Source organism: Mauremys mutica, chromosome 4 (genome assembly GCF_020497125.1).
Source record: "Mauremys mutica isolate MM-2020 ecotype Southern chromosome 4, ASM2049712v1, whole genome shotgun sequence".
NCBI classification, from domain to species: Eukaryota; Metazoa; Chordata; order Testudines; family Geoemydidae; genus Mauremys; species Mauremys mutica.
Genome location: NC_059075.1, coordinates 149,165,518 through 149,298,333, shown reverse-complemented (window position 1 = coordinate 149,298,333; position 132,816 = coordinate 149,165,518). Strand labels below are relative to the sequence as shown.

Below are 132,816 nucleotides of genomic sequence, written 5' to 3'. Positions count from 1 at the left end.
GAAACTGAAGGGGGGTTGGGTCTGCAGGGTCATATATTGAGTGCCATGAGGATGCAACTCCAGGGGGCTCCACAGCCAACACAATGGGGGCTGCTGAGGGAAAAAGTTTCCAATGACCGTGCACATGGCTTGCTCACACCTGATTGGAACAGATGTGAACAACACATCTCGAAATAAAAACAGTTACAGGAAGGTGTATAACCATCTTTTCTCTGATAGTTTAATATCTTTGTTGAATTACAAGCCTAAACTTGTTGATGGCCAGTTTACATCCATTTGTTCTTGTTCCAACATTGGCTCTTAGCTTTAACTCCTTTCTCTTCCTGGTGCTTATCCTTCTGATGTATTTATAGAGAGCAATTATATCTCCTCTCAACCTTCATTTTGTTAGACTAAACAAGCCAAGCTCCTTAAGTCTCCTCTTGTAAAATAGGTTCCCCATTCCTCTGATCATCCTTATGACCCTTCTGTACACCCAGGGCTGGCTCTAGGATTTCTGCCGCCCCAGGCAGAAATGAAGAGCGCTGCCCGAGCCCTCGCCCCCCCCAGGGGCGCGGCGCGCGGCCCGAGCCCCCCCCCAGCGGCGCGGAGCGCTGCCCTAGCCCCCGCCCCCCTCCCGAGCGGCATGGCCCGAGCCCCCATCCCCCCGAGCGGCGCGGTGCACCGCCCTAGCCCCCGTCCCCCTCCCGAGCGGCCCGGCCCGGCCCGAGCCCCCGTCCCCCCCTGCCCGAGCGGCCCGAGCCCCCCTCCCCCCGAGCGGCGCGGAGCACCGCCCTAGCCGCCGCCCCCCTCCCGAGCGGCCCGGCCCGAGCCCCCCGCCCCGAGCGGCCCGAGCCCCCCTCCCCCCGAGCGGCGCAGCCCGCCGCCTTAGTCCCCCGTCCCCCATCCCGAGCGGCCCGGCGCGAGCCCCCGTCCCCCCCGCCCCAAGCGGCCCGAGCCCCCCTCCCCCCGAGCAGCGCAGCCCGCTGCCTTTATAGGCCTGCTGATTAGGGAAACCCCGCCCCTTAATCAAGGGTCAGCTGTGATCAGAGGCACTGCTTCTCTCACAGCACACTGGCCTCTACCAGACTTTGCAAACTGAAAACAAAACAGTGATTAGAGACACACACTCTCCAGAACTCACTCACTGCTCCTAAAGAACAGGGGCTTGCTTGTTTAAAGCAACTTTTGCTACCACCCGTTTCTGGATTTGCTCTGAACATGTCTCAGCCAGATCGGAGCATTAGACTCTCTGTCTCTGAGCTCACAATTCAGTTGCTGGAAGGCAAGAGGCATAACGCATTGCACATGCCCAGTCCTGGCACCCAACTTAACTGATCTGGCTCTGAAAAATATTTGGCTAGTTTGTCTTCAACATTGAATCCAGATCTGAAGAACTTTTTATTTCTTTATATTTAATTTTTAGACACAGGTCAAACTTGAGCAAAGCAGGCAGGGGACAGTGTTCTATCCCCAAGTTTCACCAATGAACTAAATTCCATTCATCCACTTGTGACTCCAAAATGAGGTGCAACTCACTAGGTAGTGGAGAGCTTCACAATGGGACCCTCTCTCTGATCTCTTGGATGTTTTGGTCCACAGTGAAATGGCTAACAATATGGACATTTCAATTACAATTAGGCTTCAGTGTTAATACTCCAGTGAGACATCAATTGAGACAGTCCTCAGAGACCTGCCTCTGAGAGTGGTTGTGTGATTGGGATGGCATGCTAAAGGTTCTGCGTGCTCTGATACCACAGTGAGGGGCATGACCTAAGCAATCTGAAGACTTGAGCAGACGTCACATCAATTTACCAAAATTTGTGGTGGATTCTCCCCGTCACTAGCAATTTTAAAATCAAGATTGGATTTTTTTTTAAATGATATACTGTAATTCAAACAGGAATTATTTTGGGTAAGTTCTCTGGCCTGTTTACAGGAGATCAGACCAGATGGTGACAATGGTCCTTTCTGACCTTTAAATCTATGAATCACACTTTGTTCACAATTCGGAGGTTTTGTTAGCACCCTGAAGGGCTTAGAATAATTACTTTATTTTGTAATGAATTTTAGATTCTAGAGCACAAGATGGCAACCCTACAAAATTGTTTACTCACTGAATCACTTCAATGTGGCCCAATTTGATTCCTGGTTTCAGTTATTTTTTCTTGTAGTTTCCAGAGCTACTTAAACCTGTTATTTCTCCAGCCATCTGATGATGAGTTCTGCACAACTGAATTTTCCAATTTTTTCATATTTAGGCTACTGAATAACAGCAAGTCTTGAAATACAGTCTTGAAATACAGTGTCTTTTGAAGTGTTTGATTTAATGTTTATAAAGGAGATGACAAGCTGGATTTGCTACTTCTGTAACTTACTTCTTTTTTTATCTTCAAGGAGTTTCAGGACCTTAGCCAGAGCAGTGGGCTTCAGGAATTTTTGGATATAGCAAAATCATGGATCAGGGAGTTATTGCCCAAACCACATGACCAGGAAAAAACCTTTTTTCATGACATTGATGTGAGTCCAGAAAACCAGTGAAGCTGATATTTGTATTCCTCTTAAAAAATAGTCAACTGATAGGTTTGTTCTGTTCCTAGAAATGGCAGAAGCTCGGTTCCACTGGGCTGTTTTGTGATGAGTGGACACGTGGCTGGCAAAAACTTATTAAATCTTTGTTTGCAGAGTGGATAAAAAAGGTGAGTTGACTAATTGCAATAAAGACTCTGGGCAAGCTCTTCTCCTCAGAAGGCCAGGGCCCCATTGTGTAGGGTGCTGCACAGACACAAAGCAGGATGATGGTCTCTGCTCCAGAGAACTTAAAATCTATATACGAGGCAAGAGAAAACAGGATGGAGACAGACAGAGATGGGGAAGCACAAGATAGCTGTTAGATGGTTATTATTGAAATAATAAACAACAGCCACAGGGCACCAGCTGCCTGTCCATGGGTTACCATCACAGCATCAGTTGTTTTTAAGGAGCAATTTAGAGGGAGGTGGAGTATGAGAGATGGAGGGAGAAGGTGGGGATTAGCTATGAAGGTCCCTGAAAGTAGAGTTGGGGAACATTTTTGGCGAAAACATTTTTTACTGAAAAAAGCAGATTCAGTGACACCAGAACAATGTTGCAGATTCGAGTTGATTTCACTACATTGTTTTGGTTAGTTGAAAACAAAAAATCTACCTCCCTCCCCAAAGAAACTCCCCAGAAAATATGAAACCATTTTGTTTTGACATTTGTCAACTGAAATGTTTCAAATTTTTTATTTGAAATGTGATTTTTCATTTAGAAATTTCCTTTTATTTTTATTTTTTAAACAGTTAAAATGCTTGAAACGAAAATGAAATGTTTGACTCAAAACAGATATTTTTCCTGATTTTTTTGGAATTGCCAGCAAACCAACAACCCTCAAACATCCATTGTTCACACAATTATAGATGTCACAGCATCAGTTGTGTTTTAAGGAAAGATTTAGAAGAAGAGAGGTGAAAGGCAGGGTGGGGACCAGCCATGCAGGTCCATGAAAGACAAATAGTGTGGACTTAATATGATGGAACAGAGAAAATGCCAAAATGTGGAGTGTGAGATGATCAAAGTGACAAGCCAGGACAATGATCTTTGCGGCAGGATTTTGAACAGATTCAATGGAGGGAGGGGGGAAGATAGGATTTGTCCAGGTCAGAGAAGAGGAGGTTACAGCTGTAGAGACAGGAGATGATGAGGGCCTAGATGAGAAGGTTAAGGGTGACTCATCACAGGGAACCAAATATACAATAATGGACTCTTCAGTCTAGTAGAGGAAGGTCTAACACGATCTAAGGGCTGGACGCTGAAGCTAGACAAATTCAGACTGGAAATAATGGGTAAATGTTTAACAGTGAGGGGAATTAACCATTGGGACAATTTACCAAGGGTTGTGATGGATTCTCCATCACTGGCAATTTTGTAATTGTTTGTATTTTTTTCTAAGAAATCTGTTCTAGTTCAAATAGGAATTGATTCAGGGACATTCTCTGGCCTGTGTTACACAGCAGGTTAGACTAGGTGATCACACTGATCCCTTCTGTCCTTAGAATCTATGACCCGATTCCCCATGGTGTCATCATTTACACCTGTGCAAAGGGAATGTAAATTGCTATCATCAGGGGGCATATTCAGGTGTCATTTCACCCCCCACTTGACACAGGAGCAAATGATGTCCTACAGCACCAGGCAGGAGAGAATCAACTCCATAATATTTAAGGGACTGATTCACTACCACATTACCCCTGTTTGACACACCAAAATAATGCTAGGCAGCTCCTCGGCTGGTATACGTTGGTGTGACTCCAATATGACCCCACTGATTGACACCAGCTGAGGATCTGACTCTGCATGTGCTTTAAAAAAGGTTTTTTCTGAAGATATAGGGGATGGTTGCATAACTAATGTTTCCTTGTTCTAGGTGAACCGTAAACACCTGTTTGATCACTACTTGACTTTTATTAGCAAGTACCAAGACACAGAACTGGAAAATGGCTTTTCGCAACACATCGTTCAGAGTATCCAACAACTGACAAAAAGCAAGGTATAGCAGAGTCTCTTTTTCCTCATGCGTAGGAGCTTCCTGACCTTCATTGAACAAAGGGTCCAGAAGCCAGGAAATTCTGAGCTCTGTTCCCCAGTCTGCCATGTTGGGTGGCTTCGTGCGTTCTTATTGTACTATTGCTCACACTTTAGGGGAATGCTTACAAATAGATTATAAAAGGTTACTAAATGATTAATAGATGTTATTAGTAGAACTGGGAAATTTTGGGGGAGGGGGATGAAGAGATTTTTCTGACCAAAATATACATTTTTTGGAACTCCAGAATTATTCACAAATTTGGGCTGAATTCAAGATTTTGACTTTTTTCAAAACATTTTTACTTTTTATTTTGAAATTTTCAGTTTCAAATTTTGCCAATTAAAAAAATATACACAAAAAAGGTGGAAGTCACCCCCAAAATAGCCAAATCAAAATGAAAACCTCAAAAACAGTGTCTGTGCAAGTTGACTAAAATGTTTCGGTTGACTTAAAACAAATCACGAACCTTAAAAATATTAATTTTTGAGCCAACCAGAAACATATTGATTCAAAATGTCATTTTTTGAGTTTTGAATTCAATGAGAAATTTAATTAATAAAAGGGTTTCAGTCCAAATTAAACTTAATTTTTAGTTTTTTCTTTTATTTTTAATTTTTAGGTCAGCCTTTAAACTGCAAAATCCATTATTCCCTCAACTCTAGTTATGACATAGTACATACATGAGTTGTAAGTTATACATAGACAGAAAAACATCAGCAGATGTGAGAGGTGGTTTTAGTGTGTGTGTGTAAAATATCTCTACCCATGTAGTAAGAAAATACTCTTTCTTACAGAAGTCAGAGTTCCAAGATATTCTTAACAAATTTTCAAAGACAAACAAGCCAATTCTTGGACAAATCCTATCTATTATCATTGAAAAGATGTGGACTGAAGAACTGAAGCAGATAGAGAATGCTAACCGGTTTGAAAGGAACACAGCCAGCGTTCTCATATGGCTGCTTGACTCCTCCATGGGCTGTGATATTGTCTCAGCTGTCCGTGAGTTTCTATATGGACATTTTGTTCTGATGACCTCAGAATGGGTTCAGCTTGTTGGGATCATAATTAGGTTAAAAGGAGTTGCCTGGGTGCCAAATCCCAGTAGTCATCTATCTCCAGCTGTAGGTGCCTTAAATGCCTTTGGAGATCTGGCCCTTAGAGACTTAAGACTAAAGCTGGGTGAAATGTTTCAGACACAACTTTCTTTCAGAGAAAAATACAGATTCAGCAACAACTAAACGTTTTGTGAATTTGTGTCAGTTTCACCAACTGTTTTGGTGGGGGAAAGAAAACAAGAAAAACCTGAAATGTTTCGTTTTGACATTTTTGAAAAAAAAGTTTCAATTTTCCAGTTTGAAACAACTGTTTATGTTGAAATTACCTTCAATCTTATGCAAATAAAATATAAAAGATCATTAAAATGCCCAAAATCAAAACAATTTTTTTCAACTTTCTGATTCACCAAAAGTTTCCAAAAAATTCAAGTTTGGATCTATTAAAAAAAATTTAGTATGCAAAGACTTATCTTAATGCAGATGAATTGTCCCAATGAAGTCAAGGAAGTGAGAAACAGTTAACATTTTCTTGGGTTTATTGTTAAAACAAAGAAGAAAACTCTAGTACGTGTTCTGAAATCATTCATAATATCTCACTATATTTTGTCCATTTTGCAGAAAAATCAAAGCAAAGGGGTCAAATTCAAATCAGCAGAGACACACAACTGCTGCTTTCAAAGGTGTCTGAGTTGTTCTCCTTTGTGGGTCACAGTGTATTTTCCGGAGACATCCCATTCAACATGCTATCCGACATTCTACAACACACAGAGGAGTTTGTCAAGTTGCTGTGCCTCATTGGTAAGTTTGCAGCTTCATACTTCTGACCCCAAGAGGCACCCAACATATTATTTTTTTATGTGACACAGTCAGAAAAGAAAAATGAATATAAAATGCAAAACAACATGTTGTTATAACTTCTGTGGAACATAAAACCAATTATTAATAGTAAATATAATATTCAAAGGCAGAGTTTTAAAATATGGTTTGTTTAATTGCAGTCAAATCTGTTAAATGTGATGGATTGAATTTTAATATTAAAACATCCTCTTCTTTATGTACATTTGGTAGCAGTTAACTATTTGAAGCACCTGTACCATTTATTTTAAAAATGACATTGAATTCTAAGCATTTGCAATATTCAGTTTTGGCTCTTTATGCTGGTTTCATCAGATTCATTGGGTTACCTAGGGAGGTGGTGGAATCTCCAACATTAAGAGGTTTTTAAGGTCCAGCTTGACAAAGCCCTGGCTGGTATGATTTAGATGGGATTGGTCCTGCTTTGAGCAGGGGATTGGACTAGATACCTCCTGAGGTCCCTTCCAATCCTAATATTCTATGATTCTATGATCAGGAGCTCCAATACCTCATGATGTTTGCAAAAATCTTTGTATGACTAATAAAAGGCTGAGGGACAAAAGTTCTCTTCCAACCTAGGCCCACAGCATAAGCTCCACCTACATCTCTCAGTGTTATTATTTGAGGTTCTCTGCAGACTCAGACAGATATTTGTTGCTGCATCACTTAAACTCAAGGCACCTTCCCCATATCACAGCAATTGTCTCTCAAAGTCTTGTGTATCTCTTTTTCAGAGCCACCGTTCTCTCAATATGTAATGGAAGTGCTGGATGTCAGGAGAAAGGAGTTAAAGCAACTGGAGAAACAGACAGAGCAAAGACGAGCATTTCTATGTCTGTGCAGCTGCATCGTGGACATCATAAAAGGTACCATCCTGTTCTGTTCTCCTACAGTACATAATAATGGAATTACTTACACACTTACTGGATGGGGAGTCTGCATCCTGGAAAGTAGTGACACTAGAAAAGGGTTGGCGGATTCTGATGGAAATTAACTGAACATGAGATCCTATTGTCATTCTGTGGCTAAGAGGGCAAATGCAGTCCTGGGTTGTATGAGAAGGGGAATATAGAGTAGGCTCAGGGAGATGACATTACCTCTGTATATAGCGCTGGTGAGGCCATTACTGGATATTCTGTGTCCAGTTCTGGTGTCACTACCTCCAAAAGGATGTTGTCAGGCTGAAAGGGTTCAGGAAAGAGCTACAAGAATGATTCAAGGTCTTGAAAACCTGCCTCCCAGTGAGAGAGTGAGGGAGCTCAACCTACTGGGCTTATCCAAAAAAGACTAAGAGGTGACATGATGCTGGTCTATAAGCACCAACACAAGGAAGGATTAGGTGGGAGCAGAGGGGTCTTTAACCTCCAGACTGCTGTGAGAAGTGTTGTCAGAGTGCTACCGGTTTGGTGGTCTGCTTTCTCCAATGTTGATATCACTCGGCTGCGTGCGTATGTTCCCTCTGTGTGCTGCCCCAGCTCTTCGAAGATAGCTGACCCAGCAGACCCGACGAGAACCCCCAATAACCACAGAGTCCAATAAGATGCAAAGTCACGTTGACTAGGTTTATTGCGACCTCGGACACAATGGCAGTTCCCTGTAGGTTTCTTAGCCTAACTAAGGGCATACCACGAGAGAGTGCCTCTTGGCAATGGACTCAGCTCAGTCAGTGGCGGGACTTTCCACTGCCCCCTCGGCTGGACAAAGGCACCTCCCCAGGAATGCATTCTTATACACAGGTACAAACAAGTTACACATCACACCTGACGTATTGAGGGGCCTCCCCTCTACGTAGCAAGTTACAACCTTTCTACGTATTAAGATACTGCCTTTTACCTTGTACATGTTGATTCAAACAAAACAACTCTATCCATCGTTTTACCCTTTTGCCCCTGTCATTGGGATGGGTCGGCCTATCCTTTTGTTATCTATGGAATGTTTCAATATAGTGTGTTCTAATACTGTGTTTATACTTCGGTATGCTAGGTGAATATGTTTATGTCAGCCTTTCTCCTGCCAGCTTCTGTGAACTGAGCCGGCCTTCAGCTCACACCCTTACTTTGCTTTTTAGCTAAGTCTTGTCCATTACTTTAGTTCAGGCCTCAGGCCTCATACTGGGCCTTTATCAGGGCCTGCACTTACTACACAGACAAAGGCAGAGCCAGACGGCTGGCTGGGAACTGAAGGAAGACAAATTCTGGCTGGGAATAAGGGGCCCATGTTTACCACAGCAGGGAATTCACCATTGGAAAAGCACTACTAAGGATGGGGTGGATTCTCGATCACTGATAGTCTGTCAGTGGAGATGGGGCATCTGTTTCTCAAAGCTCCACTCTAGCTCAGCCAGGAGTTATTGGGCTGGATGCAGGAATCACTTGGAAAGATTCTCTGGCCTGGGTTACATCAAAGGCTGGATTGGAAGGTCAGAATAATCCTTTCTGGCTTCTATGAATCTCTTTTGTGGCAAGACTGAGAATTTTCCTCTGTGGAAGGGTTACACTTGGGGCAGTTTCTCCTTTCAGAATGATTGCCACAGGCTCTCTGCAGACTCAGGCAAACGTCACTGCAGTGGTTACACACAGGTCACATTTAGAAGGTCTTTTTGCAACCCTGGGAATTTCCTAATATTTGAAGGCTTGACTTTGCAACTTTAACATTCTTTCAGTGTAGCTCTCTGTAGTTAATCATATTCTTAATATTTACTGTCCCATCCTCTATGACTCTGCTACACACACAGTTAGCTGCTATCCCAGATAACCATGTCATTATTTTATTGAAAGACAATGAGAATTATGAATGTTCATATAAAAATCTAGTTGTCATGGCCATTTAATAGGGAAACGTTTTTCTAAAAGATCTGCTCTAGTGGAAGTTCTATGGCCTGTGTTACACTGATGGTCAGACTAGACAATCATGGTTATCCCTGCTGGTCTTGAAATCTCTGAATTACATATTAATGAATCTATATCCCCACATTGTTTAGTTGATGTAGATACCATGGAGCGAAGTGTTGATGTTAAACAGAGCATTAAGGATCAGATGCTCGTGAAGAAATACTGCATAAGTGGAGAGGAGAAAAGTGAAGATCTGCAGTCACACCCGCTCGCTAAACATGATGACATGGTTAGAAAAGTTCATGCCCTACAGGAAAGCCAGTTCTTCCGGAAACTGTGGAAGCTGAAAGCAGAACTTGCCAAGAATGTTTTTCCAGACAAAGCCCTTCTTTCCCTGGATGAAGTGCAGGAAAACATTTACATGCCAGCCATGGTCGATTTTCGAGACACCTATCTGGCCCTTAAAGATTTTTCCATTAGCCACGGTAACATTGAGAGACAGTTTGGAAATCTGCTAACAGATGAAAAGGTGCTCAGAGAGGAATTTAAAATCATGGAGAAGAGCGAGGGAGGACCCAGCAGCCAGTCTGAGTGGGCTGAGGTCGCAATGGTGAAGATTAACAACTACTTGGAACTCTCCTCGGTGGTGAAGACAGCCAAAATGATAGATGAGCTACGAAGGATACTGGGACTCAATGGAGATTTCCAGATACTTGAGGACCTGACCAAATACGTATGTAGGACTCTCATAAATATCATTGGTAATTGGTTAGACAAATGCAGTCTCATTTTACACATCTATTCCTTCTAATCTCATTTACTCAGGGGAAAGCCTGGAGTGCCTCCATGGAAAATAGTGACATTCCAGTGAAGTAAAAATGGCACAGGAATTTTTTTTTAATTATTTTTTTATATTATGTTGCTACTAGAAGCCTTGTCAGGCCGGACACTACACAGATTCACAATGACAGAGATCAAGGCACCATTGTGTTAGGTGCTTCACAGACTCTCAGTCCTAGATTCACAAAGCTACTTAGCTTTTAGGTGCCTAGAACATCACAGGAACCACATCGCAATCCACATAGCCTGGGTTAGTTGCCCAAGCTCCTTATACAATGAGTGGAGAAAAATAGGGCCCTATGAATGTGATTCACAAAAGCCAGCACACAAGACTGGGAGCTACTTAAGCTAGCCAGTGGGAGATGCCTACAACAGGGGTATGGACTGGCTCTGCTCCTCTATCTGAAATAGGTGCCTAAATTGGGACTGCATAGAGGCACCTATCTCTATCAGGGATTCACAGCTGGGAACCCTCTTATGGGTTCGGTGCCTAAGGCATGTTTGCAATAATTTTGGTCACATTAATAACAAAGGGTGTAAGTTGGAACCGATTCAGTTAATTCAGTGGACAGTTCTTTTCTTGGATAAGAGGGGACCAAGTTGAAAGTGACTTTAGCTAACTCATTTTTTGCCACTTTTAATCCAAAAAAAGTGTGTCCACAAACAGGTTTCCATCAAAATAACCAAATCGGTTCTAAGACCCTGATGTAGTTAAACCAGTAAATGTTTGTGGGTAGATCAGTCCTTATTATCTCATAAAAATCCACAATAGTAAATCCAATTATGGCTGAGGAGACTTTTATAAACTACCAAGGATTATATTATTAACTGTGGCCAGCTTTAGGGAGCAGACAGGGGCGGCTCTAAGAATTTGGCCGTCCCAAGCAGGGCGGCATGCCGTAGGGGGCGCGCTGCCAGGCGCCGGTCCCGCGGCTCCGCGAGACCTCTTGCAGACATGCCTGCGGAGGGGCCGCTGGTCCCGCGGCTCCAGTGGAGCATCTGCAGGCATGCCTGCGGGAGGTCCACCCGAGCCGCGGGACCAACGGAGCCTCTGCAGGCATGACTGCGGAAGGTCTGCCGGAGCCGCCTGCTGCCCTGCTGGCAAAATGCCGCCCCACGCGCGCGCTTGGCGCGCTGGGGTCTAGAGCCGGCCCTGGGAGCAGAGCTAAGACTGTGTAGTGGGAGTGGTGTGTTCTTGCATTTGGTTTCAGAGGTTTGCGTTTCAGAAGTTTAAATTTGGCTACGGTCCACATTCTAAAAGGGTGCAAGGCAGCACTTAACTCTGAATTCACAAAGTTTTGGGGGCAAGGGCAGTTTTTTTCCTCTGTGTTTGTGCAGCTTCTAGTGCAACAAATAAATGCTTATCTCATTTCTTTGCTAAGAAACACAGTTCTTTATCCTCTATTTTAACAGGAAGACAAGGACTTCAAGGACAAGACTCTTGATTATATGACCGATGATATTGTAAAAGTTAAAGACACTCTGGCTAACATCCCTGAGGATGTGCTTGACTTCTTGAAGGAACTTCTTGAGTGTGCAAAGAAAGACTTTACCTCTTGGATCAAAACCATTATAAAAGGTGCACTTTATACCAATGTTTATAAGCTAAAAGAGAACTTAGGGCCAATTGTGTAGCCCTTAGTTACTAGAGTTTGTAAGTCATATTGTGGGTTGGAGATAACATTATTATTGTAATGTGTATGGTGAATTCATGTTTATGAATTGTAACAGTTATAAAATATTGATGAAAATGTCCCTAATTGGTCCTTCATGGTCTTTCTGAAGATCAGATTATCTTAAAGGTAGTTCTGTTTTCAGATAAGGGTTCTATTCAATGTTTCTGTGACTTTAACTAGAAAATAATCAAGATCTTTTTGCAGCAATTTCTTTCTTTATAGTAAGGAAACTAATAATGAGACTGTGGAACTCACTGCCACAGTGGTTGTTGCTGGACATTTATATGTGTAGTGAAGAACATTTGGACAGGCATTGGTTTGGGGTAGGGAATTATGAAATGAGCAAAATATTTTTCTACCACATATGTCATAAGGTAGCAGCGTGCTTTGTATGGTCAGTAGGAAAGACGTTACACGTTGCACTTGTTATGTTTCACTTTCTGAACATATTAAGAGGTGGGCTGCCAGAGAAGGTGCTTGTACTGTTGGTGGAAATGAATAGAAATGTTTGAAAAGTGTTAGATTTTCTCCTCCAGGGAAAATAAATATCAGCTTGAAAAACTGGGAAAAATCCTGACTTTTGGCAGCCAAAAACGTTTGGCTGAAAACTGCCAAAAATCTAAAAATATGAAGACAAAAATCATTTTCCCAAGTTTTGGTTTTCCAGTCAAAAATTAAAAAAAATTCAGGAAAGCAGACACTTTTCACAAACGTTTTTGTTTAGTCAAAAACACTTTTATTTCTAAAGAAAGTTTTGATGGAAAATTTCTGACCACTCTTAGATTTGACATTTTATTTATTTGATTTAATTGGCATCTCCAAATGGAGCATCATTTGGGATTTTTCAGCTTTGGAGGGCAAAGACATTGCAACTTTTAAGTAATACTCTTTGTGGACTCTTGAGATTGCTTGTTTCACACTCATTGGATTTTTCTTCTTGCAGAAAAAACAGAACTACCTACATTTGTGGAGCTGGCATCCATTTCTGCAGGAGAAAATGATATGGACATAGACAAAGTGAAGTTCTTCCGAGACGCTGTCTCTGCCTCTGTTCCCATCTTATTCGACTTGACTCCCGAATCAGGGTTTGAAGCTTTTTCCTCAGCTCTAAGTCCCATCAGAGACGCTGTAGAAAATGACAATAAACTTCTAAAGAAGCTAGTAAGTTTTGCTGTTTTGTACTCAAAATAAATATGTTAAAAACACATTGTGACTTGACATTTGATGGAATTTTAAAATGAGAAATTTTAGATGAAGTCTAGATGAAATTTCTACAGGGTGGGTGCACAATTGGTTGAAAGACCATACTCAAAAAGAAGTTATCAATGGTTCACTGTCACCCTGGGAGGATGTATCTAGTGGGGTTCTGCAGGTCCAGTGCTTCGATAATAGAGTGGAGAGTGTGTTTATAAAATTTACAGATGATACCAAGCTGGGAGGGGTTCCAAGCACTTTGGAGGACAAGATTAGAAACCAAAATAACCTTGACAAATTGGAGAATTGGTCTGAAATCAACAAGATGGATTTCAGTCAATGCAAGTGTAAAGTACAACACTTAGGAAGGAAAAATCAAATGTGCAACTACAAAATGGGGAATAATTAGCAACGTGGTAGTACTGCTGAAAAGGATGTGCGGGTTATAGTGAATCACACACTGAATGTGAGTCAACAATGTGATGCAGTTGCAAAAAAGGCTAATATCATTCTGGAGTGTTGTATGTAAGATATGGTGGGTAATTATTTGGTTCTACTTGGCTCTGGTGAGGCCTCAGCTGGAGTACTGTCTCCAGTTCTGGGCGCCACACTTTAGGAGAGATGTGGACAAATTGGAGAGAGTCCAGAGGACAGCAACAAAAATGACAAAAGCATTAGAAAACCTGACCTGTGAGGAAAGGTTTAAAAAAATGAGCATGTTTAGTCTTGAGAAAATAAGACTTGGGAGGGTGGGACACCAGATAAATCTTCAAATATGTTATAAAGAAGACTCTAATCAACTCTCCTCCGTGTCTGCTGGAGGTAGGAGAAGAAATAATGGGCTTAATCTGCAGCAAGGGAGATTTAAGTTAGACGTTAGGAAAAACTTTCTATTTATAAGGATATTTAAGCTCTGGAATAGCTTCCCCAAGAGCCCAATCTTGGAGGATGGAGCAGGTTGAGTAAACATTTCTCAGGGATGATCCTGACTCAGCACAGGAGGCTGGACATGATGAAACCTTGAGGTCCCTTCCAGCCCTACATTTCTCTGATTCTATTAAGTCCTGGGGTAAAATTTCCAGAAATGTCTAACAGACTTAGGAGCCTGTTACATTTTTAGAAGTGATTTAGGCACTTAGGAGCTTAATGCCTCATTGAAATTCATTGGGATGTAGGTTCCTAAATAGAGCATGGGAAAATATCGTGAATAGTAAAATGACTGAAAAATGCATTTTTGAGGGCACCAAAATGGTGAATTTAGCTGAATTTGGTGAATAGGTTTGGCCAAAAAAAAGGAAAAAATTTTTTTCAAATTGAACTGGTCTGAGAACATTTCTATGTTCTGTTTCAGCCATTCTGAAACATTTTGTTTTGACTTTTCATTTTGAAATGACATTTCATTTTAAAATATAGCTAATTTAAAAAACAAAAATGTAGAAAACACCCCAAAATAATCCTAAACTAAGCAAAATAAACACAATTTGTTTTAGATCAAGTGAAAAAATTTGTTCAATCCAAAACTTATTTATTTATTTTTTTAGTTTTTTTGTTTTGGTGACAGTGACGTACCTGGGTACAATCCAGACTAATGAGTAGCTGTGTCACCCCAGCCATCCAACCTGGGATGCCTTTTACAATGCTTTGCTGCTGTAGGTTTAATGTGGTGTGATCCTTTTTTAAAGTGATAAATGCTGAAGAGAGAGAACTCAGGCAAGAGTTAAGCTGAGGTGAAGGAAAAGAGGAGTGTAATAGTTATATATAATGTTACCTCAGTATTCCTCTAACCCCTTACCCCAAATGTGTGCCTGCCTATCATTTGTGCCCTTCAGACCCCCTGTGCGCCGCCTCCTCCTTTTCCAATTAAAATTATCCTAGTTTTTTCTCTCAGGGAGGTTCTGAGGGGAGCGAACACTACAGTCATTGGGTACTATAGGTATTTCCACAAGTGATGCTGTAGCGTTCTGGTGTGTAACTTTATTCCTAACATATTAATTTTTTTAATAGAAAGATTCCTGTCACAACAGAGAATGGCTGCAAATGATCCATGATTGTCATGGGTCTGTGGAGCGCTCCTCGATGTCTCAGGCCAGGGCCATTAATGGCAATGGGACTTTTATCATCTCCACACCTCAGAAATTCAAGGTAAAAGTTCAGCAGCATTTAATACAAGGGCCCACATTTTCAGAGTGATCCTGGCTGCCCAACTTGAGCTGCCTGAAAGAGGCCTAGTTTTCGAGGGTGGGGGCTGTGCTGTACTGAAAGCTCTGTTAAAATGGGAGGCTGTCACTTTAAATTTCAGAAGTTTTTCCTGATCCTGCTTGCAGGCTCTAGGTACTCATGTAATCAGAGTCTGTCTGGAAAGAGTCAGCCTGGAGCAAGGTGAAGTGAGTTGTGCCTCTTTGCCTTAGGGAGTAGCCTGTTCTCTCTCTCTCTCTCTCTCTCTCTCTCTCTCTGTTGGGATCCTTGCATGTTATTGTTATGAAGTATAAGAAATATAAGTAGTGTCATGATGCAAACTTCCAGCAAGAGTATTTTATATTTTTATTTAATTTCTCTGTGTGTGCCATGAACATAACAGGAGCTCGGCAATGTTTGAAGATCAGCCTCTTTTTAAAAAGGCCAGATTGAGCCCCCAAAATCACTAGTCACTGAATCTACAGATTTAGGATCATCCCTTTTCTCCATTTCGGCCTGAATTGGAATGTGGCCCTCATGTTCAGAAGTGACTAATGATGTTGAATATCCAGTTTGAAACAATCTTAGCTGTGGGTGCTCAGATGTGTCTGAAAATCAGGCTCCTTTAAGATTTTTCAGGTTGGTACCAAAAAAATCATAGCACCTCAAATAATCCATTTTTTCTGCATGTCTTTGGTCCGTGTTGTGTATTTGGTTGTCATGGTTTTTGTTGCTATGGCAACTGAGTTAGAGTATTATGGGATATAGCTTAACTTAGCTCTACCTGTCTGGTAAGCTCTCTGTCTATAAATAAAATGGTGGTTTTGTAGCTGTATGCTCTCTGGCCTCAAGTGATTATTTCCTAAACCGGCTGCCCCCAAGGATATAACAAGTGGCGACGATGGATGGGATTCTTTTGCTGCTCCAGTAACAGAAGGAAGAGAAGTCAAGGTAAAGAAAAACAAACAAAAAACCTGCTTCTTTGCACTGACTGTGAAAGTGAAACTAAAAATCATGGCTACTCTGACCAGACCACTGGAACCTTTTGATGAGAATATAGAGCAGTGGCATGTGTATACTGAGCGTTTTGAGCTTTTTGGTATTGCCAATGACATTACAGAAGCGAAGAAGGTGCCAATATTCTTAAGTGTTGTAGGGGCTAAAACCTACTCACTGCTACGCAGCTTACTACACCCTGTTAAGCCTGAGACTAAATCTTACAGTGACATTGTGGAAATCCTGGGGTCCCATTTCTCCCCAAAACCACTGGTAATTGCTGAAAGATATAGGTTCCACAAAAGAGACCAAAAGGAAGATGAAACAGTTGTACAATTTGTAGCCATTTTAAAAAAGCTAGCAGAAAACTGTGAATTTAAAGAGATGTTAAATGATGCCCTGCGTGACAGGTTAGTGTGTGGCCTCTACAGTGAAGCTATACAGAAGCGCCTACTGACAGAGGCTCAGCTTACATTACAGAAGGCTGTTGATATTGCTGTCTCCATGGAACTGGCTATAAGGGAGGCGCAATCCATTGGTGCATTCCCTAGGGTGCAAAAAGTGTCACAAGAACCGACCCACAAAACTGTGCAGAGTCAAGAATGTTACCGCTGTGGTAAGCCGGGTCACCAGGCATCAGAATGCTGGTGTAAGGACCTGGTGTGTCGACACTGTGGCAAAAAGGGACACATTGAGTGTGCTTGTAAACAAAAGAAAAAGAGGCCTGTGGTCTGGCCGACAAAAAGAGGAACCCTGCATACCCTAGAGCAGACCCAGGATGATCAAGGTGACACCTCATCGCAAGAGGAAGTGCCACTGCATGTTTTGTCTTTGGCAATGGGCTCACATGAATACTGGGTAACCCTGTTGTTGGATGGCAAACCTAGACGCATGGAACTGGACACCGGTGCAGCTGTCTCGCTGGTCTTTGAGACTATGTATAAAGAAAAGCTACAGCATCTTCCGCTTAAGGCAACAAAAACTGTTCTGAAGACGTATACGGGAGAAGCTGTGCCCATGTTGGGCACTATTGATGTTAAGGTGGAGCTCAATGGACAGGCTGCTAAATTGCCTCTGTTTGTGGTGAGAGGTAACTACCCAGCCTTAATGGGTAGGTCTTGGCTTGGGAAGATGCAACTGAACTGGGCAGAAGTGCACCGGATGACTAAAGAAGAAACCAGTCTAACCCCTATTCTAAGGAAACATGCTGCTGTTTTTGGAGATGATTTGGGAAGTATGAAGGGAATCACTGTGACATTGAACATTAAACCTGACAGTCCACCAAAATATCTGAAAGCCCGAATTGTGCCATATGCCATTAGGCCAAAAGTTGAAGCAGACCTGGAGCGCCTGGTCACCAATGGAGTCCTAATACCAGTTACCCATAGCTCATGGGCCACTCCTATTGTTCCAATAGTGAAGAAAGATGTCTCTCTCCGGATTTGCAGTGATTTTAAAGTCACTGTCAACCCAGTGTTGTGTGCAGAGCAATATCCGCTTCCCCGCATCGATGACCTCTTCGCAGGCCTGCCTGGGGGACAAAAATTCAGTAAGATTGATCTGAGTCAAGCATTTTTACAGATGCACATCGATGAAAAGTCCCAAGAGCTGTTGACTATTGTGACTCATAAGGGGCTTTATCGATACTGTCGCCTACCCTTCAGAATAACGTCTGCTCCTGCCCTGTTCCAGAGGGCTGTGGACCAGATCTTGTGTGGCTTGTCAGGAGTTCAGTGCTATCTGGATGATATCCTGGACACTGGAAGAAATGAAGAGGATCACTTAAAGAATTTAGAGGCTACCCTACAAAGACTGGAAGAGTATGGCCTACGAGTTCGCAAAGACAAGTGTGAATTCTTCAAGCCCTCTGTTGAATATTTGGGACACATCATTGATGCTGCAGGTCTTCATAAGGCCCCTGCAAAAGTTAAAGCTATTGTGGAGGCTGCCCCACCTCGAAATGTAAGCCAGCTGTGCTCGTTTCTAGGACTACTGAACTATTATAGAAAGTTCATCTCACAGTTAGCCACACTGCTAAAACCCCTTCATGAGCTCCTTGGGCAGAACAAGGCTTGGAAGTGGACTGAAGCCTGTGATGTTGCATTTAACAAAGCTAAGGATGCATTGCTAAACTCTGAAGTTCTAACGCACTTTGATCCATCTTTACCCCTACAGTTGGCCTGCGATGCCTCCCGTTATGGGGTGGGAGCAGTCGTGTCACATATTATGCCTTCAGGAGAAGAGAGACCTATTGCTTTTGCTTCACGCACTCTAAGCAAAGCAGAAACTAACTACGCCCAAATCGAACGTGAGGCATTAGGAATTGTTTTTGGAATTCGGAAGTTTCATCAGTACCTGTTTGGGCGAAAGTTTACTCTTCTCACAGACCATCGACCTCTGACGTCAATTTTTGGACCCTACACAGGCATTCCCCCATTAGCTGCTAGTCGTATGCAACGTTGGGCATTGTTACTTTCAGCACACACATATGAAATCAAATATCGGAAATCCACTCTGCACGGCAATGCAGATGGCCTCTCAAGGTTGCCCTTGCCAGTCAACCATCAAGATAGTGCCCAAAAGGAAATCTTTTACTTTGAACAGGTAGAGAATACACCCATCACTGCTACTCAGATAAAGAAGGCAACTCGAGTTGACCCAGTATTGTCCCAAGTTATGGACCTGGTGATGCATGGAAAATCTCGACAAACCTCTCCGGTCTCACCCGACCTTGTTCCCTACATGTCCAGGAGGACGGAGTTATCGGTCCAATCTGGTTGTTTGTTGTGGGGGAGACGTGTCATTATTCCACCACCATTGAGAGCACAGCTGTTAGAACAGTTACATTCTGGTCACTGTGGAATGGTGCGCATGAAGGAAATTGCACGAAGCTATTTTTGGTGGCCTGGATTGGACACTGCTATTGAAGAGAAGGCAAAAGCTTGTATGTCATGTCAGGGTGTGAGGAATGCACCCCAGTGGGCACCCCTACACCCATGGGACTGGCCTGAAAACCCGTGGCAACGTATTCACGTTGACTTCGCTGGACCCCTTGAAGGAAGCATGTTCTTGGTGGCAGTAGATGCCCATTCTAAATGGCCAGAAGTCTCTATAATGCAGTCCACTACTGCAGAGAGTACTATCCAAAAACTACAAGGACTCTTTAGTCGTTTTGGTCTGCCAGAACATCTTGTGAGCGACAACGGACCGCAGTTCGTCTCTCAGGAGTTTCAAAATTTTATGAAGGCAAACGGGATACACCACATCACGTCAGCACCATATCATCCATCCACCAACGGATTAGCTGAAAGATTTGTGCAGACAATGAAACACGCTTTGACATCAGCAAGGGGACAACACTCCATTCAAAAGTGTCTGGATACCTTCTTACTTTCCTACAGAAACACACCTCATGCTACGACCCAGGCATCCCCGGCCTTTGTAATGATGGGACGACAGCTGCGCACTTGTTTTGATCTGCTGAAAGCTTCTGAACCCCGACAAATTGTGCAACATCAGCAGCAACATCAAGTCATCAGACGGGCACCCAGAGCAAAAGACCGAACTTTTAGCCCGGGACAGCCAGTTATGGCTCGGAATTATACTTCCAGAGCTAAATGGGTCCCTGCCACAATCATCACTAAAACAGGACCTGTTTCCTACACAGTCTGGACTGCAGAGAATCTTACCTGGCGGCGACATGTAGATCAGCTGTTGCCAGGTCATGCCAGTCCTCAGGACACATCTGCAGTTGAGGGGTCTGACTTCACCTCTTCTGGTAAGACACCGAATCACGAATCACCTGTTCCTGACTGTTCTCCTCCATTACTGCCGGCGGCTGAGACACCCCTTTGCCCAGCACGAGCTGATACCACCTCCTCACCTGTTCGTGGTGTGGACCCTGAGCCCATGGTACTTTTGGGTGCAACAACACCAGAAGTTCGCCGTAATCCACCTAGAGACAGAAGGCCTCCTCATCGGCTGGATCTTTAGCTAGGGCGAACCCACAGTTATGGTTTTTGTTGTTATGGCAACTGAGTTAGAGTATTATGGGATATAGCTTAACCTAGCTCTACCTGTCTGGTAAGCTCTCTGTCTATAAATAAAATGGTGGTTTTGTAGCTGTATGCTCTCTGGCCTCAAGTCATTATTTCCTAAACCGGCTGCCCCCAAGGATATAACAGTCCGCTGTGCGTAATACCTTCAAAGATCTAGAATGAATCTTCCCCCTTTACTGTCTTGCACTGGTAAGATTAAATGAGTACATTTCTAAGTTTAAAACTCTTGCAGAATAACAGATAATGGAATGCTTTATATTGGCCTTGATGGGTGCACATGTTGGTTCCACAGAATAAAGACACAGCAGCATTTGTTTTTTTAAACTCTGTTTTCCCTCCAGCCTTCTCTCGATAACTGCATTTCACTGCAACTGCCAGGGGATGTCGCGGAAAAGGCTGCTCAAGGAGATCAGACAGACAAGATGGACTCTAGAGCGTACAGCCTGGCTCAGCTCACTGAGCTGCAGAACAAGCTCATGCTGATAGCCACAAAGGCTGAGCAGGGTAGAGAAGAGGTGAACAGATTCCTGGAGGTAAATTCCAATTGCTGCATTACCCAGGAAATGTGACTTATTATACTCCTTTATATTTGTGCTTCCCTGTGATGGGAAACTCCATTTCTACAGCAACATGCCTACCTGATGCAGAATTGTTTTGGAGGAGACTGTCTCATGCCTTTAGTTCGATGTTAGGAGGCCAAGGTAGGAACTAAAGCTGGTCAAAACTCTGAATTTCCATTCCATGGAAGATTCCAGATTTGACATTTGTTTTCATTCCAAATAGGAACAAAAACAACAACAAAAAAGGAAAGGTCAGATGAAATTAAATTTTTGAAACACAAACTCAAAGTAGCAATAGACTAGGTGCAGCTATGAGATTGGAAGCAGGAAGCTGGGGGAACTTGGGAGGAGGGCTGGGTGGGAAGTGATTTTCCCATCCTGTGAGAATTTATAACATTTTGAAAATTTTTCCCTACCGGAAAGTTCAGGCCAATTAAAATGTATTCTTGCAATAGTGTTGAAACAATTTGATCTTTTTTCATTATAATATTTTTAGTGTAAATTAAGTTACATTTCAAAACAAAAAGTCTTTAAAATAAAAACTTGTAACTTTTTGTTTCAAAAATATAAAAATAGGGTGTTTCTATAATTTTAATGTTTTTTATCTACTTTTTTTGAGTTGGGAAATTTGTCAAAACCGACTGTTTTGTGAACAGTTTCAATTTTGACAAATTGGCATTTTTTGGTGAAAAAGCATTCTTTCAAAAAAAAAAAATTTCTGACCCGCTGACTTGAGACGTCTCAGCACTTGTTTCCAGGTCCAGGGCAGCTGAATTGTGGAGCCCAACATCCCAAGGAAGGGCATCAGGCACAAGTCTGGCCCTAGAATTGAGGCTTAGACCATCAGAATTGGAGACAATGGCTAGGCTTGTCCCAGACCTATTTGGTTTGGAAACATGTGAGGCTCAGCATGTGGGTCCTTTCACAGTAGATTGGGGCCTGTCCAGTGGGGACTGGACCAGGTTGTAACATACTGATGACATATGGGGACACTCTGTATTTGTGTTTTACCTGCTTTGGGGCTGCATGGCAGGAAGGCAATGAACACAGGTATAGACGAAACCACATAATCAGCTAAACAATTGCAAACAAAGAGTAACTATTAATGGAATGATGTCAGATTGGAGCGAGGTCTCAAGTGGAGTTCCACTGAGATCTATTCTGGGTCTGGTGTTGCTTAACATTGTTATTAATGGTCTGGAAGTAGAACAGAGAGCATACTGATCAAATTTGCAGGTGCCACAAAGCTGAAGGGGTTGTCAACACTTTGAAGTATAGCGATTCAGACTGGGATCTTGATAATTTGGAGAACTGGGCTATAGACAACCAATGAAATTCAACAAAGACAAATGTAAAGTGCTACACTTAGGGAAGAAAAACCAAATGCACAAATACAAAATGAGGGAAAACTGGCATGGCAGCAGCACTGCTGAGAAGGTCTGGGAGTTGTGGTGGATCACAACCAAAACATGAGTCAGTAACATGATATTTTTGCAAAAAAAGCAAATGCAATTTTAAGTTGCATTAACAAAGGCGTAGTGTGCAAGTAGGCCTCAGCTGCAGTACTGTGTCCAATTTTGGTCACCAACATATAGAAAGGATGTAGAGAAACTGGAAAGGAACTGGAGGTGAGCAACAAAGATGATCAAAGGGATAGAATGTCAGCCATATGAGCAAAGGCTGAAGGAACTGGGTATGTTTAGAAAAGAGAAGATTAAGGGAGGTTATGATAGTGGTCTTCAAATACGTGAAAGATTGAAATAAAAAAATGGAGAAAAGTTTTTCTCTCTTAGCATAGAGGGCAGGACAAGAGGCAAAGGGTTCAAGCTACATCAGTGCAGATTTAGATTAAATATGAGGAAAAACTTCCCAATTGTAAGAACAGAAGAACAATGGAATAGACTGTTTAGGGAGGTCGTGGAAGTGTCTTTACTGGAGATTTTCAAAAGGAGGTGGGATAGCCATCTGTCTTGGGAGGTTTAGATACAACAAATCCTGCATCTTGACAAGGGATTAGGCTAGATGACCCCTGTGATCCCATCTAGCCCTATGGTTCTATGATTCTAGGCAAAGGAAATTCTTAACAACAGATCCTTTTGCTTTAAAGAGCAATGTGAAAATTACAGATCTGTGGAAACAACTAAAGTTTGGAAATGCCCCCACCATCTTGTAGTCTAATCTCACCCTTCCTGCGAGCCAGAGGCATGACAGACTAGCTGGTTCCCTTCTGTCTTCTCCCCTTTGCAGTTTATGCTGCTTACCCTTGGCGATGCTCAGCCTTTTGCCCAGAGAATCTCTGTTACTACTGCCTTGCTGTAAAGACCATGGAGGTCCATGGCTCCTCTCACAATTTGCCCCACCTATTTCTGTCAGGGGCATGTTTTTCCCATTCTCTTAATGGTGATTCTCATTAAGAGTTCTTAGGTCTAGTTCAGTATTATTCCTCCATTTTCTCCTTGGTCAGACACCATACAACGTCCTTCCAAGAGATATTTAGCCGGTCTGTTTCCTGTCATCCTAACTATGTGACTAGTCCGCTGATCTATTTCCCAGCCATCTGATTTCTTACAAGGCTGTCATGTGCATTTGCCATATTTTGGAGCGCTTCTGGCCTATATAAGCTCAAAACATTCCATGATCCTAGCATCCAATCCTCCTTCCATCACTGAGGCCATTTATCCATATCATCATCAGTTGTGTTTTTCCCAGATTTATTTGAGAAATCCTTAACAGATGTATTTTTTGTGGAATAAGGTTGTTAGCCTTATTCAAAAACCCCAAGCTGGAGAACCAATGGATTGCTCCTTGGTCTGGCACCTATCCTATCTGGCTTGGGAGACCCTGTTGGTAGCAAAGCTACCCCTGGCTTAGCTCTCAGAGTCATGAGCACGCAAGACCCTCCACCACATCAATCCATAGTAAAGGACAGAGAAGCCCCCTGTTTTTAAATACAGTCCCAGCCTGAGAAATTCTTCCCTCAGCCATATATTCATATTGCTAAGCTCCATCCTTCAGCCATGCAGGGCTCACCTGTTCACTGGAGGTGGGCCAAGATGGCACTCTCTTTGATAGTTCCTCAACACCCCCTGCTAGGCAAGGCATATTGCATATTGGCATTGCCCCATCTGCCAGTTATACATGTACAAGATTAAACTGATTTTCAACATAGGGCACAAAATGGCTTAGTTTGTTATAGGCAAGCAAAAGGCATGGCATAACTTGGTACGGGCCTGCCTCCTTCTGTCACACCAGCCATCCCAACTTTTCTTCTTTTAATCTTGTGCACTCTTGTTCTCAGTTATACATCATGGCAATGAATGAAAAATGGCAGCATTTAAGCACCTTAAGAAAGGGAGAAAAGTTCTGATTCAGTTCCATTGATGTCAATGGGAGATACGTTGGGTTTGATCAACAAAGCACTAAGGCTCTGCTTGTCAGAAGGGCTCACAAGAGCTATGTGAATGACTGATTTTGTTGTCCACTGGCTGTTCTGAAAAATAAAATTAAAAAGAAAACTCTTGCAAGTCAACCCAAAAATTTTTTTTTTAAAATTTACCCAACCAAAAAGTTGAAGAAAACGTCATTTTGAGTCAAACAAAACATTTTGATCAACCCAAAATAAAATATTTCATTTTATTTTTGAGTTTTAAAAATGTTTACTACGTTTTTAAAATAAAATTGAAGTAAATTTCAAAACAAAAAATTGTTTTGAATTGAAAAATAGAAAAGTTTCATTTAGAAAATATCTAAACAATATGTTGCAATTTTTTTCAGAATTTGGTTTTAGGGTGTGAGGTGGGTGGGATTGACAAAAACAGTGTGATGAATTAGACACAAATTCATGAAAGGTTTTAATTGACTCAAAACTTCTTTTTCTTGGTGAAAAAAATCTTCAATCAAAATTTTCCTTCTCCCAGCTCTAGTTGTCACTAACCCGGATGTGTAGTCCATTCTCAGCATCTACCAAAATTAGACCCTATAAGTTCAGTCTTCCATTTTGGCTATCTTAGAAGCATAGTAGTGTTGTGTTGAGATCAGCAGAGATTCTTGAGTGGAGCTGTTGGGAAAACAATTCCCCCCCCCCATGGGAAGTGTCAACAAAAATGGGAGGTGAAATTGTTTTCATTGACAATTTCCAAGGGAAAGTTTGACTTTTTGGTGAAAAATCAAAAAATGTCAATTGAAAACACAAATATTTTGATTCTGAAATAATAGATAGCACTTTTTATCTGTAGATCTTAAGAATTTACAGTCTTTAATGTATTTATCCTCACAACTCTCCTGTGAGGCAGTGCAGTTATCCCACTGAACAGAGGGAGAACTGAGAGGCTGAATGACTTGCCCAAGCTTGCACAGGAAGTCTGAGGTACACGACAGAATTGAACATGGGTTTTCTAAGTCCTAGACTAATATCAAAAACAATGAAACAATCCTCCCTCTCAAAATGCCACTGTACTGTCTCATGGGAGTTGTAGTTTGAGTACCTCATGTTCCCATTCTCCTCTATAGACTGGACTCCCTCATTGGACTATATCTCCCATGATGCACCTTAGCAAGGGGAAATGGTTGCATCCTGGAATGGAGACCCATTGAGGATCCCAAAGCCCATAAAGAATGGGGACATGAGACAACAACTGAACTACGACTCCCATGAGGCACTATAACAGGATATCCAAATAGAAATATTGTGATTTCCAGATGTTTATGTTTTTGTATGAAAAATCAAAATATTCCACAGAAAGTGGATCCTTTTCATATCAGAGTTCTGGTTACCTGATGTAAAAAGAGAGAGACTGGGTGTCCCAAGATGAATCCTCACTTAATCAAATTATTCAAATTGCGCAGGTTAAATAGTAAAGATCCTTAGAAGAAAGTATAACATTCATAGGTCTCTGATAATCTTGAAAACACGCTGTATTCTATAAATTCTACTTTCCCATTGTGTATATAACACATTACAGATCTTGGAAAAAATTGAAATGGTTGGGAAGCTCTACTTGCAACTTCTCAGCGTTGGCAACATACTTTTCATAGACTGGAAAGCTGAAGTTTTCTGCAATGCCGAACGCAAAGTAACAATTGAGGCAGAGTTTGGAATAGCCGGAATCCTTGTTCAGAGCAACAAACCCGTCCTGGAAGAATTAGACGGCATTTGCCAAGTCATGGAGCATTGTCTTGTAGAATGGAAGAAATATCTGGCAACTCAAAGGAACAATTATTGCCATCTAAACATTTTCACTGCACGCCAACTCTTCTACTTGTGTAGCAAGTTAGCCCAACTGCATGAAGGACAAACAGACCCACAGGTTCTCAATATGCTTTCTGTTTTCAAGCATGATGTTAAAGCAGCGGATATCAGAGAAGCGTTAAAGAGAGCACTTGAAACTCCCAAAGAATGTGTTGATATATCAGAGAAAGATGATCAGTCCGTGTCCTGGAGTGACTACATCGTTAAATTTCCTCAGCTCATCCAAGGTCTGGTTGAGTCTGGATATGAGGAATCAGTGGGTAAGGCAGCTCTGCAGAATTATCTGCCAAACTCAGCCATCACAGAGCAAATGCTCATGAAATTTGCCTTCGACTACGCTGATGATGAGGAAAAAATTGAAGAGCAGAGCAAATTATACGATGAGCAGAGGGAAGCCTTTCTGCAGAAGTCTATGAAGTTTAAAAACAAGATCAGAGATGTGGATTCATCCACCTTCCAAAGCCTTGCAAAAGATGAAGTGGCCACTTCCTTTGAGAGTTTGCCATCTATCCAAGACAAGGTGAATTTGCTCTGGAACGCTTACTGCAGCAAGCTCACTGGCCTGGTGTCAGACAAGTACATCAGCCTGGATGTTTTTGGTGAAATGCTGAAATACCTGACGTCTCCTGAAACCGCTGTCATTGAGAGGAATTTACCAGTGGGTTTGGAAGCAGGAAAGCCTTGCCTTGTCACATGTAAAGAAGAGCAGATGTTACCCTCCATGCTGTCAGTCTATACGCACTCCGAGGGGGCACCTCTTCCAACGTATGATGAGGTGTTGGTCTGTACCCCTGAGACAGAGGAAGAAGACATTGAGCTGATTGTGAGGAGAGCTCTTTCTCCAGACCCCAGACACAAAAAGATCTATTGCTTGCTTGGTGCAGAAAAATTAGTTTACAAAGTCTCCAAGAACCTGGAGTCCCTCTTCTTCCACTTCGCACAATCTTGCAGCAATGCCGATTACAGGTTTCTTATCTTTGGTGATGCCAAGGCTCACAACTCTTATGTTATGACAGCCTTCGACACATACAAAGTCTCCTTTTCCTGTGATATGGGAGTAGACATTCAGAAATACCTGAAGACACACCTGAGAGTGCCCAGTGGGGTGGCACCTGTTGCTCAAATCTTTGAAGAGCCCTTTCAACAGAACGTGAAGTTTGTATTTTCAGAGCGAGCTGGCATGGGTAGGTTTTAGTAGAGATTTAATCTGGATTAAACTTTTCCTGATGAGTATGAATTGAATACAAATTAAGGGCTAGGTTCTGCTTAGCCCTTATGCGCTGGGAGATGGAGCAGAATCAGTCTTCTCTGTCCCAGCTCCTCTGGCGGTGCCCCAGAGAACATAGGGAACAGGTAGACCCATGGCCTACACATAGGGGTCAAGGTCTAGCTAGATATGTAGCTGTGGGCACACTTTTCCTGTGAGGCTCCTGAGTATCTTCAGACACTGTTAATCAAATAGACTGTTGGTTCAGACTTGGCTCTGGGGCAGCAGGGGGTGGCATAGCAGCCGGCTGAAGAGAATCTACATCAGAATGGGGCAGAAAATCTAGTACTACTGTTACCACTGTAACTGGAACTTTACCATTAAGAAAGCTCATTTTACAGCAAGTAAAGGGTTCAAAAAAGGGTTCAAAAAAGAACTAGATAAATTCATGGAGGACAGGTCCATCAATGGCTATTAGTCAGGATCAGCAGGGATGGTGTCCCTAGTCTCTGTTTGCCAGAAGCTGGGAATGGGGGACAGGATGGATCACTTGATGATTGCCTGTTCTGTTCACTACCTCTGGGGCACCTGGCACTGGCCTCTGTCAGAAGACAGGATACTGGGCTAGATGGACTTTTGGTCTAACCCAGTATGACTGTTCTTATGGTCTAAGTTGTGCCATGCCTAACCTGTAGAGCGAAGGTGAGATTTCTCCAGTATAGAAACTTCTTTTAGCTCCCCAGAAGAAAAAGTATATAAAAAGGCCAGATCTTCAGCCTGTGTACATGAGCGTAGCGCCACTCACTCCAATGGCGCTACACTCATTCACACCAGCTGGGGGTCTAGTCCATTGACGCCAATGGAGCTATGGCTGATTTACACCAGCTGGGGATCTCGCCTCCTCTGCTTCAGGTGAAGCAATGGAAACATAAAGGCAGAATATGAGGAGGCAGAGCACTGTAGAAATTGAATCTCAACCTTCTCTCTCATTTTAGGGAAGTCTTTGTTTGTAGCAAATACCATCAGAAAAGCCAAAACCCAACCAGAGAATGCCGGGCTGAGCCACAAAACCATTAGGCTGATGGAGTCGGAAATAGATTTTGGATTTCTCCTGGAGGAGCTTCGCTCACTGGAACAGAAACCAACTGAGGCTGGGCCCCGGATCTTCCATATTGACATATCCCCTGTGGTAAGTGTCTTTTCCGAGCGCAGTCTCCATGCCCTGCTATACAGTGAAGATGGATTCTCCATAGTCTCATTCAAAATGTGATTGTGCCTTTCAGTGTTGGATAAATAAATTCCTTCGGCCTGTAGCTTTGCAATGCAGTTAATATTCTTCAGTTTCTGTAACAAAGGGTTAAACTGTGAACAATTGTCATACCCAAAATTTAGTTGTCCTACCTGAAGTTCCACCACAAACCAAACTCTACCCACCCACTTGTGATGCCAAAAGATGACGATGCTCACAGATTTTAACTCTGCATCACTGTGCAGTGTCCCAACACCTGATACTCTGTCACAATGCCAGCAAATCTCTTTGTATTTCCATTGTCTGTCACTGGCACAGTGACAGCCCAGCATTTACTCTCATGTCAGCAGGGAGACCACACAATCGGTCAGATCCTTGGCTGGTGTAAATCGGTCTAGCTTGCTTGAAGTCAGTGGATCTACGTCTGTTTTACACCAGCTGAGGTTCTGACCTGGGATGTACGTTCATGGAGCATCTCTTCTATCTTGCTGATTTATTGGGTCATCACTAATTCAGAAAGTTTAGTAACAATGGGAAGCAATGAATAGTTGACATTGTGATGAAGCAAAACTGACCAGCCCTGCATCTTTCTTGACAGGTCTCGAAGGGTCTTTACAAGTTACTGATTGAGCTGTGCATTCTAAGACACATCCAAAACCCGGATGGCATGGTCTGGAAGTGCAGAGAATCCCAACTTTATTTGATTGAATATCTGGTGAGAGGAAAAGGCATAAGCAGCACAAGAAAACAAGAGGTATTCTCCAAATGATATGCACAGTGAATAGCAGGTTTTCTCAGGAACCTAGCAGCATGTTAAAATTCAATGAAAGAAGACCTTGATGGAACTAGACATCTCTGGCCAGTATTATACTGTCCAAAATTAGAGAAAAATGAGTGAGCTGTGTAAAATCATTGTTGTTGGAGACACATATTGTCAGTACTAGAGCTGTTTGGAAAATCGAACTTCCATCCTGTGGGAAAATCTGCTATTTCAACTTTTCATCCTAACTTTGGAAAGTTCTGAAAAGTTTTGATTCAGAAATATCAGAATGAAAAATGGCAACATTTTTGGTTGAAAGAAAATGTTCAGACATTTTAACTTTACCAAATCAAAACAATTTTGACATGTGATTCAAAACAAAACTTTCTTGTTTTTTTTTAATTGAAAATTGAAAAAATGTAATCAAAATAGACCCTTTCCTACAGAAAATCTCAGTGAAACACATTTTCTGTCAGGAAATTTTTTCAGTTAAAATTTTTTGGCCAACACTAGTCAGTATCTCTAGGAGCATTAGTTTGGTCACATTGTATACATTAAAGTTAAGGAGCCTGCCTTGAATCTTGTGAAGCTATTTATACCTATATGATGCTATCATTCCGATCTGGTAATGTTATATAAATGACAGCACAAGGTGCCAAACGGTGGGAAATCAAGCCCCAAGGTTGGTGCTTCACTTGTTTAGATAATCAGTTATACACAGAAGTGTGCAAGAGGCAAGACCATTGGACTACATTAGAGTAAGTTTTTTTTTTCATAGCAGGGCTTATAATTTACGAAAAATTGGCTACTGCTCATCTTTAAGAGTTTTGTGAATTAAACACTATCATCTAGGAAGATGAGATGGTACCATATAAGGATTAGGTAAATTACTTCATAAATCTAAATTTGGCTGTATCAGTGAATGATTTGCACTGTGTAACATGGTGCTACCTTATCCAAATTCGGTGTGCTCTTCTCATTTAGCTGTGTCCTCATGAATAATATTAACGTCAATGTGTAGATGAAGTTTGTAACTTCAGTGTTTATAAACTTTAAAAAAACTCTGTGTCATTTGGCTTTTAGATGACCAGTGAAATGGAGCAAGCATTTCTAGATCTCCTTCCAGCTGTGAAATGCATGTCACCAACAGAAGTACTAGAGATGCTTAAAAATAACAGTTCTGGAGTTGCTGCTGAAGTGGAACAACAGCTACTGGACAGTGACACGTTCAGGGGTGATGCCTTCCAAAGGTCATACCAGTACATCAGCAGATACCAGCGAAAGGCCAATCTCGACAGCTTCTGTTTCACCCCTGGGGAGATTGAAGGGACCCAGGAAGAGTGTCTGAGTCTCTTGTTGGAGTCCTGCGGGAGAAAGAATCCTTCCTGGACTGAGCTCAGCAACTTCACACGCTTCCTAAACCTCCAGCTGAAGAAGTGTGAAAACTCAGTGTTCTGCAGCAGCAATTTAGTGGAAGAGGGATTTCAGGGGTTCAAGGCGTTTGTGATAAAATTTATGATCACCATGTCCAAGGACTTTGCTTTGCCATCCCTAGCCATGGCAGATGAAAGCTCACCCAGCGAAGAGGAGAAAATGGACGAGGATAGTGTATTGAGAGGGTACCAGTTAAGACGTAAGTGGGAGCAAGAGTCGCACCCCTACATAATTTTCCATGCTGACGACCACTCCATGGAGTTCTTGGGTTTCCATATCAATCGGAGTTTTGATGCTGTTGATGCACATTCACAGGCTGTTTTAGAGGAGAAGGTTATTGATCGACGTTTATATCGCACCCTTGAGGCTCAGAAAGTCCCTTTTAATAAAAAGTTTGAAGATCTGTCCAGGCAAGAACAGCTAGAAACTCTCTGTAGCGTATTCGGAGTGAGAAGCTCCCAAGACCCAGATGAATCCTACCAACTGACCCTGGACAATACCATGAAAATGCTGGCCATTCATCTGAGGTTCCAGTGTGGGATCCCCGTGATCGTCATGGGCGAAACAGGCTGTGGGAAGACCAAGTTGGTGCAGTTTATGTGCAGCTTGCAAAGAGCAGGAAGGGATGTTCAGAATATGATGCTGGTGCGTGTTCATGGAGGCACCAGCTCCAGAATCATCCACCAGAAAGTCAAGGAAGCCATCGAGCTGGCACGCGTCAATGAAAAGAGGCACAACATGGACACGGTGCTGTTCTTTGATGAAGCCAACACCACCGAAGCCGTGTTTGCAATTAAAGAGGTCCTGTGTGACCAGAGTGTGAATGGAGAGCCAATCTCCACCACGCGCTTAAAAGTGGTGGCTGCTTGCAACCCTTACAAAAGGCACACCAAGGAAACCATTGAGAAGCTAGAGAAAGCCGGCTTAGGGTACAGAGTTCGGAGTGAAGACACTCTAGAAAAGCTGGGCTTCATCCCTTTGAGGCAGCTGGTGTATCGGGTGCAGCCTCTTCCACCGAGCATGTTGCCTCTCGTCTGGGACTTTGGGGAACTAAATGAAAAGACTCAGAGTCTGTACATCAGACAAATTGTTAAATCCATCGTGGAAGACAAGCTTCCCAAAGAGAACATGGATGTTTTTACCTCTGTCATTTCCACCTCCCAGAAGTTTTTAAGAGAAAAGAAAGAGGAATGCAGAATCGCCAGTCTCCGGGACATAGAACGCTGCATGGGGGTGCTGCTGTGGTTTTATAACTTAGGAGACCTGCTTTTTCCTCTTATCGACGAAAAGAAGAGTGAGGTTCAACAGTCAAAGGACTATGACCCATCCATTCATGCCCTTGCAAAGGGGTGTGAGAAAGATCAGATATCTGCATTAAATGAAGCACAAAGATCTCTGCTTCTTGCAGTTGGAGTTTGCTATTATGTATCTCTCGAGAGTCGCCAAGATTATCTGAAAGAGATAGCGAAATGCTTCTTTGTGCCCGAATCCCTGCTTCAGCTAGAGATTGTACTTTGCCAAGAGGTGTTCCTGGATAACCTCTCTGTACCCAAGACAACAGCACGGAACGATGCCCTAAGGGAAAACATCTTCATGATGGTCATATGCATGGACCTGAGGGTGCCGCTGTTCCTTGTAGGGAAGCCAGGTAGCTCCAAATCCTTGTCTAAGACCATAGCTGCTGACGCAATGCAGGGCAGAATGTCTAAAACAAAATTGTTCAAACTGTGCAAGCAGATCCAGCTGGTGTCATTCCAGTGCAGCCCTCATTCCAAGCCTGAAGGAATCATTTCCACTTTCAAACAATGTGCACAGTTCCAAAGGGGCCAGAAACTGGAGGTGTTTGCCTCTGTGGTTATCCTGGATGAGATAGGCCTTGCAGAAGACTCACCTGAGATGCCCCTGAAGACACTGCACCCTCTTCTTGAAGATGGTTGCGTTGATGATGAAGTCCCAGAACCGTACAAAAAGGTTGGTTTTGTTGGCATTTCGAACTGGGCCCTGGACCCTGCTAAAATGAACCGGGGCCTCCTTGTGTTCCGGACCAACCTCAACAAAGATGAGCTGGTGAAGACGGCCAAGGGAATCTGTGCTGATGAGACACATGTTACCAAGATTGAGCATTTGTTCCCCTCCCTGGCTGACTTCTATTGTGAGGTGTTAAAGAAACAGCCCATGGAATTTTTTGGGCTCCGTGACTTCTACAGCCTCATCAAAATGATACTGTTCTATGCCAAGGACAGAAAAAGCATCTCTGAAGAAGAACAGCTTATTGCAAAAGCAATTCCGAGAAACTTTGGAGGTTTAAAGGATCTTGATCCTTTAGCTCTGTTCAGAAACTACTCACCCATTTCTCTGCCTTCCAAGTTAGAAACCAGCCATACAGTTCATTTGTTACAGGAAAATTTAGACAAGAAACAGACTGGGTTTGTATCTAGATACTTGTTGCTGTTAACAACAAACCACGCAGCTTTCCAGATCATACAAATGACCAAACTCTTGGACATAGAGAACTGTGATATTATATTTGGCTCGGGGTTCCCACGGGACCAAGAATATTCACAGGTGTGCCGGTCTGTTAACAGAGTGAAAATCTGCATGGAGACAGGCAGGCCCGTCATTCTCTTAAACATTCACAACCTGTACGAAAGCCTTTACGATGCGCTGAACCAGTGCTTCGTCAGGTTAGGAGGGAACTATTATGTCGACCTTGGCCTTGGCACTCACAGAGTTAAATGCCGCGTGAAGGAGGAGTTTAGGTTGATTGTGATTGAGGAGAAGAACGTGGTTTACACGCAGTTCCCCACCCCGCTGTTGAACAGGCTGGAGAAGCACTGCTTGGAGATGAACACCATTCTGCACTGGCAGCAGGAGAAGCTGATGAAACAGCTGAATGAATGGGCCAAGTCGTTCGTCACCATCCAGAACACAGACTTCTGCTGCACGAGGCCAGCAGACCTGGCTCCCCAGGAACGTGATGTTTTCATTGGTTTCAGTGATGACACTTCTGCCACTGTTGTTCTGCAGTGCTCTCCGAGTGGTTGTCAGGGGATCTGTCTGCCTGATGAAGAGGCAGTCCTCTCAGCTTCTAAAAGCAAACTCATCGAGTGTGCAACCCCTGATTCCATCCTGCGCCTCAAATATTCTCCGCTGGAGGATGTGGAGCAGATTCAGGACCTGTATTTTGGAAAGCAGAAGCACAATGGCCTGATTGACATTCTGTGGGGGGCAGTGAATCAAGAGTCAAATGCAGATGGCACCAATGGACTGTGCCTGGAGGTGAGATGTTTTATTTCAGTGTTGTTATAATGGGCCTGATTCTCAGAGGTGGGGGCAACCAGAACTTCAGTTGATTTCCATGATAGCTGCATCTTACCCGGCTATCCCAACCTGGCCTAAGATCCTCCCGCTTTTTTCACTGACCCAAAGCCCAGAAAGTCAATGAGAGTCATTATTATTGTGTCCATCGCAAGGAGACTCATATGATCCACTAATGTTTGGGATTGGTACGTCATGCCATTGTCTTGTCAAAACCCATACAGCATGTTTCTGGAGGGGACGTGTTTCAGAACAGGGCTCTCTCCCCTCTCAGTCAGTGCTGATCCCAATGCCCCAGTGCAGTGCTAGGGAGCGCTGTGCTGCAGGAAATGGGGTAGTTTGTGGCTCTGTTTTTTCAACAAAAAAAATCAATATTTTCTGTGAGAGGGGAAAAAAAGCATTTTCACATCAGTTCTGTTGGGCAGCTGTTCAAAAGTCCTGTAAGGAATTATTTTTATAATGTCTTTACAATAGCAAAATCAGGCACAAAAATCTTGCCTAAAATGACTTCTTTTTCATAGGTTTCTACACATGCAAGACTTCTAAACCAGAGAGATTTGGAAGTGGTAAGAAAGAGACTGAACCTCCAAAATAAAATCCGCTGTCTTTTTCTAAGTCAGTTTGATACAGAACATGCCTTCCGCCAGGAACTTAGGTAACGAGGTTTTTTTGGACCTACTTCTTTTCTTGTTGTTTAGTCTTGTATGTGATTTTTTTTTATGTCTTCAGTGTGATTTTTTTTTAAGTATCTAAAGAGACTTTTTCATCATGTGCAGTAAGTTCTTCAGAGAATCAACAGAAGAGAAACTGCTCTTTGTCCAGTTCAACTTTGACGAGCCGCAGAGTAGCAAAAGGCTTCTTGCCTGTGCAAAGTAAGCAGCTTTTCTTATCATTTTGGGCCCAGTACAGTGGAGGAGTTAAGCATGTGCTTCAGTGATTTGCTGAATCGGGGCCTTATAAAATGGTGGTTCTGTGCTAGTAGATCTTCCTGCCGATGGAATTTCCAGCCCTCCACTCCACTGCAGTGTCTGAGGGAGGCGAAATGGGAAAAATAAGGCTGTGAAAAGCATCTTGGAGGCCAGTTCGGCACCCAACCTTAAACAAAAGCAGGTTTTCCCATAATCCAGCCGTTTTGGGAGCTGGGGCATGGAGAAAAATCACCAGACTTGGCAACAGTCAGTACCCATTGCAAACAGTAGGGACGGCTGATTGTGCTGGTATCACCTCATATAATGGCGCAAAGTCAAAAGCAGACTCAACGCTGGTCTAAAACTTAGATCAACCTAACTACAACTCACTCCCCTAAGGGATGTAGTTAAGCCAACCTAAGTCCCAGTGTAGACAGTAGTAGGTTGATAGAAGAATGCTTCTGTCAAACTAGCTACCTCTCTTGGGGAGGTGGATTACCTATAGCGACTGGAGACCCCCTCCCATTGCTGCAGTGAGTGTCTACACTGGAGTGCTAGAGCGGTGCAGCTGCAGTAGCGGTTTAAGCGTAGACATAGCCTTTCTCTCAGATGTTACAGTGGAGAATGGTAACAGGGTGAAATTCTGGCTTCACTGAAGTCAATGGGAGCATTGCCATTGACTTCAGGATATCAGGATTTCACCCAAGGGGAAGAGACAGATGGAGAGACAAATAACACATCTTCTGTCTTGATCATGGCCTAAAGGACCTACATGGGGAGGAGATTTCTGAGGGCAAAAGAAGGCAGAACGAGAGCCAGTGGCTGTGAGCTTTGAAAGGAGACAAATTCAGACTAGAACTCATAAGGAGGGAAATTAGCCATTGGAACAGCTCACCTAGGATGGGGTGAATTTTCCATCACTGGGAGTCTGTAAATCATGGCCATGCGTCTCTTTGTAAAAACTCCACTCCAGCTCACACAGAAGTTATTGGGCTGGATGCAGGAATCACCAAGTGAGATATTTTCGCCTGTGCTATCATGCAGGAGGTCAGACTGGGTGGTCAGAAGGTCTCTTCTGACCTGAAGATCTATGAAGCTATGAATCTTACTTCTGTTGTGTTTTCAGGTACTGCATAGTGGATGAGAGAAGAAAGCCAGGAACAACCGGTCCATCACATGTCGTCATCATAACCAAAGTCCCAAGGATACTCGGGGGGTGCAGCTACCTGGCATTCAGTGCTGGTAAGACTGTGCCTTGATTTGGAAAGGCTTGAAAGACGAGGAAAGCAAGAGGGATCGTTAACATTACTGCAACATTTGAATCATTTTAACTGTCTTAATCACTGTTTTAGGGTGGAATTTTCAGTAGCACGTAAGGCCCCGATTTTTATTATTTAGGCATTGTTGTGTTCAGCATTGCACCATCTCAGTCCCATTTTGAAAAAGGGATTTAGGCACTTAGGAGCCAAAATCCCACTGACAGTCAATGAGATTTAGACCTTAGGTGCTTAAATCATGTTTGAAATTAAGACTTAGGCTCCCAAATCAGTTAGGTGTTGCAATGCTGAGCACAGCAACACCTAAATAACTTTAAAGATCTGGGCCTAAGTGACTTAGAAGTATAAGTCCTTCTTCCATGGAACTTGTGTTCTTAAGTCACATGAGGGAGAGCTATCAAAATTCAACCAAAAATTGGAATTTCAACAAAAACAATAATTTTTCCAAAGAAAGCTGGTTCTTTTTGTTGGGAATTCCCCACCCCCGTTTTTGAACAAAATTTGAAATTTTGATGAAAAATGTCACAGAAATGTCAAAAATAAAAAAAAAATTCTGTTAGTTCTAGTTGGGAACTCTTAGAGGAAAAGGCTTGTGGTGCTGGATGTTCAAGAAAGCGAGCTTCTCCCCCAAATGATAAAAATCACACACAGACAGAATGGCAGACTGTATATGAGAAAGCAGTGACTCTGCAAGGATCTAGGGGTCAGAGTGGACAAAGTAGCTCAACATGAGCTCCCAGTGCAATGCTGTGACAACACAATCCTTGGAGGTATAAACAGGAGGAGTGAGAAGCAGTAGGGAGATGATTTTACCCCTGTATACGGCATTGGTGAGGCAAACTCTAGAATACTGCATCCAGTTCTAATATTTAAGTTTTAAAAAGGATGCTAAAAATTGGAGAAGGTGCAGAGAATAGATACAAAAATGCTGTGAAGGCTGGAGAAAATACCTTATAGTGTGAAACTTAACCACTGGAACAAACTACCAAGGGAAGTGGTGGACTCTCCATTCGTTGATATCTTCAAATCCAGATTACATGCCTGGCTGGAAAGATATGCAAGTTATTGGGCTCAGTACGGGGTAACTTGGTGCAATGTAATGGCCTGTGTTATACAGGAGGTCAGACTGATGATCTAATGGTCTCTTCTGGCCTTAAACTCTGTGACTCAATGACGTTTTGTGGTCTGTTCTGTTCCTGCCTCTGCAGGTGAGTGGCGCGCTGTTCACTTGGATGACCTGCTGCCTCCCGAGACCTTTGCAGCCAATCTGGGACAACTCTCCAAAATGACAGTCGCTGAGATTTTCATGAACAGCACCGAGCAGGGAACCGACACAAGTAACCAACTTCTTGCTTTAAACCCATCTTTGATGTGTTGTTTTACCTTCTGCCATTTCCCTGCCCTATAAGAGGATGGTAACATCCGTGGATTGAAGTTTAATCAGATAAGGAGACGTCACTGTACGCTAAAAAGCGACTGCAAATGGAGCTGTGGTGTTCCATGCACTTTCCCTCTGAGGACTCAGTTTTGATGTAGGCTACACACCCACGCAGAGAAGTAAGATGGGGGTAGGGAATCCCGTAATGCTCCAGGTCCATGTGCACAGGAGTCAGAGGCAGTGCTGGGTTAACTATGGTGGCAATGATGCCATCGCACGGGGCCCACGCTTGGAAGGGGCTGTCACTGTGCCTCAGTGGGTCACAACTGAGAATACCAGACTGCTGAGAAATGGGGCAGACTCACCCCACACCGGTGGTTATTCTTCCATGAGAGACACCAAACCACTCACAAAAGTAACTTCAGTCTCACCACATGGGCTAACAAGATGTCAGAAATGCAGTCTCGTTAGGCACTCCAGCCCTTGTTGGATCACTAGAGCTAATGATAGTGGTTATTTAAAACCAGTTTAATCAAACAAAGGGTTCTTCTGATCCGAAGGACCAGCCACATACCCAGGTCAATGTATTACTCAGATTTTACCCAGTAATCACACTGTTGCCAATCCTTAAGTATCTAATAGCTGAAGGTTTTGATGCAACAGATAAGTAACGTACAATTGCTCACATTCGAGGTTGTCCAGAGGATTCCATTGCCCCTGAAGATGCTGAAAAAGCCAATGACGCCACAGAGGAAAATGTAAGTGTCTTATCTATCTTGCCTGCCGTAAGTGAGCACTATCAAATCCAATCTCAGCTTTTCAAATGTAACAGGTTCAAATTGGGGAGGTCCCTGCTTCTCCGGTTTCGCTGCCCAAGGGAGGAAAGGTGGCAGGACATCACGCCTGGCGCTTTAGAGGAGATCACCAGCCATTCTCCCTTGTTAAGCAGTGTGGGAAAGTTGGCCTTGTGGTAAGGCACTAAGGGCTGGTCTACAGTGGGGGGTGGGAATCGATCTAAGATACGCAACTTCAGCTACGAGAATAGCGTAGCTGAAGTCGAAGTATCTTAGATCGATTTACCTCAGGTCCTCATGGCGCGGGATCGACATCTCCAGCTCCCCCTGTCGACTCCGCTACCGCTGCTCGCTCCGGTAGAGTTCCGGAGTCGATGGGAGCACGTTCAGGGATCGATATATTGCATCCAGATGAGACGCGCTATATCGATCCCCAAAAAATTGACCGCTATCCGCCAGTACAGCGGGTAGTCTGGACGTACCCTAGGAGTAAGTTTCAGGACTTCTGGGTTCCATTTCTGGCTCTGTCACTGACTTCCTAGCTGACCTGGGGAAAGTCAGGGAATGTCTCTGGGCCTCAGCTCCCCCCTGTGGCTGAGAGGGGGAATAGCGCTGCCAACCTCATGAGGCTAAACTCATCGGTGTTCGTGAGGTGCTCAGATACTGCAGAGATAGGGCTATATGAGACAGATACAGGAACCGCAGACTTGAGATGCGGCATGTGCCTCCCGAAACTGCTACAGAGATTGCCAGGGAGCAGCGCAGGTGCTATTCTGCTGATGGCCGTGAAAATGAAGAGGAAGGATGGTCTATAGTAGTTTGGGCACTAGCTTGGGACTCAGAAGACCTGTGTTCCAATTCCTTGCTTTGCTGCTGACTTCCTGTGTAACCCTGAGTCAATCCCTTCGTCTCCATGTCTCAGTTCCCATCTGCCCAATGGGAACAATAGCATTGCCCTGCCAAATATTTTTCCAGTTGCAGCTGATCAACACTGAATTCATGATCAAACAAAGTGTCCAGAAAGCTGTGATACAGCTGGAGGATAAGAAAGACAACAGCCAGCGAGCTACGAAAAGGATACAGATTCTCTATGATGCACTTTTTCATTCTCAGAGCAAGAATAGACGTGAGTAGAAAGATAAGGCCTTATATCTGTGTGTGACTGGATATTACAAGATGTTCTAAGAACAAACTGGACGGATCAGTGGTACAATCACCTAGGATTCGTGGATAAAATAATCCCATTTAGACATCAAATGCAAATGAAAAATCAGTGTGGAGGTCTTTCGTGCAGTTGTGCTGTCAACGTTTGTTAAGTTCTATACAATTATTGGAGGCAACTGTGCAATCATCCTTAGTGATTAAATGGGATCCAACTTTAAGTAAATTAATGTGTAAATATTTCAAACTAAGTAAATTGAAGGTGCTTTTTTTATGGAGGGAAACTATAGTCTAATGGCATGTCTAATTTGATTTGTCTAATCTTCCTTGCCAAAACTAATGGAAGAAGCCACATAACTCATCAAAAATTTACTGTGAAAACTTTCAATGGAAAATTGTATTCTTAACAAAACAATTTTCCTGGAAAAGTGTCTGGGTTTTTTTTGGAAAATATTGACTTTTCATTTAAAAACTGAATAACAGCCAAACCCCAAACCTTTCAATTTGGAAATGCCACTAAAATGTCTCATGGGAGCTGTAGTTTGGTTACCTCATGTCCCCATTCTCTTCTGTGGGCTGGGCTCCAAGCTGGACTACATTTCCCATCATGCGCTGTGGCTGCAGTAGTCCCATGGAAGTGGGGACACCGTGGTGCATCATGAGATGTCATCTGGTCCATTGAGGAGAATGGAGCTATAGGGCATGTGTGATAGAATCATAGAATATCAGGGATGGACAAGACCTCAGAAGGTTACCTAGTCCAACCCCCTCCTCAAAGCAGGACCAATCCCCAACTAAATCATCCCAGCCAGGGCTTCGTCAAGCCTGACCTTAAAAACCTCTAAGGATGGAGATTCCACCACCTCCCTAGATACCCCTTTACAGTGCTTCACCACCCTCCTAGTGAAATAGTGTTTCCTAATATCCAACCTAGACCTCCCGCACTGCCACTTGAGACCATTACTCCTTGTTCTGTCATTTGCCACCACTGAGAACAGCTGAGCTCCATCCTCTTTGGAACCCGCTTCAGGTAGTTGAAGGCTGCTATCAAATCCCTCCTCACTCTTCTCTTCTGCAGACTAAATGAGAGTAGTTCCCTCAGATTCGCCTTATATGTCATGTGCCCCAGCCCCCTAATCATTCTCGTTGCCCTCAACTGGATTCTCAGTTTGTCTACATCTTTTCTGTAGTGGGGGGACTCCAAAACTGGTCGCAATACTGCTCATCTGTGAGGGGTGTGGATTTTTCACCTGCTTGAGAAACGAAGCTATGCCAATGTAAATCCCTAGTGTAGACCAGACCTGAGAGCCAAATGGAACCCTCAGGTCTTACATCTCACTTTTTTCCGTGAACTCTTTATCTAGAGTTTCTTGATTCCAGTTGCAAGGTCAGATTGCTTAGGCCAAAGGAACTGTTTCAAAGAAGACAACTAGGAAATGTTTTTAGATGCACTGCTTGGAAAATGTTTTTCTCCCCTCCCCCATGGAAATTTTCAATATTTTTTTCCCCCACAAACCAAATACCTGAAAATCCAAATTTTTTTGGCCCAAAACTGCTGAAATCCAGAATTTTTGGCTTTCAGTTGAAATTTTTCAGGTTTGGGATTCTATGACAAAAATTCAAAAATTTGAGGAAAGCAGAGACTTTCTACCCCACTTTTCATGTAGTAGAAAACAATTTTCCATTAAGAAAATGTTGACCAGCCCTATTGTGGGATAAAGTGATTTCTTTTTCTTTTATGGATAGTTGCCTGTCATCTTATGGAAGTATTGAAAAGGAGAATTTGTAACCTTTTACAAGAACGAGAGGAGATCAGTGATGAGCCTAGAGAGTGGATTTTCCGCAGAGCTCTGTCTAGCGAGTTCATACTTGAAGGCACTTCATTCAGGTAACATTGTATGTTCTTGTATAGTTGCATGATGTTGGCCATTTGAATTTCAAATCGCTTCAATTTTTGGAATACCAACAAGAAGCGATATGTTTGTATCACCTCACTTAAAACATCACTGGAAGGGGCTCGGGTACAACAGTGATGAGGGTGGTATAAGAACTTGTATAGAAGACTAGCATATGTTTTAAAAATCACATTCAGGGTATTGGCAACAAAATCTTAGGTCATTGGACAGTTAAAGGGTTTTATTTGTAACAAGAACAAAAGCAAAATTGATCGGCTGTATGAAATGTGCCAAACCTTACAGATAAATAACTTGAAAGTTTTGGAAATTCATATTTATGGTATTCAGCCACTGCAGACAGCTGACTCCCAACCTGCTTGAGAGACATCACCCAGCCAATGCTAAATTTGATCCCTCTTTGGTCCTGTGTGGATGACTGTGCTTTATTATGATTGTTGGATATTTACATAGTTGTATCTTAGGGCCCAGCCCTGCAAAGCAACCCTCATGTTATAGACACACAGAATGAGTTGATTGAGGGGGGGAGTTGAAAGAATTATTTTATAAGGCATGTTTTTCCTTTTTTTTTTAAGACATGTTGTCTGGATTCATTTTGAAGACATTCTGGCAAATATGTTTGCTCAAATTCTAGCAGTCATTGATGCAAACAACAACTTGGATCATATCTCTCAAGAAACTCCTATCTCTGACCTGTGGCTCCAGATGTTCAAAGATGAATCATTTTTGAAGATTAAGTATACCAGCAAGTAAGAAACCACTAGGAAAGCTCAGACTCTCAGGATTAGATCTGAGTGGGAAACATTTTTCCCATCCTGCAAGAGTTTTTGAGATTTCAACATTTTTTCCCATCCTGAATTAGAATGAAAAGTTGAAATCTTGGAAATGTTCCCAAACCGATAGTCTGAAAAAAATTCATCTCAACTTCATCAGAAAATTTTAATTTTAGATTTTGATGTTTTTAAAAAAGTTTTGTTTAGTATAAATTAACTAAAATGTCTACATGAAAAGTCATTCAAACTACATTATAAACCAAAACTTTTTTTCAAAAAATGTCAAAACAGGATGTTTCAATGGTTTTTAAACTTTTTTTAAATCAGGAGGCTTGTTAAAACTGACCCTTTTCCTGCAAACTGTTTTGCTTTCAGTGAATCAGCATTTTCTGATGAAAAACTGATTAATTAGAAAATTCCTGACCATCTCTACTCAGGATAGAGAAAAAACAACCTCTCTCCAGATCTGCAAATGTACAGTGCTAGAGCAGTGAGAGAGCCTGAGAGCATGGTGGAATGTGTGTTTATTAGATAAATACATGGACAAGGAAGTGGGAAGGCAACAAATGAATAGAATTAAGCCATGGAACTCACTGTATTGGAAGCCAGAAATTTAGTAGTTCTATTTAAACACAAGTAATCCCAGACAAATATGTGCACAGAATTACACTCAAAGTCATTTCTGCCAGCTTTTATATGCATCATTATTTATTATTGTTGAGTAGGAGTATTTATAGATTCATGGATTTAATAATCAGAAGGGAGTGTTCGAATAATAGAACCACAGGGTTAGAGGGGACCACAGTGGTCATCTAGTCCTAATCACTGATCTCTTTCAGGCCCTTCCCTCTGGGCATGGTTTATTAATTCACAAACTAACACAAAACAAAGTTATTCCCCTGCTGCAGGGGACCAGAGGCCTTTCACTCTGCATTTGTCTGCTGCAGAGTAAGTCACAGGAGCCAGCCTCTCCACTGACTGAGCACTCTCAGCCCTTTAGAGAGAACACTTGACCCCTTTCTAGCCAGATCAGATAGAAGAATAGGCTGGCTGGCCCCAGGCCTATTGCCCTTAAATGGCAGACCACTCTGTTACAAAGGGGACAGTCAATGAAATTGAAAGGCAGCAAATTCAAAACCAATCAAAGGAAAGATTTTTTCCCCTCACAACATGTAATTGTCCTCTGGAACTTACTGCCACAGGAAGTCATTGAGGCTAAGAACTTAACAAGATTCAAGAAGGGACTGGACATTTCTAAGGATCACAAGAATATTCAGAGTTAATATATTGAATGCTGACAAAACGTTTGGAAAGGATATTAAACCTTGTGTTTCAATGCTTAAACCAATTTCTAATTGTTAGACACCTAATGCGGGAGGCAGATAACCTCCCATCTACTCCTGTGGGTTTTGACACTTTCCTCTGCAGCATCTGGTGCTGTTGGAGAGAGGAGATCAGGTTAGATTGACCTTGGCTCTGATCCCATCTGGCAGTTTCTCTGTTTTTTATTGAATTCCTTTCTAGGCATGTTTATCTTTTAAATGAAGCACATGTCTAGAGATGACTGATGGGAGTAAGACACATCTCTAAACTGATTAACTCTCTGTAATATATAACATTATATATATATATACACATATATATATACACACATATATATATACATATAAAATATGTGTGGGTGTGTATATGTTTCTTTGTTTTTAAACACTCAAGGGCCCCTGATGCTAAGATTTCTGTGTTATCAATGAGCGAAGACCCCAGCATGTCCATGTTGTGCCACTTTCCATTCAGCTGGGTTCTGAAAGCTCGCCTGGACAAGATATGGGAGACAGTCCATCGGGTGAAAGGTAACTTCACACTTTCTGCGTCTATTAAAATTAACTGCAAAAGAAAATATGGGACCCAATTCGCCTCTCTCTTTTGCCAGGGCAAATCCAGAGAAGGTTTCTAGAAGAGCTACATGGGATGGAGATTTCTTATAATAGAGAGTTCTGTAATCTAGCAGAAAGAAGCAGAACAAGATCCACTGCATGGGATCTGAAGGGAAACAAATTCAAACAGAAAATTAGTACATTTTTAACAAGGAGGGAAATTAACCATTGGCTTAGCTCACCTAGGGATGGGGTGGAATCTCCATCACTTGGAGTCTTGGTTGTGCTTAAGTAAAGTGATTAAGTAAATTTTAATCAAAACAGTTTGCTGTCAGAAAATGTCATTTTGAGAACTGAAATTTTTTCATGGAATTGTGTTAATTTAGATGAAATGTTGTTAGAAAACAAACTGGGAAAAACTGTTTAGAAAATGTCAAAGCATCTTGTTTCAGCGTTTTCAGGATAAAAGTTTCAATAATTTTTTTGTTCTAAATGACATTGTTTTGAAGTTTTTGGTTTTTATACATAAAAAATAAATTAAAAATGGTCAAATCAAAATAAACCATTTCAAATTTATCAAAATTAATCATTTTGATTGTTCCAAACCAAAAAAAATCATAATTTAATTTTGACACAATTTTCAGAATTTGGCTTTGTTGTGATTTGTGACAAAAAATGCAAAATGTCAAAATTTTCCATGGGACAGAAATCAATTTTCCAATAAGCTCTAATTATAATGCAGCCAAATGCAAATATTAAAGAATATAGGTCACTGTTACCAGATGGTGGACTGTACTCTGGAAATCAGTGACTTGGGAAAGGAATCTGCAGATAGATCTGGGGATGTATGTACTCTCAGACATGCAAATCAGTAGGGTCTGTGCTTAAACTTCTGCTTCTTAAAGGAGTCTTGCTGGTGGGGGAAAGAGTTCCTCCTTGAAGATTGCCCTGTCAGACTATCCAAGCTTTCTTGTCTTTTGCAAACTCCAGTCCTTCATTGCTTGAAGGAGTCACAATTCCTCCACTCCCCACCCAGCTAGAATGACCTAGAGCCTCCCCACCCAACTAGAACAACCTAGAACATTGCATCATAATTCAAACAAGAAGCCATTTATAGAGAAATGGAGAAAATCAGGATTCCCATTGCCCTGCCATGCTTATACTCACTTCACTTGCATATTTATAATTACCAAACAATATTTATAGTGAGTTGCTATAATTGAATAAGTGCCTCTCCTTTGTTCATTCTGTGACATCCTAGGTTATCCAAAGGACCCCACTGTGGACTCTGCTGAGATGTTTCAAAGCTCTATCTTGAATATGCCAGTGCCAGATGGCAATAGTCCAGAAATGGTTCAGCGTTATGCCAGTGATTTTGTGAAGATGGCTTTTCCAGGGCAAGATGTTCAGGTTTATGAGGTAAATGGGTTTCTGCAGAAAAGCAATTTTAAACGTCACCAGGCTGAATGGCTGGGGTGGGATTACCAACGGTATAACAGGCAAATTAGACTTAATACAGAAAAAATAAAAAACTTAGGGCCAGATCCCCAGCTAGTGTAAATCAGCCCTCACTCCATTGGAGTCATTGGGGGCAGATCTCTAGCTGATGCAGAATTTTTTTGTAGATTTCTTTTTTTTAATTAAAAAGATCTTGCCTGAGTTTTTGGGAAAAGTTTTTGTTTTTTGGCTTTTTAACAGTCAACATTTTCTGCGAAAAATAAAACCACTTCCTGTCCAGTTTTTTGATAAATACACTTTACTGAAACACTGTATTTGCTCTTAAATTATTGCTAAATGCTCTCAAATTTAACTATATTTTTAACAATATTTTTGACTGGGATTAGAATTTCATACATCTTTCATTAAACATGGTAGTAACAGAGAACTTAATTCTATGGGTCAGTCGCTGTTCTTGTGGTTGACAATGAGTAGAAATAATACCTCTTATTTTATCACCAGATTTTGTCTAATGTCCTCATAACTGGTGCGAAGCAGCTCTGCGCCTCTTTGGCACATGATGACATGGGGTTTTCCCTGATTTGGCTGCACATTGAATATTTCTACCTACAAGAGAATTATCAGCTGTTTATCAATTTAGTAAAGAACGAGGAGACGCTAACCAGTGATCTGCTGAAAGTTTATGAAGAAGACACAACTAAAATGGTGAGCAAGGTTATCTGAATAGTTTTTCATTGTAGCTCTTTTCAACCTGTAATTGTAAATGGGAATTAATCATCAAGTGAATGTTTCTACTGGATCTGACAAAGACTGGTCCTTCACTGTACGCTATTCAACATTTTTATTGATTATCTGGAAGAAAACATAAAATCATCACTGATAAAATTTGCAGTTAACACAAAGATTGGGAGAGTGCTAAACAATATGCATTTTAATAGAGTTAAATGTATCTGTATAGGAAAAAAGAATGTTGGCTACACTTATGGGATGGGGGGCTCTATCCTGGGAATCAGTGACTCTGAAAAAGATTTGGGGGTCATGGTGATTAATAAGATGATCATGATTGTGATGCTGTTGCCAAAAGGTCTAATGCGATCCTGGGATGCATAAACAGGGGAATCTTGAGTAGGAGTGGGGAGGTTACATTACCTTTATATTTGGCACTGGTGTGACTGCTGCTGGAGTAGTGTCCGGTTCTGGTGTCCACAAGTGATAGAGTGACAGAATCAAGGAGCTCAATTAAGAGAAAGCTCAGGGTGAGTTGAGTACAGATTATAAGTACCAACATGGGGAACAAATATTTGACAATTGGATCTTTAGTCTAGAAAATAAAAAGTATAACAAGACCCAGTGGCTCAAAGTTGAAGCTAGACAAGTTCAGATTGGAAACAAGGTACAATTTTTTAATGGTGAGAGGAATTATCCCTTGGAACAATTTACTAAGTGTCATGGTGGACTCTCCATCACTGGCAATTTTTCAATCCAGATTGGATGTTTTTCTAAAAGATCTGCTCTAGTTGAAAGAGGAACTAATTCAGGGAGGTCCTATGGCCTATGTTAGGCAGGAAGTCAGACTAGGTGACCACAGTGGTAATCTCTGATTCTAGGAATCCTCCACGTATTTCTCCGCTTCCAATCATAGACACTGTAGAACCATAGGGTTGGAAGGGACCACAAGAGTCATCTAGTCTAACCCCCTGCCAAGATGCAGGATTTGTTGTGTCTAAAACAACCAAGGCAGATGGCTCTAGCCTCCTTTTGAAAACCTCCAGTGAAGGAGCTTGCATGACTTCTCTGGGCAGTTTGTTCCATTGTCCTACTGTTTTTACAGTTAGGAAGTTTTTCCTGAGATTTAATCTACATCTGCTATGCTGTAGTTTGAACCCACTGCCTCTTGTCCTGCCCTCTGTGGCAAGAGAGAACAACTTTTCTTCATCTTTTTTTATGGCAGACTGAAACTGTGCCTCTCTGGGTCACAACTGAGAATACCAAATTCAGGACAAACCCCTGAGAAATAGGGCAGATACCCTCCAAGACTGGTGGTTAATCTCCAATAGGGTATACCAAACCAGCAACAAAAGTAAATTTCTGTTTCAACACACTGGCTAACAAAAAGTCAGGAAAGCAGTTTTCTTAGGTATTCCAATCCTTGCATTATGACCAAAAACACTGAATTTAAAGATGAATGGTTCTTTAAAACCAGTCTCATCGAACAAAATGTTCTTCTGATCCCAAAGGACCAGCCACACACCCTGGTCTATATATAACTTAGATCTTACCCAAAAATCACACTGATGCCAATCCTTTAGTATCTAAAATCAAAAGGTTTTTTTTTATATAAAAAAGAAGAAAGGAGAGTAGCAAAATATGGACCCTGAACTTCGGAAAAGCAGACTTAGAATCCGTTAGGGAACTGATGGGCAGAATCCCTTGAGAGGCTAATGTGAAGGGGCAAGGCGAGTTGGTTGTATTTTAAAGAAGACTTATTGAGGGTGCAGGAACAAACCATCCTGATGTGCAGAAAGAATAGTAAATATGGCAGGTGACCAGCTTGGCTTAACAGTGAAATCTTCAGTGAGCTTAACCTCAGAAAGGAAGCTTATAAGAAGTGGAAACTTGGACAGATGACTAGGGAGGAGTATAAAAATATTGCTAGAGCATGCAGGGGTGTAATCAGGAAGGCCTAAGCGCAATTGGAGTTGCAGCTAGCAAGGGATGTGAAGGGTAACAAGAAGGGTTTCTACAGGTATCTTAGCAACAAGAAGAAGGTCAGGAAAAGTGTGGGCCCCTTACTGAATGGGGGAAGCAACCTAGTGACAGATTATGTGGAAAAAGCTGAAGTTCTCAATGCTTTTTTTTGCCTCGGTCTTCACAGACAAGGTCAGCTCCCAGACTGCTGCACTTGGCAACACAGTATGGGGAGGAGGTGAGCAGCCCTCAGCAGTGAGAGAACAGGTTAAGGACTATTTAGAAAAGCTGGACATGCACAAGTCCATGGGTCCGGATCTGTTTCATCCAAGGGTGCTGAGGGAGTTGGCTGATGTGATTGCAGAGCCATTGGTCATTATCTTAGAAAATTCGTGGCGATTGGGGGAGGTCCTGAATGATTGGAAAAAGGCAAATATAGTGCCCATATTTAAAAAGGGGAAGAAAGAGAACCTGGGGAACTACATACTGGTCAGTCTCACTTCAGTCCCCGGAAAAATCATGGAGTAGGTTCTCAAGGAAACCATTTTGAAGCACTTGGAGGAGAGGAAGGTGATCAGGAACAGTCAACATGGATTCACCAAGGGCAAGTCATGCCTGACCAACCTGATTGCCTACTATGATGAGATAACTGGCTCTGTGGATATGGGGAAAGAGGTGGATGTGATATATCTTGACTTTAGCAAAGCTTTTGATATGATCTCCCACAGTATTCTTGCCAGCAAGTTTAAAAAGTAGGGATTGGATGAATGGACTAAAAGGTGGATAGAAAGCTGGCTAAATTTTTGGGCTCAACGGGTAGTGCTCAATGGCTCGATGTCTAGTCGACAGCCTATATCAAGTGGAGTGCCCCAGGGGTCGGTCCTGGGGCTGGTTTTGTTCAACATCTTTATTAATGATCTGGATGATCGGATGAATTTCACCCTCAGGAAGTTCACATATGACACTAAGCTAGAGGGAGAGGTAGATACGCTGGAGAGAAGGGGTAGGGTCCAGAGTGACCTAGACAAATCAGAGGATTGGGACAAAAGAAATCTGATGAGGTTCAACAAGGACAAATGCAGAGTTCTGCACTTAGGATGGAAGAATCCCATTCACTGTTACAGGCTGGGGACTGACTGGTTAAGCAGCAGTTCTGCAGAAAAGGACCTGGGGATTACAGTGGATGAGAAGCTGGATATGAGTCAGCAGTGTGCCCTCATTGCCAAGAAGGCCAATGGCATGTTGGGCTGTATTAGTAGGAGCATTGCCAGCAGATTGACGGAAGTGGTTATTCCCCTCTATTTGGCACTGGTGAGGCCACACCTGGAGTACTGCATCCAGTTTTGGTCCCCCCACTACAAAAAGGATGTGGATAAATTGGAGAGAGTCTAGCGGAGGACAATGAAAATGATTAGGGGGCTGGAGCACATGACTTATGAGGAGAGGCTGAGGGAACTGGGTTATTTAGTCTCCAGAAGAGAAGAGTGAGGGGGATTTGATAGCTGCTTTCAACTACCTGAAGGGGGATTCCAAAGAGGATGGATCTAGACTGTTCTCAGTGGTAGCAGATAACAGAACAAGGAGCAATGGTCTCAATTTGCAGTGGGAGAGGTCTAGGTGGGATATCAGAAAACACTATTTCACTAGGAGGGTGGTAAAGCACTGGAATGGGTTACCTAGGGAGGTGGTGGAATCTCCTTCTGTCATAAACAGATAGTTAAGGGTTAAGGTTTCTTTTCTACCTGTAAAGGGTTAACAAGCAGTACCTGTGAACACCTGACCAGAGGACCAATCAGGGGGCAAGACAATTTCAAACCCCTGTGTTCTTTGTTTGTTTCTTTGTCTCTCTTTGGCACTAAGGGTCCAGTCACATTTCTCAAGTTTTCCAAAATTTACTGAAATAGTTCTTCTATTCAAGCTAGTGAGTATTAGAAAGGCAACTTGTATCCTCATATGGTTATTTCTGCATTTGCAATTCTGTGCTTTGCTATAGAATTTCTTTAATTCTGTACTGTTATTGCTTTTACTTAGAAAGAAAGAAGGAGGGGGGATTCTCTCTAGAGATTGATAAGTTCAGACCCTGTGTATGTCCCTCTTGGCATCACAGAGATAGTGTACTTCTTTTTATTCTTTAATAAATCTTTTTCTGTTAAAGACTTGGTTAAGTTCTTCTCTTGTGGATTCAGGGGAAGGAGGCAAAGTGAGTCTCTCTCTGTGTTAAGGCAAGGATTTGCCTTGGAGCCAGCTGGAGAGAGGGGAAGAAGGGGGGGGAAGGGTTTATTTCTCCTAGGTGTAAGAACTCCATGGATTTGGGGCTCGTGGAATCCTCAAGGATTTTGGGGAAGGACTGTGTCCCAATACACGTACATTATTGGGTGGTGGCAGCGAAGAAGATCTAAACTGGGATTTTAGTTTAGGGGAGTGCATGCAGGTCCCCAATTTGGAACCCACCAGCTCCAAGTGGGGATGAGACCTATGACATGGTGGCAGAGGTGGGATGTATTAAGACCCAGGAGCCATTGAGAGCTATCGCTTCTTCTAAGCAGGCTAGAAGGGAGTGATACCCCGAAGGCAAGCTTTTTCTAACGAGGTATTGTTAGCAGTTTTTCAGCTAGGCTACGCTGAAAAGGGTTATCCTGTTCTTCTCAAACAGGAAAGCAGCCTGAGAGAAGAAAGGGAGTCTGAAGCAGTTTTCAGGGTTAGAAGGAATTTTCAGCCAGGCTGGCTGGAGGAAATGAGGGTTTTCTGGCAAGGCTTTGTTAGAGCAGACCCCATACTGAGAGATACTTAGCAAGGGCGAGAGACACTGGTTAAACTAGTTTTTCTTGCTCCTGGGTGGAGGGGGAAAAAACAATTTTTTTTCTTTCTCAGTCAAAAAGTCAGTGGCTGTAAACAGTCACTCCCACGGAACACGATTTGCAAAACAAAAGATTTAATTTCTCTTTCTTTAGTCAGTGATAGAAAGTGTTAGGAACTGTAACCCAAAACATTAAAGCAAGCAACACAGAAACTTCACTGACTGCAGAGGGGTGTGGCCAGCACCAGAAAGCACAAAAACATAAGTACCAAGCAAACAGCTGACCACAAAAAAGAAATGAAAAAGCAACAAGCCAAAGCAAAGGCTGACCACAAGAGGGAGCTGGAAAAGCTAAAGGTCAAAATCACAATTTCTCCATTCATGTCAAAATCTGTAATCTTACCTACAGCTGAATTGCCTGTCCAGTACAAGGGCTGGTCAGGAAAGTGGACTTTTGCTGTCTATGATAATTATTCCATCCCCATGCTACTGGGGGAAGACTTGGTCAAGCAGGTAAAGCTGGCCAAGAGGGGGGGAGTGGTCACCCGCAGCCAGGCCAAACAAGCAGGCACTCCCATCCCTGTTCCTGAACCATCCACGACCTATGACACCTTCCTTAGAGGTTTTTAAGGTCAGGCTTGACAAAGCCCTGGCTGGGATGATTTAGTTGGTGTTGGTCCTGCTTTGAGCAGGGGGTTAGACTAGATGACCTCCTGTCCAACTCTAATCTTCTATGATTCTATGAAAGAAAGGTGAGAGTTAGAATTGGTTAAAGGAATCAAATACGTACAATAAATGCAAAGTTCTTGGTTCAAGATTGTAGCAGTGATGGAATAAACTGCTGGTTTAAGTCAAGTCTCTGGTTGCTTTGAAATCATCAGAAGGTCCTCAGTCCCTTGGTTTGAATGCTCCCATTAGTATAAGTCCATAGTCCACTGGCTGGAGCAGGAAAGAGGCAGAATGGAGGTGTTTCCAGGGCCTTTTATAACTTCTACCATGTGGAGGGAAACCCATTGTTTCAAACAAAGCCCTCAGCACAGCTAGTGGAAAATCAGAGGTGACAAGATAGTGTTTGAAGTCACATGGGCAAGTCACATGTCTATGCATGATTCTGCTTGGATGCAGTAGAAGCCATTATCTCAAACAGCACACTCACAGGAAAATCCATTCAAGGTAGATGGCATCTTCCATTGTGAGTTAAATGTTCTTTTGATGGGCCATTCAATTTGAATAGCCCTTCCAAGATGTGTAGGCAAATACCTTGTGGGCATTACCCCAGGAGCAAACATTTGAAATCCAATTCTAGAGCCAATACTCATAACTTCTCTACACCCTTTCTGTACATTGGTGACCAAAATTGGACACACTACTCCAGCTGAGGCCTAACTAGCATTGAGTAGAGTGGTACTGTTTCCTCCCATCACTTGCATGCTGTGCCTCTGTTACTGCAACCCCAAATTGCATTTGCTTTTTTTGCAGTAGTTTCATATTGCTGACTCATGTGGTGGTTGTGATCCACCACAAATCCCAGATCCTTCTCAGCAGTGCTGCTGCCAAGTCACATGTGTTTAGTATCATATAATGTTCATTGCATTGGGCGATGGTCACTACAATTTTAAGCTGGTTTTGTTTGATGCAAATGCTGTCTACACTAGACCAGGAGCTGTATTATCCAAACCAGTTTTAACCACTCTTTAAAAATGGCTTATACCTGCCATGGCCTTGGCCACAACAACAAGCCAAACCAGGTTAAATCCAAGGCAGCTTGAACCAATTTAATACCATGGTTAAGGGCTGGCTCCCACTCCCCTTGATGTCAGTGGGAAGGTGGATTGATTTCATGGGGAGTTAGATCAGGCTTCAAACTTGGTTAAGTAACAAGATCCTCAGCCCACGGCACTTAGGTCCTGAAGAGGAAGGAGAATGATATTCTGTGGCACTCCATGACAATCTGCACTACTTGTAAACAAGTGGGGGATTTTTCTCCCTCTGTTCCACTAAGGTAGTGCTTGTTTCTTTGCCTCAGCAGCTGAATGTGTAACACACTGGCGCAGCAGTTGTGATTGTATCTTGGTTGCTATTCCTGTCCTGCCATTAATGGGGTTATCCCTTTAGCTCAGATGGTAGAGGTCTTTGCCAATCCCTGCTGATGACCACGTCTTGCCTGTGTGTGCGCAGCAAAGGTGAAAGTAAGCCGGTCCAGTCCGGTACAGCGTACCAGCAAGAGCCACTACGCCGTACCGGACCGCACCGGCTTCTGCAGTGGGGATTTAAAGGGCTCTGGGCTCCCCACAGTGGTGGGCGCCCTGAGCCCTTTAAATCTTCCCCGCAGCTCCAGCAGCCAGGCTGGGGCCGGGATTTAAAGGGCCCAGAGCTCCACGGCAGCTGGAGCCCTGGGCCCTTTAATTTGCTCTGAGCCCTGGGGGCTCCCAGCCACCTCTGCAGCTGGGAGCCCCGGGTTGATTTAAAGGCCCTGGGACTCCCAGCCACAGCCGGTGCCCCAGGGCCTTTAAATCTTGAGAGGCCATGCCCCTTCCGGAAGAGGCCACACACCCCTCAGGACTCCGGCCCTACCGGTAAGTCCTGTTAGTTACTTTCACCCCTGTGTGTGCAGCCACTGGTCATTCCTTTGTAACCTACTCCAGTTCTGTTGCTTCAGTTCTTCAGCAAGCAATACACCTGCCTTGTCATTTTATCTGCTCTATGCCTCCCACCCTGAAACACAATGGCTAACTCTGAAACTCACAGGATTTGTTTTTAAATGTCATTTTAGTTTATAGCTCTTGATGCCGTGAGCATTGTCCTGAAGCAGCTGCAGCCCACAGAGAAGCAGCTTCTGCCATTCAGCGCCTGCCTCACCTGGCTGAAAAGGATCAAGTCCATTAAGCACACTGTGGAGCTGATCACATCGGACGACTACCAGATGAGACTGTATGATAACAAAGAGGAATTATTGAACAGTGTATTGTAAGTGTTACCCCTCCCCGCAAAAACTGTCGGTGTATTTTAAAGAATATAAACATTTTTAAAACATGTAATAGTCAAAAAAATGAAACCTTTTTTCCCCAAACAAAAAGATGGGTTTTCCATTAAACAATTTTTTTGCAAAAAGTGTCAGATTTTCTCCAAATATTCTGAATTTATAACAAAACACTTGAAAACTAAAAATTTTAAAAGTTTTGATTTTTTGCAATTTTATTTTTTTTACCAAAAACTTCAATTACTGAAAAATTTGGGCGGGTTGTTTTTTCAGTGAAAAGTCATAATTCAGTGAAAAGAACATAAAATCCTCCATGTTCCTATCAATCAGATGGTGGCTCGGTGTTTGTTGTAGCCTCACTAGTGGCTGGTCTACATAGCAGATAAAAGTCTGTTCCTTTGCCAGCTGTGTTACTCTATTAGTTCAAATGTAAACATCCTAGATTCTTTCACTAGTCCCTGATGTCCCCCTTCCTCGCCCTTTGTGATGCTGTTTACACCTGTGCAGACTGGATGTAAAAGTCTGCTACATCAGACTTCCCCCTCATACCAACGGGGATGTTTTACACATATGTAAATGATGAGGCAGGGCACCAGTGTATGGAGAATTAGAGCCATTAATGGAACAGGCCTATCTTGTGATTAAAGGTTCCATATTTTATGTCACCTGCACACAGCTGGCTACTTGTGTTGCTGCTGCAAATCCTGTCTTTGGAAATGTGCATTTTAATATTGTAGAACTGGCTTTGTGCACTGGAGAGTGGCTTCACCAGCTGGGACAAGAATCTGGAACAGGAACTGAGAAAGAGATGCTCAGGGGACTAGAGAACCTATCTGAGGACAGGAGACTAAGGGCTTGTCTTCACTACCATGCTAAATTGATTCCACTGCCATCAATGCAGCAGCATCGATTTAGTGGGTCTGGTGAAGACACACTAAGTTGATGGGAGAGCGCTCTTCCATCAACATCTGTAATCCACCTCAACGGGAGGCAGAAGCTGTGTCACTGGGAGAGCATCTCTCAGCAACATAGCATAGTGCGGACACCTCTGTAAGTCGACCTAAGGTAACTTAGATCAACTTCTTCTTCGAGTGATTGCTCCTATGCATTCCATTTAGGTGTGCGCGCCGCGCGTGCATGGCTTCTCCGGAACATTTTTACCCTAGCAACTCCGGCGGGCCGGCTGGGCGCCCCCTGGAGTGGCGCCGCTATGGCGCTGGATATATACCCCAGCCGGCCCGTCCGCTCCTCAGTTCCTTCTTACCGCCCGTGACGGCCAGTTGGAACAGTGGAGTGCTCCCTTACCTCCACAGCCCTAGCGTTCTCCATCTCTTCCTTTGTATATAATCATTAATTAGTTAGTATAGTTGTTTAGTTAGACAAGTTTAGTAGTTAATAGTGTAAGTAGGGAATTAGAGGGGTTAGCCCTCTTCTTCCGCCCCCGGTGCGGGCTTATGCCCGGGGCACCGGGATTCAAGCCCTGCGCGGCTTGCCAGCGGCACATGCCGGTGAGTGACCCACATGACTCCTGCCTCCGCTGCCTCGGGGAGTCACACAGGACTGACAAGTGCCCGATCTGCGTGGCCTTCAAACCCCGAACGAGGAAGGAGCGGGACTCCCGCCTCAAACAGCTGCTGATGGAGGCTTCGCTCCAGCCTCCGGCGCCAACTCCACCGGCGCCGAAGCCTTCCTCGGCGAGCAGCGCACCGGCAGCACCGAACCGCCCCGGTGCCGAGGCCCCTCAACACCCGGCACCGAAGAAGTCCCGGCACCGCTCTCTCTCCCCAGGAAGGAAGCATAAGGCGCCGAAGACGGCCTCTGCAAAGCATCCGCAGAGGCCGTTCACCCAGCCGCCTCCGACACAAACGGTTCAGGCTGAGGCAGTGCACAGCCAGTGCACCGTGCCGTCGAGTCCGGCGCCGCAAGGGCCGTCGAGTCCGGCACCGCCCAGCTCTCCGGTACCCACCGAGGAGGAGCTGCGGATCCCGTCCACGCCTGAGGCGTTTGCGACGGCGAGGGAGCTGATCGAGCTCGCGGAAGCTCCAAGCCTCCGGCCCCCGGCACCGCCGGTGCGGGCACTTAAGTCATTGGGGAAACCGCTGATAATGCGTCCTCCTTCCCCTGACGAGCGAGACGGTCGGCGCTCCAGGATTCAGTCTCGATCCCGGTCCCACTCTCGGAGACGGTCGCCGCCGCGCCGGTCCCGATCCGAAAGAAGGTCAACATCGCGACGCCGCTCCCCATCTCGGCACCGGTCGCAGTCCCGGCACCGCTCTCAATCGCGGTACCGGTCGCACTCCCGGCAACGGTCCCGGTCCCGGTCACCGAGCCACCGGCACCGCAGGAGGTCCGGTTCCAAAGACCGCTTTCGGCACCGAACATCCCGGAGCCACTCACGGCACCACCGCTCACGGTCGAGGTCGAGCTCCAGGCACCGTTGGTCGACCTCCCGGCGCTGTCGGTCAAGCTCCCGGTACCGCGCCACGCGCAGGTCCCGCTCCCCGATTAGGTCACGCGATGACCGACATCGACCTTCGCCACCGGCTAGGCACTTGACGCCGGCATCGGTCGCACGCTCAGGGATCGCCACAGCTCCTCCCTGGCCTTCTCGTGAGCCCTCCATTGCTTCCCCTGAGGGCAGTGCAGTGGACTTCAGGACAGAGTCTCATGGACGGGACCATGGACCCCAACAGTGGGGATTTTGGGTTCCCTGGGCCCAACACGAACAAGGGCCTCCCCTTCCGCCGAGGCAGGCGGGTTCGGAGCATTCGGTGCCGGAGGCCACAGTAAGCAGCCCCCCCCCCGTCTCCAACGGGGAAGACCAACTCGCCTCAAGGCCCGGCGTTGGGGCAGGAGGCAGTGGCGGCTGATCGCCCAAGGGCAGAGCAGACACCTGAAGAGGTGCTGCCAGGCCGCTCCTCGTCCTCCTCACCTGACGAGGCGGTGGCGGGGGCATCACCATCCGAACCCCCGCCTATTGACCTGAAAGCACACCAGGACCTTCTCCGCCGTGTAGCGAAGGCTATTAACCTGCCCATTGAGGAGGTCCAAGAGGTCGATGACCCAGTCACCGATGTCGTGGGAGCGGAGGCCCCCGTGAGAGTGGCGCTGCCATTTATCCGCACAATACAGCGGAATAATGCTACCATCTGGCAGTCGCCTTCCTCAGTTCCCCCCACGGCGCGAGGGGTGGAGAGGAAGTATTCCGTCCCGCCCCAGGGGTACAAGTATTTCTACGTGCACCCAACCCCGGACTCTCTGGTGGTCCAGTCGGTGAACGACCGCGAGAGGCACAGGCAACCGGCCGCTGCGCCAAAATCTAGGGAGTCGCGGCGCATGGACCTGTTGGGGCGCAAGATATATTCAGTGGGGGGCCTTCAGCTCCGCATAGCGAACCAAATAGCGCTCCTTTCCCGGTACACATTTAACATCTTGGGGTGCCTGGGTAAATTTTCGGAACTGACCCCACAGGACTCCCGCCGGGAATTCTCGGCGCTCCTGAACGAGGGCACGACGGCCTCCCGAACCTTGATTCGAGCAGCCTTGGACTCCGCTGACTCAGGAGCCAGAACTATGGCTTTCGGGATAACCATGCGGCGCATTGCGTGGCTGCAATCCTCCACCTTGCCGCCGGAGGTGCAATACACCCTCCAGGACCTCCCCTTCGATACACAGGGTCTCTTCTCAGAGAAGACGGACTCGAGAATTCAGACCCTGAAGGATGGGAGGATTGCTCTCCGGACTTTGGGCATGCACACGCCGGCCACCCACAGACGGCCGTTCCGGCAGCAGCCCTACCGGCCCTTCACCCAGGCCAGGCCTAGGCCATTTAACAATCGCCGGACGGCCCCCTACCGCCGCAGGCCGTCGAGGGGTAGGCGTAACCAGACCCAGGGCCCCTCCAAGGCCCCTCAAGGCCCAAAACCGGCCTTTTGATGGGACACCCAAGGGCGGCCCACCACTCTCCCCCCAGGATCCATCCCTATTATTTTCAAATCGCCTTTCCCGCTTCCTCCAGGCGTGGTGCTCCATAACATCGGACAGCTGGGTCCTCAACACCGTCCAGCACGGCTACCGCCTGCAGTTTGTTTCGCCCCCTCCCTCCCACCCACCTTCCCCGTCCCTCTTCAGGGACCCCTCTCACGAGCAAGTCCTCTTACAGGAGGTCGAGACTCTGTTGAGCGTGGGTGCTATAGAGGAGGTGCCTCACAGCAGGCAGGGCAGGGGATTCTATTCCAGATACTTTCTCATCCCCAAGGCGAAAGGAGGCCTTCGTCCCATCTTAGACCTCCGGGAGCTCAACAGACACCTGTGCAAGCTCAGGTTTCGTATGGTCACCTTGGGGACCATTATTCCTTCCTTGGATCCGGGAGACTGGTTTGCCGCCCTCGACATGAAGGATGCATACTTTCATGTGGCAATTTACCCCCCCCACAGACGCTACCTGCGCTTCGTGGTCAACGACGCTCACTACCAGTTTGCGGTACTACCCTTCGGCCTTTCCACCGCACCGAGAGTGTTCACCAAGTGTATGGCGGTCGTGGCCGCAGCCCTCCGCCGTCGTCAAATTCATGTGTACCCGTATCTCGATGACTGGCTGATTCGCGGTCGCCCCCAAGAGCTGGTAGCGGCTCAGGTGACCGAGATACTGTATCTCTTCCGTTCCCTAGGCCTGCTTGTCAATGCCGAGAAGTCCAGCTTAATTCCGGCACAAAGGGTGGAGTTCATAGGAGCAGTCCTCGACTCCAATTTAGCCAGAGCCTGCCTCCCTCGTCCTCGGCACGAGACGATGGTCTTGCTCATACGGACGCTGCAGGCCTTCCCTACAACAACAGTGCGATCCTGCCTGCGCCTACTGGGTCACATGGCAGCGTGAACGTTTGTGACCGCGCACGCAAGGCTGCGACTTCGCCCGTTCCAAATGTGGCTGGCATCGGTGTACCGCCCCCATTGCGACCCCATAGACATGGTGGTGACGGTTACAAAGCCCGCTCTCCAGACGCTCACCTGGTGGCTGGATCCGGGGGTTGTCTGCGCAGGGGTCCCGTTCCGCCATCCTCGCCCGTCTGTCACCCTGACCACAGACGCCTCGGCGCTTGGGTGGGGGGGCTCATATAGGAGACCTGCATACCCAGGGTCTCTGGTCAGCCCAGGAGCTCTCCCTCCACATCAACGTCCGGGAGCTAAGAGCGATCCGCTTGGCGTGTATCGCCTTTCGGGGCCACCTCCAGAACCGCTGTGTAGCGGTGTACACAGACAACACCACAGCAATGTTCTATGTGAACAAGCAGGGCGGAGCCCGATCCTCCCCGCTTTGCAAGGAAGCGTTGCTCCTATGGGATCTTTGCGTGACCCTCTCGATTCGCCTAGAAGCGTTTTTTCTGCCAGGGGTGCAGAACACGTTGGCCGACCATCTCAGCAGGTCCTTCGCCTCCCACGAGTGGTCCCTTCGCCCAGATGTGGCTTACACAATCTTCCAGAGGTGGGGGTTTCCCCAGATAGACCTGTTTGCCTCCAGGGCCAACAGGAAGTGCCACAGGTTCTGCTCGTACCAGGGTCAAGCTCCGGGCTCCCTCTCAGATGCGTTCCTCCTGGAGTGGACGGATCCCCTCCTCTACGCGTTTCCCCCATTTCCGCTCGTACACCGGGTGTTACTCAAGCTTCGGAGGGACAGGGCCCGCGTTATACTCGTCGCTCCGGCCTGGCCGAGACAGCACTGGTTCACCCTGCTGCTCGAGTTGTCAGTGCGGGATCCCATTCCCCTCCCGTTATGGCCGGACCTCATCACTCAGGACCTCGGCAGGCTTTGTCACCCGAACCTGCAGTCGCTGCATCTTACAGCTTGGTTCCTGAGTGGTTGACCAACGCCGAACGTGGTTGTTCGTTGGCGGTGCAACAAGTCCTGCTCGAAAGTAGAAAGCCTTCGACGCGCTCGACCTACCTCGCGAAGTGGAAGCGCTTCGCGATCTGATGCGACCAATGAGGTCTTAACCCATTCTTGGTCCCCATCCCGACCATCCTGGACTACCTCTGGTACCTGAAAGGTCAAGGTCTCGCGATCTCTTCCCTGAAGGTGCACCTGGCAGCTCTGGCGGCCTTTTGGCCCTCCACAGGAGGCCGGTCTGTCTTCTCTAACCCGATGGTTGCCCGCTTCCTTAAAGGTCTAGACCGTCTGTACCCGCCGGTATGTCATCCTACTCCACCTTGGGATTTAAACCTGGTTCTCGCTCAGGTGATGAGACCACCCTTCGAGCCCCTGGCCACGTGCTCTCTGCTTCATCTCACCTGGAAGACGGCCTTCCTCGTGGCAATCACATCCGCCAGACGAGTCTCGGAACTCCGCGCCCTGACGGCAGGTCCCCCGTATACCGTCTTCCATGGGGATAAGGTGCAGCTTCGACCGCACCCGGCCTTCCTCCCCAAGGTGGTGTCGGCCTTCCACCTCAACCAAGAAATCTTCCTTCCGGTCTTCTTCCCGAAGCCGCACGCCTCACCTCGTGAGCAGCAGCTCCACACCCTGGACGTCCGCAGGGCCCTCGCTTTTTACATCGACCGGACGAAGCCCTTCCGGCGTTCGACCCAGCTATTTGTGGCGATTGCCGATCGTATGAAAGGCGAGCCGGTCTCCTCGCAGCGGATTTCATCCTGGGTGACGTTGTGTATACGAACGTGCTACGAGCTTGCTCGCGTCCCCCCAGGCCGACTCACCGCACACTCGACGAGGGCGCACGCCTCGTCGGCCGCCTTCCTGGCCCATGTCCCCATCCAGGACATCTGTAGAGCGGCCACCTGGTCTTCGGTACACACCTTCGCTTCCCACTACGCATTGGTACAACAGTCTCGAGACGATGCAGCCTTCGGCTCTGCAGTCCTACACTCGGCCACGTCTCACTCCGACCCCAACGCCTAGGTAAGGCTTGGGAATCACCTAAATGGAATGCATAGGAGCAATCACTCGAAGAAGAAAAGACGGTTACTCACCGTAGTAACTGTTGTTCTTCGAGATGTGTTGCTCCTATCCATTCCAGACCCGCCCTCCTTCCCCACTGTCGGAGTAGCCGGCAAGAAGGAACTGAGGAGCGGACGGGCCGGCTGGGGTATAGATCCAGCGCCATAGCGGCGCCACTCCAGGGGGCGCCCAGCCGGCCCGCCGGAGTTGCTAGGGTAAAAATGTTCCGGAGAAGCCATGCACGCGCGGCGCGCACACCTAAATGGAATGGATAGGAGCAACACATCTCGAAGAACAACAGTTACTACGGTGAGTAACCGTCTTTTATAGCTTCAATGTAGACCAGGCCTAAAAGAGCTTGGCTTGTTGAGCCTAACAAAACGAAGGCTGTGAGGGGATTTGGATTGCTCACTATAGCTACACTGGGAGCGGTGGCTGTAAACACCAGGGAGGGAGAAGAGCTATTCAAGTTAAAGAACAGTGTTGGCACAAGAACAAATGGGACAAACTGGCCACAGCTGAATTTAGGCTGGAAATGAGAAGAAGGTTTCCAGTCATCAGAGAAAGAGAGGTTCTGAAAGAGCTCCCAATAGAGGCAATGGTGGGGGATGAACACCCTAACTGGTTTGAAGATGAAGCTTAATCAATTTATGAACAGAATTATCTGACAGGGTTGCCAGTGATAGCAAGGACTGGACTCCACAGCCCAAGTTGTCCCTTCCAGTCCTACATTCCCATTAAAACCCCAGCTATTACTCGTGTCATGGCCCTTTCTTCAGAGCAAGGAGATCGAGCAAATCCACTCAGAAACCCTGGGCCATAATCCCACCGAGGCTTTCCTAACTTTACACAAACAGTAAAGGAAAGAAAAAAGCTTTCCCCTGCTTTGATTCCCCATTGTATCAGCTTCTCCTTCATTTTGTAAGCTTCCCTGAACAGCTAGTAATAGTTGAATAGTCCCTGACTGCAAGCCATCACACCTAGCCTGAGGGGATTGTGAGTTGAAGGACCTGTTTACGTGTTCAGTTCCTATCTCCAGGTGGCTGGTTTTGTCCAAAGATGTGGGAAGAATTATTTTTCCCAGCAGACAAAGCTCAGCTACTCTCAGTGAGGCAGTTCTGTCTCTTTTTCAGACACCAATGGAATTGCACCAACATCGTCTACCTGCTCATCGATCACCTGCTACACGATGAAACCAACATGGACGAGAAGCTGCTAAAGCTCGTTGTGAAGCAGTTTGTCTTCCTCTGGAACGTAAGTGTATAAAATAGCGCCCCACTGCCCCTTTGAATCTTCATGGAATGAGATCCTACAGGCTATGACCCAGCTAAGATAGGGAGGAGGACAGCTAGAAGGAATTTTTCATCCAAAACTTTTTTTGGAGAAAAATGCAGATTTGGCGATACCAAAATGCTTTGTGTCAGCTTTTCCAAATTATTTCAGGGGGAAAAATCAAAACATTTCAATTTTTTGGTTTCCATTTCAAAATTTCTTTTAATTTTACTTTTTCATACAATTAAAATGGTTGAAATCAAAACAAAATATTTCAGCTTTCTCCAAAATGTTTTGTTCCTTACTAAACAAATTTGACACGAAGTTAATTTTCCCACCAATTTTTTCGGAATTGCCAGTGAACTGAAAAATCCATTTTTCACCTGGCTCTGAATAATCCATTATTCACCCATCAGTTTAGGATTCAACCAACCCTGTCCTTCAACCACATGGGATGTAGTGTCCCCACAAGGGATCAGAAGGTAGCTTGCAGGTGGACCAAGCTGCATGGACCCTGAACAGTTTCCCCCACTTACCATCCCCAGCTCCTGTGCAGTAACACTATACTCAGGCCATCTTCAGTCCTCACTCAGAATTAGAGCCTTGCACAGGACAGAAAGTCTGTTTGGCACAGCTTTGGAAATTTGGCTACATTCCAAATTGAAACAAAAGCTGAAAAATTCAAAATTTCCATGTTTTGATTACGATTTTCAATATTTTGGTATTAGATTACACAAAGTATCATATTGGTGTTACAGTGTAAAATATAATTTCCAGGTTTCAGGGTTTTGGTTTTCTGACAAAAAATAAGTTTTTTGCAGGAACACAGACAACATCCATTAAAGTTTTTGTTCAGTAAATAAGCCAATTTTCTATTGACAACATATTTTGACCAGCCATCCTCAGCTGGTGTGCCCAGTGATGGATGTGTGTGTGTAACATTGGGCACCAAAGTTTGCAAAGTTTGGCCCCAGATCTCTCTGAAAACCTTTGCAACCTTAATTCAGCCTCAATGCTTCTGCATTACGATCATTTGCTATGGGTTCTGTCAGACTCCTGCCTCATTCAGTGCACAGGATGAACAGTGAATGAGGGAGAGTATTTAAGGCTCTGGGTTGGGACTCAGGAGACCTGGGATCTAGTCTAGGCTCTGCCCCAGACTTCTTATCTGATGTTGTACAAGACTAAAGCGGTAGAGTTGAGGTTGAATGGGCAACCTTGATTCTGGCATATCCTAACTTTTGAGTGCTTGCTTTTGCTAATGTAACTTTTTAAATACGTCTTGTATCACTTAGAATGTAGTGACATTCATTATGCTTTATTTTCTGTAGTTACTGTACGATATTGAAGATCATAAACCAGCAAAGATTTTTGAAGATGTGACAAAAGTGCTGAAGAGGTGCAGCAACAATGCTGCTACCACCTACCTTGTGTAAGTCAAGCAAACAAGCAAAAAGAGCATTGTGTGTAAATTTTCAATAAGCGCATCTTTAGCAGGCAATATGTCTATTAATTACACTTGCAAGTTAACAAAAATAATGTAAGGGATTCTCAGCCTTTTTCTGTGCCACAACAACTGGTTTTCTGCATATAAAAGACAGGGCCGACATTAGGGGGTAGCAAGCAGGGCAGCTGCCTGGGGCTCCATACGAAGCCAAGTTTCTCAGGCTTTGGCTTCAGCCCTGGGTGGTAGGGTTAGGGCCCCAGACTTCAGCCCAATGAGGTGGGGCTTCGGCTTTGTGTCCTGAGCCCCAGCGAGTCTAACACTGGTCTTACTTGGAGAGGACCCCCTGAAACCTGCTTGCAGCCTCCCATGTACCATGGCATGCCTAACTCAGCATTCAGCACCCAAATATGCACAAAACATTTTGCATTATGTACCATGGTTGTAAATGGCTCCCTCTCCCCTCAGTGCTCCCTTGTGGCTGGGCACCTTAACACCCGGCTTATTTTCCCACTTCTCCTCTCAGGCCCCTTACAACTTCCGACAGGCTCTCTTGCCTCAAAAATACTCCTCCCTGTGGCCAATTTATTATAAAAGCCTAGTGCGAAGAATCCAGAACAAGAGTCCCACAGCACATATCACAAGACAGCAGTGCAGCACATACCATTCTCTGGTGTCTTCCACCATACTGGCCAGGGGCGGCTCTAGACATTTCACCGCCCCAAGCACGGCGTCATGCCGCAGGGGGCGCTCTGCCGGTCACCGGTCCCGCGGCTCCGGTGGACCTCCCGCAGGCGTGCCTGCAGAGGGTCTGCTGGTCCCGCGGCTTCGGTGGAACCGCGGGACCAGCGGACCCTCCGCAGGCATGCCGCCGAAGGCTGCCTGCCCGCCGCCCTCCCGGTGACCGGCAGAGCACCCCCCGCGGCTTGCCACCCCAAGCACGCGCTTGGCATGCTGGGGCCTGGAGCCGCCCCTGACACTGGGGCTCTTTGTTGGTCCTCTCCTGTCCTACCAGAAAAATCACCCAGTCCTTCCAGCTGGAGTGCAACTCTACTCTTTCCAGTGGCAATGCCCACCCCCACTCCCTCCCAGCCTCTCTGCTGAGAGATCATCCTCACCAGGGAGCATCCATCACTCCTGTTACACTAACTTTTTCCAGTTTTCCTAGGTGGTGATGTCAGCGGGTAAGCTTCTCCACTGCTCCCCTTGCTTTCAGCCCTCTCCAGCTCTGGCTCTTTGGCTTGGAGAGGTCAGCCAGCAAACCCTTCTGCTGCTTCCCTTCCTTTGGCCCCAGGAACCTCCTGCAGCCTCCTTCAGGGATGTCCTCCCTCTCCGATTCTCCCTGATCCTTTGTAGCCCCAGATACTGCTCTGCATTTTAATTGGCCAAACTGGAAGCACCTGTTCTGGCAGAGGGGGGCAGGACCTGCTTCATTTAAAGGAGCCAGCCACTCTGTGACAGTTAGACTTATGTACATTGCCATGGAGCTTGGGCCCAGCTATGCAAGGCTTTATTATTACTTATTTGTGGACTCTGTAAGGCACAAGGCAGCGGAGAATCAGACCTCGTGAATTGTATCTTGCTCTCATGGTATCTTTCAGGAAGGGTGTGAACAAATGCAAAAGCTGCCAGAACGAGATCACTGACCCGGCTGAGCTGCCCTGTGGTCACATTTTCTGCACTCAGTGCATCCGGGAGTGGAACATCAGGCAGTGCAAGATCTGCAAGGAGAGCGTCCCTGAGGATTACGTGCCCACTGCCACCCAGATCACCAGGTATTGCACAGTCGCCTGACTCTGTGATTTGGGACACTTGTTTAGCAACTTTTAATCTGAGTTATTGACAGTGTGCCCAGAATGATTGCTTTTGTTCAGCACCCCTCTGTGATGTTGCACTCCATATGCTTTATGAAAATATGTTGATTAATATAAATATGACATAACTGGAATATGCTTTATGCTACATATGCCATGTAACATATCGTTGCAAAGGTTATGATCTACTGAATATATTCACCCTATTTCTATGCGTGTAACATTTTTATATCTGAAGTTATGAGCGTTGGCTCTATGCTTGTATTTGAAGTGTTTGCTGTGGGAAACACATAAGGGAGGTTTGGCCAACCTATTGTGAAGGGACTATTCAAATAATTGGAAGTACTTGACTGACAATGGACCTTGGGAGACTACAATCCACATCTGAGGAGCCTTCCTGGGAATGCTCAAGGTAGCAGGTGAGCAATAGCTGCCAACTACAAACGGAGTCATGGACGGACATGTGACTTGCCCATGTGACTCCCAACTCCCTCTTGCTGCTGTGATTTTGCACAGAAGAACAAAGGGGTTTCCTCCCACAAGGCAGAGAATATAAAAGGCCCTGGAAGTCTCTCCATTTTGTCTTCATCTGTCTCAAGAGATGGCATCTCCACCCCAAATTGATACTTGAAATGAACTGGAACAAAGGACTGTAACTACAGGGCGGGGAGTGATTGCTGGACTCAGGCCATAAACTACAGCTTTGGCTGAAAAGGATTGTAGCTGAGATAACATCTAGGGTGAGAAGTTAGTAGCTGTAACTAGATCCTTAGTATATCAAATTAGCCTTGTGTATTCTGATTTATTTTACTTAGGGGTATGGCTACACTTGCGAGTTGCAGCGCTGGTGGAGGCTTTCCAGCGCTGCAATTAGTAAGTGGCCACACCTGCAGGGCACTTCCAGCGCTGCAACTCCCTGGCTGCAGCGCTGGCCGTACACCTCACTCAGCATGGGGAATAAGGATTCCAGCGCTGGTGCTGCAGCGCTGGTCATCAAGTGTGGCCACACACCAGCGCTGTGATTGGCCTCCAGGGTATAAGGGTGTATCCCAGAATGTTTTTAACTAAATTACTCCCTTTGTTTTGTTATGCAGCCTCTCTTTGTTTTGTTGTGAACCTCCGGAGCTCCGTTGCTACTCTACCGGAGCTGCTTATCAGCTCCTGTTTGCTGTGGTCAATCTGTGAACAATCAAATGAGATCCTCCTCCCTGCGTGATTCACAGGGGTTGAGTGTTTGCTTTGCTTGCGAGAAACGGGGGGAGGGGGCAGAGGGGGGAAAGAGAGTATGTTGGATTTAGGCTGTTTGCAGTTAACAGTAAGGGGGTGGGAAAATTTTCTGATTTTGCACAGTGTCAGTTCCAAAAATCCACTCTCTCTTCCCCCCCCCCCCCCGGTCCCTGTCACACTGCCCCACACCCCGCTCTTTTGAAAAGCACGTTGCTGCCACTTGAATGCTGGGATAGCTGCCCATAATTCATCACTCCCAACAGCGCTGCAAATGCTGCAAATGTGGCCACACTGCAGCGCTGGTAGCTGTGAGTGTGGCCACACACCAGCGCTGGCCCTGCACAGCTGGACGACCAGCGCTGCAACTACCAGCGCTGCAGATTTGTAAGTGTAGCCATACCCTTAGTAACTTACCTTGGTCTATGGGGTCTCAAACACGCAGGTCGCATGCAGCCCACAGGGCTATTTCCTGTGGCCCGCCAAGCAGCCCAAGCACTCCCCCAGCCTGCCTCCAGGCCAGGGTTGACCAAACTACACCCTGCGGGTCGCATCCGGCCTGCGGGATTGCCCCCCTTGAGCCCTGTGCCGCTCCCTGTTCGGCTGGCATCACGTCTCTGCGGCCGGGGTGTGGGGGAGGGAAGAGAGAAGAGGGCTCTGTATGTTGCCCTGGCTTCCCGGCACTGCCCCCCACAGCTCCCATTGGCCGGGAACGGAGAACCGCGGCCAATGGGAGCTTCGGGGAGGTACCTGGAGGAGTGGCAAGCAGCGCACAGAGCCCTCCCCCCCTCCAGGGGCTGCAGGGACATGGTTCCAGCTGCTTCCTGGAGCAGAGCGGTAAGCCGCTCCAGGCCAGAGCCCGAAGCCCTCTTGCACCCCACCCCCCAACTCCCTGCCCTGAGCCCCTGCCTGCTGCACCCCAACTCCCTGCCTGAACCCCAACCCTCTGCCACACCCTGCACTCCCTCCTGCACCCCACACTCCAAATTCCTGCCCTGAGTCCCCTGCTGCACCCTGCACCCCAACCCCCTGCCTCATCCCTCCTGCACCCCACACCCCAACTTCTTGCCCTGAGCCTTCTGCTGCACCCTGAACACCTCCTGCAGTCCCTGCCCTGAGCCCCCTGCCACACCCTGCACCTCAAGTCCCTGCCCTGAGCCCCCACCACACCCCTCCTGCCCCCTCTGGGGGCAGGGAGAGGGCAGAGTTGGGGTGGGGACTTTGGGGAAGGGGTTGGAATGGGGGCAGGGAAGGAGTGGGAAGAGGCGGGGCAGGGGCAAGGCCCCCATGGAAGGGGTGGAGTGGGGGCAGCAAGGTGGGGGGATCAGTGATGTGGCCCTCAGGCCAATGAACTAGTCCTCATGTGGCCCTCCTGGTCATTTGAGTTTGAGACCCCTGGTCTATCTGTTATTACTTGAAACCACTTAAATCCTACTTTTTATATATAATAAAATCACTTTTGTTTATTAATTAACCCAGAGTAAGTGATTAGTACCTGGGGGAGCAAACAGTTGTGCATATCTCTCTATCAGTGTTATAGAGGGCGGACAATTTATGAATTTACTCTGTATAAGATTTATACAGAGTAAAATGAATTTATTTAGGTTTAGAATCCCAGAAAGACTAAATACTGGATGCTGGGAAAGTCCCTGTTAACTGAGAAGCCCCTGGGCTGCGTAAATCTCTGTGTCTGTGAACTGCAGTGGGGGTTGGCCCAACCTCTTGGTCTGTGCTGGAGCCAACTGGTGTGTCTAGCTCAGCAAAACAGGAGTGAAGACAGAAGTTGGGGGGTGCCTGACAGGTAGGGGGGTTTGTTCTCAGTGGTATCCCTCTAGGGCACATCGAGTGACAGTCTTGAGGGACTTTCTGTGACCCAGCCCATCACAGTGGTGTAGTTGGCGGGATCTGTGCACAGCTGATTGCTTTGAGACACTACTAGTGATTTTAAGTGAGTTTTAAGTGTGCTGGATGGAGAACAAAGTGGTTCCTGGTTTGTGATTTTTGGGTAAGGGAAATAGAGGCGGAAAATTAGCAAAATGAGTGAAAATAGTGAGACCATCACCAAATTGGAATGATGCTGATTTCAAGCTGCTGAAAAGGAAAATGAGCATAAAAGGAGGATAGAATTAAGACAAATGGAGATTGATGCACAGGTGGCCCAGGAAAGAGCTGCGCACCAACAAGCCCTGGAACTCTGGCAGCTGGAGGCTGAGAAAGCGAGGGCTGCACACCAGCAAGCCCTGGAGTTAAAAGACAAAGAGCAAAAAGCCGCCCTGGAATTAAAAGACAAAGAAATACAGGCCTAAACTGAGACCCAGAAGCATGAACTGGCGTGGAACAGACAGAACCCTTCAGCAGCTGGCTCCACTTCCCCCAAAATCCATAAATGAGAGCGGTTATGTCCACCATACAATGAATCCAGTGATACTGCTGAGTATTTAATCACCTTTGAGAGACTGCACTCTCCATGCGATTCCTGAGGATCAAAAGATGACTACTTTGGTTGCAAAATTGACTGGGAGAGCTCTGGACCTATTCAATAAGATGCCTATTGTTGATGCTTCAAACTATGATAAATTTAAGGAATTAGTTTTGAAACAGTTTCAGATTATACCTGAAACCTACAGGATAAAATTCAGGAGCCTTAAGAGGGGAACTGGATTAAATACTGTGGTTTATGTGAATGAAATGAGGGATTTGCTAGACAAGTGGGTGAAGGGAAAAGTCATTACAGGCTTTGAAGAAATGTTTGATTTGGTTGTTCAGGATCAGTTCCTGAATATGTGCAGTGATAATGTAAAACAGTATTTGTGGGACACAAAGTTGATACGGTGGATGGGTTAGCTTGTATGGCAGACTCTTATGAACAATCACAAGCTGCAATCAAACATAAACCTGTGGCAGAGGAGTACAGGGTTGGTGGAAAGCAGAATCACCATTTTATACCTAAGAGAAAGGAGGCTGGGTGTTCACCTCCCCATTCCCCTGTTACTCGTCCCAAGTCCCCTGTACAACTAGGGGATCCCAGAAGGTGCTTTCACTGCAATTCCCCAAGGCACCTGAAAAGCAGCTGTCCCAAATTAAATGAGAGTAAACCTCCTTTACCCCATGTTAGCTCAGTTGCCGTCCACCCTGAGGCCCCAGAGGGCAATCCCACCTCTTATCACACCAGCATTGTGGACATGGGGCCTAGTGAAGCCGACAGGGAACATATCAAGGTTATCAAGATAGATGGCATGAAGTGTCTGGGGTGGAGGGATACAGTGGCTCAGTTCTCTATGGTTCGACCAAGTGTGGTTCCAGATGCTAGTGTTTTGATGCGGCAGATGACCCACATTAGGGGGGTGGGGCTGCAAAGTTTCCCTGTACCCCTGTTAGGGTGACCAGATGTCCCAATTTTATAGGGACAGTCCCGATTTTAGAGTCTTTTTCTTATATAGGCTCCTATTACCCCCCCCACCCCATCCTGATTTTTCACCCTTGCTATCTGGTCACCCTAACCCCTGTCAACGGTTCATGTGGAGTAGGAAGGTACGGACAGTGATTTACTGGTGGGGATTCTCGAGAACATCCCCGCGGACATGTTGCTGGGAAATGATTTTTTCAGCAAAGCTAAGACTGTTGATGTGGTAACTTGCAGCATGGAGAAAGGCTGTGAGGGACTCCCAGAATGGGAGGAGAGAGAACTGCCTGTCAGTAAGGAGGTTGTTCCAGCTGATGACTGTAGGTCTGATGCAGCTGAACAGCTAACACATCCTGCCCCAGAGAATACGGGGTGGGTGACTCGGAGGGAATCCCCAGAAACGGGGCCGGGACCTTGGAACTCAGAGAAGAGGTGGGGAAGGGAGGATCCCATTGACACGACAGTGCAGGAAGGTATGGGATGCAGAGCCGGGCCGGTTGAAGACGACAGGTTCCCAGTGCCCAGGGATGGGGACTCTATCTCAAGGGTTGTATGTTAGGAATTTGCAGCTAAACAAAAGGCTGACCCCTCCCTTGAGAGCATAAGAAAGTATGTCTTGGAGGGAACTTCAGGAAGAGAGGAGGGGGGAGAAGTTCATTGAAGAGGAGGGGAAACTGTATAGGGAGGCCCTGTAGGGAAGAACTGAGGTCTTGGTCAACCCTATAAGCAGTTGGTTGTGCCCAGGCAACACCAGGGGGAATTAGTGCTGGTAGCGCATGATAGTCCCTTTGCTGGACATTTGGGGGTATGGAGGACGTATGAGAGGCTGAGGAGGAATTTCTACTGGCCAGGGATACAGAATGATGTGAGGGATTATGGTAGGACTTGTGCAATGTGTCAGGAGAGGAAGAAACCGGGGGGACCCCAGAAGGCTCTGCTACGTCCCTTGCCTGTCATCCAAGAGGTGTTCCAAAGGGTGGCAATAGACATAGTGGGCCCTAGGCCGTGCCCCATTTGGAGGGGGAACAAGTATATCCTAATGGTGGCAGACTTTGCCACTCGGTATCCTGAGGCAATCACGCTGTCTAATATAGAAGCTGAGACAGTTGCAAGAGCCCTGCTCACCATATTAGGCAGAGTGGGCTTCCCCAAGGAGATTTTGTCTGATCGGGGGACAAATTTTATGTCACAGTTGTTCAATGAGCTATAGAAGGTGTGTGGAGTGAAACAGCTTAAGATGGCCTGCTACCACCCTCAGGCCAATGGGCTGGTGGAAAGGTTCAATGGGACCCTAAAATCCATGCTGGAGATGTATGCCAAGAAAAGGGGCCAAAGTTGGGACGAGTTATTGCCCTTCCTGCTGTATGGCTACAGGGAGGTGCCCCAAGTGTCCATGGGATTTTCTCTGTTTGACTTTCTGTATGGGGAAAGTGAGGGGACCCCTTGATCTTATTAGGGATACCTGGGAAGGATGCAACAAGGTAGGAGAAGAACCCATGACTCCGTATGTTCAGAGGTTCAGGAAGGAGTCGACAGACATAATGGAAGTTGTCCAAAACAACCTCCAGAGGAATCAGGCCAAGCAAAAGGCGCAGTATGACAAAAATACTAATGTAACCCTTCTGCCCCTGGGCTGGGTTCAGTATCCAGGGGTTCCGTTTCAATAGCGTAATGCAAAACCGGCTGGAGCCCCCACCCAGTGACCTGGGACAATTACATACCACCACCCCGGGCGCCTCTAGGAGGCAATACTTCCCCACTCGCAAGCACGGAGTCCGAGTGTAGCAAAATCCTTTTAATAAAGGAGGGAAACAATGCGGCATTACTTTGGAGAAACACCACAAACAGGATTATAACACAAACCATGAACAAAAAACCCCACCTCCAAGTACTTTTGGCAATGCCCTTTTCCCCTCAGGGTCTTAAGTCCAAATCACCCCAGAGTTCAAAAGTTCATCTGCAGAGTTTTACCCCCCCACCCCAGCCTGGGTGGAAATGTGGGGGGGGGGGCACGCAGGGTGTAAAGGGGCACCTTACATGGGCCGAGGCCTACTGCCCCGCCTCTCCGTGGAGATCTGCTGCAGCCTTCACGACGAACAGCTCTGCTCTGCTCCTCCAGCCGTCCCCGCAAACTGCTCCACTCCACTCGCTGTTCCATGGGCCACTCCAACCGTCCTGCAAACTGCTCTGCCAGCCGCTTAGTGATATATCATCAAGCTCCCCCACTAGTTAACACAGCACTCAGTGATCTCAGCTCTTTTAGTAGGGGAGCCCCAGTGTTGGTGCACCATTGGTCCAAAGTGAATTCAGCTCAGCAGCCTCTAGCTAGATAAAATCAAAATTAGCTCTGCTATTCAACAGTGGAGGGAGGGAGATGCAATTGGTATGCCAGGCCCATGCCATCAGGTAAACATACCTATCCCCAACCTCTCTCAATTCACTAGGTTTTGGCACCCATGTCCCTTGTCTAACGAGTGCTGCTTAATTGATGGTGAAACTCTCTGTCATAAAGCAGTTTCATAGTTCCTCATTCACATAATCAGGGTGACAACACTTTATTCCTCCTGCCCCAATAACAAAGAAATTGGGGATCCCACAACTGTCAAAGTAACCATCCCAGGCTGCCGTGGGCTATGCTAGGCGGGGTGGGTGTGCAAATGCAAATACCTGAAATTCCTTTCCACTCTCCCCATAATTCACCACCAGATGTCAGGGTAGAGCTCATCCTGACTCTGCTTACACTTGTAAATGCACTTTTGACGTAGGGGATTTAGTCATGGTACTCAGACCTGCGAAAAATTTCAAAATGCAAAACTCCTGGGAGGGACCCTTTGAAGTGATGGAAGTGGCAAGTGAGGACACTTATAGAGTTAAAAGACCCCTTGATGATGCTGTGCCTCAACTGGTACATGTAAACAGACTCTAGGCCTATCACAGTAGAGTGGCCGGGATGAACATGAGCTGTTGTGTCAAAGGGGAAACTGAGGCACGCCCACTCACTGATTTGATGGCTGATACCAAGAGGGGTCAACTTTGGAACGTATGGAAATCTGCAATGAGCTGACACCACTCGAAAAGGAAGAGTGTTATCAGTGCTGTGAAAGTACAGTGAGGTATTTTCCAATGAACCAGGGAGGACACATTTGCTGTCCCATAAAATCCTCATGAAAGGGACACAGCGCCCCCCCTCCTTCCAGGCCTTACATGGCCACCGGGAAGGTGAAGGAGCAAATTCATGCTGAGATACAAAGCATGTTGGACCTGGGCATGATTAAGGAATTGGACAGTGTGTGGGCTTCCCCTGTGGTCTTGGTCCCCAAGAGGAAGAGCACTGTGAGATTTTGTGTAGACTATAGAAAACTCAGTGCTGTTACTGTAACAGATGCCTACCCCAAGCCAAGAATTGATGACATGCTGGATGCGCTGAGCCAAGCCAAGCATCTCAGTACCTTTGATCTAACCAAAGGTTACTGGCAGATCCCTCTGGAGGGGGAGGCACAACAAAAATCAGCTTTTCTCACTGACATAGGGCTCTGTGAATTTATGGTGCTACTTTTTGGTCTGGTAAATGCTGGCGCTACGTTCCAGAGACTGGTCAGCAGAGTGTTAAATGGTTTGCAGAATTATGCTAGGGTGTACACAGATGACATTGCTGTATTAAGCAACACCTGGAGTGACCACAAGGAGCACCTGAGAGTTGTGCTATCAAAGCTCAAAGAAGCTGGGCTAACGGTGAAACCCTCTAAGTGCAAGATAAGGGACTTTGACTGCCCCTTATCTCGGACGCTGGATGGGGGCGGAGGGGAATATCCCCCACCACCACCCTCTTAAGGTGGAAGCCATCATAAAATGGCCCATTCCCCAAACTAAAAGGCAAGTCCAACCCTTCATAGGCTTGGTGACCTCTTACCGGAGGTTTGTGGAGGGGTTCAGTGACATTGTATCCCCAATCACGAGCTTATATAAAAAGCAGCAACCTAATAAGGTAATTTGGTCAGAGGCATGCTAGAAAGGCTTCGTTAAGGTAAAAGTTAGTAGCCATAACTAGATCCTTAGTGTATCAAGTTAGCCTTGCGTATTTTGATTTATTTTACTTAGTAACTTACCTTGTTCTGTCTGTTATTACTTGAAACCCTTAAAACCTACTTTTTATACTTAATTAAATCACTTTTGATATTAATAAACCCAGAGTAAGTGATTAATACCTGGTGGGGGCAAACAACTGTGCATATCTCTCTATCAGTGTCATAGAGGGTAAACGATTTATGAGTTTATCCTGTATAAGCTTTATACAGGGTAAAATGAATTTGTCTGGGGTTTAATCTCCCAGAAAGTCTGAATACTGGGTGCTGGGAAAGTCCCTGTTAACTGAGAAGCCCCTGGGCTGCATAAATCTCTGTGTCTGTGAACTGCAGGGGGGCATGGCCCAACCTCTTGGTCTGTGCTGGAGCCGACTGGTGTGTCTAGCTCAGCAAGACAGGACTGAGGTGGGGGGCCACACCTGAGAAGCAGCGGGGGTTGTTCTCAGTGGTATCCCAGCACATCAAGTGACAGTCTTAAGGGAGTTTCTGTGACCCAATCCATCATACCCTTCACTAAATTTCTTTGAATTCTTAGAAAAACGAGCCGCTCCCTCTCCCAAACTGTTACCGGACATAGCTCCTCGTTCTGTGAAAGATTTGCCGAGATAGGTCTGTCCATGAACAGTGACTTTAATGGGACTCTGTGCATGCAGGGTCTGCACACACTGATCCTTTTGCAGGACTGGGGCCCAGGACTGTAAACATCTGAAGTTGCAGATTATAAAGGGGGACATTAGACTCATAGACTTTAAGGTCAGAAGGGACCATTATGATCATCAAGTCTGACCTCCTGCACAATTCAGGCCACAGAATCTCACCCACCCACTCCTGTAACAAACCCCTAGCCTAATTGAAGTCCTCAAATTGTGGTTTGAAGACCTCAAGCTGCAGAGAATCCTCCAGCAAGTGACCTGTGTCCCATGCTGCAGAGGAAGGCGAAAAACCATTCAGTGCTGCTTCCCACTCTGGCCCCTTTGTAATGCTCCAAATGGCCCAAAGTAGACCAAAAGCTGGTGCATCTCCCCAGCTGGGGATTCCCCCAGCACTGTAGAGCTGATGTAGAGTAGCATTTTCCAGTGTGCCTGTGAGATTTAGGATATAAAAAAACATAAAAAATAATGTTTTTGAAAATATCTGTGGGTTCTGTGCCAAGCCTGACCTTGCAATTGGTGCAGAAGCCACACTTGGGGGACAGACTGCAGAACATCCAGCCCTTAGAGTCATAGCCAGCTGATCCATTCACAGGCCTAAGCTATGCTAGAGACCTAAAGATCACTAACCAGAAAGCTGCAAATGACCCCTTTGTACTGCCCACCTTACCTTCACCCTGTGATTAAAGCACGCGTTGGAGGACTCCAGTGTTAGGGGTCATATTTTCCTGATTTCAAGTAATTCTTTTTAGATACATTTTTAGGAGCCATAAATGGTTTTTTAAGCATTTTTCTGGAATGGTGTCATTATAGCAGCTGTCACCAGGTAGCACTGTTACACACATTGCTTTTTCACCGCATGTGAGCAAGTTTCAATTCTAGGGAAGACAATGTGTGTTGTTATTTTGGGGTAATGCAGAATTTTGGGTGTGGGGTGTTGTGTGAGCATCAGGAGAGTTTGCTGTTTGCCTTGGGCTTTTGTTTAGAGTGGAGTGTCTCCCTGGGATCAGGTGATTGGCTTTGAGTTGACAGTTCTGGGAGAAAAGATTCCTGGCAGAGTGACCTTCTCATTCCGGGACTGGGTTCTGTAGTGTAAATTAACAAGTTACACATAGAGACTACCCAGACCTTTCTCCCCACCCCAAGAAGTGAGCAATAGAATCTGGAAATGTTAACTCCAGTTGAACAAAGTTTTTTTGCCCAGAATGTAGAATAATTCATACTGGGTACAAATTATTATTAACTTTACAGGATTAAGTCTACTTTCGGTACACACTCAAGTCCTCTTAACTTAGCAAGAATAGTGGAACTATGTGCATGTTTCAGCAGAGAGAGATTTGTAGATTCATAGATTTTTAAGACCAGAAGGGACCATTAGGCCACGAGGCCAGAGAATCTCACCCAGTGATGTCTACATCATGCACATAACTTTGGCTTGAGCTATAGCAGATCTTTCAGAAATACACTCAGTGTTGATTTAAAGATTTCATAAGATGGCAAAACCTCCTTTTCCCTTAGTAATTTGTTCCAGTGGTTACTCACCCTCACTGTTGTTTTTTTGTGTGTGCCTTTTTTCCACACTCAATATATTTAGATTCATCTTCCAGCCATTCTGATTTTGTCTGCTACCTTATATATTAAAATAGTGACATTTAAAAAAAATAATCTTTTTCTCGCCCTAGGGAGGCAGTTGCAAGTCACAACAAATTCAGGAGGAAGTGCAACTCCTTCTTTGTGGAGTTTGTCAGTAGTTACTGTTTTGGGGACAAAATCCCACCATCTGCAGAGATCATCAAACAACTGATTAAGTTTGTGGCCTGCAAACCTTCTAACCCAGAACATCAAGAGATTAGAAAGGGTGAGTGATGTGTGTAACACAGGAACGGCTCGATCCCGCCAATCCCAGTTGTTCAGATATCCCGAGTCAGGCCCCAAAACTCATGAGAGTGATTTTAAAATCATGAGATTGAAAAAAAACAAACAATAAATATGAGGTTCTTTCTATTTGCCTTCTGGTATTGGAGCATTTAGGGCCAATTGACACCAGCTGGGGATTTGACCCATTAACTCCAATGGAGCTTCAGCCAATTGACACCAGCTGGGGATTTGGCCCATTGGCTCCAATGGAGCTTTGGCCAATTGATGCTAGCTGGGGACCCATTGACTCCACTGTAGCTACGGCTGGTTCAGACGAGATGGGGATCTGGTCTCATGCTCAAAAAGAAAAAAGTAATCCATTCTACCCTTTGGTTTCAGTGTACAAACCAACAAGTGACTTGTCGCCCTTTGAAGAATGCATGGACCCGAGTCCTACTGTCAAGTCCTCCCTTTTGAAAATGCTGCTCCGATGCAGGTTAGTTCCAGTGCTTCCTCGCAGCCAGATTAACTATATTTCACTCTCAGATCCACATGGGGCATATTCACTTTTATAAGTTACGTCCATTTCCTCCTAGGCTAGACGATGTGAAGGAACACCTGGAAGAATATCTCTCCAGGATGGAGGAAGCATTATCATTAAATCAAACCAGTTGTGATGATTTCTATTTCATGGCAGTGTGCTGCTTTGAGGTGAGTCCCATGAGTGGGGTGTCTGTGGATAAATGTAGACATTTTATTACATCCATAATAAGGACGTTAAAAGAATAGTTAAGGTTGAAAAGTCCAGTTACTCCAATGTTAGGAAATGCTAAAACTAAGGTTACCTGTGCAGTCTTCACTTGATCCCCATGTGCTCTGGTATATTCCTTATGGTATAGTCTGCAATTACATAATCACATACTATTTTTTCCACAGAATCCCTGCCTCATTCACTGTATGAATAGTTACTCAATATTTTTCTTATTATTTATTTATGTATTTACTTATTTGTATTATTGTAATGCCTAGGAGTATTAGTCATGGACTATGACCCTTTGTACTAGGTGCCCACCTTATTCTCTGCACACCATCCATTCCCCTGCTATTAATAGAAAATTATTACTACTGTGGGGCTCTTGCTATGGTATCAGAGTGCTTCACAAATGTTAATGAATTGATCTTCACAAAATTGATCTTCACTACACCCCTGTGAGATTAGATGATATTATGCCCATTTTACAGCTGTCAAACTGAGACACAGAGAGATTTATGCCAAATTGTGAAATATCTCCACTAAAATTTTGGGTGCCCAATTTGAGATCCTCAGGGCCTGACAAGCAGAGTACTTAGCATTTTTATGGCATTTTATGTGTTCATAGCACAGCTCCCGTCAGTGATTTCCCTACACCCCCCCCAGGGGGGGTGTACACCCCCCCTGAATTTTCCCAACACCCCCCCTAGTTTTGTGAGCTAGTTACATACCAATTTAGTGACTGTTTGGAAATCTGAATTTAAACTGAAACATTAATACACACTTTAAAAGCTTATATAGTGTATGATAAAATATGTGTATCTGAAAAAGTATAATAGATTTGAAAAGTATGAACATAGACTAGCTTCCTTGCTTCCTTATACAGCTTTTTATGATGTCAGTGCATTCATTTCGGTGATGTTGTCCAACCTAATAATTTCAAATGCTGATTTGTAAGCAAAGTCTAAGGCTATGGCTACACTTGCACTTCAAAGCGCTGCCGCGGCAGCGCTTTGAAGCGCTAAGTGTAGTCAAAGCGCCAGCGCTGGGAGAGAGCTCTCCCAGCGCTGTCCGTACTCCACCTCCCTGTGGGGAATAACGTACAGCGCTGGGAGCCGCGCTCCCAGCGCTGGGGCTTTGACCACACTGACGCTTTGCAGCGCCGCAATTTGCAGCGCTGGAGAGGGTGTGTTTTCACACCCTGCTGCAGCGCTGCAAATTTGCAAGTGTAGCCATGGCCTAAATGAGCTCTCCCTGACAGCTAGTGATGAGCTGGGGGCTAAGGCTTCAGGGCCAGATTATATTTACATTCACACCTAATCTACCTAGGTATCCAGCAAACAGAGCTGTGTTGTCCAAGTGATAGATTTTGGCTGGGGTTGGATTACAAACCACTTGAATGTGGGGGGAAAAGGGATGAAATGTTGTTCTTATTGTATGAGTAAAGGGCAGTAAAACTGTGCTTAGCCTGTGATGATTTGAAGGCATCAAGAGAGAGGGTGGGGACCTGTCCCTCTCCACTGTTTAAAGACAGAGCTGATTAGGCTCCAATAGATAGTCTTTTGTTCTGTTAAGTGACCACTGCAGTTGAAATCACTGACAATCAGGTCTAAGTGCTTAGTCCTGTTGTGGGGACAGTGTTCCTGTGGGTACAGTGTTTTTGTATAAGAGACAGCCCAGACTGCACTAGCAGCGAGGTTCCCGCACTGAGAGCTCAGCTGAAATCACTGAGAGCTGGTGGAACCTCAAGAGACCAACTCACAGAGGTCACAGTGGTAGGTGACAGCAGAAGGTGACTGTGCAGGGCCATTGGCAACAGAGCGGTGGAGTGAACGGTGGCACAACGAACAGCCGTGGCCAGAGCAAACTGTGCTTTTTTGTCCCCCACCTGGAAGGTGTACTCACGTGAACGCACCTCTGAACTCTGAGTCTCCACTGACTAAGGACAACACCAGTGAGTGGAGTGGTGGAGGGAAAAGTTAGGGGCATGTTAAATAAACATTTGTTTGTTGGACTATATTTTAGTCACTTTGCTCCAGAATGCTGGATTTGTGACTGGGAATGGAAACTTATATGTTTCCCAGTAGGCCAAGATTTTTAAAATGCAGTATTTTCCAAGGTTGTTATCTCACATTGTTGCTATCTTGGGAGGTCATTATGTTGGGGAATTTCTGTACTAAACATTTTTATTATAATTAATTTTTACATAAGAATGGTCATACTGGGTCAGACCCATGGTCCATATAGCCCAGTACCCTGTCTTACAACAGTGGTCAAGGCCAGGTGCTTCAGAGGGAATGAATAGAACAGGGAATCATCAAGTGATCCATCCCCTGTTGCCCATTCCCCCTAATCATTTTAGTTGCCCATCTCTGTACTTTGTGCATTTCCAGTATGTCTTTTTTGGGATGGGGTAACCAGATCTGCACACAGTATTCAAGGTGTACATGTGCCATGGATTTATATAGAGGCAATATGATATTTTCTGTCTTATTATCTATCACTTTCTTTAAAAAGCAAAGGTTTCAGAGTAGCAGCCATGTTAGTCTGTACTGCAAAAAGAACATAAGCTTTCGTGGGCTACATCCGATGAAGTGGACTGTAACCCACGAAAGCTTATGCTCAAATAAATTTGTTAGTCTCTAAGATGCCACAAGTGCTCCTGTTCTTTTTAAAAAAGCAAACAGAATGTTGGGACTCACTGACTGCCGCTGCACGCTGAGTGGATGTTTTCAGAGAACTATCCACAATGACTGCAAGATCTTTCTTGAGTGTTAACAGCTAATTCAGACTCCTTCATTTTGTATGTATAGTTGAGATTGTTTTCCAATGTACATTACTTTGCATTTATCAACATTAAATTTCATCTGCCATTTTTGTTGCCCAGTCACCCAGTTTCATGAGATCCCTTTGTAATTCTTCGCAGTCTGCCTGGGACTTACCTATCTTGAATAGTTTTGTATCATCTGCAAATTTTGCCACCTCACTGTTTACCCATTTTTCCAGATCATTTATGAATATGTTGAACAGCACTGGTCCCAGTACTGACCCCTCAGGGATACCACTATTTATCTCTCTCCATTCTGAAAACTGATAATTTATTCCTACCCTTTGTTTCCCATCTTTTAACCAGTTACTGATCCATGAGAGGACTTTCCTCTTACCCTATGATGGCTTACTTTTCAAAAGTCAATTTAAATTAAATACTTTTTTTTTAAATGTATGTTTTTTTAGAAATCTAGACCTGTTATGTGTTTTGGTGTAACTTGCATTATTCTTAAGTTAAATTTGCATAATCCTAACAAAACATTTACTTTATTCATATCTTTTTTATATATCTCATTGGTCCTGACACCCCCCCTGTAAATTCGAACACCCCCCCTAATTTCAATTCCTGGGGAAACCACTGGCTCCCGTTGATCTCAGTTGCAGCTGTGAGTAGTCAGCACTTCTACAAGTCAGACCCAGGTATCTCACGTTGGGCACCCAGAAAAGGAGAAACACACAATTAATGGCCAGTTCTCCCATTTTCTGAAATAACTTAGGTACTTAGGAGATTAAATCTCACTGACTTTCAAAGAGACCTAGGGGAAAATTTTCAGTAGTGCCTAAATCATGTAGGAGCCTAAGTTCCACAGACTTTGTGACCCTTGGCTCCTAAATCACTTTGGCATTTTTTGAAAATTTACCCAGAGGCTCTTAAGAGCTGGGAAACAGGGAGAGAGGCAGGAGCAGATGGGACCAGAAAATGGGGGTGGGGGTAGAAACAAGATGGGGAGAGGCAGATGGAAGGCTATTATTTTTAATCAGTGGCTCTGTTTCAAAATGATCAGGTTCAGAACAATTTTATAGTTTGTGGCCTTCAAGGTTATTGTCTGCTGTGTGGTGTGAGGGGAAGGGAAAAGTTGAGTCACAAAAATACAGACGGCCCAACCAACTGCATCTCCTTTACACAGAGGTACTATCTCTTCACTATTGTACTTTTTTTTTAATTCTGTCTCTCGAACAGGATTTTATGTATTCCTCCTTTCAAGAAGACGCCAGCCAGAATTCAGAGCACTTGCTCTCCACTGCAGATCTGTCTGCTCCCAGCTCTGCCACCGTCACCAGCATTGAAAACCTGCAGTTCATTGCTAAGCTCCGACTCGCCATCAGTAACGTTGCAACTGTACTTGGCAAAGAACTGCCAAGTGGTGAGTGGAATTTCTAACCATTTTCCAGTCGTGCTGGACATCAGGGGAGATTGGTTAGAGAACCAGTCAGCTCCATGGATGTTGTTTGCTTTAAGAGTTGTGTTTGTCCAGAGCAATTTCTAGACCTGATCAAAAAAATGTCAACTGAACAGTTTTATATTAGAAAATGCCATCCCAACTGAACTGAAATGTTTTGTGGGAACGCGTCGATTTTGATGAAATTTTCAACAGAAGAGTTTTGAAACATTTTGAAATTGAAACAGAGCGTTTTATTTGATATTGTCTTTTTCATTCATTTTCATTTTGATTTTTACCGTTTGTTTTAACTTTATCATTTCAATTCAATTTTCTCATTTTGACTTTCATATGTTATATATGATATGATCAAAACGAAATGTTTTGACATTATCAACTGGGTGGAGTTGGCAGCAATAAGGGCCAGCCAGGTTCAATATCTAGTGGTTCCTTTTGATAATACATCACAAAACTGGCTCAAGCCCCCACTAAGGAATCTGGGAAAATGATACATCACCCCTGGGTGCCCGACTCACAGTTGTTGTCCTTGCTCATCAAAGACAAAGACTTCAGAGGTGCATTCGCATGAGTTCACCTCCACCCAGGGGGCAGAAGGCACTGAGCAATGCCTCAGCTGTCACTCCACTATTGGCCACTTGTGCCGCCACTGCTCACTCCACCATCAGCCTCTTGCTTTGCTGCTGCTCAGTGCACCATCCGCTGCTTACTCCGCGAGCTCACTCCACTATTGGTCACCCTGTCAGCTGCTCACTCCTATATCAGCTGCTTTGCCATTGCTCACTTCTCCACTGCCCTCTACTGCAGCCTCTGAAATATCTTGAGGTCCCACCACTTAACACAGCTCTCAGGGATTACAGCTGTTACTGGGGAAGCCTCGTTGCTAGTGCAGGCTGGGCAGCCACTTTTACCAGAGACACTGTCCCATAGCAGCTCTAATGCTTGGACCTGGTTATCAGCGTTTTCAGCTCTAGTGATCCAAAACAAAAGACTCTCAGTTGAGTCTTAATCAGCTTTGTCATTAAACAGTGGGGAGGGGGAAGGACAAATGGTGTCTAGGACCCTTAGAACCCACACCACTAGGTACAGACACCTGCCCTCATTTTTTCACCTCTCCACTGGGTTTTGGCACCTCTACCCACAGCTTAGCGAGTGTAATTCAATTGAGGGAGAACCCCTCAATCAGGGTATGCCAAGTACAGTTCTGCTGCCCTTTACGCACACAACAAGGAAGACAACACTTTATCACTCCTGCACCCAATACCAAAGGGACTTGCAATCCAACACCAGCTAAAAGTGATCATTTGGGCAAAGCAGCTCCATCATGCTGCACATCTAGGCAGAGTGGGCGTGTCTATGCAAACTAGGTTGGCTCCTGACGTCTTCTCCCCCAGCTCACCACTAGATGTCAGGGGAGCGCTCATTCAGACCCTGCTTACAGATCTTTCTTAATTGGAATATTTCCTACATGAAATATTTCAAGATTTTGACTTTTCCACAAGATTTGGGACAACACAAATTTAGAACTATCAGAATTTCCCACATAACAGAAATTCCATTTTCCAACCAACTCGGATCATTACTGAAAAATACAACTTTAAATGGCAAGATGCACAGAAGTGTGTGGTACCTACAATAATAAGTGCCCCACTTCTGTATGGACAGCACATTTAGCCAGCTGATTTTAGTGAAATGATCTTTCCTCCCAATTTCACTTGGTATGAGGTCACCAAATTAAAAGATAGGATAAAAGCTTCTTTAAATCATTTTTAAAGTGTTTACATCAAAAATAGATGTCTCTTTCTCAAAGCTCTGCTCTAGCTCAGCCAGGAATTATTGGGCCAGATGCAGGAATCACTGGGGGAGATTCTCTGGCCCAGGTTATTCATAGATTCGCAGATCAGAAGACATTGTTGTGATCATGTAGTCCAGTGGTTCCCAAACTTTAACAACCTGTGAACCCCTTTCACTAAAATGTCAAGTCTCACGAACCCCCTCCTAAAAATGAATATTTCCAGGGATTTTCTCCTTTACCTGAAAATAAATTATAAAAGGAGTGAGCTTGGAAATACACAATTTGTTTTTATGACATGCTTATTACACACTATTTATTATTACTTATTATTTATCATTATAGTATTTTGATTACATTATGAAAACGGCAACACTCTTCCAAGATCTCACTTTCGTAACTTGTATCACTTTGAATAAGCCTGTTATAAAACAAGGCACCTATGTTTCATCAAGGAGTATCAGATGTGAAACAGCAGGACGGTATTTAAGAAGCCAACTCAAAGAGTTCCTCCTACACAAGCATTCAGGTCTTGTGCAGTCCACGCGAACAACACAAGTTACAACAAACTTAAACTTGTTCTTCATAATCATTTTAAAAACAAGGCTAGCTGCCTATTTAATTTTAAAAACAGCAAAAATATCCACCTCCCTTTCCATTTCTTATAAGGAGTCTTGAAGTTTAAATCTCCTCAGTGTGATATAGATATGTTTGCTTTGATCTGCTTAGCTCTTGGAAGTCCAGGGGCTCCAGGCTGCTGGCCCCATGCTGCCCGGGGTCCCTAGAGACAGCTCTGTCCACCATTAGGGAATTTTTTCCTGAGAACCCCCTGTAACATTTTGGAAACCACTGATCTAGTCTGACCTCTTGTACAGCACAGGCCAAAGAATGTCCCCCAAATAATTCCTGGAGCAGAGCTTTTAGAAAAATATCCAATCTTGATTTACAAGATTATATAGGAGGTGGACTGAATGGACACAATGGGCCTTTGTTACCTTAAAATCGGTGACTCTGTAAAAGTATCTGACCTCTCTGAATGCTGTAGGTTCTGCCAGACCAAACTGACTGTTCCAAAAAATTCATGACGGCCTCATTTATTCTTACAGGGTGAATTTTATCCATGAAGCAATTTTCCACTGGAAGATGGTATTGCATTTTATAATAGTAAATCTTCACTCAGCAGCGGCTCCAGGCACCAGCGCTCCAAGCACGTGCCTGGGGTGGCAAGCCACGGGGGGCGCCCTGCTGGTCCCTGCAAGGGCGGCAGTCAGGCTGCCTTCGGCGGCATGCCTGTGGGATGTCTGCCGGTCCCACGGAGTCGGCGGCAATTCAGCAGCAGGTACACCGAAGCCATGGGACCGGCGGACCTCCCGCAGGCATGCCGCCGAATCTGTGGGACCAGGGACCTCCCAAAGGCATGCTGCCCCCGACCCTGTGTTTTTTTATGGTTTTTTTGTTTGTTTGTTTGTTTGTTTCGCTTCTGGCCGCCCTGCAGGTTTTGGGTTTTTTTGCTTGGGGCGGCAAAAAAGCCAGAGCCGGCCCTGTCTTCACTACAGAAGGGTTAGTGGAAGGACTGTTCCTTCTGGTTCAGATTAAATGTATCTATTCAAATGGGGTCTTTCTTGACTTCCTCCTTTTTTCCCTTTTATCTTAAATACTATGGTAACATTACTTCAGGGATTTCATTGTGTATGTGCTTTGAACAACTGTGAAGCTAGTCAGCAATATTGCATTGGTTTGGGGCTAATACTGAACTCTGCTTGGCAGCTGCAGACCAGAATCCAGGGACCAGGGCTGAAACTGCAGAGAAACAGTCCCAACTTGTGAATTCCATGAAAAATCTGGTTGAAAAGGCCCAAACACCTTGGCCTCAAATATTCCTTATTAGAAATCTTTGTAATTTCTATGGGCTGAAAATAATGCAGAAGATTCTTCGGCAAGAGCAGTGGATTTTCCCCCCTGGGATTGAGACTTCACAGGTAAGTGGCTTCCAAAGGTGACAGAATGTTATGCTTACAGAAACTGTATGAATGGTTTTCATCTTCTTTCTATGGGATGGTGAATTCAAGAGCTTTGTATTCACATGAAAGCAATTTTGTACTTCCTGATAAGCAAAAAACTGTTTCAACACACAGAATTGGTAAGATATTACCTTTGCGCTTTTGAGTTTTACTTTCAAAATGATTTTGGTCATTAGATTGAGAGCTCTTTGTGGCAGAGACCAAAGCTGTCCCTAGGGAAGTGCAGGTCCTGGGACACTTTCTAATCTGCTGGGGGGTGCTCCCCCTGGCTCTGCCCAGGCCCCACCCCCAGTCCACCCTTTCCCTCAAGGCCTCCCCCGCCCTGCCTCTTCCCCACCCCACCCTGCCTCTTCCCTGCCCTTCCCTTTTCTGCCCCCTCCCCTGAGCGTGCTGTGCCCTTGCACCTCTCCCCTCCTCAGCACCTCCTGATGCCGCAGGTAAAACATCTGATCCACAACAGGTGATAGGCGCTGAGAGGGAGGGGGAGGCACTGATTGACGGGGCTGCCGGCAGGCAGGAAGCACTGGGGGAAGGGGGAGGTTCTGAAAGGGGGGTGGCCACCGCCTACCTCCTCACTCCACCGCCCGACTGCCTGCCTCTTCACCCCTCTCCCGGCTGCCCTCCTGCCGCTCACCTCCCCATTCGCCTCCCCACCTTGCCCGCCCGCTTCCCACCTCACCTCCCCACCCACCTTCTCACGATTTTATCCAAGCTCGGGGCCCTCGAAAGCATGGGGCCCGGGGCAGTCACCCCGATTCGCCGTACCCAAGGGAGAGCTCTGGCAGAGACAGTCTCTCAGTACATGTCTGTTCAACACCTTGCACAATGGGGTGCTGATCTCAACTACCGTGAGTAGGTCTACACTTAAACTCTGCAGCGGTGCAATGGCTCTGTTGTAGCACATTAATGAAGATGCTATAGGTTGACAGGAGAGCCCATCGGTGTAGGTAATCCCTCCCCGACACGTGGTGCTACGTCAGCAGGAGAGGCTCTTCATGTGGGGGGTTAGGCCGGCATAACTACATCACTCAGGGGTGTGTATTTTTCACACCCTGAGCAATATACTTATACCAATCTAGGTCTATAGTGTAGACCAGACTTGTGTATTTGTGCAGCGCCCAATGCAAATGGGGCACTGATGTCAGTTGCTCTGTGTCTGGGCAGTGCCTGGCACTATGGGCCCCAATCAAGACGGGGGCTTCTAGACACTGCCATAATACAAATAATAAAACAATAAATATAATGAGAATAATAATTAATAATAAAATACATGAAAAACATTTTGATTAACCTTCAAATGTAACTGGTCTAATAGGATTCTCTAGTGACCTCTCGGTGTAGAATGATGTGCCTTAATAAATAAATACATAAATTATACCTGAACAGCTTCTTTATAACAAAAGAATTTATTTCTTTAGGACATAAAAGTCAGCTCCAATGAACCACTGATGCAGGTGACTCTAGACAGAGCAAGAGGCCACATTAAAAACACAGACCCTGAAGAAGCCAAGCAACTAACAGTGAGTGACTGTTTTTTATTTTAATGGAACACGGTTCGGTTTGTGATTCTGTTCAAGTGAAATTCACCCCTGTGCAGAAACCAGCACAATTTACACCAGCTGAGGATCTGCCACATAGGACCTGAATGGGACTTAACTGGTGCCTAAAGTAGTTATAGGGAATGTCCCTTTAGGGACTTAGCTTCCCAGACCGAGAGTCAGGAGAGGTGCTCTGAATCTCTTGTCGTTATCACAGCCAGTTGGAACCAGACATAGAACAAGCTTCTATGCACTGAGCAATCACTGAACACCACACCTTGGTCTTGTGCTGAATTTCACCCTGATTATGAAACACAACAGAGATCAGCGTGACCCTCTGGAGTGAAATGTGAAAAGTGGAGCCCATTAAACCCCTCTCTGTTTTATTTAATTGTCATATAGACCATCACAAAGCACATGGAGAGGCTCCTACAGGCATCGTTGCCCTCAGAAGAATCTGTGGAAAACAAATTGGAAAAGATCATGAGTGACGTGAGCAGCCAGGAGAACGCAGCCCTGCTGGAAGTGGTGCTGCATACTGCTGTCACGCTGACCCTGTCCCAGCACCCACTCACCGAGCTATTCAAATCCATCTGCTTCCAGCCCAGCGCTGTCACGGTGAGTCTAAAGCTTTTTCTGCAAAGTGAGTGCATCCCTCCTCAGCCCCAGAAGCATTGTGAAGTCAGTGCCCTCATCCCCTTCATACCACCAGCCCTGAACCTAGTATCAGGCCAGGGACCATTTCTGTCTGCAGTGTCAGTTACAGCAATTTTTGAGTGTGGGAGGAACTTACGATCAGTCCCTATAAATACAGATATATTTGAAATCATCTGAAATCATGGCCAGCACCATGCACCATACTTTGCTTTTGGATCTCATCCCTTTCTCTTAACTCAAATCACTAACCAGTCACTAACCAGAGACCTTTGGATTTTCTGTTCCAAAACCCCACAAAGTCCCTATTTGATTTTCCCCCTTCTACAGTGACGAATGCTGGGGATATGTGCATGTCAGCATCTGCCTTAGGTTCTGGGGGCTCCAGGGAAATAGTATTCATAGAATTTCAGGCCAGAAAAGACCATTTTAACCATCTAGTCTGACCTCCTGCATGACCCAAGCCAGAGAATTTCACCGTTACCCCTGTTTGGAGCCCTGGATTAGCTGTCTGGAGGCCTGACCATCTGTGTGTGTCTGTTTGCAATATAGACTAACAGACGTTTTGCAGCATGAGCTTTCGTGGGTGAATACCCACTTCTTCGGATGCAAGTCATGCATCCGAAGAAGTGGGTATTCACCCACGAAAGCTCATGCTGCAAAACGTCTGTTAGTCTATAAGGTGCCACAGGATTCTTTGCTGCTTTTACAGAACCAGACTAACACGGCTACCCCTCTGATGTTTGCAATAGAACATTATCATATAATCATACAATATCAGGGCTGGAAGGGACCTCAGGAGGTATCTAGTCCAACCCCCTGCTCAGAGCAGGACCAATCCCCAACTAAATCATCCCAGACAGGGCACTGGACTAAGACTCAGGTTTCCTGGGTTCTGTTCCCAGCTCTGCCACAGACTTGGGTGACTTGGGCAAGTCACTGAATCTTTCTTATCCTTAGTTTCTCCTCTCACCTCTTGTCTATTTATATTGTAAGCATCACTGGGGCAGGGATTGTCTCATTATGTGTCTGTGGGCACCTGGCACAACAGAGTCCCGATATCGGTCGCTGTGTGTCTGTGCAGTGCTTGATGCAATGAGTTCGGATCTTAGTCACTGGGCCTCTGTGAAGCACCCAGCCTGATGGGATTCTGATCTTAGTCGCTTCGTGTTTGTGCAGTGCTTACTGTGACGGGTTGGATCACAGAAACCCCCATGGGAACTGCCACCTGATGTGCCAAGACTACTTCTGCCCCTGCTTTCCCTCTGCCAGCCTGGGAATCCAGCAGCCTGTCTTGCTGAGCCAGATACACCCGTCTGCTCCAACACAGACCCAGGGTCTGAACCAAGTGCCCAAAAGCTGCTGACTTAACTGAAATCCGCTAACAGAAGTGTTCCTGTCTTTAACACTCAGATGCCCAACTCTCAATGGGGTCTAAACCCAAATAAATCCGTTTTACCCTGTATAAAGCTTATACAAAGTAAACTCATAAATTGTTCGCCCTCTATAACCCTGATAGAGAGATATACACAGCTGTTTGTCCTCCTCCCCCCCCCCCGGGTATTAACACATACTCTGGGTTAATTAATAAGTTAAAAGTGATTTTATTAAATACAGAAAGTAGGATTTAAGTGGTTCCAAGTAGTTACAGACAGAACAAAGTGAATTACCAAGTGAAATAAAATAAAACACGCAAATCTAAACCTAATACAGTAATACAACTGAATACAGGTAAAATCTCACCCTTAGAGATGTTTCAATAAGTTTCTTTTCTCAGACTGGACACCTTCCTAGTCTGGGCACAATCCTTATAGCCCTTGTTCCAGCTCAGGTGGTAGCTAGGGAATTCATCATGATGGCTGCCCCTCTTTCTTCTGTTCCACCCATTTATATATCTTTTTCATAAGACGGGAATCCTTTGTCCCTCTGGGTTCCCACCTCTCCTCCTCAATGGAAAACACCAGGTTAAAGATGGATTCCAGTTCAGGTGACATGATCACATGTCACTGTAAGACCCCAAGCCTTCATTTGTCCCAGCCTGACTCACAGGAAGGCCTGCCTGCAAACAGAGCCATCCACAGTCAATTGTCCTGGTTGATGGGAGCCATCAAGATTCCAAGCCACCATTAGTGGCCCACACTTTGCATAACTACAGTAGGACCTCAGAGTTATATTTCATGTTTCTAGTTTCAGATACAAGAGAGGTACATTTATACAAATTGGATTATCACACTCAGTAGATTATAAGCTTTGTAATGATACCTTACAAGAGACCTTTTGCATGAAGCACATTCCAATTACACTATATTCACTCATTAGCTTATTTTTATAAAATCATATAGACTGCAGTGTCACAACTTGGTACAGTGAGGTTCTGATCTTTGTCACTGTGCATCTGGGCAGTGCCAAGAATGAAACCTGTATCTCCCGAATCCCCATCCAATGCTCTATCCACAAGCCCTTCCTTCTGCTCTGCCCCAGTGCTGTAGTAAAGGTGTCCAACTGTGGTTTGTTTACAAGGGGACCTACCTTCCGACCATGCCGGGCGACCTTCTCTTTGATGTGACAAATTGGAAAAACAATCAGCTTGAAAAACTGTGGAGTAAGTCTCAGAAAAACTTTATATCAATATTTTCTCTGGCTGCTTTTAAATGCCTCATTATTGTAACACCAGGTGTATTTGCTAGGAGGCAGCCATTTGGCTTAACTCTAATAGTGTATACATACAGAGATGTTCCTGTGCCACCTCCTTTGCAAGCCACTGCAAAATGGGGCAATGCTGGGACACAGCTGAGTCCAGCTGAGCCTTGCTTAACAGAAAAGTGCCCTGAGGCTGTAGGAACTGGTCTTAAATTAGAGCAAGTTTGCAAAAGGGTCTGTCAGTCTTGGTACAAGGGATAGGTAAAGGCTGGTTAAAACCAGCTATGTCCCTCCAATGTGGTCCTGCAGTGACCGCATTTCAAACTGACCAGAAATCTGGTTTAGAATGTTGATTCACAAGGTCATTTTTTATGGAAGCAGGAAGTTTGGGACCAGGTTCCCAGCTGATGTAAATGAGCTGTAGCTCCAATTCGATGAGACCAGATCCACAGCTGGGGAGAATTGGTCATCGCTCCATAGGAGTCACTGGGGCCGTGCTGATCCACCCGAGCTGAGGTTCTGGTGCGTTATCATTAGTGTTGTTTGCGTGACTGTATCAGTAGCTGATTGGTCTCCTTCCCTCTCACACACAGGATGCCAATGTGGGCAGTACTGGCGCATTGAAGATGTAAGTGTCTCTTCATAGCTGTTGTTCATTGAGGATGTATCTTCAGCCTCTTGCTTTTGTCTCTGTGTCTCTGGAATGTACATGTCAGATTTCTTGAGACACAACTACTTGACACCGAGACAAGGATCCGGAGGCCAAAGCTGACTCCAGACCTGATCTCCCTACATCGAAATATGCACTTAAATTGCACCAAACCTTCACATTAGGGCTGACGTAGTGTCTGGGCTTGAGATTTTCACTGCTGTGCATCCCCAAGCTAGTCTCCTGTGATACGAGAGTTTTATATCCAAACCTGTATCTGCATGTAGCCCCTTCCTATGGCATCCCCCCCTTCAAAAAGAATGGTACAACCCTTGTGTGGGGGCTGAACCTGCCTCCTCCAGTGCTAAGAGCATAATTCTTTCCTGCCTGAGCCGAAAGACCCACCTCTCTTAGCCCAGGCTGCAACAGGCTCATCAACCTCTGCATACGGCCCGGCCATCGCTAGAGCTGGGCTGGGCACCACACTGGTAAGTGCGGGTTCCATGTGTAGATGTGTCTGTGGAGACAGTTATAGACTATAAAGAGTCCCTGGCATGGCCTGTAGGAACAAAACATGGGGTGTTTGTAGAGGTAGTTGCTTTTGCCATGCAAGTGCCTTAGGCCCAGCTCCACAAAGGAGTTAGGTGTTGTGACATTGCACGTTGCAACACCTAACTTTTGGTTGCCTAGAAAAGCACAGGAGCAGCAGTGGTATCCATAGAGCCCAAGTTAGGTGCCTAGCTCCCTGTACAATGCCTGGGCAGAGACAGACATGACAATGTAACACACCAAGCCAGCATGCCAGGCGAGGAACTGCCTAAGCCAGCCAATGGGAGATGCCGATCAGTGGAGTATGTACTAAGCCCTTCCCCCGACTCACAAAGGTAGATGCCTTGGTCCAGGCTGCAGGGAGGCGCCAGCCTGGCTCTGCCTAGTGATCCATGAACGGGAACCCCTCCCCTAGAGTCAGGGGGCTTAGGAGCCTAAGTCATTTCTGTGTCACTCCACACAAAGATTGAGATTTTCACTGCTGTGCATCCAAGCTAGTCCCCTGTGATACTAGAGTTTCATCATATCCAAAGCTGCATCTGTATGAAGCCTGTGTCACTCCACACAAAACAACTGGAGGAGGAGGAGGAGGTAGTGGTGGTGAGAAGGAGGCTCCAATCCAGTGATTAGAGAGGTGGGAGATCCAGGGGTCCAGTCCCCTTGTTCCAATGACTCATTGCTTAGCCACAGCGGAACAGCTTCACCAGGAGAGACTGAGGGAGCCCCATCAGATTATCTCATAGCTCAGTGGCTAAAGTAGGAGCCCCCCAGGTCAAATCCTTTGGGCCAGGGGGGCAATTAAACCTGAACTTCCCACACCTGGGGTGAGTGCTCTAACCACTGGACTGAAACGTGTGAAGGAACCTTCTCCTCTTGCTAGGTTTTGAACAGGCTCCTTTTCCTGTCTTCCCCTGTTTCATGGGTTGCTCTGGGGCTGAGGCAGAGATCGGCATTTGGACACCTAGAGGGAGGCGGCAGTGCACATGCCCAGAGGCACAAACTTCAGCACTGAGGGAACTTGTCCCCTGAGAGCAGAGGCGCTCAGTGAGTGTAGGTGCTACAGGGTTAGGTGGTAGCTGAGCAGGAGTTTTGTGGCTTGCAGTGATGTCTGAAATTGGGACTTAGTCAGGATTTGCCTTGGTGGTTCTGGGCCTTCTCAACTGCAGGCCTTGGTTCCCTGCACCTTACCCTCCTCCTCCAATCTAGCAATGAGGTTTTAAACAGTGACCGATCTGGTTTTGCCTGCCACTAGCAGTCATGCTCATTCTGCATACATTTGGTGAGACCACAGCTTTATACACACAAAGGGAGCTAGGGATTGCCCCCCCTGAATTTCAGTGTGTTTGAGGAGCCATGGGGCTTGTCCACATGGCCACTTTGTGTGCGGCAAGCCGAGGTGTGAACTACAGCACACCGTCCTGCACACTAAGTCACTGTGTGGACACTGCTGCCTCTTGTGCACTAAATGTTCCATATTGCACTTGGACGTACTGCTGGTTCAACAGCACTTTTAGTGTGCAGGAGCAGGAGACACACAGACAGTTAGTGCATGTACGTTCACACCCCGACTTGCCGTGCACTGAGGGGCTGGGTAGACAAGCCCTAACTCCACTAGGGTACTTTGAGAAACATGATCCTGGACACACGGCCAGTGTGTTGCACACTCACTGTCTTTTCTGTTCAGTCTTTGGAACATTTCTGCCTCCAGCGGTTTGTGCACAGTCTGTTTCTTGCTCAGCTGCAGAGTGGTGCTGTCTGGCTAGCAGCTGAGCAAACCACCATACAACTGTTGCATTGCTGGTTCTTTAACAAGTGACTAATTCTGACATTATTTCTGTGACAACAGTGCGGACGGCCCTGGTTTATTATCAAGTGTCTGTGTGGCTCCGAGGTCGGTGGGGCTAATCACAAACCGGTCCAGGGATTTGAGGAAGTAGATATGTAAGTTTAAAATCACTTTTTTGCATGTAATGTAAAAGGAATGAAAGGGACTGTGGGCTTGGCTACACTTACAAGTTGCAGCGCTGGTGGAGGCTTTCCAGCGCTGCAATTACACCCCGTCCACACTTGCAGGGCACAACCAGCGCTGCAACTCCCTGGTTGCAGCGCTGGCTGAAAACCCATCCCGGCAGGGGTATAAGGAGTGCAGCGCTGGTGATCCAGCGCTGCTCAGCAGGTGTGGACACTCACCAGCGCTTTAAGTGTCCTCCAGGGAATAAGGAGTTATCCCAGAATTCCTGTTCAGCCACTCTGCTCATCAGTTTGCACTCTACTGCTCTTGCCTCAGGTGACCAGCCCTTTAAATGCCCCGGGAATTTTAAAAATCTCCTTCCTGTTTGCTGCAGCCAGGTGTGGAGTGCAATCAGTTAATCTTTCCAGGTGACCATGCCTCCACGTGGCAAACGAGCCCCAGCATGGAGCAATGGCGAGCTGCTGGACCTCATCAGTGTTTGGGGGGGAGGAATCAGTGCAGGCACAGCTGCGCTCCGGCCGTAGGAATTACGATATCTTTGAGCAGATATCAAGGTCCATGCTGGATAGGGGCCATGATCGGGACGCACTACAATGCAGGGTGAAAGTTAAGGAGCTGCGGAGTGCCTATTACAAAGCCCGCGAGGGGAATCGCCGATCCGGAGCTGCCCCCACGACCTGCCGTTTTTACAGGGAGATGGACGAGATACTTGGGGGTGACCCCACTGCCAATCCCAGGATAACGATGGACACTTCTGAGCAGGCTGGGGGACAGGAGGAGGAGGCGGAGGCGGCGGCGGGGGGAGGGGGAGGAAACCACGAGTGAAGCTACTGGGATGGGGGAAGACACCCCAGAGTGGGCATGCAGCCAGGAGCTCTTCTCAAGCCAGGAGGAAAGTACCCAATCGCAGCAGCCAGCAGTTGCAGAAGGACAAGCAGAGGAGCAGGTTAACGGTAAGCGGCTTTTATTTTCTGGGTGGAAATGTTTCTGGAGAGGAAGGGGGGTTATGGCTGCATGCATGCCAGCCTCTAGATGTGGAATAGCCCGTTGATGTGGTCTATCACGTCGCGGTAATCTGCTTCAGTTATCTCAGCAAAAGTTTCAGCCAGAGCGTGGGCAATATGCCTGCGCAGGTTTATAGGGAGAGCCACTGTGTTTCTTGTCCCAGTCACGCTGACGTGTCCGCGCCACTGTTCCGCGAGTGGGGGGGGGATCATTTCTGAACACAGGCAAGCCGCGTAGGGTCCCGGGCGGAATCCACATTGCTGTAAAAGAGCCTCCCGCTGTCCCCTAGTGACTCGCAGCAGGGAGATATCTTGCAGGATTAACTCCTGTGAAAAATGTTGGGAGACTCTTTAGTGAAGAGATAGGTAGATAGTGAAGATCACCCCTGCAGCTGCATCTTCACTCAACCCCTCTATCACTCCAGATTACCCGAAGCAACCAGCTCCCCTCTATCAATCAAGCCCCACTTCTCCCTGTATAATCACCCATCACTCACCATTTCGTGGCTTCTGTCGTGTTATGCGTGTGGGAAAAGAATGTTAAAGTGCGAACTCCCTCAGTGTAACAATTCATGTCTGGAGATAGTGGATACAATGCTGCCCCTGTTAAATGTTTCATTTCTGGGTTTCTACAGTGACCTTGACTCCTGGAGTGGGCAGATGTTCCACAGCACAGAGGCTACAAAATTTGAGAAAAAATCCCCGAAAGAGCAAAGAGGACCTGCTGAAGACTGTTCTTCATCACTCTGCTGCAGAGAGAAAGGAATTGAAGGAGTGGCGAGAGAAGGAAAGCATGATCCGCCAGAGACATTGGCGTAGAAACGCTGTGGCAAAGAGGAAAAGCACAAACCAGCTGCTAGAGATCCTGTCGAGCCAAGCGGACTCTCTCAAGGCTATCGTAGCCATGCAGGCAGAGCAGTCCCGTGCTGCCCCACAGCCCCCCCCCGTCCCAAAGCTTTTTTCCTTGTGCCCCAATGTCAGCTCAAACCGCCTTTCCCCAGCATTCAGTTTCTTACCACCACCAGCTGCCTCCAACACCTGTACGTTCACCAACCAGCCCTGATACCTACCACCCTTACCCTCTGCACTCAACCCCCATCACCATGCAGTATATGCACCCTGAAGTGCAGGATTCGTTAAACAGCACTCCAGACAGGACATATGCAAACTTGTGACTGTACAGTTCACCAACCCACACCCCTTCCCTCTTGTGTTCATGAAATGTTGTGTGTCTGTCTGTCAAGGAATTTTTTTCTTTACAATAAAACAATTCTTGGCTTTGAAAACAGTCTTTATTATAGCAGACAGTGAAAGATACCTTAGCCCAGTAAAGAAAGAGGCAAATCATTTTAGGGATAATAGAATAACAGTGTAAACAGTGCAATTCACTCCCATGCAAGTCAGCAAACATTACTGTTGGCTTTCAGCCTCAAATTCTTCCCTCAAGGCATCCCTAATCCTTGAAGCCCTGTGCTGGGCCTCTCTATTAGCCCTGCTCTCTGGCTGTGCATATTCAGCCTCCAGGACTTGAACCTCGGTGGTCCATGCCTCACTGAATGTTTCACCCTTCCCTTCACAAATATTATGGAGGGTACAGCAAGCGGATATAACCGCGGGGATGCTGCTTTCCCCCAAGTCTAGCTTCCCATACAAGCAACGTCAGCGTGCCTTTAAACGGCCAAAAGCACACTCCACAGTCATTCTGCACCGGCTCAGCCTGTAGTTGAACCGGTCCTTGCTCCTGTCAAGCTTCCCTGTATAGGGTTTCATGAGCCAAGGCAGTAACGGGTAAGCGGGGTCTCCAAGGATCACAATGGGCATTTCGACGTCCCCTACTGTGATCTTCCTGTCTGGGAAAAAAGTCCCTGCCTGCATCTTCCTGACCAGGCCACTGTTCCGAAAGATGCGTGCATCATGCACCTTTCCAGGCCAGCCTGTGTAAATGTCAATGAAACGCCCGCGGTGATCCACAAGCGCCTGGAGAACCATAGAGAAATACCCCTTTCGATTAACGTACTCTGATGCCAGGTGGGGGGGGGCCAGAATAGGAATATGCGTCCCATCTATCGCCCCTCCACAGTTAGGGAAACCCATTTGTGCAAAGCCATCCACAATGTCCTGCACGCTCCCCAGAGTCACGGTCTTTCTTAGCAGGATGCGATTAATTGCCTTGCAAACTTGCATCAAAACGATTCCAACGGTCGACTTTCCCACTCCAAACTGGTTCCCGACCGACCGGTAGCTGTCTGGATTTGCCAGCTTCCAGATTGCAATAGCCACCCGCTTTTCCACCGTTAGGGCAGCTCTCAATCTTGTGTCCTTGCGCCGCAGAGTGGGGGCGAGCTCAGCACACAGTCCCATGAAAGTGGCTTTTCTCATACGAAAGTTCTGCAGCCACTGCTCGTCATCCCAGACTTCCATGACGATGTGATCCCACCACTCAGTGCTTGTTTCCCGAGCCCAAAAGCGGCGTTCAACGGTGCTGAGCATTTCCGTGAATGCCACAAGCACTTTAGTGTCACACGCGGCAGGAGAATCGATATCGATATCATCGTCAGACTCCTCGCTGTCACTTTGGAGCTGAAGGAATAGCTCGACTGCCAAACGTGTTGTGCTGGCGACACTCATCAGCACAGTCCTCAGCAGCTCGGGCTCCATTTCCCACAGAAATCGCGATTCACACACAGAGCAGAATGACACTCACAATGGTGCCAAACGTTGCCAGAAAGACAGAATGCTGGGATGTGAAGCGATGCACCACGGGGCGTTGGAACAGGAAGCGGAATGACCCACACACTTCCTTCCCCTTCCCACAATACTCAGCACCAAAACGGCGCCAAAACGGGACGAGGTGCTCTGTGGGATAGCTGCCCACAATGCACCTCTCAATACAGCGCTGGAAAGTGCTGCAAGTGTGGCCACACTGCAGCGCTGGTAGCTGTCAGTGTGGCCACACTCCAGCGCTGGCCCTACACAGCTGCATGACCAGCGCTGTAACTCCCAGCGCTGCAACTTGTAAGTGTAGCCAAGCCCTGTGTCAACTTAAACCCATACTGCTGTCTGGGAATTTTTACTGGGGTGAACTACAGGGGAAATTTCATTGAAAGTTCAAAATTCCAATGCTTTTCCCCCACCTCAATCTGACCCAACAGTCACTATAGTTGTGAACTGGTTAGGGTGAAACACCAAACAAATACAAGGTTTAGGAGAAAAGTCTGATCTCTGTGACTGTCAAATAAATTGTGGTTTCTTAATACAGCACGAAGGATAAAACAGAGAGAGGCTACGTGCTGGGGTGTCCGTCCGCACGGAACAATGAGACAGAGAGGGATCTGCCTGCAGCCGCAGTCTGCATCGCCAGAGCACTGCTCCATTCTTCAATGCTCCTAGGGACTTTTACCGATAGACAGGTGGGAAAACAAATACCCCCAGTAACATTCTGTCTGTCATAACTCATCAGCGTTGTATGTACGCCACTGTCATAACTATAAAGGGAAGGGAACAGCCCTCCTGTGTACAATACTATAAAATCCCTCCTGGCCAGAGACACCAAAATCCTTTTATCTGTAAAGGGTTAAGAAGCTCAGGAAACCTGGCTGACACCTGACCCAAAGGACCAATAAGGGGACAAGATACTTTCAAATCTTGGTGGGAGGGAGGCTTTTGTTTGTGCTCTTTGTTTTGGTGGTCACTCTTGGGACTAAGAGGGACCAGTCATCAATCCATGCTCTCCAAATCTTTCTGAACAAGTCTCTCATATTTCTGACTTGTAAGTAACAGCCAGGCAAGGCATGGTAGGTTTAACTTTGTTTTCTCAACTTGTAAATGTTCCTTTTTGCTAAGAGATTTACCTCTGTTTGCTGTAACTTTGAACCTAAGGCTAGAGGGGGTTCCTGTGGGCTCTATGAATCTGATTACCCTGTCAAGTTATTTTCCATCCTGATTTTACAGAGATGATTTTTACCTTTCTTTCTTTAATTAAAAGCCTCCTTTTAAAGAACCTGATTGATTTTTACTTGTTTTTAAGATCCAAGGGGATTGGATCTGGACTCACCAGGAATTGGTGGGAGAAAGGAGGGGGGATGGTTAAATTCTCCTTGTGTTAAGATCCAAGGGGTTGGATCAGTATTCACCAGGAACTTGGTGAAGAAGTCTCTCAAGACTATCCAGAGAAGGGAGTTAGTATTTGGGAGTGGTGGCAGCAAGACCAGATCTAAGCTGGTAGTTAAGCTTAGAAGTTCATGCAGGTCCCCACATCTGTACCCTAAAGTTCAGAGTGGGGAAGGAACCTTGACAACCACTAACAGGCTTTAATTTGTAATGGTAACTTTGACTGAGTTATACATTGCCTTTGTGGAGGTGTCTGTACAATGAAGAGGGGAAATGCTTCCTCAGAGCTAACCTATGGAAATACTTTGCCTTCTAGTCCATTTTGGAGCTAATGAAAGTGAAGCAACAGGACGCAGAAACATTCTTTTTGGACCACCTTGAAAAAGACATCCAGTTCCTAGCAGAGTCACTTAGTAGAAACATAGACGATGCAACGATGACAGTCCACCTGTTCCTCAGATACATCCTCGAGAGCACAGCAGGTAAAGAAACGCCTTGTTTTAGGGCTTTTTTTTTCTGCTGCTGTAGTTATGACAAAATGTACAGTGAATTTGACCAAGGGACATTTTAACAGAGCTAAATGCAGGTTTACGCATTTAGGAACAAAGATCCTAGGTCAGACTTACCAGATGGTGGTCTGTACCCTGGAAAACTGGAGGATTGGGCCAAAAGAAATCTGATGAAGTTCAAAAGGACAAGTGCAGAGTCCTGCACTTAGGTCGGAAGAATCCCATGCACTGCTACAGGCTGGGGACTGACTGGCTAAGCAGCAGTTCTGCAGAAAAGGACTTGGGGATTACAGTGGATGAGAAACTGGATATGAGTCAGCAGTGTACCCTCATTGCCAAGAAGGCCAATGGCATATTGGGCTGCATTAGTAGGAGCATTGGCAGCAGATTGAGGGAAGTGAATATTCCCCTCTATTTGGCACTGGTGAGGCCACATCATGAGTATTGTGGGTCCCCCACTACAGAAAGGATGTGGACAAAGTGGAGAGTGTCCAGCGGAGGGCAATGAAAATGATCAAGGGGCTGGGCCACATGACTTACGAGGAGAGGCTGAGGGAACTGGGGGCTTGTTTAGTCTGCAGAAGAGAAGAATGAGGGGGGATTTGATAGCAGCCTTCAACTACCTGAAGGGGACTTCCAAAGAGGATGGAGTTTGGCTGTTCTCAGTGGTGGCAGATGATGGAACAAAGAGCAATGTTCAAGTTCAAGTTGGGGGAGGTCTAGATTGGATATTAGGAAACACTATTTCACTAGGCGGGTGGTGAAGCACTGGAATGGGTTACCTAGGGAGATGGTGGAATCTCCATCCTTAGAGGTTTTTCTGGCCCGGATTGACAAAGCCCTGGCTGGGATGATTTAGTTGGTGTTGGTCCTGCTTTGAGCAGAGGGTTGGACTAGATACCTCCTGAGGTCTCTTCCAACCCTAATCTTCTATGATTCTATGACTCTGAAAAGAAAGTGCAGTTCTGCTGCTAAGGGGACTAATGCAACCACTGGATATATAAAAGTAGCAGAAGGGAATTGGCATTACCTCTGTATACAGCATTGGTGAGATGGTTGCTGGAGACTGTGTCCAGTTTTGGTGTCCACACATGAAATAGGATGTTGCAAATTGGTAAGGGTTCTATAAGAACAATCTAAGGTCTGGAAAACCTTCCTCAGAGTGAGAAACAGAAGAAGTTCAGTCTATTTAGTTTATCCAAGAAAAAGTTATGAAGTGACATGAGCCTGGTCTAAAAGTGCCTTCACAGGGAAGGAGATTTCTAAAGGTAGATGACTCTTTAATCTGGAAAAATAAACAAGATCAAATACCTGGAAACTGAAGTGAGACAAATTCAGTCTAAAATTAGGTTCTAAATGTTTGAAAAAGAAGAATGGCCCATCAGGACAGCTCATGTAGGGATGAGGTGGATTCTCCAGCACTTGGAGTCTTGACATTAAGATGTGATCTCTCTTTCTATCTGCTATAGCTCAGACAGAGGTGATGGGCATGGTGTAGAAATCACTGGCTGAGGTTTTATGGCCAGTATTATGCAGGAGATCAAACAAGATGATCATAATGCTCTCTTCTGGCCTTACAACCTAGGAACCTATTAATAAACTGATTTTTAACTGGCTAATATTTTAATGTGCTCCTATATCTTATGAATCAGGAATCCAGTTGCCTGGTAACACTGCAATTCATTTCACTATTATGAACAACAATATTTACTGCAACTGCTCTACTTTAGATCTGCTCATTATTGTATGTTAAATGATGAAAGCTGAAGTGTAATTGTATATTTCTTACAGCCACAAACATGACCATTAAAGTCATGCATGAAAAAGAAGACAGAGTACGGTGGGAAAGGTGCTTAAAAGATGTAACGCAGTCGTTCTTCCAGGTATGTGGGGACCAATTTTCTATACATGGTAAATATCACAAATAAGCCAGCTGTTTACTCAGGATAAGAGAGAGAGAGAGAGACAGAAAAAGTCCACCTGAGACTTTCATGCCACAATATGAAACCAGAAGTCTCACAACATTTCTAAAATGCCATTGTTTTGACTCTTGTTGCTCAGAAGCCACAGTGATGGGCGTGTTATAAGAACCTGATAGAACAACATAGACTATATTAAGCCTGGCTAATTTTTACAATGCAGAAACTTGTCCATTGTGTTCAGCGTACTAGAGAGGAAACCCCTTGTGTTTGAGTGTCTATGAACCTGGTGTTAAACTGCCTGCCACTCTGCATTTCCAAGAGTTCTGCTGGCATTTATTTATTTATTTATTGCATTAGGGCCTATTTCCCTTAACTGAGATCAGGGCCTCAGGGCCCCACTGTGCCAGGTGCTGCACGCGCACACCCAACCACCCACACAGCTCCATTGTACCAGATGCTGCACGGACACACACATGCAGCTCCATTGTGCCGGGCACTACACAGACACATACACAGAGCCACATTGTGCCAGGTGCTGCACATACATACCCACAGAACCCTGTTTTGCTGGGTGCTGCTAACCCAGACCCACAGAACCTTGTTGTGTCGGGCATTGCACAGACACTCAGTAACCAAGGTCAAAGACCGGTCATGCCGGGTGCTGTGCAGACACACAGTGAAAGACAGTCCCTGGCCCAAAGAGCTCACAGTCAGGGCCAGATATAGGGGCAGGCAACAACCACCTGGGCTGCCAGTCATAGGGAGTGCGAGGCTCAGGGTGCTGTTTTTGTTAGCTAATTTATCGTCTTATCTGAGAGGGATAAATCATGCATACAAATCGTGCATCAGAACCATGAAATAAGCTACAAATGCAATAAATAAGATATTCAAAAGTTTAACAAATTGCGTGGAGGGAGGCACCAAAGATGCTCCTCGCATGAGGCCCCATTTGGTCTAGGGTCAGCCCTGCTCACACTGTAAATAGACAAAGTCAGGATTATTGTCCCCTTTTTACAGATGAGAAATGGAGACACAGAATCATGAAATAGCTTCTCTGAGATCACACAGGGAGTTGGTGGCAGAGCCAAGAATTGAACCCAGATCTCTTGTATAGTGTTTTAACCCTGACCCAGCCCGGGCTGCCTCTCAGATCAATGAGAAGAACCAGGCCCCTTTATAACAAGACTTGATTCCTAACTGACATCTCACTTCCACAGGTGCTGGAGCAGAAACTTGCTTCTGCAAAGCAGCAAATTCATAGTTCAAATATTCTCCTGAAAATAGCCGATGGCCAGTCCCTGCCTTTCAGCCACCTGCCGACCTGCGGGCCCATCAACATGCCCTGCATGTGGAGATTTGAACAGAGGATGACAGTCCAGCGCCTGACCCATCTGGTGCAACAAGAAAATGGAGAAAACCAGTTCCCTCTGCTCCTGGCACTCCTGTCCAAGGTGCTCTGGGATGATCTGAAGTAATGTGCACACACAAACGGCACATGGGTTAGAACTGCGCACACATATACAGAGATGTGAATACATTGTAACCCCTTTTCAGCCCAACAGGCCAGTCAAAGTTTGGGGCCTTGTGGATGTTCCAGTTGGAAGTAGAAATTGATGGAGTCTGGTATTTTATTTACTGCAGTTTTGTTTATTTACAAAGAATGTACAAAGTCCTGTCGCTCTGAACACGGGGAATCAACTAGCAGGAAACAGCTTTTGTTGCTCACAGCACCAAGAGCAATCGTTGAGTCTGCACCCCTGACCTCTTCCCAGGTTTCTGCCAGAGTCACCCACCGGCTTGCAGCTGCTCCCTCCTTCTGGCAGTCCCGCCCTCTTAGCCTGTTCTTGTCTGACCTCTGTTTCTGTGAGCTTGTCTACACTTACAACGCTAGAGAGGCACAGCTGCACTGCTGTAGCACTTCAGTATAGAAGAACATCCAATGTTGATTTAAAAACAGTCAGTGATGGAGACTCCTCCATGACCCTTGGTAAATTATTCCAATGGTTAATTACTCTCACTGTTAAAAATATACTCCTGGGTCATCGTGTCCAGTCCCCTGCTATTGCTTATCATACAAACCCCTTCATAGTTCATCAAGCTCCATCTTCAAACCAGTTAGAGTGTTGGGCCCCACTCCTACGGGGAGGCTGTTCCAGACACTCCCTCCTCTGCTAGTTTCCAGCCTATGTTTATTCCTGGACAGTTTATCCCCATTTGTTCTTGTGCCAACATTGTCCTTCAGCATCAGTAGCTCTTCTCCCTTCTTGGTGTTCGCCTCCCTGAACTCATTGTTCCACCACAATGAAGCAATATTCAAGGTTAAAGAAAAAGCTAATATTTGTCAATTTTGAGGTCAGAAGGGGCTGTTATGATTGTCTATAGTCTGGTCTCCTGTGTAACCCAGGTCAGAGACCTTCACCCAGTGGTTTCTGGGTGCCTAGAATGGATATTTTTAGAAAGAGACTGAGGTCTTGATTTAAAGACAGGAGATAATTATGCTAGGTTTCCCATCATATCTGTATTTAAACATGAATGTACAGGTTTAAGTTATGCCCATAAAGCCAGATTCCGAGATGATGTGTAAGGTTTATTCCCTTAGGCCAACTCACACTCACTGACCAGTGTGCAAGGGAGACATGTGACAATGGCTGATTTCTTCAAACACTGAACAAGGAACTTTATTAGAATAAAGAAAACCATAGTTTGCCTGTAGCCTGCTGTCTCTCTCTAATCCTAAAGTTCTTTGTCCAGACTAGGAAAAAAACTAGTGTAGGCAGGGTTTCACGTGTCTTATGGACAGCAGTTAATTAATATATGTTAAGCTAACTTTAAAACAAAAAACACCACCATTTTTTCCTACTTTAAACTCCTCCCCTTCTACCAGGCTTCCTGCTACACATGTAAAGAAATAGGACAGCTATCCTCACAAGGGGGTTAATTTACACCATTGTTTGTGCTTCACTTCTTAATCTGGCCCAAAGAAACAAGGTAGGGGTGATCTGCTGCTTCCATTCCAGTCAGGCAGCTTCAGCTGACTGCTGCACATGCCTATGGACAATCTGAGTTTGCATTACCCCAGGTGTGCTAGCAATGGCCAATATGAAATGCTAGGGGGTTGGATTAGCAGGGCCTTTTCAGAGCTTTCCTAGGGTCTAATAGAGAACTGTAGAATAAAGTAGTTACTATTAAAAAGTCCACAGGGGTTCAGGAATGATTTACCAGTCCCTGCTGGCTGATTTGCATTGCTCCAGTGATGCAAAGCAGCCAGAAACCCACATAACCATGAAGTTTGCAGGAACATCAAAACCATGCAATGCCCTTCCCCATAACATCTTTTCTCTCCCACTGAACACAGGCATCATGTTAAAGCGGCGGTTACTTTTCTCTTACAGCACCAGCACATTCGACACATACAGCACCTGCCTGAAATTCTCATTCTGCAGCGCTCTCTGATCCACTGTTTCCAAAATGGCGATATCTGGGATAATACCCCGTCAATCTCTCCTGTTGACAGAGAATTTCCCAAAGGTGAAAGGCTTTCTGTGAGAAAGTTCTTGGAACGGGACGACCTCTCAGGTACACTTCATACTTCTAGGGTTATGGTACCAAATCTACCCTTGGTGCCATTGTATTAGAGTCAGTGGGGCCTGATCTCCAGCTGATGTGAATCATCACTCCACCAAAGCCAGATGTGCACTGGCCCTACACACCTGTGGATCCCTCAATGCTGCAGGGATCTTCTTGCAGCTGGATCCCACCAGCTTTATGGCAGCTTTGCACTGTGGGGACAGCCCCCAGCAACCTCAGTGCAGCCAAGAATCATTACGACCGTATTTTCTGAGCAGCAATAAGGAACTCAAGGAACTTACATGGCTGAGCTAGACGTGGTCTCTGTATGGGGGATAATAGTGACATGCCTGGGGCTTGAGGCAGATACTGAGGAGACCAAGGGAAAAAGAGTGGGCTTTGGATCAGGCCCATGGACAAAGGAGAACATCTGCAGTTCTGCAATTATTTGCAAATTGTAAAAACATCAGTCAAACAAGCCAGTGAGAGCAATCAATCAAAATGCCTCAGTGACTGAGGAGCCTAAGAGCCGTTGGCTTTCAATAAGACTGTGGCCAGGTCCATACTACAGACTTGTGACAGCATAGCCAGGCTGGTCAGGTGTGATGAGGTGCAATTTGTGACTGATAGAGCTTGATGGCAAAAGCCCCTAATGCAGAGACAGTTATACCAGCTGCACTGTGCTTTTGCCGGTACAGCTTATTTTGCTCAAGGAGACAGAAATAAGGAATACTGGCAAAAGTTGCCACTGTATGCTGTGTCCACGCTAGGAGCACTTTACTGGAACAGGATACTGGTATAGCCACTCCAGCAAAGTGCTGCTCATGTAGACCTGGTCTTAATCTTCTCAGGGCTAGACCTACAAAGGGGACCTAAACTGAGCACTGCAATGCCTGATGGTTATATGCCCTGCTGCCTAAGGGAATCAACAGATTAATACTTAAACACTGATTGGGCCAGAGAGAGAATGACTTTGTACCCTGGTGATTAGGTTACCCACCTGGGAGAGCCCGGCTCCAGTGCCCCTGCTCCAGCTAATATTTAAGTAGTGTATACAAAGTGAAGCAGATTCAACAGTGGAGACTAATAGTCCAGAGTACACAATAGCCCAGTGTTTAGGCCACTCACCTGCAACTCATAGGAACCCTGGGTTCTAGTCCTGGCTCTAAGTAAGACAGGTGGGGGTTTTCCAGGGTGAGTGCTCCCACCACTGATACGAGGGCACCATCACTACAACTCCTGCCTCGGCTCTGACTTGGAAGCTGGCCTCTGAGAATGCTTACTGGGTTGGGCTTCTGCAGATGATAGGCAGGGTGATGTCTAATTCATAGAATCATAGAAATGTAGGGCAAGAATGGACCTTGGGAGGTCGTCAAGTCCAGGGTCAAGTAAACCTAGATTATCCCAGGCAAGTGTTTGTCCAGCATGTTCTTAAAAACCCCAATAATGGGGATTCTACAACCTCTCTTGGAAGCCTATTCCAGAGCTTAATGACCCTTCTTAATATTACTTAATGTTACCTAACTCTCCCTTGCTGCAGATTAAACCCACTACTTCTTGTCCTGTCTTACTGGAGAACAATTGATCACTGTCCTCTTTATAACAGCCCCTAACATATTTGAAGACTGTTACCGGGTCCCCCCTCAATCTTCTTTTCTCAAGTCTAAACATGCCCAGGTTTTTTTAACCTTTCCTCATAGCTCAGGTTCTCTAAACCTTTTATCATTTCTGTTGCTCTCCTCTGGACTCTCTCCAGTTTGTCCACATCTTCGCTCAAGTGTGGCACCCAGATCTGGACACAGTATCCAGCTGAGGACTCTGAAGTGCCAAGTGGAGCGGTGACCTCCCAGGAATCCTGCTGGGACTTAGGAGGTGTCAGGATTTAGGGGGCTGTGTACATGCTGCCTAGCAGACATTTAGGCACCTAGGGGACTTTACCATTGCGAATTTAAGCAACCGCAGAGTTAAGTGGCAGCTGAGTGGTGATTTTAAATATCTAAATTTTGGCCTAATGTACATAAAGTGGCAATAACGTGTCCAAATCCCTTTGTGGCTCTAGTCCTCAGTGCCTAAATCTCTCAAAAATCAATCTGAGGCTCCCAGGAAGCTTGGACACTTTTAAAAATGTGCCATGTCCATAGGTAAATCTTTAATGTTGCAAGGCCAGTTAAAATTTCAGTTAGTCTTTTACTGTAAGAAATATTTTTGCAAGAGGGAAACCAGTATTTTTTTCCTGGGAAACATCTGTTGATCTTCCCTTCTTCCCTTCCAACTTTAGATGATCAGCGTTTTGCTTTTGAAAGAGCCATACAGACTGTTCAGAAAGTGTGGAGCAATATAAGATCAAGTCCCAGAAGCTCAGGTATTTTGACTTTCATGGTGTCTTACTTTCCTTTCTAAGTATTTTTCTATCACATAACAAATGATTCAGTTGTGAAACTGAATACAAGTCTACTCCAGAGTATTTACCAAGTATTCCCTGATACACAGCTGTTCCCAAAGTAACCCCTTCCTGTAAAGACATGACCATTCTTAACATACTCTGAGTGGTTCCACTGACTTCACCGTGGCTACCCACAATGTCTAAAGCTCAGAATGGATGTAAATCTTTGCAGGGCTGGTGAGGAAGGGAGCTGCATACTGAAAGGGCAGTGATAATCAGATCACTCAGTTATGTAGGCTAACTGAGCGTTATCCCAGGTGGAAATCGCTAGCTAGAATGGGCGTGACTTAATTTTTTTCTAAGTTTTGCAAATTTTTCATAACTTTTTTTTATCACAAAACACTTTCTCTTTTTTCAGTCAGTTGGTTGAATTTTATCTATTTATTTGGATTCAATTTGAAATTTTGACAAAAAGACGGTGTGGAAAATGTGGAGAATTATTTTGTGAAAAACATTTCTTTACTCACCTCTTTCTACTCCTGCCATTTGATACCCTGGTTCCTGTGATTCCGTGCACACGGCGTGAAAGATTCTCTGCTTTGTTACAGAAATCAGTATCCCTGAAGAACTGTGGTGCAAGGAGATCAGCGCTGACACTGACCTCCTGGACCTCCTGCCAACCACTCCATCCGTAACTTCCATTGTTACAAAGTTTTTAATAGAGCTCCAGAACAGCTGTATTGACACAGCTGCTCAACTCACTAAGGAAAAACAAAGGTATCTTTCAAGCCTCATCGTCAGGGTGGAATTGCTCTGACTTGGTAACTTTAGTTACCCATAAATGAACAATTCATCTTAAAACATAGATCCTGAGTCTCATCTCACTTCAGGTGGCATAAAACAGGCATAGCTCCACTGATGTCAATGATGTTACTCCTGATGTAGAGCCATCTATGAGAGAAGGGCCAGGCCAGACTTCTCCAAGAAGAAAACGTAACTCTTATAACCTCATGCAACGAGGCAGTTAGGCTGAAACTATCTCAAGGCTGGTCTGCTAAGGTGGGGTGTAAAGTTGATTTGGTCTGTTGAGGGAGATATTTTGAATGAGCTTGAATTGTATCTAATGACTGAAGGACTGATCAACTTCACTGCAATTTAGGTAGTTCAATTTTCCTCATTTATTTTAATGTCCCAGATGGGTGGTGGAACTAGGGCTGTCGGGGGTGCTGTAGCACCCCTGGCTTGAAGTGGTTTCCATCATATACATGGTTTACTGTTTGGGTCAATGGCTTTCAGGCCCCCACTATATAAATTGTTCCAACATACCCTTACTTTAGGGTAGCTGAGATCAGAATCTGACCCTGACCCCACTGCAGGGGTGACTCTGGATTGATCCCAGAGGAGCTGAGGTCAGAATCCAGCCTTGACCCCATGGCAATCAAGGGATGACTCCAGACTGACCGTGGAGTAACTTGTCATATTACCGTAATGAAGGACTGAGGAGCACAGCAAGGAACTGCCTTTTAAAGCTAACCTGGGAGTGCCACAGACATTGTGGCATATATAACCCAGAGTGTGATCGCAGCTGTACCAGTATGAAGATGTTGACTGCAGTGTAGTTTTCCCATAAATTTAGGGGAATAAATTATAGTGATGTAAGCATCGTTATAGTGGTACAACCAGGGTGCCAACAGGGGGCAAAAGGAGCAGGTACCCTGAGGCCCAGTGATTTAAAATGGTCTGGGACTCGTGTCCATCGCCGCTACCATGATAGAGCAGCAGCCAGAGCCCCAGGCCCTTAAATCACCACTGAAGTCCTGGGCGGCATGGGCCAGGTAGCGGTGAAGGGCTGCCTGGAGAGGGTAGCCCCCAGCCCTGCCTTTCCACCTGGGGGCCCAGAGCTGCCCTCCCACACCTTGTCTAGGGACCTGGCAATTTCTGTCAGCAACCCTGGGTACATCTGCACCAGGCTAGGGGTTGAACCAATTTAACTATTTAGCTAAAAATATTGACACACCCAAAAAATAGTTAAATTGGTACAAAATCTGTCAGTAGAGCAGGCTAGCTCAACCCATACAAGCCAGCTGTAAACTGATGTAAGTACATCCACACAGGGGTTTTCACCAGTGCAACTACACTGATTTTTTTAAACCAATTTCAGCTCAACTGGTGCACTTGAACTTAGCCAAAAGGCCAAGAAGCGCTTGATTTCAGTTCAACTGGCTTAATCCTGTTCCTATTGAATTCAAAAGCAAAACTCCCATTGGTGTTAATAGGGCAGGTTGAAACTCTTAGGGCCACATTTACAAAGGTGTTTAGGCACTTGAAGATGCAAAGAGGCACTTTGTGGGATTTTCTAAAGTGCCAAGGCAGGTTAGGCTCCAAACTCTCATTCTTTTCAATGGCTGCAATGGGAGGTAATATAGTCTAGTGGACAGAGTGCAACACGGGAACATAGAAGACTTGGGTCCTAATCCTGGCTCTGCTGGCTGATGCTAGGTAAATCAATTTCCTTTCACTGTGTCTCAGTTTTCCCATCTGTAAAATGGGAATAACAATACTTAGCTCTTTGAGAGGCAAGCATCTCTAGGTATCCAAAGACCTTTGTAAAATGACCTTTAATCTTTGCTCCTTTCGCTTGCACGGCAAAGGCTAGGGATTGCAGTCTTTCTTTGGTTTGCCCTTATTGTCTCCTCTCTCTGGATAGGGACCCAGCCCGTTTTGACTCCCTACTCTGTATTGCCAACTCTCCCTGTTTTACTGCCAAGTTTTACTCAGCTTCCCTGTCAGTTTCTAGCCTTTGTGGCTGTGGGGAAAAGCCTGGAAACATGCTCCCCAAGCCTACCAACTCCAGGAGGAGAATAGAAAGGACCCAGAACATAATAATCTTTAAATCTTAAGCCAGCCACATCATTTTTGGAGCCCAGTTCCTGATATTTGCATGTGTGGGGTTGGCCAAGCTGATGGGGTGTTGTGCTGTCGGGGTAAACATCACAAAGATTCATATTCAGAGTTTAAAGACAGAATGAACTTTTAAATCATCTAGTCTGAGCTCCTGTATAGCACAGGCCATTAGCATCACCCAGTTACCCAAGTACTAAGCCCAATAACTTGTGTTTGGCTAAAGTATCTTCCAGAAAGGCATCCCGTACGGATTGGAAGCCATCAAGGGATGGAGAATCCACCACTTCCCTTGGCAGTTTGCTCCAAGGGTTAATCACCTTCACTGTCAACAGTTGGTGCCTTATTTCCAATTTGAATTTATCAGGCTTCAGCCATTGGTTTTTGTTCACCACTAGATTAAAGACCCCTTTAGTACCCGTGATTTTCTCTGTGTACAAGTATTAATACAGGTGTCAGGGTTCACTCCCCACTCTGAACTTTAGGGTACAGATGCGGGGACCCGCATGAAGACTCCCTAAGCTTATTTCTACCAGCTTAGGTTAAAAACTCCCCAAGGCACAAATTCTCCCTTATACCTTGGATTAAGTAACATTGCCACCACCAACTGATTTAAACAAACATTTAGGGAGGGTCACTTCGAGTCCTACCCTCCCCAAATATCCCTCCAAGCCCCTACACCCCTTTTCCTGGGCAGGCTTGAGAATAATATCCTCACCAATTGGTGCAGGTGAACACAGACCTAAACCCGTGGATCTTAAAACAATGAAAAATCAATCAGGTTCTTAAAAGAAGAATTTTAATTAAAGAAAAAGTAAAAGAATCACCTCTGTAAAATTGGGATAGTAAGTACTTTACAGAATAACAAAAGACTCAAGAACACAGAGGATCTCCCCTCTAGGCAAAATCTTAAAGTTACAAAACCAGGCATAAACCTCCCTCTTCAAACTAAGGAAATCACAAGCCAAAATAAAAGTAAGCTAACGCATTCCTTCGCTACTACTTACTAATACTAATGAAGTTGGATAGCTTGCTTTCTTGATCTGTCTCCGGCAAGCACACAGAACAGACAGATAAAACCTTTCTCCACCCACCTATCCACCCCAGATTTGAAAGTATCTTGTCCCCTTATTGGCCCTTTTTGTCAGGTGTCAGCCAGGTTACCTGAGCTTCTTAACCCTTTACAGGTAAAAGAGGAATTAACCCTTTACAGGGTAAAGAGGGATTTTATGCTACCCGTAGCTGTACGTTTGACAACAGGCCAAGGGCTTTTTTCACTCAGGAAGCGACACAGCTAGCCAGCGTTCCTTCCGCACGTGGCAAGAACATCAGCCTAGCAGCGCATCATTAAGAGCAGCTTTGGGCTCTTTCTCCACTGACTGCTGTGGAGCTATTGTGCTGATGTGACAGAGAGTAGTGTTTGGCTCACTGTAAGTAGCTCTGTCAAGCATGAAAAAAACATGTCTGCTCCCCAGAAATCACAACATTGCCTCAAAAGTCACAAGATTTTTTTTAAAATACTGTTATGCTAGAAGGTGCCATCAAGTAGATCTTTGATCTATAGACAATTACAGACTTTCTTAAAGCTGATGAGTGTGCAAAGCACCTTCATTTCAGGCTAAATGGAAGGAGCGATTAACTATCCCTGTGTACAATGATGGCTTGAAACAATTGAAGCCACCACCCAAAGCAGTGGGCCACATGTCGAGGCCAATCAGAAAGTAAGCAGTGTGGGCTGAGGGGTTTCCCTGAAACTAATTGCAAATGTAAAAAGCTAGTGGATTGTTTGATAAACTGTGTATATGTCTGTGAAGCAGAAAGACAAGAAAAAAAGCCAGCAGAAAATGAGGGAAGCAGTGGTGAGCATGGCCCAGAGACATAGCAGTGACGGAGCTCCTCCAGACTTGGAAACCTGCCTCCTTCATGTATATTTCTACTGTGTTCAGGGAAACAGGACTTCATGTGTACTCTTTGTAAATAAATAGGGTTGCAACAAAGAAATACCTGAGCTGTATCATCCATTTCTCCTCGCAATGGAAACAATCCCACAGAGCCCTAAATACTGGCTAACTGCTTGGGCCAAAGGACCAACAATAATAAAGATGGAGGTGTTTTTATTTGCCTCTCAGGGTCAAGATTTCAAGCTTTTCTCTGCAGCTACCAGGGTAGGAAATGAAATTTCATTGTTTTAAAATGAAAGCTGCATTTCTCCCATGAAACTAGCTGGAACCCCTAGTATCACAAGACTCCCAAGAGTTGGCAGCTGAGCACAAGGCTGGAGAGATGGGCTAAACAGCCCACCAGGACTTATTCCATCTTAGTTTTCTTTGTCAGTAAAGAAGATCCTTCACGTTGTTCTGCCCTATTCTCCAGGTCTGTTTCAGCGGAAGAGGTGAAGCTCGCCTCTGTGTTAAGTGTTACCGAGAGCGACTTGATCACCATGGCGCTGTTGAACTTCCAGTATGTGCTAGAGGAAGATGGAACCAAAACCACCCACTATAACTTCCTGACTCTGCAGAGGCAAGTGATTCACCGCTTCATCAGCGGGAAGCCCGTCGTGAAAGCCCAGGTGAGTTCAGGATGAAATCATGGAGGCGGAGCTTTGCCGTAGACTTCAGTATTGCCAATATTTTACTCTCAGTGCTTGCTGCTCTGCAGCCTGACACCTGTGTGGAGTCATTCACACTTGAGCAAAATGAGTGTAAACCACAAACAAATCAGGATGCACAGCTGGAAATGGCAATGGGAGGTGAAACACCTGATCCACTGTGGCCTTTTCCAGATTTACACCTGTTTAGCACCATTGACTGCAATGGGGTTACCCTGGTGTAAATTGGGGGTAATGCATTGGGAAGTCAGTCCCACTGCATTTAGACTTGGATTAAAATTTTCAAAAGTGACAAAGTGACTTAGGATCTGAAGACCCATTTTTCTAAAGGAACTTAGGAGAAGAGCTGATTGGAAATTTGTTGACACAATTTTGCTGTTGGAAAATGCCAATTCATCAAAACCAAAACTTCCTGTGGAAACATGCTGATTTTGACAAACTGTTCATTTAAAGAAAAATTTAAAAAAAGGAAAATTGGAAAAATGTTTTGAAAATATCAAAATGTCACATTTCTTCATTTTTGAAAGAAAATATTTTGATTTCTGGTTTGAACCAAGTGTATGTTTTGAAATTGTAGCTATTTCTTAGTTTAAATTTTAAGAATAAAAGTAAAAGAGGTCAAAATCAAAACGAAACATTTCAATTGACCCAAACCAAAAAAAAAAAAAATGTTCAGGTTTTTTGTCTGTGAAAATTTTCAAGATTTTGAGTTCCCATCTCAGTTTGGGACGAGAGAAGCTTTTGAACTCTCAAATTCTCAAAGGATAGGAAAACTATTTCTCTCCCAGTCCCAGGTCTTCTTAGAAGCCTAAATCCCACTGACTTGCCATGAGACTTTGGCTCCTAGGGGCCAGATTTTTTAAGGGCATCTAGATGCCTTCTTGCATCTGAAGAAGTGGGTATTCACCCACGAAAGCTCATGCTGCAAAACGTCTGTTAGTCTATAAGGTGCCACAGGATTCTTTGTTGCTTTTACAGATCCAGACTAACACGGCTACCCCTCTGATACTAGATGCCTATTGGAATTTTCAAAAGCATTTAAGCAGGTTAGGTGCCTGACTCCCACTGAAAAACAAAGGGATTTAGGCACCCAAGTGACTAAATCACCTTTGAAAATGGTACTTGCATTCCTAAGTAACTTTAGCAGTCCTGAACACATTAGCTTGAACTCCCATTGATTTCAATAGGGGATTTTTGAAAATCCCACTAGGAACCTTTAAAAATCTGGCCCTAAGAGCCTAAGCCAGTTTTCAAATTGGGCCTTTGGCTCCTAAATGACTTTTGAAAATTTTGCTCTAACCCTTGTCATGTACTTCAGTTTTTTATGTATTGAACAATGCTGTACTTTATAACCTAGTTATTAATACTAATGTTTTCATTTTCAGACAACTCCGTCCATTACACTGAAAAATGTGAAGACTCTGCACTCCACAAAAGATAATGTTAAAGAACAATTGCATCAGGTAAAATCAAAAACAACCCTGGGTTTTCCCCCAGCTGCAGACTCAGATAATCCTCTCTCTTTCCTCCACTATAAATGACTTTCATAGCCACTATATAGTCAGAAGGTTGAGTAAATATCCAAAACCTACAATATGTCTGCTCATCCATTAAGGGCAATGTTCTCTGAACTATCCACTCCTTTTTGGGCGCCTTCAGGATTTGGATGCTCAGCTTGAGACATCGGCCCAGCACAAAGCGGCCGTAGAGTAGGCCAGGATCAGGCCCCTGAGCCAAGTGGAGCATCAAATTCTAACTTTAGTCGCTAAAAAGCACATTTTTGTACAGTTCCTTGGCCACGGTTCTCTTCCCTCATATGCCAGCTTTATAAAAGTTTTACTCCATCGATTGCCTTGAGTTTACAACTGAATTACATTGATGTAATCTCTCATTATTGGTTGAAACACATTTTGAAATGATTCCCATTATAAAATAATTGTTGGTCTAAAGAAGAGTGATTTGGGGGCATTTGTTCTCCCTGTCTCATAACACAGGAACAAGAGGACATTCAGTGAAGATAAAAGGTGGCAAATTCAAATAAAAGGAAATACTTTTTCACACAATATGTGATTATTCTGCAGAACTCAGTACCACAAGAAGTCACTGAGACCAAGAAGTTAGCAAGATTCCAGAAAAGAATTGGATATTTCTGTAGATCACAAGAATATCCACACTTAGCTATAATTAGTGATGACAAACATTTTGTAAACCTCTGACTTTAGGGTTTGAGCTGATCTCTAACTATTAGGGACCAGATGGGCCCAAGTTTGGGGGCAGATTATCCCCCATCTGGTACTGGGGGGTTCCTATACCTTCCTCTGCGACATCTGGTGCTGGGTGTTGTCAGGAGACTGGGCTAGATAGACCTTGATCATAAGAATGGCCATACTGGGTCAGACCAATGGTCCATCTAGCCCAGTATCCTGTCTTCTGACAGTGGCGAATGCCAAATGTTTCAGAGGGAATGAACAGAACAGGCAATCAAGTCGCCCATCCCCAGCTTCTGACAAACAGGCTAGGAATGCCATCTCTGCCCATTCTGGCTAATAGCCATTGATGGACCTATTCTCCATGAACTTACCTATTTCTAACCCTGTTAGTGTTTTGGCCTTCTTAACATTCTCTGGCAAGGAGTTCCATAAGTTGACTGTGTTGTGTAAAAAAAATACTTCCTTTTGTTTGTTTTAAACCTGCTGCTTATTAATTTCATTTGGTGATCCCTAGTTCTTCTTCGAGTGATTGCTCCTATGCATTCCAGTTAGGTGTGCGCGCCGCGCATGCACGGCTCTTCGGAAGACTTTTACCCTAGCAACACTCGGTGGGTCGGCTGGGCGCCCCCTGGAGTGGCGCTGCTATAGCGCAGGATATATACCCCTGCCAACCCATCCGCTCCTCAGTTCCTTCTTTCCGCCCGTGACGGCCGTTAGAACAGTGGAGCGCAGCTTAGCTGACCTCCACCTCCCTAGCTACTCGTAGTTTCTCTCGTTTAGTGTATAGTTTCTAGTTGTAGTTGACTTTATTTGTTTGTAGTATAGGATTTATTTTCAGGGGTACGGGGTTTATCCCCTTCCCCTCACCAGGTGCCGGGTCCGATGCCCGGTCCACAGGGTTTTACAATGCTCGGCCGGCCACAAGCCATTGCCGACAAGAGATTCTCTCCTAAGTGCCTCCAGGATTCTCAACTGACAGATAAGTGCCGCATTCGCGGGGCCTTTGATCCTAGAACAAAGGGGAGCGGGACTTTCGTCTCAAACAGCTCCTGAGGGAGGCAGCTCTTGCTCCTCCGCTCTCGGCGCGGAGTGCTGGTTAGTCTTCAAGGAGCGCTCCCTCGGCACCGGTTCCCCGGTGCCGCCAAGGCCTCCCGGCACTGGCCCTCGCTGACTCCGACGTCCACTCGGCATGGTTCCCTCTCCTGGAGGATGAAGAGGCACAATATACTTGCTGCGTCCGAGCCGCCTGCTCCGCAGCCGAGCGCTATGCTCAGTCGGATCGCCCGGCACTGATGTCTGCCGCGGCACCGACAATATCCGCACCATTAACTCCGGCCAGGCAAGAGCTGTCGAGTCCGGTGCTGGAAAGCTTCCCGGCACGGACCGTGATCGAGCTCGCTTTGACGCTGCATCTGACCCATCTGCTCCGCAGCCGAGCGCTATGCACAGTCGGATCGCCCGGCACCAAGGTCGGCCGCAGGAACCGACAATATCCGCACCATTAACTCCGGCCAGGCAAGAGCCGTCGAGTCCGGTGCTGGAAAGCTCCCCGGTACGGACCGTGGTCGAGCTCGCTAAGACGCTGCGTCCGAGCCGCCTGCTCCGCAGCCGAGCGCTATGCTCAGTCGGATCGCCCGGCACCGATGTCTGCCACGGCACCGACAGTATCCACACCGTTACCTCCGGCCAGGCAAGAGCTGTTGAGTCCGGTGCTGGAAAGCTCCCCGGTACGAACCGTGGTCGAGCTCGCTTTTCAGCGGCGTCCGAGCGGCCCGCTCCACAGCCCGAGCGCTCTACTACGTCGGGCTGCTCGGCACCGGTGACTGCTACGGCACCGACAGTATCAGCACCGTAGACTACGGCCTCGCAAGAGCCGTCGAGTCCAACACCTGAATGCTCCCCGGCGCGAGCTGTGGTCGAGCTCACTTTTCCCTCCACGCTGGGAACATTTCCACAGCGAGGGAGTTGATGGCAAGGGCAGAGCCTGCGCTGCTTAACCCCCGACATCGCCGGTGCGGGTTATATGGTCTTTTGGCGAGCCTGTCTTGCTCACGCCACCCTGCGTCAGCGCCGCAGAGCGGCACCGTCCCCGATCGCGGTCCCGCAGACGTTCTCGGTCCCGTCACCGATCGAGGTCCCGACGCCGCTCGTGGTCTCGGCACCGTTCTCCATTGCGGTACCTTTAGTACTCGCGGCACCGGCCAGCGTCACGTTCGCTGGCCCGGTACATTCGGCACCGATCCCGCTCCCGGCACCGCCCCAGGCACCGAGACTCCCGTACCCACTCCTGAACGTCGAGCCTCGCGCTCTCGGTCGACCGCCCAGCACAGCTCCGGTGGCAGGTCTCGTTCTCGGTACCGGTATGTCTCCCGGTGCCGATCCCCGGTGCCGAGTCGAGCAACGTCAGTTAGAGAAGGAGACTCTACCAAAGGCTCTTCAGCTCCTTCAGGGCCACCCAGTCACGCATCAGTGTTGCCACGTGCGGACACTTCATATGTGCAGTACTCTCTTTTCCGATGTGCCCTCCAGAGTCTTCCAGGAGACCTATCAGAGGTCCTTCTAGTCACCATGGGCGTACTGCCACGCCAGAGGCATACCTGTGCTCCCATCTCGCTCCGTTCCGTCGGAGCTCTGGGTGCCAGAGGCGGCAATTAGCCGTCCCCCTGCGACCAGTACGGAGCAAGCCCCGGTTCAGCCACCGGGCTCCCAGATCCCACCGGATCAGGAGGTCGTCCAGGAGTGCGAGCCCACACAGGACCCGCTTGTCCCTGGCCTTTCTTCTACCTCCTCCCCAGCTGAGGCGGGGGCAGGAACATACTCCTCGGGCCCTCCTTTGATCGGAATGCAAGTGCATAGCATCATCCAGGGGGTACGAGTACCTAGGTACATCTAACCCCCCCCCCCGCTCCCTTGTCGTCCAGTCCCTCAATGGGATGGACCGCCATGGCCAGCAGGCACCAGCTCCTAAATCCTAGGGGGCTAGGCGACTGGTCTTACGGGGCCGTACGAGGTACTCGGACGGGGCCCTGCCACTTTGTGTAGCAAACTAGCAAGTCCTGCTTAGCCGCTACTACGGGTGGCGGTGGGCAACTTTACAGAGTCGGTTCTTCAGAACTCACGTCAAGAGTTCGATGCCCTCCTGGATCGAAGGAAGAAGCTGGATAGAGCTTCCCTCCAGGCCTAGTTGGATGCAGCTGACTTTGCTGCCACGACCCTGGCCTCGGGTGTGGCCACGAGGCGCATTTCCTGGCTCCGGTTATCGAGCCTTCCCTCGCAGCTGCTGTCCACTATACAGGACTTGCCCTGCACTGGCAAAGGCCTGTTCTCTGAGAAAGCTGGCCCTAGGCTGCAAAGCCTGAAGGGCAGCAGGGTCACTTTCCGCTCTCTATTAGCATGCACACGGCGGTGCTTAGCGCCGACCTTTCCGTCCCCAGCCTCACCGCTCTTACCCTGCGCCTAGACAAAGACAAGACTTTGCCAGCAGGCGTCACTTATGCGGTCGTGGGCGTCAATCAGGCCCTCAAGGTTAAGGTCCTTCTAACCATCCTCGTCCCTCTTAGGGACCCCTCTCATGAGCGATTCCTCTTGCAACAGGTGCGGACGCTCCTCTTCCTCGGAGCTATACAGGAGGTGCCTAGGGACGAAACCTAATCCCCTAGGCGAAGGGAGGTCTCAGACATATCCTAGACCTGCGGGTCCTCAACAAGTTCATGCTGCGGATAGGTTCCGCATGGTTCCCAGGGGGACCGTCATCCCACCCTTGGATCCCGGAGACTGTATGCCGCCCTCGATATGACGGGCGCGTATTTTCATGTCCCCATTTCTCTTCCACATTGGCTCGTTCGAGGGACCTCCGAGCCCAAGTACCAGTCCTGTGGGCATCGACACGGACCTATTCCGGTGTCTAGGCCTGATCATCAATGGTAAATTCCACTCTGGTTCCCACACAGGGAATAGAATTCATTGGAGCCACCCTGGACTCCAATCTCACCAGAGCCTGCTTACCTCAGCCTTGGTTTCATGCGGTGGTAACAATTGTACAAGGTCTACGGACCTTCCCGACAACTTTGGCTCGCCCAGGCTTAGGTTTCCTGAGTCACATGGCTGTCTGTGCGTTTGTTTCCAAACATGCCAGGCTTCGCCTCTGTCCACTCCAATCGTGGCTCACCTTGGTGTACCACCCGGGCAGAGATACCACCCTGGTCGTCTCGTTCCCCCTGAGCATCCTAGGCTCCCTCGACCGAGAGTCAGTGCCCTCCCTGGTGTATCCAGGGATGCTGTTCCATTCACCCCTCGGGGTCCCTCATGACGGACACCCCATCTCTCGGCTGTGTGCTCACCTGGGTCAGCTTCGCACTCACGGCCTTTGGTCGGCCCAAGAGCTGGCCTTGCGCATCAGTGTCCGAGAGCTGGGAGCAGTCTGCCTTGTATGCCAGGCTTTTCAGCTGGCGGATCGCCTCAGCAGATCCTTCCGGTCTCACAAGTGGTCGTTCCCTCCGGACGGTATCCATTCCTTTTTTCGGAAGTGGGTCTTTCCCCACATAGCCCTCTTCGCTCCCGCGAGAGCGAAAACAGAGAGAAGTCCTCCTCATTCCAAGACCTCTCCCCGGGCTCAGTCTTGGAGAGGTTTCTGATGCCGTGGATGAGCCATCGGCTGTCCAATTTCCACCGTTCCCGCTGGCTTGCAGGGCCCTGCTAAAACTCCGCAGGGGCGGAGCGCACCTGATCATGATCGCTCCAGCGTATCCCAGGCAGCACTGGTACACCAGGTCGCTACCCCTGTCGGTAGCCAACCCTATTTCCCTACCTCTTGGCCCAGACCCCATTTCGCGGGATCGCAGCAAGCTTCACCACCCAGACTGGTAATCCCTGCACCTCACAGCAGGGCTGCTGTGTGGCTAAACCGATCCGAATTACATTGTTCTGCCTCGGCTCTGCAGGTTTCTCCTGGGTGATAGGAGATCCTCCACTCGGTTAACGTATCTGGCAGAGTGGAAGCGTTTCTCCTGCTGCTACGAAACGCACAATGTTTCTCCCGCCGAGGTCCCGATCCAGTCCGTCTTGGACTACCTCTGGTCTCAAACAGCAGCACATGGCGCGGCCCTCATTAAGGGCACTCTTGGCAGCCATCTCTCCCTTCCACCCAGCGGGGAGTGGCCGCTCCGTATTCTTACGCCTTGTGGTTTCTAGATTCCTCAAGGACTTGGAGCGTTATACCCCCCCCCCCCCCCGGTTGGCCCCCGCCACAACCTGGGTCTTCAACCTGGTTCTCGCCAGTTTTATGATTGCCCATTCGGGACACTGACGACATGCTCGCTGGCATACCTGTCCTGGAAGACAGTCTTCTTTGTAGCCTTTCCATCGGCCAGACGAGTCTCTGAGCTTCAGGCGCTTGCGATGGACCCACGGTATACTGTGTCTCTCAAGGACAAGTGCAGTTGTGACCGTGTCCGGCCTTCCTCCCTAAAGGTGGTGTCAGCCTCTCCTATCATCCAGGATAGCTTCCTTCCGGTCTTCTTTCCGAAGCCACACTCATCGCAAGGAGAGCAACAATTGCCCTCCCTAGACGTCCGTAGGGCGGCCGCAATCTATATCGAGCGGACAAAGCCCTTGCGTAACGCCCCCGAATCTTCATCGTACTGGCATACCGGACGAGGGGCATACCTGTCTCCTCCTAGAGGATTTCACCTTCGATGACTGGTGCATCTGCGCCTCCTGTGTTTAGCCCATGTTCCATGGAGCCACCTTACTGCACATTCCACCAGGGCTCAGGCTTCCCTGCTGCCTTCTTGGCCCACATACCCTTTCAGGGAATGTGTCGTGCAGCTAGTACACACCTTTGCCTCATTGGCCCAAGTGTCCAGAGATGATGCAGCCTTTGGCACAGAAGTTTGCGTTCTGCAGCATCTAACTCCGACCCCACCGCCTACATAAGGCTTGGGAATCACCTAACTGGAATGCATAGGAGCAATCACTCGAAGAAGAAAAGACAGTTACTCACCGTAGTAACTGTTGTTCTTCGAGATGTGTTGCTCCTATCCATTCCAGACCCGCCCTCCTTCCCCACTGTCGGAGTAGCCGGCAAGAAGGAACTGAGGAGCGGATGGGTCGGCAGGGGTATATATCCTGCGCTATAGCGGCGCCACTCCAGGGGGCGCCCAGCCGACCCACCGAGTGTTGCTAGGGTAAAAGTCTTCCGAAGAGCCGTGCACGCGCGGCGCGCACACCTAACTGGAATGGATAGGAGCAACACATCTCGAAGAACAACAGTTACTACGGTGAGTAACCGTCTTTTCCTGTGTTATGAGAAGGAGTAAATAACACTTCCTTATATACTTTCTCCACACCAGTCATGATTTTATAGACCTCTGTCATATCCCCCACCCTTAGTCATTTTTTTTCCTAGCTGAAAGTCCCAGTCTTATTAATCTTTCCTCATACAGAAGCTGTTCCATACCCCTAACCATTTTTGTTTCCCTTTTCTGTACCTTTTCCAATTCCAATATTTCTTTTTTGAGATGGGGCAACCACATCTGTATGCAGTTTTCAAGATGTGGGCATACCATGGATTTATATACAGGCAATATAATATTTTCTGTCTTATTATCTATCCCTTTCCTAATGATTCCCAACATTCTGTTTTTTGACTGCTACTGCACATTGAGTGAATGTTTTCAGAGAACTATCCACAATGAGATCTCTTTCTTGAGAGGTAACAGCTAATTTTTAGTCCCCATCATTTTATATGTATAATTGGGATTATGTTTTCCAATATGCATTATTTTGCATTTGATCCCACCTGGCAATACCCATGTTTCCTTCTGATAAAGCCCCATAAAATTTAATGGAGATGAAACCAAAGGTCTCTATAATGTGATTCTGTAGAAACTGATCTCTAAACCTTTCCATTTTCATAGAGAATTATATCCTTTCTATAGTTTTTGTCACCTTCCCCTAGAATTCCATGCAGGGATAGAATTCTCATTTGAATAGTATAGCAAGGTCAAAAAACATATAGCACTTACCTTCTGCAGGAGTTTTACTTAGAAAGCCACCTGACTTTACAATTTTAACTACCAGAATGAGATCAAACATTTAAAATATATACTCAGAATATTTGTGCATTATTAACATGACATTATTAGCACAGCTTAATGATGAGGTGACTTGATCACAGTCTTAACTACCTACATGGGGAACAAATATTTGATGATAAAGAGCTTTTCAATCTAGTAGACAAAGGTATATTGTGCTCTAGTGGCTGGAAGTTGAAGTTAGACAAATTCAGACTGGAAATAAAGTATACATTTTTAATGATGAGGGTAATTACCCATTGGAACAATTTACCAAGGGCCATGGTGGACATTCCATCACTAGCAATTTTTAAATCAAGATTGAGTGCTTTTCTAAAAGACCTGTTGTAGTTCAAACAGGAATTATTTTGGGGAAGTTCTATGGTCTGTGTTATACAGGAGCTCAAACTAGACAATCACAGTGTCACTTCTGGCCTTAGAATCATAGAAGATTAGGGTTGGAAGAAACCTCAGGAGGTATCCAGTCCAACCCACTGCTCAAAGCACGACCAACCTCAACTAAATCATCCCAGCCAGGGCTTTGTCAAGCCAGGCCTTAAAAACCTCTAAGGAAGGAGATTCCACCACCTCCCTAGGTAACCCATTCCAGTGCTTCACCACCTGCCTAGTGAAATAGTGTTTCCTAATATCCAACCTAGACCTCCCCCACTGCAACTTGAGACCATTACTCCTTGTTCTGTCATCTGCCACCACTAAGAACGTCTTTGGAACCCCCCTTCAGGTAGTTGAAGGCTGCTATCAAATCCTCCCTCACTCTTCTCTTCTGCAGACTAAATAATCCCAGTTCCCTCAGCCTCTCCTCGTAAATCATGTGCCCCAGCCCTCTGGTCATTTTTGTTGCCCTCCACTGGACTTTCTTTGTGTCCATATCATTTCTGTAGTGGAAGGCCCAAAACTGGACGCAATACTCCAGACGTGGCCTCACTAGTGCCGAATAGAGGGGAATAATCCTTTCCCCTCGATCTGCTGGCAAGACGCCTACTAATGCAGCCCAATATGCCATTACCCTTCTTGCAACAAGGGCACACTGGTGACTCATATCCATCTTCTCGTCCACTATAATCCCCAGGACCTTTTCTGCAGAACGGCTGCTTAGCCATTTGTCTTTTAAATGGCATCTCAGAAAATTCCTCATATGTTCTTCACACATTGTATACAATCCTTTGGCTCATATAAGACCAGGGTGGAAAAACTTAAAGCTGATTTTCTTCAAAGGTGCCTGTGGGATTTGGATGCTACTGACTGTAATGGGAATTGGATGTGGAAATCCTACAGACTGCCTGACTCCTTTTGTCTCCTGTTGCTATCCTTAGGAACCACTGAGCGTGAGTCTGATGAAACGCATTATGGAAGAGGCCAATTCAGTGAGCGACATTTCCAGAGCACTCTCCACCCTGAAAGTGGCTGCAGAGTTCCTGGCTGTGACTGGAGGGAACCCGGAGCGGCTCCTGACTGAGTATGTCAGAAATGAGCTGAAGATGGAGGCTAATGCAAAGCAGTTCAGAGACTTACCGGTAAGAGATTAACTTTGTTTTGAATTCACAGCAATGAAAATAAAGCTCTCTTTATAATACATATTTTTTGTTTTCATGCTTTCTACTATACAGTCTGAATATATGAATATAGAGTGCAGTTTCTTTCAAAAAGTATTGTTTGAGCAAAAAAATTGTGGTTTTGACTAAATGATTTTTATTTTATTTTTTGCTTTCCATGGAAAATTTCAACTTTCAGGTTTCATCCAAAAATGGAGAACTTTGCTCTGAAAAAAAACAAAAGAATCAATTTTCAGGTTTTTGAGGAAAGGTTGAAATTCTCCACAAAACATTTCATTGAAATATTCTATGGCAGAAAACCTGTTCTCTGACCAACACTAGTATATAGATGTATAGTATTGTATAGTATAGTCAGAAAATGCCAACTTGATTAAATTGAAACATTCTGCAGCAATTCAGCTCACCCACCTCCTACTTCCCCAGGTTCTTCAGCTCCTCCACAGCCCCTGGGTCACTTTTGAAAATGGGGGCTCCTAACTCAGACACTTCTGAAAAGGTTACCTTGCATTTATTTGCAGACATGCATTGTCTCTTTGTTACATCTCAGCACATGGTGACTGGTGCCTTTTGACACTACTGCAATACAAATAAATAATACTAATGAATAATCCGCACAGGCACAGACTGAAAATTCCTGCCAGGTACCAGCAGGATCCCAACTTTTCAAACCAGAGTTTGGCCATTCTATGCAATGAACTATTCATTGAACTGAACTAGTTGAATAAACTGACACACAAAAAAATATTCTCTCTGTGCCTACAAAAGGCTGTCAAAAACTGCTTTCACTTTTCAGCAAACTCTGGTTCCAGATGCTTAGCCAGTAACTCCCACCAGCTCAGTGGTTTGACGTTCTTTAAAACCTTGGCATTAGCAAGGCAACTGTAAAATGAATACAGAATGTGATCACTTCTGTGATGAGGGTTTAAGTAACAGTGTCTAGGCTTTCTGGGTGCCAAGGTTTGGATTAATCCTTATCTGTGTTGTTTCATCCCAGGTTGTCCCACAAACCCAGCTGAAGCACATCCTGTCTCTGTGGCAGATCCTGTCAGCAAAGAGATCAGCGCTACTTGTACAAATGAACCAGGTAATGGAGGAACCCACCCCAGTGAGTGCCTGGGACAGGGCTGTAACAAGGCTGAAAATGTTCTGTGCAAATTGTTTTTAATCGGAAAATTGGGTTTTTGAGAAATTGAAGTTTTTCACGGAAAGTTTTGACTTTGCTGAAAAAAATAAAGCACAAAAAACTTTCCAGATGAAAATCAGTTCCTCTTTTGGACATGTTGCTGAAAGCCAGCTGTACTGTGAAATGAGTGGTTTTCAATAGCTTGTAATTCCACCAGATCTGCACAGATTTCCATGCGTATAGGAAAAGACACCTCCCTGGCCCTAGGGCCATCCTGCTGCCAAATGTCATGCTGCAAGCCACAGACACAATTATTGTTTTATTTTCTGATTAAAAGTCAAAATATTGTTCAGGAAAAATCCCAATATTTCCCCACCAGCTCTAGTTATGACCAACATTCTCTGTTCATAACATAAGAACATAAGAATGGCCGTACCGGGTCAGACCAAAGGTCCATCTAGCCCAGTATCTGTCTACCGACAGTGGCCAATGCCAGGTGCCCCAGAGGGAGTGAACCTAACAGGCAATGATCAAGTGATCTCTCTCCTGCCATCCATCACCATCCTCTGATGAACAGAGGCTAGGGACACCATTCCTTACCCATCCTGGCTAATAGCCATTTATGGACTTAGCCACCATGAATTTATCCAGTTCCCTTTTAAACATTGTTATAGTCCTAGACTCACTTGCTGTGTAGTCCCTTTTCTGCTGCTGTCAAGCTCCATCACTTGGAGTTTATAAATCTAGATGCGTCGTCCCTTTCTCAACATTTCAGTATAGCTCAGCCAGGAGTTATTGGGCCAGAGGCAGGAACCTCTGGGGGAGATTCTCTGGCCTGGGTTAGACAGGAGACTGGGCTGGATGGACACAATGGGACCCGATGGCCTTAATATTATTGATAAATTACAAAGTCAATTGTTTGCCGCTTTCTTGGTTTGTTGTGAAATATATTCAAGAGATCAAAGAACCAGTATCAGTCAGGTTTATTGCTAAAAGTCAGTAAGAGTATAGAGAGAGGTCTGTTGGTCTTCCCCAGACCAGAAGAAGAGCTCTGTATAGCTCAGAAGCTTTTCTCGCTCACCAATGGAAGTTGGTCCAATAAAAGAGATTACCTTGTCTCTCTAATATCCTGGGACCAACAACACTGCAAATAATAATAATAGCAGAGTACTGGAAGAAAGGCTTAGTACCATACCAGTTTCTGTGAAGCCATCTTGTGCTGCTATTGTTAACTTCACTGTACATAGAAAGTGTCCTCCTAGTTACAAATTTCAACGCATACTATTTATAGGATGGTTTACAAGTTACAAAATGCTTTACGCATCACTAAAATCCAGCCCACCAGCTTGTGCTAGTTCCTTAACTTATTGTTTTGGATCCTAGCGGTCCAGGTACTGGTCTGGCTTGTACTGGGCACAACATTATTGTATTTTGTAGGGCTGTCAAGCATATAATTTTTTAAATCACAATTAATCGTTCAAGTAATTGCACTGTTAAACAATAATAGAATACCATGTATTTAAATATTTGTGTTTTCTACATTTTCAAATACATTGATTTATATTACAACAGAATACAGTGTACACTGGTCATTTTATATTTTTATTACAAATATTTGCACTGTAAAAAAAATAGTATTTTTCAGTTCCCCCATTACAAGTACTATAGTGCAATCTCTTTATCATAAATGTAGAATTATGTACAAAAAACTGCATTCAAAAATAGAATATAAAACTTTAGAGCCTACAAATCCACTCAGTCCTACTTCTTTTCAGCCAATTGCTCAGACAAACAAGTTTGTTTACATTTACAGGCGATAATGCTGCCAGCTTCTTGTTTACAATGTCACCTGAAAGCGAGACCAGGTGTTTGCATGGCACTGTTGTAACTGGCGTTGCAAGATATTTACATGCCAGATGTGCTAAGGTCCCTTCATGCTTCAACCCAGGGGTGGCTCTAGGAATTGCGCCGCCCCAACCAGGGCGGCATGCCGCGGGGGGCACTCTGGCGGTCGCCGGTCCCGCGGCTCCAGTGGACCTCCCACAGGCACGCCTGCGGATGCTCCACCGAAGCCGCGGGACCGGCGGACCCTCCGCAGGCATGCCTGCGGGAGGTCCACCGGAGCCGCCTGCCGCCCTACCGCGGCATGCCGCCCCAAGCACGTGGTTGGCGTGCTGGGGTCTGGAGCTGGCCCTGCTTCAACCACCATTCCAGAGCACACGCTTCCATGCTGATGACAGGCTCTGTTCAATAATGATCCAAAGCAGTGCAGACTAACACATGTTCATTTTCATCATCTGAATCAGATGCCACCAGCAGAAGGTTGATTTTCTCTTCTGGTGGTTCAACTTTTGTAGTTTCCACATCAGTGTGTTGCTCTTTTAAGACTTCTGAAAGCATGCTCCAAAACTCCTCCCTTTAAGATTTTGGAAGGCAAGTCAGGTTCTTAAACCTTGAGTTGAGTGCTGTAGCTATCGTTAGAAATCTCACGTTGGTACCTTCTTTGCATTTTGTGAAATCTGCAGTGAAAGTGTTCTTAAAACAAACACCACATAGGCACTGACTCTGTGGGTGCTCCTGGGCTGACACACACACGGGAAAATTTAGCGGGTGTTCTGCAGCCACCCTTCACCTCCTCCTCCCCCCCGCCAAATGTCTTGCATCCCCGCTCCTCCCAGCGCATCCCACTCCCCTGCCGCCTAACATCTGTTTGGCAGCACTTAGGACTTTCCGGGAGGGAGGGGGAAGAGCGGGGACGTGGCATGCTCAGGGGAGGAGGCAGAGAAGAGGCAGGCAAGGCAGGGGCAGGGACTTGGGGGAAGGGGTGGAGTGAAGGGGGTACAGGGGCAGGAAGAGGTGGGTCGAGCACCCACCAGGCAGAGGGGAAGTCAGCGCCTATGGAACAACATGCGCTGGGTCATCATCTGAGACTGCTATAACATGAAATATACGGCAGAATGCAGGTAAAACAGAGCAGGAGACATACTGAACTCCTTGGGCGAGAATTGTAACAAGTTTAATGATTATTTTTTAATGAGCATCATCAGCATTGAACCCTATCCTCTGGAATGGTGGTCAAAGCATGAGGGGGTATATGAATGTTTAGCGTATCTGGCACGTAAATACTTTGCAATGCCAGCTACACAAGTGCCCCAGAGATTGCAGCACTGGCCTGAGGTCACGTGCAGAGCCACATGATCCATCCCACCCCAGGAATGCCCCCTTTACATAGGACAGAAGCAAGTATCGCTGGGGTACACCTGCTCTTAGCCAAATGAGGACTTTTCAGTCAGGCATATCCACAACTGCTCTGTGCATGGGGCATCCAGCCACTTCTGCAGCACCTCTGCAGTTGCCACCACTGACACTGTGCTTCTCATTTCAGAATCCCTTCTTCCTGATAGACAAGGACTACCACGACGAGCTGGCTGACCAGGAGAGAGAGGAGCTGACAACTGCATTATCTACTGTCAATATTGAGTTCTTTATCATCGAGCTGCACGAAATGATCACAGTGGAATTGGAAAGCTACGAAAACAGTTGGGGGTAACGACATATTTCTCTAGTCTGTGAATATTTTTAAACTTTTAGTTTGGAGTAGACACACACCACTTTAGAAATTATTCCCTTCGTTGTGCATGGGGGGGTGTTTGTTTTGTGAAATACAGGTAAGAAGATCAAGGCAAATGTTGTGGGGGGACCAATATCTTAAATGGCCTGTATATTACTTGTATGCTGAATTAAAAGGGAAAGGTCGACTCATATAACATATAAAAGGTCATTTTCCATAGATCTCCAAGTCTTCTGGAATTGGATAACCTGCAGCTGCTAATAATCTAGGCTAGAGATTCTCAGACTTTCCATACTGCAGAACTGGGGGGGGGGGGACTCAGAGAAGAGCAATGAGAAAATCGGGTGTGTGGAGAAGCTACTATGATAAGAGCCTGAACAGGCTGAGATTGTTACCGAGGGAAAGAGATTTGATAAGTCTATAAAATACTGACTGGTCTAGAGAAGGAAGATCAGGGGGCATCTGTTCTTCCAGTCCCATAACACAAGAACAAATGGATGTTCAATGGAATTGAAAGATGGGAAATTTGAAACTGCTCAAAGGAAATAGTTTTTCCTATGACTTGTGATTAGCCTGTGGAACTCACTGCCACATGAAGTTATTGAGGCTGAGAGTTTAATGAGATTTCAGAAGGGACTAGACTTTTCTATGGATAACAAGAACATCTATTGTTAATGATTAAAAAAATTCCAGCGGGGATATTAAATCTCATTCATTAGGTAAGGGCTGTAGATTCTTCTGTTCCTTATGACCCTTTAATGCCTTGTTTTCTTCCCCAGAATTATGTCCAGTATGGATAATTTCACCTTCTGGGGAATCATCTGCCTTCTGCAAAAAAACTGGTTCATAAAACCCAAAATTTGGAAAAAAAATTGTTTATTTGGCCATCAATGTTTCACTTTTCAGCAGTTTTTGTTAGGCTAAAAATCTTTACTTTTTGGTTGCTGAAAACCAGACCATTCTCAGGTTTGGGGGATTCATTTTTCAACAAAAAGTCAAAACTTGCTGCAGAAAAATACCCCACTTTATATCAGCAAAAGTGACTGACAGTGTGAAAAAGGAACTCAAGAAATTGGGTGTGACTGTCAGACTTGGCACTTAGTCTTTCTGAACCGGTGTCCTGTACATTTACAATCTTGTTTTCTTTTATGAACAGGATAGTGGAGACCTTTCAAGCATATTTAGAAAAAGAGGGAAAAGAGGAAATTTACATTGAGAATCTGACCAGCGCTGTGAGCCAGGACCTTTGTCTGAAGAACGTCATTTCAGTCTGGAAAACTGCTGTGCTAATCAACAAAACATACGCCCTCTCTTACATACAAGAGTGAATGGGTCCTTGAATTGTTTCCTGTGGATACCAGAACCAATTACTGCACCCAGCCTGTAATTCACAGCAATTTAGGAAGTAGAGTTTCTTTGGGAAGTGAGTCCACTCAAATCACCAGGCCGATGCATCACTTGAATCAAAATAAGCCTTCAATCAGATCTAAGTGGTGCCTGGGCCTGGGCATTTGAGCTGAGATGTTATGGGCATGACCAGCTATGCGAGTGTTGCTATGCGCGTTGCTTTCTGCAAGCGGGTGAATTTCACCCACCGAGACCTACAAATGGTGGGCAGGATTCTTGTGCCACTATGGCCTTGTCGACATGTGGTGCTTTAATGCTGCCAGTCTAGAGAAGGGGAGTAAGCGATACCTCTGTAAGGGCACTGATCTGTAAGGGGAAGCACTGGAGCCCAGTGGCTAGAGCGGGGGAGTGGGACCCAGGAGACCTACGTTCTGTTCAGTAAAATGGGGGAAATGACACTGATCTGTTACATAAAGTGCTGTGGCATCTGCAGGTGAAAAGCGCCAGGTTCTCTCATACGGGTGTAACTGTCCCCAGCCTAGGGCTGGCCCGGGTATAGCTATTTTGTAAAATGATCACACTCCTCACTGACACGGTTACACCAGCACAACTTCCGAGTGTCGTCTGGGCCTTGCACTGAGCAGTAACCACTGGAGGCAGCGGGGCTGGTTCTCAGCCTGGCCACTCCTGCAGTCATTTGCACCTGAGCAAAGTGCGTGTAAAATGCCACCAAATCGGAAGGGTCCTTGCAGCCACGTTGCCCTCTCTTGGTGCAAGAACAACACAAGGTGCAAAGTGGAGGAGACGACCCCATGGATAACAGAGCATTAAGCCCCTAATTTTTAAAGTCTTTGATGAATCATCTCAGCCAGGGATTCTCAGACTTGGTCCGAATCGCCCTCCGTTGTATTCTAGCTCTTTACCTGTGCTTTAGCAGATGGACTCACCAGTTCTTTCTGGCAGTGTCATGGCATGCACCGTACTACGGACTCTGTGATCACAGTGGTCCCTTCTGGCCTTACAGTCTGTGGGTCTCTGCTCAGTGCTTTGCAGCTACATGAAAATTAGATGCTAGAAAAAATATTTGCAACTATAGTTTCCTGCCTGGCTTTCAATGCAGACATTTCCCTGTGCCTCTCAATAAACAATGGACCAAGAAAGTGTCACATTCTTCTAGTTATTACCAGGTTTGAAGACTTTAAGAGTGAGGGGTGTGCGCGTGTGAATGTGCATGCGTCTGTGTGTGTGCATTTGGGATGAAAATGTCTTTTCATTCTAGTGAAATCAATTGGTATAGGAATTTTTTAATAGTGTTTCTCCATTCTATGAATATTTTCAAAAAATAAAATTTCCCTGCCCCCTCCACCCCCCATCTTGAATCATGTCAAGAAAACAAAATCCCCCAAATATTCACAAACTTAACCTCGTTTTTCCATTTTGGATCAGTTGAAACATTTCATTTTAATAGCTGTGAAATATTTCATTTTTTCTTTTTAATCTTTTGCTTTCAGTCTAATCAGCTTCAATTCTGAAACAAAACTTCATTTTGCACCAGAAAACAATTTTTTAATTTAGAAAATCTCCAAACAAAATGGTTTGACAGTTTTGAAACATTTTTCCTCAACATTTTTTTGAGCCAGGAATTTTTTTGAATCCAACCCCATTCTTGGTTCAAAGAATCTGCATTTATCAATGAAAAAAAGCAAACAATTTATCAAAAATTTCTCAGATCTACTTTTTAAGCCTTCTCTATATAATGCACCCTTATGTATTGTGGCCATGTCTCCCTCCTCACCCTCCTGCCAACGGAGGAACCAGATAGGTGAATGAGCCTGCTACTGCCGTTTACTAGCAGAGAGCTCAGGTAGGAACGGCTCCTGCTGTTAGTTCTACATAATCACAGCTTCAATCCACACTACTGGTGGGGCACATTATACCTGCACAAAGAAACTGGACCAGTTTAATTTAAATCAGTTTAAGGCTGAGCTCTTCCACTGATACAAATTTGTTTTAGGGTTTAAAAAAGAACTAGATAGATTCGTGGAGCATAGGTCCATCAATGGCTATTAGCCACGCTGGGCAGAGATGGTGTCTCTAGCCTCTGTTTGCCAGAAGCTGGGAATGAGCAACAGGGGATGGATCACGTCATGATCACCTGTTCTGTTCATTCCCTCTGGGGCATCTGGCATTAGTCGCTGTTGGTAGACAGGATACTGGGCTAGATGGACCTTTAGTCTGACCCAGTAGGGCCATTCTTATATTCTTATATCAGTTCAGCTTAAGACAGTTGGTAAAACATTTAAGTTGAACCAAAACAAGCCAGGTTTCCACAAATGGGATATATTATGTGAAGTCCACATGGCTTTTGCAGTAATTTAGTTAAATTGATATTAATAGTGATTTCAGGCCAAGTCTGCTCTCAAACTTCCACTGGCTTAATTATACTGGTTTAGTTAAACTAGTTTAAAATCCTGTGTGAGTACTCTCATTTCAGTGTAAGAGCAGCTTATTTCTATTTAGCTTAGTCCGGCTCCTAGGCCATGTCTACACTGGCAAGTTAAAGCACTCCAACTTGCTGGCTCAGGGGGGTTAAATTCCCGTAGTTGGATGACTGCCTGCTGAAAGCACCAACACAGCAAGCCAGTAGGGGGGTCCCAGGCCCATCCAACTCCACCAGGCCCCAACCCAGGGCCCTAACAGTGGCCAAGCAATTTGCCACTGGCTCAGCTAAGCGTTCGAGTGGGACGTACCACTCTGTCACCCTCCCTGGGTCACTTCCTACCAGGATGCGTGTGGAGGTCCCCCATGAGGCTTCGGCTCCTCCATGGTCCACTGTGCTGGTCACCTCCGGTGGCTCCTCCGATCAGTGGGGTTCAAGCAGGTCTCGGGAGGCTCTGGTCCCCAGCACATACAGGGTCTGTGGCTGGTCCTCCACAGGCGCTTCCAAGACCGGTCCTTCTCCTGCGGCCACAAGCCCAGAATGAGCTGGGCTTCCTCCCTTTATACTGCTAGGGTATTTGGAGCATGCTCAGTCCCACCTGGGAGATGGGACTTCTGCTGTCAATAATATGGGCTTAACCCTGTCTGAGCTAGTGCGGGGTAAGCAGACCCCGTCATAGTGGTACAAAAAAGAGTGCTTTCAACCAAAGCTCCTTCTTTACTGAGCAATAGTCTAGAGCACCCAAAATATAGTTACCCAAAGTCTGAGATGATTTTGAGTGGCAATAGAAGATTTCAGGTGATCGGCCTTCTTCCTAGCTGCTGGGGAGTAAGATTTTAGCTCCTTGCTTGTAGAAAACCTTCTCTGAACCCATCTATATTACATACTCTTACTTATCTTTTTATAGATTATTCAAACAAAGCACATAACTTCTAGTTACCC

The 132,816-nt window shown here is 45.7% G+C and overlaps 2 protein-coding genes across 2 annotated transcripts; both read left to right on the top strand.

Moving 5' to 3' along the window:
• The first annotated feature begins 9,492 nt into the window (after positions 1–9,492).
• Positions 9,493–54,036, top strand: LOC123369106 (E3 ubiquitin-protein ligase rnf213-alpha-like). Its single transcript, XM_045014467.1, has 15 exons — positions 9,493–10,062; positions 11,583–11,748; positions 12,789–13,006; positions 20,610–20,801; positions 26,162–27,260; positions 28,279–28,472; positions 30,376–34,005; positions 34,665–34,699; positions 36,079–36,194; positions 37,438–37,566; positions 38,301–38,365; positions 39,377–39,527; positions 45,384–45,541; positions 46,082–46,285; positions 53,839–54,036. Exons 1-15 carry the CDS (start codon positions 9,493–9,495, stop codon positions 54,034–54,036), a joined length of 7,125 nt encoding a protein of 2,374 aa, XP_044870402.1.
• A 3,759-nt stretch (positions 54,037–57,795) lies between these two features.
• On the top strand, positions 57,796–130,490 carry LOC123369105 (E3 ubiquitin-protein ligase RNF213-like). Its single transcript, XM_045014466.1, has 27 exons — positions 57,796–57,919; positions 59,010–59,145; positions 62,128–62,248; positions 63,598–63,698; positions 65,312–65,485; positions 76,566–76,741; positions 77,140–77,236; positions 77,337–77,451; positions 81,501–81,659; positions 86,949–87,050; positions 87,471–87,686; positions 90,243–90,324; positions 90,956–90,990; positions 93,407–93,501; positions 97,796–97,946; positions 98,963–99,128; positions 100,947–101,038; positions 102,295–102,528; positions 104,470–104,653; positions 106,923–107,006; positions 107,636–107,804; positions 112,302–112,497; positions 113,922–113,999; positions 123,154–123,354; positions 124,388–124,477; positions 127,902–128,062; positions 129,244–130,490. The coding sequence occupies exons 1-27, from the start codon at positions 57,796–57,798 to the stop codon at positions 129,413–129,415; spliced, it is 3,711 nt and encodes a 1,236-aa protein (XP_044870401.1). The 3' UTR covers positions 129,416–130,490.
• Positions 130,491–132,816: the final 2,326 nt, after the last annotated feature.

What these genes read in the sequence shown, in the direction of transcription:
- LOC123369105 (XM_045014466.1), top strand. Translation starts at nt 57,796, where the DNA reads ATGCACACGCCGGCCACCCACAGACGGCCGTTCCGGCAGCAGCCCTAC. An exon ending in GGACTTTTACCGATAGACAG is followed by an intron (nt 97,947 to 98,962) that starts GTGGGAAAACAA and finishes TTTGCCTTCTAG; the next exon opens with TCCATTTTGGAGCTAATGAA. An exon ending in TTAAAGAACAATTGCATCAG is followed by an intron (nt 114,000 to 123,153) that starts GTAAAATCAAAA and finishes TGCTATCCTTAG; the next exon opens with GAACCACTGAGCGTGAGTCT.
- LOC123369106 (XM_045014467.1), top strand. Translation starts at nt 9,493, where the DNA reads ATGGAGCGAAGTGTTGATGTTAAACAGAGCATTAAGGATCAGATGCTC. An exon ending in GATCAAAACCATTATAAAAG is followed by an intron (nt 11,749 to 12,788) that starts GTGCACTTTATA and finishes TTCTTCTTGCAG; the next exon opens with AAAAAACAGAACTACCTACA. An exon ending in ATATTGACATATCCCCTGTG is followed by an intron (nt 28,473 to 30,375) that starts GTAAGTGTCTTT and finishes TTTGGCTTTTAG; the next exon opens with ATGACCAGTGAAATGGAGCA.